We start from the raw sequence: 144,179 nt of genomic DNA, 5'->3' as shown, positions 1-144,179 counted from the left end.
TCCATTTGAATAAGAGGCACTTCCTCCGTTCCCGCCAGGGGAAGTGTTCAAAATTCCTCATCTAAAGGGAAATGAAGTTCAGTTTTTAAAACATGATTTTTTTTTTATACCTGGTTGTTACTTGGTTATGAAAGAAATCTATTTTGGGAACTTCAGTTATTCTTTTTTATTATGATTTGTATAAATTTATGGGGTACAAGTGCAATTTTGTTCCATGCATAGATTGGGTAGTTGTCAAATCATGGGCTTTAGGCTATCTGTCACCCGAATAAGATACATTGTACTCATTGAGTAATTTCTCAGCATGCACCTCCTCCAACCCCTTTACCCTCTGTGTCTCCACTGTCTGTCATTCTTCTCTCCATGTCCGTGTGGACACATCTTTTAGCACCCACTTATGAGTGAGAACATATTCAACTACCTAAAGTTATTCTTGGAACCAAACCCATTCTGCTCAACCCTTCCTGTCCTCTGTATATGGGGTAGTGATAATGTTCTGTTTTAGTTTAAATGCTGAGTTAGATATTTTACACACATATATTATTTCCAATCACTTTAATACTCACTGTAGGTAGTAATGAATGTCCCGCTTTACAGCCAAGAAAACTGAAGATCAAAGACATGATATGTTCAGTCAGAATAGCCCAGATTATACTGCATCATAATTCGAGTATGTAGGGGCTTACGGGGACACATGTTTATTTTTCACCCACGTTACATGCCCTCCATGGGTTGGTGCTATGGGGCCCCGGCCGACTGAGCAGCCACCATCTTAAATAATGCCAGTCAAGGGAAAAGAAAGTTCTAGAGCAGGGTTTTGTACCAGCATTAAATGCTTGCCCCAGAAATGACATTTATTACCTCTGATTGTAATTCATTGGCTGGTCTGGTTACTTGGACCTAATTGACCACAATGGAGAGATGAGGGTCAGAAAATGCAACCATGTACCTACTGCTTACCCAAGTACAGAGAACTGAAAGTATTCACTTAACAACTTCAACGAGGGAAGTGCACAGAAAGGCCATTAAGACTGTGGGTTTAGATTGGGGTTCTGTCACTTACTTGGCTATGGAAACGTGGGCAAATTATTTAATATTCCTGACCTTCAGTATCTTCACTTGTCAAATGGGGGAAATAATTATACCTTCACAAGGAGTTGTTATAAGGATCCAGTAAGATAATTAATTCATGCAAGAACTCAGTGTAGGGACTGATAAACCATTGAAACCTGGGCCCCTCTGTCTCCAAACCTGTGACATCACTACTTCACTACAAGGCCAGCCCAAGTTCTACAAAACCAGGGAGCCATTTGACCTCAGCTGCAGGAAATACGATAACCAAAATTGTATCTGAAAGAGTGCAGGAGATGCATATCTGGATATATCAAGGAGGATAAGAAGTCCAGAGACAAGTCAGAAAACTTGGCATGAAGAGATAAGTTGGGAGAGAGATGCCCAAGAAGATGAGAGTGGTGATTTTTAAACATGGCCATCCACTGTACTCTCTCCACTGAGACATGAGGTCTGTGTTCTCCCCTTTTTGATCTGGGCAGAATTGTGACTGCAGTGACCTATAGGGTACAATGGACAAGACTCTGTGGGACATTTCCATGTTAGGCCAAGAAGTTTCCTCCATGTTTTCTGGGCCCCTTGCTCTGTATCCCACCATCGACTATCCTGAAGTTGCCATGCTGTGAGGAAGCCCAAACACAGCAGAGGCCACGTGCGGACCAACAGTCCCCACTGAGGCCAGTCTGAGTCATCCCAGTCCAGACACAGATATGTGAGTAAAGAAACTTCCAGATGACACCAACCCCCAGATGCCACCCGCCTCCACCAGCCATCATCTGAGTCTTCCTAGCTGAGGCCCTAAGCATGAATCAGACATGAGTCATTTCTACTGTGTCCTGCTGTCTTCTGAATCCACAGACTCCATGAGCATCGTAAAATGGTCATTCTACACCACTACACTTGGACATGGGTTATCATGTAATAATAGATAACCAGAAACGTGCGAGAGAGTAAGAGAAGGGTGATGCCAGGGGAAAGGGCAGTTGTCTGGCTCAGTGCTAGAGCTGAAGCCTGGGTATCTGCCTGTCCTCATGGTGTACTTTCCTGGAGAAAATGGGGCCACTGAAGGGTGGAAGGCGAATTCAGTTTCTTTTTAACTTTGGATTTGGCCACCACAATTGGGCACGCATCCACACCGTGATCTGATTTGGCACCTCCCATCTTGCCAGCTTCCTTTCTAACACTGGCTATACCCCCTCTCTTTCTGCAGAAACCTGATTTCCATATGTTGCCTATGTCCTTCCACTCACCTTCAGGTTTCAGCTTTTGGTGGTCTCATCTTGCTAACTTGGAAAAGCTGATATATCTGCTCTCTCCTCCCTCTCCTCCTCCTCCTCCTTCTCCCTTCCCACTTCTTCTCACAAGGCATATGTTGAACTTCCTTAAAGCTGTCTCCACTTGCCATAGCTCATGTCCCTTTTAGAGAATGCTGGGAAGCCAGGGACATGTGTGTCTCTCCACACTAGCTCTGCCCAAGGGAAATGGCATTAGTGTTGCAGAAGCCTCCCTCCCAGGGTTCCTCAAACCTTGCAGGAAGTGGGGTGAGTCCTTCTCTTCCCCCCATGAGGCACATCTCTTCTTCCCAAACTTCTGGAAGCCCCTCTCCTGACCCATGGCCTAGGCATGTGTGGGATGTCATGGGAACTGAGGGCAGCTGACCCCGGAGGCACGGCCCCCTCTCATAGGTCATTCTCAGTAAGTGAACACAGGCCATTTTTCTAACACCCATTTTGTGTGTACAAAGTCCCAATCTCAACATCTTATTGCTGTTTTATTTCCCTCCAATTCTCTCCCAGATGTGGTTTGGGTGTCCAAAAGACTCAGGACTTTTTTCTAAAATCTGAGTTTTCCAAGGTCGTGTCCATTTAATATCTGTTTCTTGATCATTTTACAATTTTTACCACCATACCCCTTCTTGTGATAATTTCCTCTCTCCCGAAAGTCAAATTCCTGTTTCCCATCTCTCTTTTTAGAGTTCACACTCCATCAGGGACCCCCGGGTTTCTGTCTGTATTTCCTCTGAATGACATGGCAGATCTTTGGCAAAAAATTCTGAAATGTTGCTGGTCTCTGTAGAAAAATATGGAAATGTGATCTCACACAGCTTATTAGGGTTTTCCAGAGAGAAACAGACCAATAGGGAAATACACACACACACACACACACACACACACACACACATACACACAGACGATTTAGTATGAGAAATTGGCTTACATAATTTGGCTGCATAATTATGAGGCTAAAATGTCCTACAATATGCTATCTCTGCCAGTTGCAAGCTGAAGACCTGGGAGAGCAGTGGTATGATTCAGTCTGACTCAGAAGGTCCGAGAACCAGGGATCCAGTAGTATCAATTCCATTCTGATGGCCAGAGAATATGAGATCAGCTGTTTCAGCTCAGGCAGTGAGGCAGGAAAAATGGGACAAATTCCTCCTCCCTCCTCCTGTTCAGACCTGTAGTGCGTTGGATGGTGCCCAACCACATCAAGAAGAAAAATCTACTTTACTCATCCAGAGACACCCTCCCAGACACATCTAGAAATAATGTTTAATCTGGGCACCCACCGTGGGCCAGTGAAATTGACACATGAAATTAACCATCACATTAGCAGCAGAATAATAATAATAATTAAAAAAAAAAAAACAGACAAGATTTTTCTGGGCATTTAAAAATCATCCCCCCTGGTGACTACATCTCTAACTCCAAAATGACCTGACTTTTCTTTCCAGAAGATATCAGCTGTTCTTGAGTGAATTAAGGCAATTGAGAATGTTTCAGGAGATAAACATTTTTAGGCTCTCTCTGAGCCTCAGTTTCCTCATCTAGAGATCTTGAGTGTGGATTTAAATGAAATGTCGTGTGCAAGGTACAGCCATTGTATGGCATTAGCTTCTCAAGAAATGGGGGTTGTTATTGCTCCCCTTTTGACAGCCCTCGTTGTACCCTTGACTGTTCAGCCTCGTTGGGAACTCTCCAAGCAGGCTTAAACATGTATTCTAAGCACCAAAGTGTCAGCTGAGGTTGACACAAGGCTGTAACATCAGGCTGGGTCTGTTTTCAAAGACTGATAGAAAAATGACCTGGGTTAGCTCCCAGAATTTAGGTCAGGAAGCACTTTTACATCTTCCTTCCTGCTGATGGGGCCCCCGCTAACCTTGTGGGAGACTTTGGTTCAGATGGTGTCAGCAGATTTATCAGGGGCAGGTTGGAGGCGCAGGAGAACCAGCCGTTTTCCTCCACCGGGGTTTCTAGGACAGGCTGCGTTTGCCTCATTTCATCTTGAGTTCACTGGCACGGAATAATTTCAAGGAAACAGCAATTTAGACCCTTGAGTTTCTCGTGGCCCTTGGACTAAAGCATAAATCAACTCCAGCTCACTTGAAATGGAGCCCCCACCGAGATCTTCTAGAAACGTTGGAAGAATGTAGCAGACATGTTGTTTAGTCCTGGAAAATTTCCAGACTGGTAGCTTTCTGACTCTCTTTTCTTCTTTAGTCCATGCTAGCAAAAAGGCTGGGGATAACGAAGGCTTTTCTGTATTTTCATTTCAGAGAGGAGGAAACTGAGGCTTGGGGAAATGAAGTAATTCACTCAAAATGGAAAACCTGGTAGTGCAGTTGTCTCAGTGTTCTAGTCGGGGGCCTTTCCTCCGGGCAGGGCTTCCATTCCCTTGGTAAATATTGCTGCTGCATGCTGTGTGCCAGGTACAAGGACTTGGAGATGGATTCCTAAGAATGGAAAAACCAAAATTAAAAAAAAAATGTATATGTAGGAATGTGATTACATAATGCATATTTGATCAAATGGCACAGTTAAAAGAAGATGAGGATTTTAAGGTTGTTTAGGCACAGGGTGTTCTGGGCAGGGGACAGGAAAACAATGTCACTGAGGGGCCCATCAGGTGCACACAAATGGCACAACATGCACAAGCTCATTTTTAATGAATTATGACAATCTTAACGTGAGGGAATTACCATAATGTTTCTTTGGGGTAAGATGCTAATCGCCGGGGTGACTGATGGTCACTGCTCCAGCCACGCGCCTTTCTGTTACTGTGGTTCCTCCCTTGAATCATTTCCCAGTTAACTTGCCTCTAGTAGCTACAAGGTTAATGTCTGGCCCAGGAGGAAACTTCCAGGCCTCCTCCTATGCTAAGATTGGCAGCGCATCTGAATCTTACATTCTAGTTTGCTATTTTAATAAATATATTTTCTTTATGCTGTTTTGGGTCTGTTATAGAATGAAGGTGTATAATAATAAATGAATATCAAACATATTGATCATCCAGTTATTTCAAAGAAGTATACATTATATGCCTTCGGATAAAATATAAAAACATCAAAGGTTATTATAGCCATCGTATTGTCAAAAGATGAAGAAAAATATTCCTGTTAGACAACTTTAGCATTTAGTTACTGTTTATTTAAAAATAACTATTAATTGGACTATCACTGTGCCTTCCACCAATTTCCCCCCATTTAACTAATAATAAACACCCAAAGACTCAGAGATAACCACTGTGTGTAAATTAGACGCTGGATATTATATATGATTAAAGTAAAATGTAATTTAAAAAGAAAATATCAGAATCTTTTCATTTTGGACTCTATCTATCCATTGTAAAAGACAGGCATCTTAGCACACTGTTCAAGGAATCTGCAGTGCTTAGATCCTATAACCAGGAGTATTTTTGTGGCTCTCAAACTTGAGCAGGTAGCAGAATCACCTGGAGGTCTTGTCAAAACACAGATTGCTGATCTCCACCCTGAGTTTCTGATTGCATAGGTCTGGGATGGGGCCTACTGTATTTCTGACAAGAATTTGTATTTTCAACAAGAGATTCAGAAGCTGCTGGTCCCAGGCCTACAATTTGAGAATCAATGGATTACCGATAATGTGCCTACCTACACATATCACACATATCAATGTGCCTTGATGTGAAATAGAAAGATCCCATGTACCTGGGAGGTAAATATTTACAACAGTGATTGCAATGTGTTGTATGCTGCTAGCAACTCACTTCTGATTTGCCAAGAAACCACAGAAGGGAGTATAGCCAACTTAACCTGACACAGCCGAGGAAGCCTTCACAGGGCAGTGATAAGGAAGCTGGGTATAAAAGGGCAACTAAGAGTTATAGGCAGCGATGACTAGCAAAGACATTTCATGTGGAGAAAGCAACTAGTGAAGGCCAGTATAGTAAAAGAACATGGAAAATTCAGTAACAACCTTAGTTCATTAAGATTGAAATTTAGGGATATATGAAAGAATGAAATTTGGGGGCAAGGAAGAACAGAAGGAGTCTTTGTGAAGAGTATTAGAGTCTGCAGACTTCTTAACTAAGGTTTCAGTAAAGGACAATGGCTCAGAGAAGAATTAACAGGACTAAAAAATGCCAGGCCAACTCTGGCCCAAGGTAAATGCCAGAACTGGCCTGACATCTTTTAGGTCTGTTAATGTAAAGTTGGACTTTAGTAAAATTAAATCTGGAGATCTTGGAACTTGGCTGAGCATTTGGCCATAAGGTTGAATGTCATCACCTTCCTTATAATACCAGGATCTTCCAGTTTTTCCTACTACATCTGGGATGTTGCCTTCTTATTGTCTTCTTGGGGTTCATTCTTTTCTGCCCATCCTCTAAATATAGATGCTTCCATGGTTTAAACTGTCAGTCACACTGGGTCATCTTGTTCACTTTCATGCTTTCAAGTACTACTTAACAGTGACCTCTGTCTTGAACTTCAGAACTGCCTTTTCTAAATTCTTCAACTGGCCCTATAGGCACTCCAAATTCAACATATCCAATATTAAAATGTATTACATTATCCCTGGAACCCGTATGTATCTTAGTTAATGGTGGCTTCATTCACCAAATTGCCCAAGCAAGAACCCTAATCACCCTTCTGGATTCTCCTTCTCTCTCATTTTGCCTGTCTCCTAATTCTGTACACCCTGATGACTCTACAACCTATCTCTTTCCTCTGTCTGTTCTTCTCCATTCCCATGGCCATGCCTGGCAGCCAGGGCCTTATCAGCACCTTCCTATACTACTAAAATAACTTCTTAGCCTCCTGTGTCACTCTGCCACTCTGTAATTCCACACAACTTTTTTTTTTTTTTTGCCACAAGAACATAATTAAAAATTTTCCAGCTCAAAAGTTCAAGTTGCTTTATATCTCCATAATAAACCCCAAATTTCTTAGCAAGGTATTCAAGGCCTTGTATGACATAAAGTCAGACTACGTTATCAGCCTCATCTTCCTTTTCTCTCACAAATCTTAACAAAATAATGTTATTGCTGAATTTTCCATGGTTTTTAACTCTATGGGCCTTGACTGGTTGCTTTCTGTACATGGAATGTCTTTCCTAGCCTTCTCTGCCCCATACTCTTAGTTACCCTTTTATACCCAGCTGGCTTATCCTGCCCCCTGTGGGAGCTTCCTTGCCTGTGTCAGACAGAGTTGGTTATTCTTCTTTCTGTGGTTTCCTGGCAAATCAAAAGTGGCTTGCTAGCAGCACACAACACATTGCAATCATTGTTGTATGTCTGTGTCCTTCATGAATACCTCTAGGGAAGTGTCTATAGCTTTGCTATCCCCAGTGTCTAGCATAGTATCTGGCAACAAGAAGATGTCAATATATGTTTGTTGAATGAATGCTCTCAATTTCATGCTCCAAGAAATGCAACCCAAAGACATGTCAATACTCTGCCACGGTATTTCTTTGTGCGAGTAACAGACAATTCAATATATAATTTTCACAATTTTCAGTAGCATAAAATAAACAATGTTTGGCCATTACCTAGGAAATGTATTCAATTTTCCTCTTGTCTGGATAATTTCCAGCATGTATTCATGTCAACCAGTCCTCTTGTCTGTAATCCTCCTCTTGGAATAAGATGTTCATTTCATACTTTTATTGCATGCTTGTCACGTATTGTAAGCTCTATAAAAGAGGCTCCCTGCATTTATCATAAAACTGGAAACTGTAATTAGGAAATGCACAAATGCACTGGGATAGACTCCAAGTCAATGACTACCACTGAGCAGCAAACTGAAAACCCGAAGGGCCCTTTGGCCTAAAAGGGAGGCAGACACTTCAATTTTAGGGGTGGGGAGAGGACACATCGCAAAACAGGGACACTGTGAACACCCATGAGAAGACTCTGATCTGGAACCCATGGCTTCTGTATTTATCCACAGATAAACTTCCCAGTAAACCTTGCTGCTAGGCACATGATCTGGGTACAAGGTAAAAACATTCACACCACCAAAAAGTTTAACCCTTTCAGACATTAGATGCCTGTTAGCAAATACTAATGCTTACAATGTGGAGTTAAAAGAAGCAGTGGTGTTTCATAACTATCAGTGGGCCCAGACGTCAACATTAGCACAAGTGGGGAGAATGTGCAGAAGCAAGATTTGGGCTCAAATATATTTTGAAAACGAAATCAGCCTTACTCTGCTCACTGAGAATACTCTCATTAATGAAAGACAGCCTGAATGGTGCTTTGTCCTCAGTTCTATATATAAAGAGAACTTATATTTGGGAAGGGTGACCCATGCTTCTATGGGGTGGATCATTCTCTACAACCCTGATCTCCTTACCTGCCAGCTGGAGAAATAAGACAACTGCTGCCCATTCCTTGGATAACCACTGTCTGTCCATTCAGGCTGCTATAGCAAAATACCATAGACTGGGTAATTTATTATATAAACAATAGAACTTTTTGCTCAGAGTTCTTGAGGCTGGGAAGTCCAAGGTCAAGGCACCAGTGAATTTGGTGTCTGGTGAGGATCCACTCCTCATAGATGGCGCCTTCTTGCTTCTCTCTCACATGATGAAAGGAGAAAACAGGCTTCTTTAAGCCTCTATGATAAGGGCACCAATCTTATTCATGAGGGCAAATCCCTGATAACCTAATCACCCCCCAAAGGCCCTACTTTTTCATACTATTGCACCAAAGATGAGGTTTCCACGTATCAATTTTGGGGGAACACAGACTTTCGTATCATAGCAACCGCCATCTTGAATCACAAGCTACTAAGGAAAGCCTCCCCCCCACTCTCCCTCTGCAAGGCTCTGAGTGGGTGTTTGGGGATGAGCCTCCTGTAAGAATTCTCCAGGCAGAGATTTGAGGGAGGCGGATTCAAACAGCAGCAGGAATGTTCAGTTTTGTTCTGATTTTCATGGCTTGTTGAACAGCCATTCACATGTTTCTTTGTATGAGCAATATAATAACCAGCTTTCAGAAGGACAGACAGCATAATGAATGGATTGTAAAACATGCTCATAAAAACAGTAGAGTGTGTCTAGAAGTGTGTGTTATCTGCTTTTGATTTACTGTGTACCCTGTTTTGCATTTTCACATCATTTGCACATTTTCTATTAAAAATAAGCATTTAATGGGCATGCAATTAATTTTAATTTTTCTTTTTTTTCCCTCTCAAGGTGATAAAAAAGCATGCGTGTGTGTGTTGGGGGGGGGGCGAATTTTACAGTCCTGACAGAACATTGATATTATAGCCATAGAGTTCATTACAGGGTAATTAATGCATGTTAAGTATCTTGTAAATATTATGTGGTAATAGCTCTAAATAAATACACACTCCAGTTGGAAAGATCTGCTCCACCCCTGCCACAGGGAATGAGATGTTCCTAATTAATGCCTTTAGAAGAGGAGCCTGTGTCACCTTGGATAGTCTTGGGAAATTACAGCTTTAGTTTGTGGAAGGCAGCAGCGAATGGTTAATTAAGGAGCCTTGACATGCTTGGTGCCTGTCCCACCTGGGCTAAGTAGGTTGGACAGGCCCACCTGGCTTCTTCTCTTCCTCTGTAGCCTTTGTTAGAGAGCAGGCTGTGCAGCTATAGCTGTACTGCTGGGAGACACTCCAGCTCCCAGAAGAAAAGCTTTCTAGAAGACTTGCTGGCAAGATCCTGATCATCTTGGACTCTTTGCTGATTTCTTCAGGGCAGGACCTGGGGCTCACTTTGGCAAGCGAGAGGAAATGCTGCAATTGTTGTTGGTATTTATGGTTATGAGTTTAAATCGTATTTCCTGCATGACCTTCTGCCTGGTTTACAGATGGTCTCTGTCAGGTGTGTGGAGCTTGGGGTCTCCTCTTAGTACCGGCTGCAGATATCATTACCAGGGCGCTGAGTGTCTCTGTGGTCACTGTCCCACAGACCTTCAGAGGTAGCACAAAGTGACAGAAAGGCTCTTGTTTCTCCAGATTCATTACTTTTTTCAAGTCATCTGGGCTCAGCTGGAGCCAAGGCCATGATGTGAAGATAGCTCTAGGGGCAAATGGTTCTGCATAGAGCTACTCTCATTAATACCCAACCCCTTATGCAGAAGACACAAAAATTCCTCCTTTCTCTAAGTGTGTTTGCATCTTGGCATGTTCATCTATGACTTCTGCACTCTACAGGGATGTCAACCTTTGGAGACAGAGTTAACCATATAGAGCGGGCTTTCGAATGTCTTGTCAAAGTCTTTCTATCCTACCTTCAAATGATACCTCCCTCAAGCCTCTCACCTGGCACCTGAAATCCCTAAAGAAGGAAACCAAGCCTTGACACCCTCAGTGGGAGATGTGGTTCCAAGTGCAAACCTCTGGAGTTGAGACACACACTCAAGTAGATGCAGCTACCAATCAGGTCCTTTAGTTGGGGTTTAACGGTAGTAAGATCCTGAAGGCTTGTGACCCCTGAGAAGAATGGCATGTAGAATAGGAAACAGGTGTGGCTGAAGGTCTTGCAGGTGTGGCTGAAGGAATCAAAGACAAACTAGACTGACTTCAACCGGAGGAAGTTCGAGTACCGTCACACCATAGACATGGATATCCACTTTGCTGATGGTGCCAGCAAGAAGATGTAGGTGAATTCCCTGAGTATCAATGTGAACAGAAAACAACATGAGGACAGTGAGATCATGGTGTAAGTTGCAGATAGGGACTACTAAAAGGTATGAGCAGAAGTATGGGCAGGGGTGGAGCCGATCTTTCCAACTAGACTGTGGGTGTGTTTAGCGCTATTACCACATAATATTTACAAGATACCTAACATGCATTAATTACCCTGTAATGAATTCTATGGCTATAATATCAATATTCTGTGAGGACTGTAAAATGTGCCCCCGCCCCAAACTCACACTTTTTTTTTTTATCACCTTGAGAAAGTACTTAGGGAAGAGCTTGGCAAAAGTGAGCAGTCAATACATGCTTGGTATTTCCATAAAAGGCAAGCACCCTCTTCTTCTAGCATGGTAGAGGCATCAGAAAATGTCACACTTCTTGTTCTGATGGAGACATAAAGGGAACCTCATGGAAACATGCAAGCATATGTATTATTGAATACTGGTGAAGAAAAATCATTCTGATGCTTATTAAAAAAGGCAAGGAGACAGTGACACTTCCTGTGGAAAATGCAAAGTAGGGGATGTCTGTTCTATTCATGGATAATCTGAGGTGAGTGCCTGTCTAGGCAGATGGTAGGCTTAATAAATATTGCTCAAACAAATTAAAAATAAATGGCAAGGAGAACTTCATTCAATACTATTGTACTAGGAGGCAGAGCTTGAACTCAACTTGGAATACAACAGGGACGGGTGGGTATTTATAGCCAGGGTGAGGGGGTGGATGGAAATTACCAAAAGGGACGTGGTTAGGTCTGAAGAGCAGGAGATGAACTTGATAGCAAGGACAGATGAAGAGGAACTTGACTGGATATCGGGGTGAGGGATTCTCGATGAACTCAGCAGTCTTTCCTCCAAACAAGAGAAGTCCATTTCTTGTTTAGTCACCTCTTATTCATCATGAGGCAGCTGAGCCATCTGTTGACACTTGGTAGTGAGGATGTTTGCTGAATGGCAAGAACATCTGGCATGGAATGAATACCTAGTTCTTGGAAGATACTTGGCTCTCCTTTGAGAAGATGGGAGTCTGCTCATTGCAGAAGAATGCGTTTTTATCACAAAAAGAAAGAGTATGTCAGAGTTCAACCAGTGAAACATAACCAATGGAGAAGATATGTATTGACTTCTTTATTACAAGGAATTGCCTTATGTGATTGTGGGGGCTGGCTAAGTCTAGCATCTGTAGAGCATATTATTAAGAAGAGAAGATTACGGACTGGCTGAAACTGCTGTCACTTGGAATTTTTTCCTTTCTTGGGAGAGTCTGAGCCCAACCTTTAGGACCTTCTAATTGATTGAATCAGGCCCACCCACATTATTCTAGGTCATCTCCCTGACTTAAAGTCAACTTATTAGGGGCTTTAATTACATTTGCAAAATATCTTCATAGCAAAACCTATATTAGCTTTTGATTGGATAGCTGGGGACTACCGTAGAACCAAGTAGGCACATCAAAAAAATTTTAAAAAATCACATCTAGGAAAGCTTTGTTCAAGGACTATTATGAAAAACTTGGAAATAAGGCAAAAAAGATAATATCATGACCTTTTCATGTCATGCTAAAGCATTTTCTAATATGTCTGCAAGAGGGTCATTTTACTTTCTCGGGATTGTAACCAGGTTTGACTGACAACTGACTGAGGCCTAGACATTTCACAGTCCCGTAAAATTAGAGGAAAATTGGAAGGAAACTTGTGATATGTGATGATCTTCTTTTTTTATGCTTGGAAAAGAAGATAACCCCAAAGGTTTTATTGCCCTGTAGGACATTAACTAGGTTTGCAGAACATTAACAAACCTGACAAGTCTACATGGAGCATGAAAATCCCAGCATCTCCTATTCCATGAAATCCATTCTGTCATTTTGCTGGTTTTGTCAGCAAAGAGTTAAATACAACTCTGACATGTATCCATTATCTATTTGTACAAAAATTATGTTTGTAATGATTTGAGAATTAAGCTCTGACAGGTTCAGAAGTGGGGAGGAGGAGCGGGGAGCTTGTTGGGAAGGCAGGAGGCAATGGGGGAGAGAGAAGGGAAGAGACTTTGTGTGCAAAGGGGTAGGCCTCAGCCAAAGGGAAGCAGGGCAAGTGTTGCTGGCTGGCTGCAGACAGATTCTTCCTGGATTTAGTAACTCAGAGGAAAAGAACAGGACTTGCTGAGCATTTGAGTTTGTTGACTTAACCAGCGGCAATTTGCCATGAACACATTCCTTCTACCAACCCAGAAACTCAAGAGAGTGAGACACATGTACACACACACACACACACACACACACACACACACACACACAGGATACTCTTGCACAGTTTATACACAAACCAAACAGTGAATCCTCCACAGTGGCGTGATTAAAATTCAAGAGCAAGAGATACTCTGGACTATCTAATCTCATTCCTGTTACAGTCTGTGAAATTTCCACTACTGTACTAGTTGTTCCTTTGGCGTCAGGCTTTGAAGAACTCGATTAAAAGCATGGGATTATCAACTACCATCACAGTTAAATCATAATTGTTTTTGTCCTATAAGCTAATCTCCTATGAGGACAAGTGTTTTGGTGGTGGTCGTGGTAAACTTGATGAAATACACATGACATAAAATGTATTGTCTTAACCATTTTGAAGTGTACAATTCAGTGTCATTAAGGGCATTCATAACATTGTGCAACCATCACCACCCTCTAGTTCCAGAATGTTTGCATCACCCCAAAAGGAGATGCTTTACCCATTAAGCAGTCACTCCACACTTTCCTCCCTCCCCCAGCCTCTGGCAGCAACTCATTTACTTTCTGTCTCTATAGATTTGCCTCATCTGGATATTTCATGTAAAGGGAATCATACAATACGTGGCCTTTTGTGCAGTACAAATGTCTTTGATGGAAGTACATGTAAGGGCTGAGCCAACGTCTACTGGGGAGAAGAGCAAAAGTGGGTGGTTGGGTTTTGGGGGACGTGACATGGTCAGAGGCAGCTTGTAGAGCCAGTTGGCAGGTCAGGAAGGAGAAGCACATGGGGAGAAACCAGGTAAATTTAGCTTACCACACAGATCTAGCACCACTCATGATTTCCAAAATGCGATACAAACATCTAGAGTGAACATCTCGCGCAGGTGGTGTGATTTTCATGAATCCTACAAAATGAAAGTGAGCACGGTCCCCCAGGCTCCCAAGATGGCACCACCCAATGACATGAGCTGGTGCCTGACAGGGTGGGTCTGCACATGTGCTCTGTGCTCAAGGACAGGAGAGAAGCTTCCTGGGCCTGCCACTCACTCCCCCACGGGTTTCCATTCCCCTTTGTCTGGCCTGTATACAAAGCAGGCATTCCATTCCACAGTGTGCATTGGCACCCGCAACCGTGCAAACTCACAGTTGCATTGCCAGGTAATCTGCAGCCCCGCTGATTCTCCACAATCCAGGCAAAGCACACGGGAGCCCTTCTAGGAGCCAGGCACGCGACAATCAAGCCACTCCATGCACAGGTCTCTAATAGTACAGTAATCAGCGGTAATCACCCATACAGTTTATGTACAGGAGGGCCTAATAGGATGCATGCCTCTGCGGTGAATACATTTTCATTTACAGGACGAAACGCAAGCATACATTACCTGTTTAATTAAAAACAAAATTCTCCAGCCAACAATTTGCTCCCTCTCTTGAGTGCACGCGATATACGTTACTGATGGTTTCTTGAAATCCGCTGATTACATATTCCTCAAATAGTTTGTCATTGTGTGTGACAGCCTATAGTTTAGGAAGATAAACCTTTGCTCCTGGTTTTTCTTAGCTGAAAAATCAGGGCTCCTGGGTGTTCCTTGTGTGCAAACATGTGACAGCGAGTTCAGATACACAGACTGGTGCCATCCTCTCGTACCTGCGGCAGATGAACACGGGATGTCAAAGGCAGCAGCTGCCAGGCCAAGCCAGGGGAGCGATCGCTGGCAGCTCACTCTTTATGGGAGCCTCTTAATAATGTCTTTGCTTCTTTATCTGGACCTTCTCCCTGAGCCCTTAGCCTGGACGTAGCCAGGTCAATGTGAGTAAGTTTGAAATGGCTCTGTCATTGAGTTGAACAGGTCTCCCCAATGAAGGGCTGGTTCGCTGACAGTCTTACTGAAAACGCCACCTACATGAGGAGGGGGACCTGGGTCCAGGGAACTGAACTGGAAGCAGGGTCGGGGGAGAAAGTGGCACCACCAGGCAGCACCAGCTGTCACCAGTGTTGACAACATCCAGGTGTGTTTCTTTGTGTTGTCCACGCTTTCGGATGCACTGTGTTTCTCCTTTGAGTTCTTTCATTTCTCAAATGTTGTCATTTATTTATTCACATGATGAGAATGAGAAAGATGACATGACTGCTATCTACAAGGAGCTCATCATGGTCTGGCAGGAAGGACTAGAGAGAATTTAATGTATTTTCTCCCACTGTTTACAAAAAAAGATTGAAGGTGATTTAAAAGAATGATTAAAGTATAAGAAGGTAAGACAGTAGATTCAGGCTGGATTGTAAGGTTGGGAAGAAGGAAAGAGGGGAGGAAAGGAGACAGGAATGGTGAGCAATTAGGAACTTGGACTTGGACTCAAACAGGCCTAGATTTAAAGCCAAGCTTCATCGCTTTATGTATATTTGGTTGACTTCATCTACCTTTTGCTGGCTTATCTACAAAACAGAAATAACAAATCTGAGGAATGACAATATTTTGACATATTAACTGAGACTTTTCCCCAGGACTTCCTTCCTCCTTCTCCACCCCCTCATCCATACAGAGGCAAAATTTCCCTGGACTCCTGACCTTTCCCATTTAGTTTGTGCACAGGACAGACTGCTGTCCTTTGCAAGGCCGGCTTACAAGGTCGACCCTTAGCTGGCATCTGGGAATGTGGAATTTGGGAGGTTCCTACCAGCCTAAGTGATGAGAGTGGCTCACTGTGTCTAACCTGTTTCTACAAACAACATGGTTTACACGGAACACCTGCTTTCCTTCTGGGAGTCTGGAATTTGGGGACATGCTAAGCAGAAGGTACCTACACAACCAGCTTCCAATAAAAACCCTGGACACCTGAGTCTCTAATGAGCTCCCCTGTTAGACAACATTTCACTCATGTCGTCACAACTCATTGTTGGGGGAATTAAGTGTATCCCATGTGATTCCCCTGGGAGAAGATTCTTGAAAGCTTGAGTCTGGTTTCCTTGGACTTCACCCCATGTGTTATTTGCTTTGCATCCTTCTGTTATAGTGAATCACAGCCATGGATATGAGTCTTATCAATCCTCCTGGCAAATCATCAAGCCTTGGGGGAGGTCTTGGGGATCCTCCTGCCTGCCCCCAGCCCACAGTCAGCTAGAATATTCTGCACATTATCTGCATGGAGAAGGGCTGGCACAGCAAATGCCAGCAATCCATTATTGGCTTTTGTCTCCAAGGCTTAGGTTGAGAGGACCAGACATGCAGAATGATGGACATTCATGTCCAGCTCCCCCCTCCCCTCCAAATCAAGACTCAAATCCATTCCCAGGAAGAGGAAAGGGGGGGGAGGGAAGAGTGGACACAGGGAGGGTCCCTGAGGCTGGTATCCCACAACCTGCCCTCCCTTGGGCTGAGTTCTTCATGGCAGGTGATGAGAAACACATACAGCTCAAAGGGACCTGACACCACCCTTGGCAGAAGCTGATGACGTCCCAGCACCCAGGGCAGATGTGGCATAAAGGGGCATTAGGCAGACTGGCCTTACAGTGTTGCCTGTGGGTAGGTGACTGAAGCTCACATAGGCACTAAGACCTCTTGATGGGATGCCAGTGACGACAGATGAAGTCACCCAGGAGCAGAGCCCCACCCCAGCCCATGCTGTCCACTGATATTTTGGTACCAACTAAGCCCCTTGCAACACACACCTGGTCCTGGGGATACATGGAAGACATGATAAGAAGAAATGTTGGGTCTTGTGCACACCTGGGTTTGTAGCCTGCAACCTGTAACTGCTAAACCACTAACTTAGTGGTTATTATAAATGCTACACAAGCCTACATTACTTAACACAGAGCCTAGTAAACACTTAACAACAGTAAACACTGAACAAATGTTTGTCATTGTTATTAATATGAAAGAAAGTGTTCAATAAACATGAGCAAATGAGAGCTGTTACGATAACAACAAAGGCAGACCATAGAATTGCACGCAGGTAGTACGAAGCACTCTATGTTTCTAGACAGCCCACGGGAAGGAAGACCTTGATCACCTGCAGCATTCACAGGGTCCATGAACAAGTTGCACTGTGAGCAAAGCCATTCCTGACACTAATACACAAAAGATGGTTTCTCCAAAGAGGCCTTGTGAAGACGGTCCTGCTCAAAAAATATACCTTCTTGAAAACACATTTTATAAAATCCTTGGGAAACTCCTCCTTGTGTCAACTGCAAGTCTCTCTTAGGCCTTCTGATCCTACACAGAGCAAATGCCTTGTAAACTGATCTGGGGAGTAAGGATGTGGGTGGACAGCAGGAATGCAAACTAGCAATTACCATCCTGATGCTGAGCTTTATACAAAATTATGCTGAGGGCATTGGAAGCAGAAAAAAAAAAAAGGGAGGATAATTCCCTGGGCCTGGGAGGGTGAGTTAGAAAAGCCTCCTGGAGAAGGTGACTGAGTTGCAAAAGATAAATTGGAATTACCAAGGTCGATGACTTGTAGGAGTGGGGCTGGGGGAAGCAGAACAGCGGCTGCAGGAGTGACCCTTTCTTTATCAAACAACAGCTGCTATGCACCAGGCACACGCTAGTTCCTACAATCCTAGAGGTGAAGAAGACGAATTTAATCTCAAACATGTCTAAATGCAAGGAGAGATCATGTCCTGCTCAGAGAGTAGGGCAGGAGCCCATTGGGGAGGAGGCAAGGAGGGAAGGGAAGGTAGAGAGATTGAGTCAGGTAGCAAGAGCCAGATCACAGAGGGCCTTGAGGGCAGAATAAGGAGTTGGATAAAGAAAGGCCGCTGGGAGAGTGTGATCAGATGCGCACAGGTGTACAGAATGACTTTGCAGAGGGCAGGACAGAGGTGGGGAGGATGCTGATGTGATAACAGAGTTAGGGAACAATGGAAGTGCTTGTCAATGAGGAGGGGTCAGATTCTGCAACAGGGAAGAGTTAGGCTGCACATCAGTTCTTGCTAGATTGGATGGGTGTAGGGACAAGGAAATGGAGAGAGTCTCTGGGCTCATTTTCTGAGTTGTGGTTTGGATGTGCAAGTAGATGGGGTTGGTTTTGCTGAAGATGGGGAGTCTAGGAGGAGGATCTGGTTTGGGGGAAAGAGCTCACCATTTTCAACACTGAGTTTCAGGTACATCTGGGTGCGGTGATGTCGACATATGGTCCGGAGCTCAGGGGAGTGGTCTTGGCTGAGAAACACAGACGTGGACATATTCAGAGTCTATCTGCAGGGTCGGCGTTACCTAGCAGCCAATAGCCGCAAGATCTCTGAACCCACGCTGCCCAAGAGGGCTCATTGTCCTAGTGCTAATGACCTTCATGGCCTTGGGAAGGATATTAGCATACCTGCTCTGCGAGTTTCTTCATCTGTAAAATGAGATATTGGTGGTAAATACCTACTTCCCAGGTTGCTGTGAGGATTATGAATTAATGCATGGAAAGCTTCTAGAACAGTCCCTCACACAGCATCCCACTTAAGGAAGAAAAGAGAAGGAGATCAAATATGGAATCCTGGGAATATCTTCATCCTCAACATGTTAGTGAAGGAAGGGGAAGCCTAGATTGGGAGCACGTTGGCTGACGCACACACACATGGCATCAAATGTCTCAGGTTCAGGACCGATTAGCATGTGCTCATTTAGTCATTTGACAAACACTCTTAACATCAGTGATGTTGGCGCTGACCAAAACAGATGAAAACCCCAGGCTTCGTGGAGTTTACATTCTCATGCGGATGCAGAGAATGGACAAAATAGACAAGTGAATCGCACGGTGTGTTAGAAGTTGATAACTGCCATGGAGACAAACAAATCAGGACAGAGGGATGGACGTGCCCAGGAGTGGAGTAGGTTGCTATTGTAAATTGCAGCAGGGTTGATATTATAAATTATGGGATTAAGGAAAGTCTCACTGAGAAGATGGTATTTGAGCAGACTATTAGTGACCTTAGGTTGTAGCTGTTGACAGAGCAAATAAAAGATAAAGAGATGAAAGCAGAAAGTGTAAAGTGCTATTTCAAAAACTGGATGAGAGGGAAAGAAGAAGAGCTGTTGGACAGCTCTTGGCTGGAGAGGGACTCAAGGTCACAGAACAATTTGGATTTCAGATTGAAAAGCCTTTAGCCTGTTTATCATGATCCCCAATTCAGAGATGAACACATTGATAGGGAGGCGAAATGACTTGCTCAGATGTCCGTGGAGCTAGTAAGTAATGGAGCCAGGATTCCAAACCAGGCAGATAGGATACAGGCAGTGCCTATTAGGTTCCAGGGGAGACGTCCATAAGACACAGCCACACCTATCCCTGTCTCTAAAAATGAATTGCTTTTAACTTCCGCTGAGGAATGAATGCCATGCCATATCTTTCTCAGCGTCTGTTCAGCTACCTCTCTTATTCTCCACGTTGGTCGCTCAATATCTTTACCTTTTATTCAGAACCATTTGCAGGGCATTCGGAGCACATGAACACAGGGTTAAGGGACTAGAAAATACCGTCAAGAGAGTGCTTCAAGTAATGGGCCCTTGAGTCGAGGCAGGTTAGAGACAGAAGCACAGGCACAAGCAGGCGGAGGCAGTGGTGTCACCAGCAGCCACGCTGAGCAGGGCTTCTGACAGTGGCAGGTATCACACTGGGCAGTGAAGTACTGAGAGGGTGTCAGCGGGAGGGGGTTAGGTAGCTCTTGGCCCCGGAAAGAAAGCTTTGAGCCATGGTGCAAGCTGATTAAACCCTTACATTGGCACTTGAATTGTGCATAAAACTATTGCAGCTGCTCATACGCTATTTACATTTTTCCAAATGTATCTTCCATTCATTTGCTTTGCTTTACCTACATCTTTTATCCCTTTTTTATCCTTTATTTGAGGCCTACGCTTCGTCTCCTGCTCTTCACCTAGCCCCATAGCATTAAATGTGAGGGACATTTCCATTTCTGCTCCCCAGTTGCAGTCGAAATCAGTAGGAGGCGTCCTCAGAACGCCACAGGGATAGATGGTCCAAGCTCATCTCTCCCTTTATCCTGTGCCTCATGTGCAGACACACCCTCCTCTCATATTTCATCTAAGTACTCTATCCTGATGCGAAAGCACTGGTAAAACCCATTTGCCTAACAAAATGGGCAGTCATGGGAATTCCTTTTTTCTGATTTTATGTGATTATTTCTTTTAAATTAAAGCATTCTTACTCGATCAGTTTTAAATTATATAATTTGATCCCCAGTGATCAAAGATGAATAAACCAGGGTACTAATATTGCCTTTCAACTTATTTGCTTTTATTTTTGGTTAATTATATAATTCCTAAGTTGGCTTTGTTTACAACATCTTCAATAGTTGTATATTCAATCCTGCGGTAAATTGGACTCAATGCTTCATTCCTGTGTTTTGCCAAAATTTCATTATTATTTGTTTTTTTTTGGCTGAAGTTTGTTCTTTGGTGGCTTATTCAGGAAATGCTCGTGGGGAATAGATAACCCAAGCTCTTGTAGGACTTGTTTTTCTTTGTGTTTTTCTGTGGTTTTAGACTTGAATGACAGGTTCGCTGGATATAAAATTCTTCGATGACACTCTGTCGATATTGCTACACTGTTTTCTGTTGATGATCATGGGTGTGGAGTGTTAGAAGGCTAGCCAGAGTTTTTCTTTTTATAGGAGAAACTTGATTTTTTTTTTTTTTAACTTGGGTGTGCTTTTATAAGCCTTGGAACTTTATTGTCTTAGTGATATTGATTTGATATCAAGTCTTCCCAGGGACACAGTAGTATACTTTCAGATATAAATCCCAATCTTTTATTTCTCAAAGCTTTTCTTGAAGTATTCCTTTAAATATATTTTATGTTCTTTTGTTCAGTTCTCTTCTCCAGGGCACCAGTTATATTTATACTGAGAAGCAATGTAGCCAGTTATTATGATCTGAATGTGTCCTCCCAAATTCATATGTTGAAACTTATTTCACATTGCAACAGTATTTAAAGGGAGGGCCTTTTGGAGGTGATTAAGTCATGAGGGCCGATCTCTCGCAGATGGGATTAGGGACCTTACAATAAGCCTTGAGGGAGTCCCTCTCTTCTGCCATGTGAAAACATAGTGCATGTCCCCTTTTGCCCCCTGCCTACCGCCACTTGAGGACATGGCGTTCTCCCTTCTGTCGTGTGAAGGTGCAGCAACAAGGCACCATCATGGAAGAGACAGAGCAGCCCTCACCAGACACTGCACCTTCTGGGGCCTTGAACTTGGACTTCCCAGCCTCCAGAACTGTGAGAAATAAATTTCTGTTCTTTATAAATTGCCCAGTCTCGGGTATTTTGTTATAGAAGCACAAACAAACTAAGACAGAAATTGGTTCCAAAAAGTGGGGTGTTGCTACAAAAAATATCTAAAATGTAGAAACAGTTCTGGAACTGAGGAGTGGATAGAGGCTGGACTGTTCAGGGCTGTCCCGGTGAGGGCTTGGAAGAAGAGGAGAGCTGCAGAGAGAGTCTAAGCTTCTTAGTTTTCTAAGCTTCTAACTATCTAAGTGGTTGTGATCAGAATGCCTGGAGAAATAAGGATAGTAAAGGCCATTCTGATGAGTTCTTAGGTGGAAATAAGGAATATCTTATCAGAAACTGGAGGAAAGGCCATCCTTGTTACAAAGCAGCAAAGAGCTTCATTGAATTGTGTCCATGCCTGAGTACTTCATGGAAGGCAGACCCTAAGAGTGATGAGCAAAGCTAATCAGTGGAAGAAATCTCTAAGCGAAGTGTTTAGCATGCTGTACAACGTCTCTTGAATTGCTTATTGTGAAATATGAGGAGAGAAATGGATTAAAGATGAAATTTATAATCAAAAGGGAAACAGAACTTAAAGAGTTGGGAAATTCTCAACCTGTAAAAGATGAGAAAGTGTGTTCTGGAGAGAATACCAAGGGTGTGGCCAAGAGAACATTTGATAAGCAGATTGGCATGGATCCAAGAAAACCAGATGGTATTCATCAAGACAATGGAAGAATGACCCCTACTGCATTTCAGAGATTCACAGTGCTGCCACCCTCCCCCCAGGCCAAGAGCACCAGGGCCCTGAGTCAGAGCAGTTTCAGAGCAAGGGCTCACAGCTCATGTGGGAACTTGGGGCTTGGGCTCGGTGCTGCCTCAAGTCTTTGCTCTCTGTGTTCAGGCACAGGACCCCTCAGCCACTCCAGCTGTGGCTCACACAGGCCCAGCTGCAGCTCAGGGTGACGTTCCGGAGAACACAAGTGGTAAACCTCGCTGGTGTCCCCATGAGCTAACTCTGCAGGTGCACAGAGTGCAACGGTTGTGCAGGCATGGCTACTGCCACCTAGATTCTAAAGGATTTCTGAGAGGCCCTGGGACCCGTGGCAGAGAATTACTGCAGGAGAGGGGCCGCTGCGGAGGGCTCCACTAGGACAATGCTTCGTGGAGCCACCAGGGCAGGGCCACTCCCAAGACCCAAGTCCTATAGAGCCACCAGCATATAATGCCAGCCAGGGAGAGCAGCAGGCTCCTGACTCTAACCCCTAAGAGCTTCTGTGCCCAATAAAGATATGGGGTGCTTGGGGCCGTTGGGGCCAAACCCCACCCCAGTGTGTTCAGAAGGCAGGACATGGACTCAAACAAGATTATTTTCAAGCCTGGAGATTTAATGTTGCCTGCCTTGTTGGGTTTCAGATTTCCTTGGGACCTGTTAACTCTTTCTTCTTTCCTGTTGTTTCCTTTTGAAATGGAAATGTCTATCCCATGCCTGCCCCACCACTGTATTTTAGAAGTTCCTAACTTGTTTGATCTCACAGGTTCACAGCTGGAGATTAATTTGCTCTGGGGTGATTCTTACCTTGAGTCTTACTCATATCTGATTTTGATAAGACTCTGGACTGCAGATGGGATCAGAGTGCCTCTCCTCCACTCTTCTGTCCTGTGAGGACCCAGCGACAGGGTGCCATTATGGAAGCAGACACAGCAGCCCCCGTCAGACACCGAGTCTGCTGGGGCCTTGGTCTTGGACTCCCCCGCCTCCAAAACTGTGAGAAATAAATTTCTGCTCTTTAGCAAGTCTCAGGTATTTTGTTATAACAGTGCAAATGGATGAAGACACCACTTAATAGCTACATGACCCGAGACAAGTGCCCTGACCTCTCAGTCCCTCATTTTCTCATCTAAAAAAATGGAGTAATAAACCTCAGAAGGTTGTTGTAAAGATTAAATAAGTTAATAAATGTAAAGTGCCTTGAACTGTCCCCGGTATGTATTATGCACTGCGTGTTAGCTCTGATCCTCTTTGTCTGCTCCACTTTCATTTCTCTCACGGCCTCTCGCACCCAACAGTAACCACTCCAGACCTCAGTGCAAAGCTGGGGGTTCTTAACAGGATGCCCATTCTTGGTGGTCCCTGCACTAGACCCTAATCAGTACATACATTATTTTTTTGTCCAATATTTATAGGTAGAAAGTTATTTTTTATGTGGCCCCCTACTATCTATCCTATAATTGCCAAACATTGTTCCTAGTTCAATCAAAATAATTTATTGATCACCTACTATGGGCTTACACTTATAGTAGGCATTAAAGAGGATAACAGTTGTGAGACATAGTCTCTCTTCTCAAAAATTTTAAATCTTATGAGAAAACATAAGGCAATTGTAAATTATTAATATAGATCTTGTTGTTAATTCCTATAATAAAATCGGATCTTAGTTAAGAACAGACAAGTGAGGGTGGTTTCATGGACAAGGTAAATTGGAATGGAAATAGGGAGTATGGGCAACATTTGAATGAGAAAAAGGAAAGAGAAAGAACATTTCATTCCAAGTAAGTCACAGTGAGGACAATGAAAAGGCTTATTGTATTAATTCAGAATTTGCATAGAGTAAGGACAGTAGCGGGGAATTGGGTTGGCAAGGGGGACCAGGGCAGACTCTCAGAAACCTTACAAATGACACAAACCAGGTGGAAAATGGGTGCATGGTCTTCACGTGAGAATCCAGGGCCAAGGCAAATCTTCTGGGATGTTGCACATGAAAGAAATGCATGATAGAAAGTTCTAGATATTGAATTAATGAGGAAAGAGTGGTTCCTCAAGCTACTTTAGATAATGGAAAACAGTGAGTGAGTGAGAAGAATCCTGATCACAGCTAGGAAAAGTGAGCTAAGTGCTGTGTCTACATGTTGAGGTCATGAAGGAAGTGGGAAGCAGAAGAGAAAGTTTCACAGCTGGAAGGAACCAGGAGCCAAACACGAGGAGCGGCCTGGGGGGAGTGGTTTGGGACTTGGACATGGGTGCTGAGATTTCCTTCTATACCCTAGGGTCAGTTTCACAAGGGCTGACACAGAGCTGAGAAAAGACAAGGCTGGCAAGTAACAGCACAGCCAGGGGGGGACCCAGCTCACCTCTCTTGTGGGATGGCTGGGAAGCCATGGTTTTTCACATTACCCAGTGATTGAGCTATTTGGCAACCAGAGAATTGTTTCGTCTGTTGGAATGGTGAAAGTAAATTAATTGTGTGTATTAATGAACCATTCCACTTGCTTTTATCTTTCCCAGTTGCTTTGGTGCATGTGTTTTCCTGGGTGTTTTCCTCCGAGGGATTTAACGGTGCTTTCTCCAGCTTAGATGCACCGAAGAGTCAGGCATGAGACAGGGTAGGGTTCAAGAATTTGAATATTGTCTTTGTCTTGCTGATTTTTGTTCAATAGACACTGAAGGGAAATTCCTGTGGACAGATGGCATGAAAGCAAACCAAGTAGAGAAATAAACAGCGCTTGTCATTTTAAGCCTGCATTGGTACGGATTGTTTCTGAGACGAGGTGCGTGAGCTGATGACTTCAAGTAATTGAGGCAATATTTCAAGTGATATACACATTTTCCTACTTGATTGATCTTCCTCTCTAACTAGCCATCATCCTATTTTATAATGTTATCATATTTTTAATTATATTGTACGTACTTGTTTACAGCTATTTGCTATATATCCAGGGTGACGTTACAGTAAATTAGTTTTTATCCATTGCCTCTGACTGTTCTTTGCTTCGAACTGAACCATAAATATTGCACCTGAGAAAGCTTGTTCAGATTATTTATCATTCTGGTGCGCGACCGCAAGAGCAATGCCCCAAGGCGGAACGTCCTGGGAGCTGACTTACTGGAACCCTTGCGTGCTGGGGTTGGGGGACGTCTACATCCACATAACAGGATTTTGCCATTAATACACGCCCAGTGAGCAGCACTGAGTGCTTGTTTGACTGAGTATTTGGAAGGGAATTAATGATACCAGTAGCCCTACTTCTTCGTTGACTGCTCTGGAGGTTGGGATCAAAGAGTGAAAGGCAGCTGATAAACTAAGAAGAATGAAAGTAAAAAGTACCTAGTATGGTGGCTGGTGTATAGGAGGCTTCAGGAAATATTAGCATCCCTCCTTCCTTCTGCATTGGCAGAGTAAAACAGACCAGAAACAGAAGAACAAGAGGTTATTAAAATGCCTCACCTGGGCTTCATCTAGGTGCAGCCAGAGGTCTATATGATGTGCTCAGCTGGACAGAAATCTAATCTTGTGTCTTTTATTTCTCCAGCTGTGGCTTCACTGTGTTAGCAACTGGGCTTGTCCCTGTTCCACTGTGGCCAAGGCCTATTTACAGCATCAGGTATAATTATAAAAGCTATTTGATTGACTATGCTTTATGGGAGGTGCAAGTGCTTTCTATCAAACATGTTGTGTAATCCTCACACAAGCCTATGAGGCTGAGACTCGGAGGTGTTGAATCATTTGCTCAAAGTCATCCATTAGTAACTGGTGGGGCTTGCATTGGAATCCATGTTGCTATGAATCCAAATTCCGTGCCTCTAACCACCTTGTTCCTCTTTCTGCTACAGCTTTGTTTTCACATAACAGAGTATCGACCTAGGAGCCCCCTTCTCCAGAGATTATCTCCCTATGTCTCCACAATAGTGTCCCATTTCTATGTCACCAGTCCTCATGACTCCATCCTTAGCACTTCCACTTGCTCTGCTTCCTGGACCTCCAAATGATACTCTGGGGATGGCACTGGGGAGAGGGACACAGAAAGGTAGGTATCTTGGGCTTCAGTGGTGCCAGCCATCCATGGACAACTGAGAGAAGGCTACCTTATGTGACAGGCAGCTACGTTGGGATGATGCAGTTAGAAAAACCATGAAAAGGGAAACAGATTATAGCAGAAATGAAACTGAGTGCATGGACTTCGTCACTGAAAGTCATCATTGGAGAAGTACAAGTATTTGATTCTATCTTGGAGGAAAGAGATGGAAATAAGAGCCGAAGCTATGTCTAGGGAAGGATCTAAAAGCCAAGTAGTCATTGCTGTGAAATAGGATTAGTAACCAGGAAGTCAGGAGATAGCATCAGAAGCAAATGAGAAGCAGCCTACTTGTTGCAGGTGAATGTCTGGGCTCTGGCTTGGGCTGCATTTACAGGACTAAGAGTCTGCCCCTTGTGAGCTTGACAGCTTTAGGGACCATCTTGGCACCTGAAATTTACAAGCACTTGAACCCATGTATCTGGGGGCCTGGATTATTGCCTTTTCTTACTCCAAAGCTTGAGAACAAGGTCATGTTCCATAGACATCCACAGAGCATAAAGCCACCCTAGGTGCATAGTAGGTGTTTAATAAATACCTCATTGGCTTACCTAGATGAAGAATAACACCAATTTCGTGCCCTCAGCCTCCCTCAGAGGGAAATCATAATGTTGTATGTGGGAGCAGCAGTGCCTCAAAGGGCTGTTTGACATTTTAAAAGCTGATTTCAGATGCTCAGAGGAGTCTGGTAGAGCATTGCTTTTCTGCCTCAGCAGCATCTATGATATATTCACAGCATGTAGCATTCTGCAAACCCTGCCATCACACGGCTTTAGCTATTTCAGGGAGACAGGTAGAAATTCCAATAGAGGTTTTGGCAAAAGGGAAGCAGGAAACACAGAATCATTTGTTTCTGAGCCAAAACCCTAGACACAGGAAGCGATCGAAGGAAGGCTCTGATCCACATACACAAGCAACCGAGCTCGGAGGTGTAGAGTGCTGGAAAGAGCATCATTCCCACCCTCGCAAATGAAAAATGTCAGACAATTTGAAATTTGATTGCTTTTTCTTTGAACCTGTCGGAAAACTGAGGTTGCAGGGTGAAGACCTAACCGAAACCTGGTGAGAGACGGATGTCTGCAGGAAGAACTAGGATCTGAGTATTGGCTTACCTGAGCAGATGTCCCTTGATGCCATATCAGGGGGTAAGAAGATTCTGATAGAGATTTTTAATCAATTGCTAAAACTCATTAGGGCAGGCAGATGTGCAAGTGGGACATCCCACGGGGCCACAGGCACAGGGAGGTATGCACCTGTGTGCAGGTTTGTTCCAGGAACCTCACCAGGTGCTCACAGGGAAGATGGGGAGAATGCTGAGAAGGCTTCCCCATGGTGCTGGCTGGAGGAGGAACAGCAGGCCTTGCTGAAACGCCACCCAGACCCATGTACCCTATCTCTTCTGTGCACCAAAAGTCTTCATTTGCAGCTGGGTAAAACAACAAAAACTGTAACCCAAAGACACTGGTGGCAACCCATCTTAGCTGGGGGCAGGGAACAAAATAAAGTTCAATCCCTGGGGCAGGAATAAATACTAAGCTCATTCTATCTGGAGATGGGCAGGAACATTTCAAACAGGCTCAATCAGAACCACAGAGAATGCCCAACCCTGCACCACCATGCTAACACTCATCCAGTAAAACCTACAGTAGAATACAGATAATAGCGGGGTACAGCTGGGAGAGCCACAGGAGACCTACTCCCTGTGGGAGCAGCACAACGGGAAGACTCAAAGCCAAGCGGGGAGATTTGAAACCATGAAGGGAGCAGACACTGAGAAAAACCTTCTGGCATATTAAGCCCACATCCTATACACAATGTATTGCCAGTGGCAGGCCAGGCATGGTAGCTCACCCCTGTAATCCCAGCACTTTGGGAGGCTGAGGCTGGAGGATTGCTTGAGGCCAGGAGTTCAAAACCACTTTGGACAGCATAGGGGAACCCCATCTCTACAAAAAATTTAAAAAAATTAGCTGGGCATGGTGGCACACACCTGTAGTCTTAGCTACTTGGGAGGCTGAGGCAGAAAGAGCACTAGAGCCCAGAAGTTTGAGGTTGCAGTGATCTATGATTGCATTACTGCATTCTATGTACTCTAGCCTGGGTGACAGAGTGATATTTGGTAAAAAAAAAAAAAAAAAAAAATAGATAGAGGAGGAGGAGTCTGAAACTCAGACATGCATAAAATAGCCATAGCAACAATAAACTTCAAACCCAGCCCCACTCCTGACTAGGTTAACGCAAACCCCCATACTAAAGGTTTAGCGGAAAGTAAGTTGTCATCTCCAAGCATAAAAAAAAAAAATTCAGTACTTGTTGTTCTACCTAACATGTCTGGTTTTCAACAGTTACAGGCAAATAAAAAGGTAAGAAAAACAGACAGTCTGAAGACACAAAACAATCATCAGAATTAGACTCAAATATGCCAAAGATGTTGGAACTACCAAGACAGGGAATTTAAAAATACCTGTGATTAACATACTCAAGATTCTAATGGAAAAAGTAAACAAAAATGCAAGACCAGCTAGGTAATTTCAGCAGAGAGATGAAAATGTTAATAATAAACAAAAAAGTACTCGAACTCAAATACCAGCATTTGTGAAGTGACTGGTGAGCCTGAGCCTTCCTGGCAGCAGAGCCTCCTACGTCCAATTGATCACTTGTGGTCTTGTTTGGGAACAGATTTCCATGCTTTGTCTCCTTGTCAATGGTTTTGTCCTTATCCAGCTGTGGACATTTCTTTCAGCCTTCGGGAGGTTTCTTCCAGAGACAGCTACCCAATGGTACAGTTCTCCCAACCCTCTTTGCACCCAGGGCACTAGCAAGTGGAAATGCCCATTAATCTCTGAAAATATTATGCTTGTTCTGGGATCCCAGGCCTTTGCACTTGCTGTTTTCTCAGATGTTATGACAATGCTCCTTCCCTGTTTGCACAATGAATTTGTAACAGAGTAGTGACTCCTCTTTCCATAGATATGGAAGGGTGGTATTGATGAGAGGAATACGTAACAGAAGAAATGGCTTGAAGAAAATGACAAAATGTTTTATATCTCTTTAAAACATCTCCTACTCCTTTCAGAGAACTAGGACCTGCATCCCTTCCTCAAGCCAGTGTTCAGGAGGGGCAGGGGAATGTGTTCTGTTCTTTGTGCCACAGGAGATGATGGCTCTAGGGAATTGTCTGAGCAGAGGTCATGAGATCGGCTTAGCTGAAGATGGGATTGATCAGAACCTTTAAAAGCTCTGTACTTCTGCACAGAAATAGGACATTAGTACTTTGAGGTAGGAGTCTGCCAACCTCCTCATTTGCCGGAAAATTAATAAACTCCTCTTTCCTTCTCCTCAAACCACTGGTCCTCCTTCTGATGTAACCTTGGAAATAAGTGCCAAACTTTCAGTAACAAACTCTTGTTCAACCTTTGCAAGCCCAACTCTGATGTTGCTATACTATACTCCTTTCTAGTAGTACTTCTAGTTCTTCTCAACTTCCACACTGCAAATTATTTTATAGTTGTATTTATCACATTATACTATTTATTAATCTACATCATCCACTAGGTTGTAAGCATTCTGAGAATACAGCTATCATTTTAGCTATTTCTGTATTTTTATAACATTAAATTTAATGACTCATTAATATTCCATTATATTGTCCTATGCTAGGCAGCTGAGTTTCTTACAGTTTTACTGGTATTATTAATAATTAATTACATGATGCACTGAATTTTAAATACAACTCTGTTCTCAAAATGGAATGCTTTCTTAGGGTAGCAAGTGCAATAGCCCTGAGGTACAAACTACGTTGGTGTGTGTGTATAGATCAGCAGGAAGGTGGGTATAACCAGACTGGGGGGAGTGAAGGAGAAGGAGGCAGAAGATGAGATCTAAGAGGGAGGCAGGGTCAGATCATGTAGGGCCTTGTAGGTCATGGCAAACACTTCAAATTTCATTCCAAGTGATGTAAAAAGCTATTGGAGAATTTTGAGTAGGGAGGTGGCATATTTAGTTTTATGTACAAGACAGTCATGGTATTGAGAATAGATTGTGTTCTCCCTCTCTGTGGGAGCAGGGAGACCAGGAAAGGGGAACCCCTCAGATACCCCTCAGTCACTGCTTGGGAAAAAGAGGCACCAGCTTGGCTTTACCATTAACTGGCTGAGTGACGGTGAGAAAATGAGGACATACCTGCTTCATGGTACCAGCAGATTCGGTGTCTGGTAAGGGCTGGTTCATAGATGGTGCCTTTAACTTGTGTTAAAGAGGTGATGATGGAAGAGGTGAACAAGCTCCCGTGGGCCTGTTTTATAATGGTACTAACCCCATTCATTAGGGCAGAGCCCTCGTGACCTAATCACCTCCCAAAGACCCCATCTCTTAATAACACCATGTTTGGTATTACCTTTCAACATCTGAATTTGAATGAAACATAAACATTGAGACCATAGCAAATGGACTGCATTTCTTGATGGAAGAACAGCAAGCGCAGAGTGAGGAAAGTAATTAGTGATGTCCACCTTGTAGACAAGCAACTGCAACCCCTGGGTTAAACTGCCGCTATACTGCCACACTGAACTGAATACAGTTCCTTGAACACAGAGTTCTGTTTCATGCTTCTAAACTACAGGACAATTCAGGTGCCTATTTTTATTTTTGTATTTTCTCTTTCTCCCTTGTCTGTCAAACTCCTGCTCATCTTTCAAGATTAAGTAGTATATCACTTCCTCAAGACCAACTACTGCCTGTACCTTCCACCACTGGACTACTGTTATGAGTCAAAATGTGTCCCCACAAAAGATGTGCTTAAGTCCTAACCCCCAGCACCTGTGAACATGACCTCATTTGGAAATTCAGTCTTTGCAGATGTAATCAAGCTAAGATGCGGTTATTAGGGTGGGCCCTAATCCAATATGACTAGTGTCCTTATAACAAGAGGAAAAAAAACACATGCAGAAGATAGAGGCAGAAATTGGAGTTGTTTAGCTGCAAGCCAAGGAATGCTGGTGACACTGGAAGCTGAGAGAAAAGCCTAGAACAAGTTCTCCCCTAGCAACTTCAAGAGAGCATGGCCCTGCCAACACCTTGCTTCTAGCTATCAGCATTGTGAATGCACAAATTTCTGTTGCCTTAAACCACCCAATTTGTGTTACTTTGCCATAACAACCCTAGGAATCTAATAGAGCTATCAATATAACCATGTATGTACCTCAAATTTATAATTTAAAAAAACTTTACTATACTTACTTTTGTAATGCAGTGACTGGAACAATCATTATTTGTTAAATAAATAATTTCATTAATGTATGAGTAAATGAAATAAATTAGGATAGGGGTAAATAGCACAAGTTTTTTGCATGTATGGGACATTTGCTTTGTTCCAATATAACTGAGAATTTTATTGACAGAAAATGGGCATTCAAGAAACACTCAGCCTTTGTTTACAAATCTTCAGTTGCTACAATCTATAAATCAGTTGCTATGATTTGAATATATATCCCCTCCAAAACTCATGTTGAAACTTAATCCCCAGTGTGGCAGTATTGAGAGGTGGGGCCTTTAAGAAGCCACTGGGTCATGAGGGTTCTGTCTTCAAGAAGGGATTAATCCATTCATGGATTAACAGATTAATAGTTTGTCTCGGGAATGTGACTGGTGGCTTTACAAAAGAGGAAGAGACACCTGAGCCCTCACCATGGGATGCCCTGCACAGGCTTGGGACTCTGCAGAGAGTCCCCCCAGCAAGAAGACCCTCACCAGAGGCAGCCCCTTGACCTTGGGCTTCTCAGCCTCCACAACTATAAGAATTAAATTCCTTTTCTTTGTAAATTATCCAGTTTCAGGTATTCTGTTATAAGCAACAGAAAACAAACTATAAGATACCTGAAAATCAAAATTATTCACAGATGTGAAATCTGAACCACATTTAAATCCTGACTTGCCAAGGGAGCCTCAGGAATACTTTAGCACATGCGGAGTCTTTGTCCGGTGCTCTGTCATGGCTACAGGAAGCCAAGGCCTTGGAGAACACGAGAAAGAGCCGTGCGCTGCCTGATTGCTAATGTACAGCCCCACTCTCAGTAGGTAAGTTGCACTGAACTGAAAGCTCTTCTCAGCTACATTGCAATGACAAGAAATGTGGAAGTTTTGCCCGGGACTCTCTTAGGGCCCAGGCCACACCTGGATCCTTAAACTTCCTCCTCTCCAGACATTAACCTTCTGATATACTTCTGTGTGGCTAGGTTAATTCAAGGGGCCTCTTTACTGGGGGAGCATGAAGCCACTTTTGTCCCTTTTTTCTGTTAACTTCTAGACCTGTTCCCCATTCTCCTTGCTCACCTGATGATCTAGAGTGTTCACCTTTCTCAAGAAGGCAAGGTAGGTAGTGGGAGCCTGGGGAATTGTCCTCGCCTTAGCCTCTCCTTTTAGAATCCTGGTCGCCTCACTCATTTCCCCGGGACGCCCACTGAAATGTACCAGCTGGGTTGCCAGGGTGGCTATAGAGCCATGAGGACCTGGCAAGTGTGTTTGTAAGGCAGGAGCCTGCTCAGATGAATGCAGAGGTACACATAGACAGACAAACCTGCACACACACACACACACACACACACACACACACAGGTAATGCCTTGCATCATAATTACCTGTTTAGACATGTTTCTTCCCCACTAGGAAGAAAATGAGCCCATGAGAACAGAATGTGCCCATGTTTCCTTTCTTTCTAGCTTTAGCACTTGCATAATGTTTGCTACAGAACAAGTGTCTAATAAACATTTGGAGAATGAATGTTAAACACACTCATGAACACACAACACAGAGGTCACAGTTGCAAGGACTCTTCCTCCACTTGCTTTAGTCCTGTGGGGAATGCGTGTGCCATTTGGATAATTCAAAATGCCTCCCACTTGGTGAGCTCAGCCCTGCTATGATTTGTTTATGTAGCACTCATTTTGCACATTATTTTATGCACAACTTTGCTATCAAAACAAATAAAAAGCTGGAGCAGCTCTTTCCCCAAAGGAGAAAACCAACTTTCCTCCCTTCTTCCCACATATGCAGGGAGTGTCCAAAAAATCCTCTCATTTTTGGTGTGATGCTCACCTAGAGTTGGCTTTGCATTCCACTGATAAAGGGCACCTATCAGATGCAAAGGCTGACGCTTTTTGTCACTACAGGGCAATTGATGAAATCGTAGTCTGAAGTTTTAGCCTCACTGGCCTGGGGACAGATAAGCTGCAGGTGTCATGTGGCCCAGAGACACGGTAGCTCATCGATGTTGAAAATTTGAAGTTAACAGTATTGCTTGAAATATTAACTTTGCAGAATTGTTTTGGGAAGAAGCCCCATCAATTCTAGTTTGTATTTGTCTGCAGCACGACATTCTCTAGGAAGTCCACCTGTTGTCACTACTGAGTGCTACATTGTTCTTTCTTGTCTCGGTGACCATCTTTTTTATATTAATGACCTACCACGACTGGATCCTTTCCTTGGGGACTGTGAGGCAGCTGTTACAGTGGCAATATCTTGCTTACTGAGCAGAGACGGCTGTTTTGAACCTGCCTTAATGACACTGATGCCTTCAGCTGTCTCTGTAGAGGGTGGGGATGTGGTTGGGGGAAAGGATCCACTACATTGAAGTAGCCACTGTATTTGACCCAACTCTTGTGGCCAAAGGCATGAGCAGGAATATGAGTGTGCTTGATTGCATTAATGCTATCAACATTCACCTATGTCCATCCCCTTTGACATGTGATTTTCAGTTCCTTGCATACAGAGGTAGAAATTCTTGGCCCCTTGATTTCAGGTTTGGCCTTATGATCCTTGCTTTGGCCAATAGGCAGTTAGGATACATCATGCAACAGGAGGCTTTAAAAAGGGCCTGCATGATTGGACTGTACTAGTACAGCTCCAGCATGCCCATGAGAAAGACACACCTGGGCCAGCCTGCTGGTCCCCAGAGGAGGGTGAGGGATGCCAGGAGCATGGCCATGCCACTGCATTTGAGCTCAGCCTAGATCAGCCACCCCTTCCTGCATGCTGGGTCACAGATGCACAGAGAGCTCAGTCTGCATGAGCCAACCCCTAGATGACCCACAGATTAGGAGTGAGAATAAATGACTGTTGTTTTAAGTCACTATGTTTCAGAATAGTTGGTTATATAGCACTATCGTGACCCTAGTTAAGATATACAATGAGGAATTTGAGAAAGTAGGTGAGTGGTCAGAGTCTGGAATTAGTGGTCCAAGTCTGTGGACAGAAGTCTATGGTCCAAGTCTGTGGAATTAGTGGTGAGTCTGGAATTAGTGGTCCAAGTCTGTGGACAGACCTGATCACAATTCTTCAACCTGGTTCCTTTGTGGATGAGCTCCCATCTCCATTGCTTTACCTTGGTCCAAATAATCATTTCTCACCTGGATTTCTGCAAGAGCCTCCTACCGATGTAATTGCTTCTGTGCTTGCCCTCCTCATAATGTGCTTGACACACAACTGCCAAAGTAGTCATTGAATATCTAAAGAAGATTGTGACAATTCTCTGCATAAAATCTGTTAAATAAGTAAATCAATCAATCAATCAAACCCAAACTACTACATACTCTGACCTCCACCTCCCTCTCCTAAGCTTCAGTTTTCCATATCTGTGGTTTGCTCTGCTGCAGGCCTTGGCTTCCTACCTCTCTTACTTCCTTTCCTCAAACACTCAAAGCTAAATCCTTTCCAGGGAAAGGAATTCCCTCTTCTTGGAATACTCTTCCCCTAGATTTCTGCATTGTTTACTCTCCCTCATCACTGAACTCTAAGGTAACTCCTCTGAAAGTCCCTCCCTAAACTCTTTATCTAATGTTCCCCCTCCCAACTAGCTGCTGGCTCTCCTGTGACCCTGAGATACTTGTTTCATGTCACCACTTGGGAAAGGGTTGTGCTTACTTGTACTTCTCTGTTTCTCCACCTAGACTTTGTGCTCCTGGAAAGCAGAGGTCTTGTCCAGCTTGTTTGTTGCTGCCTACCCAATGCCTAGAAGGATGTCTGGCACACAGTAGGTGATCAAAAAGTGTATATTGAATATTAAGACAATGAAGGAAGGAAGGAATTAAACAAGAGAGCAGAGTTAGGATTTGGCTTTGCTGTGAGGCTCAAGCTATGGACATTTGTAGAATAGACATCTGTGTTTGGGATTAGACAAGAACCTGTACCCAGAGTTTAAACCAAAGAGGAAGTCAGAGAGACAAAGAGATGTCAAAGAGATGTCAGGCATTAGCGCGCATTCCAAACTATCTTAAGAAACTTGGGCTTTATTTATTTATTTATTTATTTTTATTAAGGTATGATTTACCTGGAATAAAATGCATAGATATTACATGTCTACATTTTTTTTTGACAGTTAGATGCCACCCCAAAGAAGATGTGTAGTATTTTCTTTTTTCCTTTTTTATTTCAGAATATTAAGGGGGTATAAACACTTTGGTTATATAAATTGATTTTGTACTGTTTGAGTCAATGAGTAAATAAATAAGAAAAGGTAGTTTATATAGTCAATGGAATATTATTCAGCCTTAAAAGGAAGGAAACCCTGACATTTGTGAGAACATGGATAAACTTGGAGGACGTTAAGTGAAATAAGCAAGACGCAGAAAGATAAATACTATGTGATCTTGCTTATATATGACCTCTAAATAGTCAAACTCATGAAAGCAGAGAATAAAATGGTGGTTTCCAGGGGTCAAGAGGAGGGGCAAATGAGGAGACAATAGTCAAAGGATACAAATTCTCAGTTATGCTAAATGAGCAAGTTCTAGAGATATGATGTATAGGGTGGTGACTATGGTTAATACTGTATTACATGCTTGAAATTTGCTAAGGGGGCAGATCTTAAGTGTTCTCACCACACACATGCACACACAGATACACACACACACACACATGCACACACAGATACACACACACAAAGGTAACTATGTGAGGGTGATAAATATATTAATTAACTTGATTATGGGTATCATTTCACAATGCATATCAGAGCATCAAGTTGTACATTAAATATATATAATTTTTATTTATAAATTGATACCTCAATAAAGTTGAAAAGATGTGTTTACTTTCTATGTCTTGATGTAGTGTTCTATAAATGTCAAGCAGGTCAAATTGCCTTATTTACAATATTGCTTAATCTTCTATATTAGTAGTGATTTTTTTTCTCCTTGTTCTGTCAATGACAGAAAAAAAGAGTGTTAAGATATCTAACTATAAGTTTTTATTTTTCTATTTCTCCCTTTAGTACTGACAATATTTGCTTCATATATTTTAGGTATACCCATTTAAGATTGTTATGTCTTCTTGCTGAATGGACGCTTTTTTCATCATGAGATGTCCCTTCTTTTCTCTGGGAATACTCTTTGTCTTTAAGTCTATTTTATCTGACATATAGTAAAAACTCACAAGCTTTATTTTTTTTTTTTACATTTTATTTTACGTTTTTATTTCAGAGTGTTATGTGAGTCCAAACACTTGGTTACATGAATTGCCTTTGCACCACCCAACAAGCATGCCTGTACCCCAGACAGTGCGTGCTGCATCCCTTAGGTGTGGATTTACCTGTCCCCCCGTCCCCATTTCTGCCTGCCTGACACCCTATGAATGTCACTTCCCATATGTGCACATTAGTGTTGATCCATTAGTACCAATTTAATGGTGAGTACATGTCGTGTTCGTTTTTCCATTCATGTGGAAGAATGGGCTCCAGCTCCATCCAGGATAATACAAGAGGTATTTCATCATTTTTCTATGACTCAGTAGTACTCCTTGGTATACACACACCACATTTTGTTAATCTACAAGCTTTCTTATGCTTACCATTTTTATAGTAGTTAAATATTTGCAACCTGTCTGTATATTATAGTTAAGGTGTGTTTCAGGTAAATAGCATGTAGCTTGTTCTTATTCTTTTTTTCTTATTTGGCAGTCTGACAATCTTTTACTTTACATAGAGAGATTAGTCCATTTACATTTACTATAATTATTGATATGGTTGGGCTTAATTTTATCATCTAAGTGTTTTTTATTTGTCTGTTTTTCATTCCTCTGCTGCTTCTTTTCTTCTTTTGGGGGGAATCCAGTAGTTCTTAGCAATACATTTTAATTGCTTTGTTAACTTTTCTAGCAATACCTTTCACGTTTTCCTTCAGTGGTTGCTCTAGAGAGTGTAATATTAATCTTACTTCATCTTAGTCTGAAAATAATACTTCTCCACAAACAATGTAAGAACCTCTTAATACCATAATTCAGTTGACTCCCCCTCCCACAATGTATTTGCTCTTGTTTTAATTTATTTTATTTCTGCATATACTATAATCCCCTCAAGACACTGTTATTTTTGCACTAGATGGGAAGAAGTCTTCTAAATTAATAACATATATTAAATAGTTGAGTTTGGGTGGCTCTGCTCCAGGCAGTCATTCAGGAAGCCAGGCAACGGAGGTTCTTTCACTTTCAGTGTACGGTTCTCAAAGTGACTGACTCTGGGAATCACATTGTCAACATTGCTGAGAACAGAGAGCAGGGAAGGAATCACTACTTCTTAACCAACTCATCTCAGATGTAACCCATATTACTTCTGTTTACGTTTCATTGCTGGAAACTAGCCACAGGGCCCCACAAGGATACAATAAAGGCTGTGACATATCATCTACGGACAGTCATTTTTCAGCAACAACTTACACATGATATAAGAGGAGCACACATCTTTGTCAGCTTGTGACATTATTAGATTTCAATGTTAGAAAGATCACTTTTATTGGAATGCCACCGGTAAGTGGAAGGGGGAAGTCTGGATGCAAGGAGACTACTCAAGAGGATTTTTCAGGAATCCGAGCAAGAAATGAGGAACTTAAGGAAATGAGAAACACAGAATGGAAATGAAAAAAGCAGACACTACGTGAGAATTATAAATGGCACAATTTGGCTGTGAGTGATGAAGGATGGACAATAAAGGATGACTCTCAGAGTCATCAGTTGATGTTTGGAGGTGCCAGGAGCTGATTTTGTGCGAGGACGTTGAGTTGTATGTTGACGTGAAGTTTCTCTGAGACCTCCAGGTGGAGATGTCTTGAAAGTAAGGGGCTCTGGGGTTGTCAGGATGTTACAAATGATGCCAGGATTCAGAGGCCTGAGAGCTATTTATTAGAGTCTCTCGAAGGATTCAGTCGGTCTTTGGCTAGAGTTATGGGCTAGGTGAGGGCTAAAAAATAAATCAAAATTATGGGTTTCATGGGGGTAATAGAATCTATGACCTACACTAGCCATCTGATCTGGCCATTCTTGAATTCAGGGTAGGGCATTCAGAAAATATCATCTACAGTCAACAGTGATAAAGATATATCTGTTTCTAGTGGCATTGTAGATTTTATAACCTTTCTGTTTAAAACAACTTGAAATATTTTATTAAAATTGTTCGAAATAATTTCTGAGTTCTGATTTCCTTCATTTCATTTCAGAATGAAATGAAGGAAATCTCAGAAGCTAAAAAACAAAGGGAAAGTTGTAATTAGAGAGTAAAATAGCTTGGCTTGTGGCTTTGGCATTGGAGGTATCTACCAGAAACCCCTGTGATCTGAGTTATAGGGGCCTAAAGACATAGCTCAGTGTCTGGCTCAGTGTGGAAGCTAATAGGAAACCCCCACAGAGAACTCTGATTTCTAGAGACTACACTTGCATTGTAAGAACACACTAGAAATAAACCTGTTCTACATAAGGGAACAGCAAGTAAATTCCTGTGGCTGCCTTTGATATGTGTGGAGGGAACAGATAAATCTTGCTTTCGAATGTGCAATTACAAATTGGACTTCATATAAGTTTGCAGCCCCAATTCAACCTACCCAGTTGGCCTAAGGAACTCCAAGCTGAGAACTTATTTTAAGGAGATCTTGGGGTGGTTGGTAATGCCTCCTAGACCTCCAGTGGAAACCTACATAAATACTCTTCAAAATGCATCTTCAAAAGAGGCCTCAAAAATGTCCACAGATGACATACCATGGAAAATGAGTTCATAGGCAATATTTATAAAACATACAAGGACGCACCACCGTCTGAGTCAGCAGAAACCATAGGCAAAAAGAATCAGATGTGCCAATATTCAAATACCAGAATTATCAGACTAAGAATATAAAATAACTGTGATGAATGAATAATCTTCAAGGAAATAAAAAGGGGATTGGGACTATGGGTATAAAATGAGAAATGGTAGAAATGACCAAGAAGAGTTAAAAATCGAACAAATAGAACTTCTTGATGGCAGATTCTAGTGGAGCTGTAGCAGCCTGTGACACGCTGCTTCATGCCTAGGCCCACTTCTGAGGCAGAGCTGTGCAAGAAGCAAAATGGGAGACTCAACATTCGCCCTACGTAGGTCGCTGGTTCAAGTGTCGTTTCCCCTCCACAGCGTGCCTGATTTGGGTTGGTTTTCAGAGTCCTTGGGTAGTTTAGTGTGTGTGCGCACACACAGCTATTGTGTATGTGTGTTATCTGCAATTTATAGTTGTATTAACAATTAGCAGAAGGAATGGACGACAGGGGGGGATAGCTCACCATAGTGGGACCGAAACTCTCTACCATGGTACAAGTGGCAAAAATACTAAATTTACAACGTTGATATAATACTGCTAACTAATCCATAGATTTTTGTCCAAATTTCTTGATTTATCCAACTAATGTCCTCTTTCTGGTCTATGACCCAATCCAAGATCACACATGGCATTTAGCTTTTACGGCTCCTTACTCTCTAATTAAGATACTCTAGGACATTTGCTCAGTCTTTCTTTGTTTTTTGTGACCTTGATAATTTTGATAAGTGCTAGACAGTTATTTTGTAGCATGCACCCAATTTGGATTTGTTTGATGTTCTAGCTTTTATTCAGGTTATGCATTTTCAGTAAGTGACAAAGTGCTGCTGTACCCTTCTCAGTGCAGCATATGAGGTTGACACATTTCATACTGGTAAGGCTAATTTTTTATCCCTTGGTTTAAGCTTCCAGACATTTCCATTGGCAAAATTATCATTTTTCCTTTAGTCATTTTTCCCACTTGCCTTGTGGGGAGATACATTGTGAGGTGAAAAATGTCCTTTTCTTATATTTTCATGCACACTTTAGTTGGATACTACATGTGATAAATCCTTCACCAGTTGCTAATAAATGTAACATTGGGAATGAACACAGGACCACCAGTCATTCCTCCAGAGAATTTAAATTTATTTTTATTGATACATAACAGGTGTACATGTTTGGGGGCATATATGATAATTTAATACATTCATGTAATTTCTAAAGATCAAATCACTATGATTGGGATATCCATCACATTAAATATTTATCTTTATGCTAGAAACATTTGAATTATTCTCTTCTACCTATTTTGAAAAATATAAGATATTACTATAAACTACAGTCACCCTACTGATCTATCAGTAGGTCTTCTTTCTTCTATCCACTATATGTTTGTACCTATTAATCAAGCTCCTTTTCTCCTTCCCTCTCCCCACTGGGGGAATTTTATCCCTGTCCCCCAGCCAGCTCCTCGGTCTTTGCTACTCACTGGGGGCCCTATCAGTCATGCTTTCCCTATTTAAAATATTCCTCAAGTATCTGAGCGATGTCATCTATTATTGATCTTATCCCAATATGCTTGATACAGAATGATGCTTCTGCCTGTTGTCCTGAAGTTGCTCCTTCTCATCCTGGAAGTAGGATGGTATTTTGTACAATGTTTATGGTTCTGGAGTGTGATGGTTTTCCTGGACCTGCTTGGTAGCACCTTCCCTTCTGGATTGTTCCTCTTGGTGTGAATGGGCAGTGGGCCTCACCGTCTTCTCCAGCCCTAATATGGCTAATGTCACAGCAGCATTCCAGGCTGCACCCCAAAATATGTATGCAGAAAACATTTTATAAAAGGGGTTGCCTGCCAGGCTTCTCGGGGAGTTTCTTCAACTCTATGAGGCCTCATCTGGCAATAAACACTTTCAATACCCATTTCCACTGAAGCCCAAAAGGGTAAGAGACAAAGAGGAGCCTGCCAGGGAGCAAGACCAGAGGAAACACAGTCAAGGTATGCAGTGAGTTGACTTGTGTTCCCAGAAAGATGTGTTCAAATCCTGACACCTGCTATCTGAATGTGACCATATTCAGAAACAGGATCTTTGCAGATGTAATCAAGTTAAGATGAGGTCACACTGGATTAGGATGGGCCCTAAATCCAAGACTGGTGTTCTCATAAGAAGGTAAAATGACGACACACAGAGACACAAACACAGAGAGAGGAATGCCACGTGAGGATAGAGGTAGAGATTGAAGTTACGCTGCCACAAGCCAAGGAATACTAAGGATTGCTGGGAAGCACCAGAGGCCAGGAAGACGCAAGGACACATTCTTCCTTAGAGCCTTGAGAGGGAGAATGGACCTGTTGCCACCTTGATTTCAGACTTTTAGCTTCCAGAAGTGTAAGAGAATAAATTTCTCTTGGTGTAAGCCACCAAGTTTGCAGTAATTTATGGTGGTATCCCAAGAAAACTAATAGAAAGTGGCTCCACCCAGAGAGCAGAACTAGGGTTGAAATGGCAACCTCTTCTGCTATTTGTACCTATTTATTTATTTTTAAACTTGTACTTTTTGAGATCTGTGTCTTCTGTTTCCCCAATTTTACTTGAATCTTCTTTTTCCTTGCTCTAATTATCCCTGTCCTACTCAAATTGGGTTCTACTTCCCAAGGTTTATCAGTGAGAATTTTTGCTCAGGAAGGGGGAATCATGCTAAGAGTTTATAGGGCCCAGGCTGTTCGAGCATCTTCAGACCCAATCCCAGGCTTCCTTCACTCATTCATGAACTGGATTCTACAGAGTTCCTTCCAGTTACAGACAATGCTTTCAGGCAGGTCTGTGGTACTTTTCCATCAGTAGCTATTCAATGTTTTGAGTGTCTCTTATTCTTGTGGCCATTGCAAGCCTTGTTGTCCTCCTCCTGCTTCTCTCCACAAAGATGCTTAAATTGTGGAAGTCCAGTGGCTGCCATGGCTTGTATTTTATGGTATATGGGGGTACCTTATCTACAGGTCTTCAATTTGCCATCCTAAATTGTTCTGTCTGTTTTTATGGAGGATTCAGGGAGGTGAAAAACTATTCCACCACCACCTTTCCAGAATCCTACCCAAGGTATTAAATTATCATTCAGCAAATAGTCATTCCTGCCTCACTGACTCCAAGGGAGAGATACACATACATTCCTGCTCTGTTGGCATTGGGCTTGGCCCTGTGATTTGCTTTGGCCAAGGAAGCCTAAATAAAAGTGATGACTTTGCAAGTCTGACTCTAAGTTTACATTTCGGGCAGTTTAATGGGCATACTTATTTTTTGCCACCCCTTTGGGAGCTTCTGACTTTCACAGTGAGAAGAACATGCCCTGAGTGACCACTGCTCTTCTGGCCAGGGTCCCAAGATGAGATACTCGGAGCAGAGCCACCACAGCCAGTCCACAGGTGTGCAAGCGTGAAAACACAGGCCTTTTGTGCATGCCATTGAGTTTTGGGGTCACTTCTTATGCAACATTATTGTGGTAGCTGTTGACAAATACATGCTACTTATTTTTGATGACTGATGTGTATTACGACATAGAATAAGCGTTGAAAAATGATAGCCCCTGAGCCAAATCCATGCTACTTCCTCTTTTTATTAGGCCCTAGAGCTAAGAATAGCTTTTACATTTTTAAAGGTCATAGTATTTCTTAGAAAGTGGTAGAGGTTATATGTGGCTTACAAAGCCTAAAATACTTAATCTTTGGCCCTTTAGAGGAAAAGTTTGCTAACCCCTAACATAGAAGAAATAGGATGGGATCTGTAGCAGTAGACTCAGATTTTCTGTGTACTGACTTACGTTATTGAAGCCTCAGTTTCCCCATGTGTGCAGTGAGCTGCCTGAACTACAAAGTCCTTTGTTGTAAGATTTGAAGTCCCTTCAGTTTTAAGGTTTTGCATGAAACCTGAAAGATGCTTACATTTGAAATATCTGTTTAGATTATATCAGCACCCTCACATTTTTGTAAACTCTGACAAATAATTACAAATCTGCACATATACTCCACAAATCAATAAGAAAATATAAAATTTAAAAAATAAGCCATCATGGAGACAGCAAATGTAAAAAAAAAAAAAAAGAAAAAGATAAGATACAGCTGTAAAAGGGTTCCCATCACAAAGGCAAAATTCCCTGGAGAAGATACAATTGGAGCTGGGAGCTGGGAAGTGGAGTAAAAGAAGGAATCTGAGATTGTGGGGTGCATGGATGTGTACCATGCATTCATTAGCTCCATCCCCTGCCTACAGGAGCTCTGTGACTCAGACTGCAAATCTCTAATCTATGACTAACTAGTGAAAGAACAAAAAATCATGGCGTGTGTGTATGTGCATGTAACATCTGATTTGACTATAGCAGCAAGAAATTGGTCTTTTGTGAATTGATGTGATTTAGAGACGTCTACAAAATGAAAGTATGGTACTTCAGGAAGAGATGAATAAAATACAGGTGTTTTATTGGAATGATGCTGTGCAGCTGAAAAAATTGTTGAGTTTTGAAAATGGAGAAATTGCATCTTTCAGCGTGCCAGCATGCGAGCGTGTACCTTGGAAGTATGCTATTTGGCTACACTTCAGCTAATATTAAGCATACCTAATATTTTTCCCATCTCTCCTGCCCAGCTATGCTGACTTGGCAAAGTCGTTGGGGAAAGTCCTCACCTGTAAAGTTGGTGATCTGGCTTGTGGAGTGGAGCAAATCCCATTCTATTCTTGATGCGATTCCAAATGTGTGATTTAATGTCCTTTCTTTCTTGGGAGGGAAATTCTATCCATTTTAATACTGTGTAAAAATGTTGAATAATTGAAATGCTAACACAGATCCTTCCAACAAACATTTTATATGAAGAACATCTGCTAGAAATTTTTTGTTCCAAGTATTGAAAGGAACAAATGCTGTATCCCCAGAGAACAGAAATTTCTCTTTTGGAGATGGTGACTAAATGTGGGCACCATTAATGTAGCCAAGGTATGCTTCCTCTTCCTGGGTATGTAACTTGGGAAAAATTCTTTCTTTCTTTCACTGGCATTTTACATTGGCATTGGAAATAGCCAGAGTTTAATGTTCCCTATCAAATCCAGTGTGACAGCTCAATTTTTTCAGTATAGAAATTATTTGGATAAAGATTCAACTTCTTGGTAAAAAAACTCTTCTCCATCTAACTTTCTAAACAGGTCCATAATTGTTTTTGCAGCTTAGTAAGATCCAATCTCTTATAAGGGAATAACATGTCATAGTTACACAATTTTCCATTTGCAAGTTGGGAATGACCAAATTTTGAAGTTCTTGCTGCAACTCCTCCCTCCAGTCAAATGGATTCTTTCAGGAAGTGGAGGGATAGAGATGACTTAAAAAAATAGTTTTCAATATCACTGGGCAGGCTATGGACCATGTCCTTAGTGGTGTTTTGGTAACTTGTGGTGAACAAACAGAGAAGATGAGAAGAGAATGAAAGGTGAGAGGGAATGTAATTTAAATCTATGTCCCAGGGAGAGGTTTGGATGAATAAAGGCTTCACTAAGTCACCAGTCCCTTGTGCAGCCCTTTCGAGGATATCATATCATCTAGTCTGACCTCGGGGTCACTCCTACGTTGCTTCAATGGGCCGTGTTCCCACTGTGCCGCCACAGCCCCACAAACAGGACTCGGAAAATACAAGAGCAAGGGACGTGCCTTTGAAACTGCAGTGTGGAAAGTTTAGGACCACAGAAAGAAGTTCTACTTCACAGAGTGAAGAACTCCATTCAAAGAGGTGGCACTAGGGAAAAATACTTATGAATGTTCCTTTTATGCTTGGCTCAGGGCACTTTGCTGAGCTGGGGGCAAATTTTAAAGTGATTGAGTCTGGCTGGGCCACTTCAATGGCTGAATTATCGATATCGTAGCTGGAAGGCAAGGAGTGGCTTCCCATTCTTGCTAGCATAACGCCACCTAAGGTGGGTTGATTGAATTGATCCAGGAACCGTGTTAGTTTATGTATATAAAAAGGCAACAATTCTTGCCTACAAGAGTGTCTCAAACTATTACACAGGAAGATGAAGTGGAGATTTTGCCTAGTCCGGAAATGTGAATTATGAAGCAGTCACACAAAGACACAGAAACTGTAGGTCTTGTTCACAGAGGATGAGAGCAGAGTTGAGAGAGCAAGTTAAGGGGGTTAAGGCAAGTGGCTGGAGGTGGGCAATGTCCAGTGGCACAGGTAGCAGTGTAGGCAGCAGCATCCTTCCCGATGGGATCTTTTTGGATCTTGGCTGAACTCAAAGCTGCTGGCCTCCCTTTCTCTCGGCTGATTTCCCCAAACACAGTTCTCCAGCCTTCTCATAATTCTCTGAGCTATCCAATATCTGTTCACAATTTTTCTCTTTCCTCTTGGGTTATCCATGGCCAGTTTCTGTACAGTGTAGTCAAAAATACTGACTAGAACAATATTGATTAGCAATCAGGAGTAAGAATTTGGCTATTTGTGACTTTCAATGGCAAGATACAATGACCACCTGTGGTCTCCTAGTATAAAAATCTTTGAGGGATTTAGTGGCTGCTGCAATAGATCAGGATGAAGAGCCTGAGAAATTCAATGTCTTTGGAGCAGGATGGCTGCTTATAACAACAGCTTGTTCCTGAAAGAGAATAACAGGCTCAAGTCCCTAAATTCTTGGTTCAAGGACAGATAAAATAAAGACTCATGATGGTCAATTTAAAAAAGAAGAAAATCAAAAACACTCTTAACTCTTGCAGCCACTGGTCTGAGATAGCCAAAAACTAGACAGAGATATTAAAGCCTTCATTGCTGAATGTCAGTGACATATGAGTTAATAGTCTTATTAGGCCTCTTTTTTGAAAGTTGAGGCATTGATCAAGAAAGTTTGGCATGTCAAAGGCTAAATGTGGATTTAATGGAGGATTCAGAAGACTCTGAGGCTATGCAAATGCCAAGCCAATGCTCAGTATCCCCTGCCAACCAAAGGGGTCCCTTCCTCTGTATTTGAAGAGGCTGTTAATTCCTTTTTTATGACTCTGTTATGCAGAGTTCCCAGGATGGTAGAGTCAGATCTCACCACGCCTTAAGGTTGCAATTACAATGTCAGAACAGCGAGAAGAATGATTACGCAACAAAATAATGACAGGAATTTGCTACCTTATAAAAGAAAATAGAATTGAGAAATATATGTGCAAATGCATTTTAAAGGAGGTTGACTTGGGAAGGTGCCCACTGTATTAGATTAATCTGAACTTACTGACATGACTGAACTCACCATTTCTTTTTTCAAAAACTAGGAGTGGTTCTAATTTTTGTTTCCTCTTATTGGTTGATTGAAATGTAGACTCAGTATTTGCCCACTCTGAATGAGGTTTAGATGTGAAAAATTAATATAATAAAAGACTTCAGGTCACAGGAATTTCATAGTGGATATATCATATGCATTTTAACTAACTCCCCAACAATATCACAAGCAAGAGAATTCTTACTCTTACCTTTCTACAAAGGGCCCTGTAACCATTTACCAGGATGAATGAACTGACTGGGTATTATTAAACAGTGGCTCTGAGTTAGTATTAATACTGATGACATAGAATGTCATTCCATTCCAATAGTTAAAGTAGAGTTTTAACCCAAGTCAACCTCACAAATGCCTACTTGGTTCCTAAAACTTTACTGAAGTTATTTTTCCAATTCTTATGTGTTGGAATAATTATTCTCATGTGTTGAAATAATTATCTTCAGCAATTAGAAAAATGGGCCAAATAGATGTCCCTGAAGTTTCTCTTAGCCAAATAGCAAATCGTTCCTGAAAAATCAAAAAGAATAGTGTCACTATCAATGACATGAAACAATAGAGGTTTGGCATAAGCCAGGGATGAATGGGTCTCAAAGGATGACAATAGATTATTGTAAATTGAAGCAGATGGTCATTCCAATTGCCATTGCTGGTTCTGATGTCATTTTCTTAGTGGGTATGCTATTGGTCTGGCAAACGTTTTATCTCTGTCTAATTAAGAATGTCAAAAGCAGCTTTCTTCCTCCTGTTAGGGTCATCAGTACATCTTCATAATCTTGCCTAAAGTATAAATCATTTCTCTGAATCTGTGCTACACAATTTATTCTACAGAGACATTAATTATCTTACCAAGTAGTTAGCTACTCTGATAAGATTGATAAAAGCTGAAGACAAGGACACTTCATTCACTAAAGCAATGAAGAGCGCTTTGGTTGGGGGTTCTAGTTCCTTTGAGATGCTTGATAGTGACTATCCTCTGTAGACCAGGCCTGATGATAGGGGACTCAACTTCCTAACATGAAGAAAGATGATGGAATTTTGGGAAATCAGAAACAGCTAGCAGCACTTGATCACCACAGGCAAGGTTGATATAATTGCTGTACTAGGCAGGAAGGCTGACGTGGCAGTCGTGGTACCTGGACCTTCGGGTATCTGTCGTGACAGTTAATCACGATGCTCCTGAGGATGAAACAGGTGGGAAGTTGGCTAAGGTGTCACTTGATTTGGATAGTCAGGGAAAAGACTAGATTTGGTGAGTAGAAGACTCAGAACAGTTTCCAGGTCTAAGTTAGTTCATGAATCCAGAGCCTACTGATTGAGCGGGAGGCTGAGTCTCCTTATGGAAAGGACCTACCACATGACAAGAAGTCTATATGTCTCTATGTATCTTTCTATCACCTAATATCTGTCTCTAGCTCTATCTACAAATCCATCTCGAAATGTGTCTTTATCTTTCTGTCAAGGTAACCGTACCTTGGGAAAAGAAGACAGTGTGAGGTCTGTTAGATACCAAGTGAAATTGATGCCATGGGACCTGATATGCCATATTGATCCCACAGTCGAAGTAGGAGCTTATGGAGACCAAGTGATAAATGGAATTTTGTCCCCAAACAAATTGGGTTCATTAGGCCCAAAGATCTATCTGTGGTTATTTCATCAGTTTCCATGTATAATTGGGGTTGATATACTTACTAACTGGCAAGATTCTCAATTTTATTTTCTTATAGGTGTACTAGGATCACTATCTTAGGAAGGGCCAAATGGAGCCCCTGTGACATTCAGAAGTAATACTTAGTTTCTGGAGTAATTGCAGAGATTACAGGTAACATTACGTAATTAAATGACTCAGGGAGGTAGTCGCTATCATATCTCCTTTCAGTGAGCCACTCTGGCCTCTGAAAACTCAGATAGATTTAGCAAGATGATAACCCTAAATACAGCTGCTGTGCCATAAGTGGTGTGTTTTCCCAACAGAGAAACACAGCCTCTGGATTTGGGCATGCGGTTACCAATTCATGAATGCTTTCTGCTTGAAAACCATCAGTAAGAGGACCAGAATCAGTATACATGTATATAGCAAGGACAGCAGTCCACCTTCTCTGTCAGGGCTACATAAACCTTCCTGTTTGCTATCATAATTCAGTCTGTAAAGATTCTGGTCATCTTGACATTCCATAGACTGTCACATTGGCCAGTAGTATATTGTGGACATCACACTGCATTGACCCAGTTAGTAGTCAGTGGCATGCACTGTGGATATTCTGACAAGGTATATGCATTTCAGAATGAGGAAATAGTCCCCATGAAGATTACAGTACCTGTAACATTGATGCAGTTTCAGATATCCATGCAAATTTTCGATATAGTGCTGGCGCTGGGGAGCAGCTGCAAGTGCAGACTGTCATTGACAGAGAGGTTTGACTACTGCACATGAATGCAGTGTGCTTGGATCATCCTGGAGCCACTCCTCGCCTCCCCAACCCCTCAAGGGTTGTCTTCCATGAAGCTGGTCCTTGGTGACGAAAAGGTTGGAGACCACTGTTATAACCCATTTATTATGGGACCTAAAATACTGCCAGTTTTGAGTGGGACGCAGAGTAAAAGAAGGCGCCATGCCAAGTTTAGGATTTCAATCCAAACTGACATACCACTTGACCATGCGATGCAACTGACAGTGGAGTTGGAGATAGCAGCAATGGACGTGCATCCTGTGGGAAGCCCCAGAAAGCCCCAAAGGAAGGTGTCAGCACTGATCCTTAGAGTTCTAGAAGAAAACCATGACTTTCAGAGCAGAGGACCACCCTCACCTGAGGCACCTCTTTAGGTTCTCTTAATATCACATGGCTTTAGCTGTCTGCATTATTGTAGCTGCCACCACAGTGACTGGCTGCATTAGGGCCCCCAAAATCCCATGCCTGAGTCTACAGCTGCACCCACCACTTCCTGTGGAGAAGGGACATCTCCCTAGAGAGTAGAACATCAAGCAATAGTTCTTATTATCTATTCTGAAAAGTGATTTGTCAAGGTCATTTAAGTCTTGATGAGAAGAAGAGTAGAATATTGATATCAAGGAGTTGGGGGAAAGTTATGTGAATGGAATTCCCAGAATGGGCCCAGAATGTAAAGAATATTTATGTCCCCTGTGAAAGCCCACAAAAGACCTTCCCTGCAAAGCTTTTAATAATTAGGAAGACTTCAGTCATTTCCTGCTTTAGGGCTTGCTTAACGAGCTCGGGAGCAAACTACCTACAGACGTTATCAATATAGGCTGTGCACTGCATAAGAACTTGGACTTGATCTCCTCAAATTGGGCTTGGCTTCTGCCACTGATGTGTGTCCAATTGGTCTGTGACCAGGACCAGTACTGAGTTCCACTATGGCAATATAGCTGATGGTGGTGGACAGTAGACGATAGCATGATGATTTGTTGATTTTTATTAGACTTCTCATGCTGGAGTGGAATGTTATCTTTCTTCACTGAATAGACAGACATGTATTTTGGATTTATATTTTTTTCCTTGTCCATTATTCTCTTGCCAGTGATGGCATCTGTAGGCTTCCTAAGTGTCTTATACACAGACATGGCTGCTCAATCCACACTTGCTCCTACACAAGTAACTCACCTTACAGTGAAAGTAGCATGGTAAGGGATTGATACCCATGGTATTCATTGGTCTTACCATGTACCCTAAAGTAACAAGCCATATGGAACAGTGGAATGGCCTATCAAAGATTTAGTCATGACACTATGTGGGAGAGAATCTCTTGCAACAAGAAGGTGATCGAATCTGTTTATGCAGGAGAAATAAGATCACTGCCCCTGGGGACAGTGAGGTGTATGGTTCAAACCTTATACACTCCTCATACTGGTATGTTTACTGCATCTCCATATAGGGGGAGCCACCAAGAACTTGGGAATCTTAGGAATGAAATTTCAGATCCTCTCAAAGTAAAGAAACTTGCAATTTTCCAATTTCATTTGTTTTCCAAACATGATGGAAGTCTTGAGTGTTATAAGGATTGACAGTGATTATTTTGCCTGTAAAGGGGAATTTGACCTCAAGTCTTCCATGACAAAACTAGATAATATAACTGATGTCACTGTGATAAATTTTTTCCTGATATTGCCCAATTCAGCATTAGTTGTTCCTTCATCTTTGCTCGTAGAGCACTGTGTGCATACTCTTGGTGTTAGCACTTACTTTGTACTCTACTTATTTGTTTGAATTTCTGCCTCTCCCATCAAATTGTGAGCTATTCAAGGGCTAATACAGTGTCTGTCTGTATAACCTTAGCACCCAACAAGTGCACACCATATACAAGGCACCAAAGAAATATTTCTAGAGTGAATGAACAAATGAAAGAATGATTAGATATGTGAGTGAATGAGTAAGAAAAAGATAGGAAGCCACATCTTTTAGGCTACCACAGTAATCCACAAACCCTTTGGAATGCAGACCTCTTCTAAAAAATTGGGCATGTATACATACACACATACATTGTTGTGTTAATATCTATACACATTTTAAAACAAACACAAAATAGATTAAGAAAGGATAAGCTAAAAATAAACATAAGGATAAGTAAAAGGTTTGACATTTTATTAGCACACCTCAGTGGAATGTCTTGTGAACCCTCGGTGGATGCAGGGAGCATCCACCCCACCCCAGAGACATCTGGGCTCAGAACAATAAGCAAAGTTACTAAATTTATCAAGGGGTAGAACTCACTTAAATGGTGCTCTAAGGAAAAGGGATCAGAAGAAGCACAAAAGAAGGGAAGAAATTATGTCTGGGAAAGTAGAAGGTTTCCAGGGGCTAGGATCTTAGATTCCTCTGGAGAAATCCAAAAATTGTACAGGCTGGCTGGCCTAAAACCCACTGAAAGAAATCTCTGAGGTTTGCTAGCAAAGTGCTTTCTCCTCTGAGGACTAGAGAGTGAATCATCACACTGAAACAGGAGGGAAGCAAGACCCCAGGTCCCCAGAGAGTAATTCAAGACTCACACCCAATATGCCCTGGCTGAAAATTAAAACACTTTATTTAGTATTAGATAATTTGAAACCTGAGGTTAAATGTCTTCCATATGTAGAAAGAGGTCCCTTTCTTCCATTTTACTTTGTTGCTGAAATTAAGCATTTAAGTCTTTAAGGCATGTAAGTCATTGTTGGATGCAGAGGAAAGTTGACTCAGAACAAGACCCAACTTGAGTGTGGAAAGAGAATTTGATTAGGCTGCTAAGGATGCAGGACCTGGGTGTGTGGACCCAGACCCCTTTCTGTCTCCCAGGCAAGGGATTCACAGTGCTATGGTCTGAATGTCTGTGTTCCTTCAGCATTCATGTTGTAACCTAACCCCTAATTTGATGGTATAGGAGGTGGGGCCTTTAGGAGGTGATTAGATAATGAGGACAGAGCTAATAATATAATCCCACTAATAATGAGGTTAGTGTCCCTATAAAAAAAAAACACCCAGAGAGTTAGCTAGCCTCTTCCACCGCGTGAGGATGCAGAAAGAAGGCACCATCTAGGAACCAGAGAGTAAGCCCTCACCAGGCCCAGAATCTGCCAGTGCCTTGATCTTGGACTTCCCAGCCTCCAGAACCATGAGCGATAAATTTCTGTTGTTTCTAAGCCACTCAGTCTATGGTATTTGTGTCCTGGCAGCCTGAACCAAATAAGACACAGTGTAAATGAATAAGGTGGATACTCCTGAAAGTGACCATACTTGCTCATACTTATTCCAAACCACAGAACTGGGCAGCACCCCTTGGGAATCCATTACTCTGCCCTATTCATTTCCTCTTCCTCCATCCCCAGCTCATCTGGAATTTCCTGCTGGCACCCTGGAACCCACTCATTTCCCTCTGGATTTTAGGTGTTTAAGCCCTGGTACTCCATAGCTCCTGGCACATCAGGAATTTACATTGGAGGGTCTGTGTGAGTCTTAACACCCTTGTGGGATAATTATGGTCTCCAAGACTCTATATGATCTAGACACTGTAAGCAGAAATCCATCTTCAACATTTACACCTTGATTTGTGCATGGGTCACTGAAGGAGATATTTCAAAGTTATCCAGTGGTTAGTTTCTACTCACTACCCCCTTTTGTCCTGTATGTTTATTGATCCTTAGCTCTCCCCTGATGGGGTCCTTCTAAAACAGATCAGAAAATACCCGGACTCTGGTGGTCCAGCCACATGAAGCCCTCTGCATCCCCTCCCTCACCTGGGAATGCCATGCCAAGCAGGCCCAAGGCTCAGGTGGAACAGGCCCCAGCTCCTCTTTCTCACATATTGCAAACACTGGTTTCTGCCCTCTGGACTACTCTCTTCTCCTCCCAACTCCTAGTTGATTCCATATTTTTTTCTCAACTAAGAGTGTCTCTTCTGAACTCTACAAGGAGGTACTGAGTTACAATTACACACAGTTAATTGTTCCAGTTAACTCTTTTTTTTCCTTTATTTTTTCTTATTTTTATTTTTTTATTTTAGCGTATTATGGGGGTACAAGTGTTAAGGTTACTTATATTGCCCATGCCCCCCTCCCCTCTCTAGTAAGAGCTTCAAGCATGTCCATCCCCTAAACGTTGCACATCTTACTCATTGTGATTGTATATATCCCTCCACTTCTCCCCCCTCCCACCCTCCCGACACCCAATAAATGTTATTCCTATATGTCCACTTAGGTGTTGATCCGTTAATACCAATTTGCTGGTGAGTACATGTGATGCTTGTTTTTCCATTCTTGAGATACTTCACTTAGTAGAATGGGTTCCAGCTCTATCCAGGAATATACAAGAGGTGCCATATCACCATTGTTTCTTAAAGCTGAGTAGTACTCCATGGTATACACATACCACATTTTATTAATCCACTCATGACGGTTCTCCCCTCTCACACACGTTTTGAAATCTCCTCTCCAATATAGATGTCCCACTTTCGAGCTCCAACAGCCCCCAAGCATCCTGCATTCCTAACAGCCAAATGTGGTGATTAAGGGAGAGAATCCTGAAGCCAGATGACGGCCTGGGTTCAAATTCTGCCCAAGTCATGCAACTTTGGGCTAGCTACTCCACTTCTTTTTTTTTGTCTCTATTTTTCCATCTGTAAAATGGGGCTAATAAAAATGCCTTCCTCCCAGAACTGTTGTGAGATTAATTGAAGTATATGCTTAAAGTACTTAGAACAGCCCCTGACAGAACGTAAGCACTGTGGTAAACGTAAGCTCATGTCATGATGCTTAACAAAATGTCCTAGAGTCACTGATTTGCTTTTCCACTCTGGCCAGACCAGGCTGTAATTTCTTTAAGGCAGGAACTATATCTCATGTATCTTTGTATTTCTAGTCCGTGCACACTGACTGCCATAAAATAGGTTTTTGATAAATGCTTGCAGAATGGATCAATGAAACCAGAGTTTGTTTAGGAGAGAGGCCTTAAACAAAACTGTACTCCTTTCTTACAGAGAAAAATATACTCTATACTCTACAAGTAAATTTTATACTTACATGCCAACCTCTAATCATTATGAAATTCTGATTGGTAATCGATATTGTGCACACCTATTTTCCTAACATCTATCTCATTATAGATCATACAATCCTACTTTGCTTATTAGGGGTCAATAAATGCCCTCTAAGTTACAGGACATGTTAAATGGAATCCCAGCTAGAGGTTCTTGAAGGCAAAACCTAACTTATCACCCTCCCAGCCCACCACATCCCCACATCCTAACTCTCATATTGCAGCTGGATTAGATACTTCAGATTCCTGCAGGCACTTGTCCTGCTAAGGGACTGGGAATCCACAGACCACAGATCTGGATAATCACATTTTTCTTCCCCTTTACTTGGTCTGGTTTCTTTCCATATTTCCCCATTATCTGTGGTTGGCAATATCTGAGGTTACAGAGGTGTAACCTCTCATACTTCTCCTTGTCTTACTTTCTTGTAACATGAGTGCAGTGTTCATATAGGGAAGTAGGGGCCAGGTGAACTCTGCCAGGGAAACCAGGATAGGCTGCAAGGAAGAGCAAGAAGAACAGCCGGGTCAATTTTGGCCAGAGCAGCCCTGGGCTGCCTTTCACAGGGAGAATGCACAGTGCTTGAGAAGCCATGACAGCCTGTTACAGAATGGGGAAAAAAAACCCTTAAACTCATGCAGAGTCGATTCCAAAGGGAAAAATATTTAATGCTTACAGTTTGTTTTTTTATGGTGAAGTTTGGTGACAGTGATGCTTTATATCCATTAACTTGGAGCGAAATCACTTACGAACAAATCTATCAAACGGAAAGGCTCAGAGCCTGAGTGCAAAGTTAGCTCGTTGTGATTATCCAATTGTGCTTAAGGAACATGATTAGGTACATTTTTAATGGCAATATCCAGAGGCCTGACTATAAGCTTATATTTCTCATTAACAAAACTTCACGCTTGGCTAGCAGGCCTTGAACTGTGATCGGCTGCAGTAAGAAAACGCTGCTGTTGGATCAGTTAAATCATCAGGACACCACACTCTGAAATAGACATTTAAGCTAAAATGAGGATTTGAACATTAAGGCTTCCTCTAACTCTTTCTTCTTAACTTTTTTTTTTCCCCTATAAAACAGAGACAGGCCATTTCCTGCCTGAGTCAACACACAAAAGGCTTTGGAGAGACAGTGAGGGTGGAGTAATGTAGCTGTCAACCTGCCTGTTATCTGCAAAACCACTGACTGAATTCAGACAAATCAAATTGATTTTTAGCCCCTCGTTGTTGATTGCACAGGTTTCCATTCTGTGGATCCATCAGGTGGCCATAGAGCTTTGCTGTCTGCTTTCTGTAGACCTGGTCTGCTGATCAAGATACCCTTAATGATGGTCCAAGCATCCTTTTAAAGACAAGGGAAGCAGACTCAGTGAACTGCATACAATCATCTATATCTCTTTTGTCCATTCAGATAATGTCTTGTGTCATCACAGCACCCACAGATTTAATAGCAAGCCGTCTCCCCTTTACATTTTGCTCTGATAGAGAAAAGTGGCACAAACAGTGGGAGACATTCTAAAGTTAGATTTCTTTTCACAATATTTCAGATGGGAATTAGTGATCACACAGTGTTTTCAAATCTATTAAAATGTGTGGACACACATCTTTGCAAGATGTCTCCAAACTTAAATTTTTGTTCTCATCCCAAATCCCATAGTCTTATTTAATTAGTTTAATCAGTATCTTAGCCAAGTACTTAAACACGTATGTCTCTACACAATGTATCGTGTGTGTGAATGGAACAAATGCTAGAGGGGACATAAAGACACTTGGGATCTACAGTGATGATATATAAAGACAGGAAAGTGGAGAGGGTAATGGTGATTAGCCGAGTGGAGGGAAGTGAAACCTACCTTCCTGCAGAAGGAACACCGGTGACAATCCAGAAGGTGATACCTATATAGGCAACCAAGTCTTTCTGCCGAACCTCACGAAGACTTGGAATTTGAAGTCACCCGGTCCCTCAAGAGTCCCCCAGTGTGCTGGGAGGGGCTCATGCTCGCCCCACCCTAGGATGGGAGCATCGTCTTCTCTGGAGAAATGGAACTAGAAGTGCTGCAGGATTGGAGGCATCTGTTCCAAAGGAAGGCATCTGGAGAATTAAGTGAAACCTCTCCAAGTAAATCCAATCATTTTCTTTCCACTGACTTTAGGATGCTAGCAGCCTGGCGTCCAACCCCCAAGCAGCAGAATTAGAGTTTCTTTCTCTAGAGAGATTGAATTTCTTCAGAGAAAAGACATACAAAAAGGCATACTATTATAGGGGTGGGGGAGGGGAGTTTCCTAGCAAAACTTCAGCTGTCCCTCAATAAAACCAATCAGTTGAAAAACTCACTCACGCACCCAGAGCTCAAATCTTCTTCTTAGTGTCTCGTCTTTCAGTGAGAAGAGATGGTCAAGGATCAGTGGACTTTTAGGGAAAGTTTCCTGTATGCAAAAGAACAAACTGAAAAAGAAAAAAGAATCAGGAGAAAAAATTCAGGGAGCAGGAAAAAACCCCAAAGAGACTATATCTTATATCATCATTGAGGTGACAAGATACAGTATCCTTGAAACTATATAAGGATACTCTAAAAAGGACCAAGTAGAAAACCAAGAATGAGCTCTTAGAAATTAAAAATATAATTGGATTTAAAAATTTAGTAAAAAAAAAAAAAAGAGTTGGGCAATGCAGCATGGAGAATTCTATCAAAGAGAAAAGAGTTAAAGAGATAGAAAATTGGAAACAAAATACAAGAACATGAGAGAATCAATCTAGGAGATAAAATATTTGAGGGATTCAAGGAAGGTGGAACAAAGAAAACCATGCAGAACAAATGATCAAAGAATTAATGCAGAAAATGAAAGAAAATGTAAGGTAAAGCAGATCAACACAAAAATTCAGAACAAAGGGATTAAAAGGAGCAATTCTAGAGTCTTCTAGAGAGCAAATCAAAGGACCAAGAATAAACAAAGGCATCCGACTTCTAAAATAGAATATTGGAAACTGAAATACAATGGAATGATGCTTTCAAAAAGTAGATGGAAAAATTGAATATAACCTAGAATTCTATATGTAGTCAAACTATTGTTTAACTACAGATAACAAAATACTAAATATAAGAGCAAAACAAAGGATTTCCGAGAGGACAGCCAAGGTTAAGTCTACGATGACAGCAGTATAGGAAGTCTGATGAGAAATCAGTTCAGACTGGAGCCGGAGAGGGGAAAGTTCCAGAAGACATATCTCCATATCTCCAGAAAATGAATAAACCTGGGAGATTATCTGAGAGTTGTGAAAACTTGTTTTGAGAGCCATATATATCTCAGAGGTGTGGTAGGGTGTAGAAAGACATGGCCTTAGGCTCAATGAAAACTAAACCATTGTGTTGTGGGGGGGGGGAAGCAATTATTAAATACAAGGGAAAATGTTATTACAAGAAAAAAAAGATGATAATTACAGCCATCATAATAAAAATAGTGAATTATGAGTTTAGTAAAATTTGTAATAGAAGTATATCGAAAAGATAAGATGAAGGAAAGGAGAGCTACAATCCTCATCTATCAAAATCAGAAGTTACTACATAATACCTTAAAACGAATGAACAGATAATGGTAGATAGACCTTATTTAGAAAAAAATATATAATTAATGAAATAAAAATTGTGAAAAGTATTGAGAAACAGTTGCTCCCATGGAGTGGGTCACGAAATGAGTTGGGCAGGAATCTGTTGTTCTGAACACAAAACTTATAGTTGTCTATGACTTCTTAAACCATGCTTCACTTACTACTTCAGAACATGTTTTTAAAAACCCTTAAAAATGAATAACAGTAAATGAGGGCCTATCCAAACTGTCAGATAAAATGGGTGCTCTTGGTCATATTTGCCAGGTGAATTCTGCACTTTACCCACCCCGCTTGTACAGGACCAGATATACCTGGGGGACAGGTACACCGAGAGTGATTCTAAGAAATAATCTTAATTCTTGGGATAGCTGTGCATATTTTAATTAACTAAGTACTTCAGTTAAAACTGAAGGACTATCTGAACACTATCTTTAGCAAGCGAGTCACAAGTGTAACTGCAATTCGTGTATATGCTCCACGAAGTTCCTTCCTTAGCTGCTGTTGACAACATCCACTGAGTCCTGAAGAAAAGACGAGTTGGTAAAGCTCAGTTTAGGAAGCTTTGGTCTAGGTTCCTCCATGATGGGTAAATATACAGTGTCTATGAGACTTTTTGAAATACTAAAAATAGCTGGAGGTCCCCCCTCTTGCGCTCCCAAACCCTTAACAAGTTTGGAGGCCCAAGAGTTGGTACCATGAATTTAGTTTAGGATGCTCGTTTGCGCTGATCATGAAAGCTAGGCTCGGGGATGGCAAGTGGTTTGCTGATGTCACACTGCTAGCTCATTAGCATTTCCAAGCGAGTCATTAAAACACTGGTTGCTATGATATGCTTTATTATAATCCGAGCCAGAGGTATGTCTATTTATATGTACTTTAGAATTTTTCTCAGCTAGAGGCTGAGCTTACAGAGAGGTTGTTGAGCACCAGCTGTCTACGGCTTATATTGTTAATTCATTAAACTTCATGCTTTATCCTCTCTGGAAATCACTGGCAAACAATAACACTGGAGTGCTTGCTGCTGCAATTGCTGACAATATCAATTATTTAGTTTTCTGCCAATTCCTATTAGACTTTTTCTAACTGGAGAATTTACACTGTGTTATTGAATTAAAAACAGTGGAAAGCTTTGGGGAATTCAAACTAATTAGCCAGCATTTGTAAACCCCTTTGTTCAAGATAATTTGTTTACATGACTAATTCAACCTTTTAATTAAGGGGGCCCACACGGACCACGAAAGGTGCCACGACAGCCATCTTGTGCTGGGCACAGGGGTGCCGACATGGCAAAACTCATTTTTCTTTGTGATGAGGTATGATGCCCAGCTTGCTGGTACCTAACCTTGCACATTAGCATGTTTATAATTATACCTAGAAAAGCTTTGGGCTTCCCACGCTTTCAATTGTGCCTTTTTCTGAGCAATTTCTCATCTGTGTGAGCAGGAAAGCTCCAAAGCCTCAGCAAGCCTCCCTCTTCCAAATACCTCCTGCCCTCCCACACCCCACAGTTATTCCTTTTATATCTCTTTATCCTACAGAACTCATGCTTGGATTCTTCAATAAAGAGATACATGTACGGTCAGAAATTGTTTATTATCTAACCTGTGTGTAGCTATCATGTTAACTGCATGGCTTGGATTCAAATGCATTCAGCTGCAGTTGAATTTGCCTTGTGAATGGTAATAGAGGAGATTGATAGATTGATGCCCATTCTGTCTCCTGTTCTAATATATGAACCACCTCTATCTAACAGAGAGAGAGCGAGAAAATAACTGGGTGACTGTTTAAATTGTGTCCCTTTGTGCTCTCTTGATATTGGGTTACTAAAATGCAACTTTCAACTTTCTTGATGAGAATGGCATAAACGTGGGCACATATTAATTATGAGAAATATTACTTTAGTTAAGATTTAAGGGCCATCTTAACAAATAACTTGAGCAAGAGAATGCCAAGAATAACTGGAGTGCATGCATATCGTCCCTGCATCACTTTCCTTAGTTCATGTCCACTAAGACATTGGAAATCTTAAAGAAAAGGTGGGTTGATAAACAATTGGATGTGTGGAGGAAATTTTTGGTCTACTCCGATTTGCTGGGGCCAATGAATAAACAATTACCTTCAAGATAGAAATTAATATCCTTGGCAAATATTTTTAAGCATTTGACTCATGTTCATACATATGTTGAGCCCTTCTTGAACTTGAAACTGCTCAGGGGTCGCTCTGCAACATTATTGAGAAGACAGCTTTCTGCAATAAAAGAGGCCATCTCTACTGTGTGGCACTTGTATCCCAAATTCTGTGTTCTGTGGTTGAAGGTAGTTAGGGTCTCTCTTGTCAGTCTGTAAAACAGTGGGGCTGGCAGTATTCGGAGGCCTTTAGTTAAATTCAAAGAAGGTTCTGTTCCCACTTCCTCCTGATCATATCCAGTGAGAACAGTTTTCGCTTAATTTCCTCAGATCTGTGCTGATGTGCAAATGAGCACTATTACTGTGGCTGGCGTATATGATCTGCTTTATAGACATTACTTCGTGCAATTCTATATCATCCCTAACACGCACTGCAGAGTCAGGATTCTTTCCACTGCAAGGGACAAAAACCAACACAAATCGATTTGAGAAAAAAAGGCATTTATGGCTCCCATAGTGGGAAATCTAGAGGTAGATCTGGCTTTACACTTGCTAGAAGCAATCCGGTGCTCAACAGAATTTTCATTGCAAATCTCAGCGGTACTTTCCTATGTGTTGACCCAATTCTAGGTAGGGAGGCAAGGGGGAAAATAACACACACATACACACACACACACACACACACACACACACACACACACACATACACTCACCCGTTGTCTGAATCCTCCCATAAGCTGAGGTTTCCATTTTTGCTTCTTATTGTTATATCCTTAGAACTTAGGACAATGCCTGGCACATACCTGACGCTCAGTAGTATTTATGGAATGAATCACAAAATGGCTCTCTTGGGCTCTCGTGCCCAATCTTAGAGCCTGAGTTTGAGTCAGCTCTAACTAATTCATGGGACTAAACGTGGGAGTGCATGTTTCCTCAGCCAAAATTGGGAGCTGTTGCTAGAATAAGGGAAGATGGCTGTTGAACTGACAAAACACGATGCAGGTCCACGCCACTATGGCTAAGAGTAATGAACCTGTGAAATTGGGGGAGACTCATGTGACACCTGCTGCCATGTGATCCTGGAACTTCATTTCTTTTTCACATACACAGAGGGGAAAGAGAGGGATAGTTCCTTCAAGGAAAATCAAGATGCTGTTTCCAAAGAAAGGGAAAGGGAGAGAGGATGGCAAAAACAATGATGTCTGCTCCAGAGAACACCGTTAGGACAGCAAATGGTTTGAATTGAAGAGTGGCAGTGCTGAAAGGCATCCAAGAGAATGGGGTGGTAACTGGGTAAAAATTAATCTCTCCCCGTATGCTAGAAAATTTTCTAGTATTTGGGAATGTGGCATGATTCATTTTCAGCTCTTGTGTGGGAAATACATTGCCATGGGCCATGGCAGGAAGCCTCAATGCCCACCAAGAACCTTTGCGTGCCTCTACATTCCCAGCCACCCCTGACATTGGATTGGCCATGGGGCTTGTTCTGGGCAATAAAGAGAATGTGAGAGGGAAGTGTGTTGTTTCAAGGCCAAGATGGTCAAATAATCAGTGGGTCTTCCTTGTGCTTTCTTCACCAGCCCCTCCCCATCTGCCCGATGCCGGGGAGATGTTGGCATTCCAAGACAGCAGAGCCACAACATAGAAACAACCCAAGTCTCCGAGTCAGGACTTAATAAGGGGCTGTATTATCTTAGTTAGATTGAGATTTGTTTGTCAGGTTGAGATATGAGCAAAAATTAAAATGTTTTATGATATTAAGTCACTGCTATTCTGGGATTATTTGGGTCATCAGGTAGCTGTATTTCTTGCTGAGTGAAATATAATGCAAAGCCAGAAGCAGTGAGACAAATTTGAGGGGCTTTTGTAATGATGCAGACCTGGAGGTGATGGTGGTTCAGAACAAGATGGTAGCAGTGGAAGTGATAAAATAAAAGAGTTTGGATTCTGAATATATTGTGATGATAGAACCAACAGTATTTAAGGAAGGAGGCAACTGGGAATGTATAAGAGAAGGAGAAGCTTCAGTAGTGACTTCAAGACTGTTGCCCTGAGAAATTGGAGGGATAGAGTTGACATTTACTTAAATAGGGAAGATTCTGGAGCAAGCAGGTTTGAGGGGCAGGGAAATAAAGAAGTCAGGAGTTCTGTTTTAGATATATTTTGGTTGTACTGGCCATTCAAGTAGAGGTGTCAAGGAGACGGGTGAACATAAACCTGGAGTTCAGAGGAGATGTCTGGGCTACAGATGTGAATGTATTAAGAAGTGTCATTAATGATTGGAGGTATTTCCAGCCACCAGGAGAGACGAGATCCTTAAGGAAATGATTGCACATAGAGAAGAACAACAGGATGGGGCTGAACACAGGGATATCGCAGTGTTTACAGATGGGGAAAGTGATGAGGACAGAGCATGAAAGTTGGAGCTAAAAGAGGGAGGAGACTCAAGAGAGAATGTCTTGGAAGCAAGAAGGAACGAGTAAAGATCTGCAGCAGATGCTGCTGCTGCGGGTCAAGTAAGAAGAGGAGGGAGAACTGAACGCTGAATTAGCAATGGGGAGACCACTAGTGCCCCAGCAAGAGCTGATTCAGTGAAGTGATGGGTCCCAAAGCCTTATTTTGACTGTGCACAGAGAGAATGGGAGGGGGGTGAGGGAGAGGCTGAGAATTTGCAAAAAGTAAGCACAAACAACTTTTTGCAAGGCAACTTACAGCCACAAAAGTGCTCCCAATTTCATTTGGTGGGAAAAGGAAATTATTGCTATTATTATTATCATTTATTTTTGGAGACAGTGTCTCGCTCTGTTTCCCTGGCTAGAGTGCAGTGGCATCATCATAGCTCATTGCAACCTCACACTCCTGATGGCCTCCTGGATGTCTCTCCCCTGCCCTGTTGCATTCATACGCCTCCTCTTTTATCCCTTAACCAGCAGGCAAGGCTGTCTCCGCCAGCCCCCATCATGTGACTTATTTGTACATTCATTCCATGCTATACCAACTATCTGGGGAGGCCCCTTCTGTGCCAGGTGCTCTGCTGGACGTGGGCCCATAGTGACAGATAAATGGAGCTTACAAACAGAACAGCGGTCTTCAACACTTTCTGCTTAAGAATTCTCTAAGACAATTTTGAAAAACTATGATGCTGTTTCCCCCCAGACTTCCATCTCAAAATAGGATTTTGTGTTCTAAAAGCCTGTGATAGGAAGGAAGGAGAGACTGGCTCACCAAACACTCCCTGGGCAACCACCATACCCCAGTTCCCCAAATACATCAAAATTCAAGCCTTCTTACACCCACAAGAATTTTTTCATTATCAGCAGGGAAGGAGGGACTTCGTGAAAACAAAGTAAGGGAGAGAAGATCCTAGAAGAGTCAGCAGAGGGGGAAGGATTGGTACTGTCGTCATTACTTAGCAAACTTGAAAAAAACTGATTGAAAGGGGTGTTGATGCCGTGGATTTGAAAGTATTTCCAGTAAAACATTAAAGAGCTCTCATTCTGGGGAGACTTTTCTAGACTTTCTTTCTCCAATGATTAACATACCCTACTGATGTATGGTGGCTAGGCCAATTTCTTTACCATCTTTTGTACAATTTTAGGTTAATGTTTAAATATTTTCATCATGAGTTTAAATAGCTGCAAAGGATATAATTTTCAGTGAGCTGTAAATATTGTCATTAAAAAAATAAAATAATCACGGACAAGTAATTTTTAAAGTATCCAGTGGAATCCACGTATTATAACATTTTGATACTCTACTTCATTTTTAAGATGCACAAACAAGCATTTCTTTACCAGTGAGACCATTTACTCTTTCCTTTGCTGAGTAATTATTTCCATTCTATTCCCATCCCATCCCCACACACATTTTAATGCAAAGGTTTTGAGCTTCAAAGACTTTCATTAATTATATTTCCTCTGCGAGAAAAATTTGTACTGTAAATGCCCTCCAGGCAAAGGCCAGCAGAAACACACCTGTAATTGAACAAGTTGGGTTTATTGCTCATTGAAGTGAGGAAGAGCACAAATGACAGGGAGTCGTTGGGCATCTCAGTAAGAGGGTGTTCGGAAGGATATGTTATAGGTCTTGGGCTTTGATTAGGTAATTTGGGGGTAAGGTTTGTGGAAGCTGGGATTTATTTTAGATTGCATGCTGTTAAGAAGTGGTGACAATTCTATGATGAGTTACTGTTACAGACTGAATGTGTCCCCCTTTAAATTCATAGGTTGAAATCCTACCAGTATTGTGACAGTATTAGGAGGTAGGGCCTTTGGGAGGTAATTATGCCACGAAGGTGAAGCCCTCATGAAAGGGATTAGGGCCCTTATTAGAAGAGGCAGGAGAAGGCTTCCTTCCTCTTCCTCCCCCTCTCACTCCCTGCTCCACCTGGGGACACAAAGAGAAGGTGGCTCTCTGCAAACCAGAAAGACAGGAAGACAGCCTGCACCTTGAACTTGGATTTCCCAGTCTCTAGAACTGTGAGAAATAAATGTCTGTTGTTTAAGACACCCTGCATGTGGTGTTAAATTATAGCAGCCCACACTAAGGTTTATCTTAATAAGTCACATGTGGAAGGAAGAAAGACTAAAGCAAAGCAAAAGTTGCAATCTTGAAGACTCAGCAGTCGATCTTATGCTTGGGAGTGGGGTTGTCTATTTTTGTGATTTGCACAGTGATCTTTTTTCTAGCTTACACACAATTAGGAGATGACTTTGGTTCTGGTGTTACTTCCTCACGATCATAGAATCCCTTTGTCTGATGGTGGTGCTTTGCAAGACTGGTTGGTGTATCAAGCAGGGTGACACCAAGGTCTAGCTGCAAGCACAAACAGCCCCTAACACCTCCAAAACCTCACTGCCTTTGCATGGCAGGGGCTGCTTCCTCTTTATTGGTTTGCCCTTCTAGCCAAGGACAGGTGACGTCAGACCACAGGACCTGAATCCATGACATCCAGATTGGTGAGATTTTGCCAGTCAAGATCAGGAGAGTTTCCCTGAACCTGTCTGTATTTAGACTGGGGCCAATGCCGCCTTCTTCTTCCGTTGTCAAATGAGTTGTAGAATCATCGAATGTGACAATTGCTGTACAGAAGCCTCTAAGACTCTGGACCAGATACATCAGCCAGCTGTAACACAGGCAATTACCAGAAGCCACACGATGATTAGTCCTTGTAACAAGTCTCAAAGCAAGAGGCTGGGATTATAAAACCCAGGCAATGAAATCATACCCCAGAACCCAGCGGGGCCTGCTGGAGAGACCTAGGGGGCCTTCTCCTCTCTCCAGTCTTGGAGTGTTTTTACTTGCTCTGTGCTATTTGCATAGGTGCAGCAAGCTTAGAGGAAAGCAAGAGTGATGTGATTGTCCATGGCAACTCCGGCTAATGAATTTAGACTAGTTTATTGGGCTTCCGGAGCAGATGTTGTATTATTTATGACATCTGTTAGAGTCGGTGACAAGTTTCAGATCACTATGGGAACTGCAGCTCAGAGCGTGTGCGTGAAGAAGCCCCAGCCATCCCTCCTGGAGGATCCCAGGCTTGTCTCACGTCAGAGGTTCCTGGGAGAGGTGGAGGTTTCACATATGTAGCAGTCTCTACTATTTACCCCCCAAAACAGGGGATAAGTTAGTGTAAATAAGGCCAATATCAGCCTGGTATTCACTTAGGAACTAGAATCCTAGTGGGGCACAGGCTCTACTGGAAATCTTAGTCTCATTTACCACAACAGGAGTGAGCAAACTTCATGCATTTCATAGGGGTTCCAGAAATGGTCAGAAAATCGTTTATTTTTAAAATCATTTAAAAGACTGACCCCAAATCACTTCCTCTTAGAGTATCAATATTTATTTCAGCATTTGTTTTTTAATGTTTGTGAGTTGGTTGATCAGGGCAAGGGTAATTAATTTAGCCATAGAAACTGATTTAATTTCTGGGAGAGGCTTAAGTTTCAAGAATAAATTCAACTCTGTATAGAAGAGTCTTTTGACAATTTTTAGTTTTTTTTTTTTTTTTTAAGTAGGAACCATCACTAAATAGAATTAAATCAGAGATATCCAAAGAAGTCTCTGGAAGGTCTGAAAAAGGCATGGTTAGTTCTCTAGCAGAGGTTGCTTTTCTCCAAACAAAAGAGAAAACTAGATAATAGAAAACTAAAAACTGTTTAGCTCTTTTTCTTTCTATGAACACTCTTATCATTTTAATGATTTTAATGAGAAAAAATTAAATGAATATGTAAATATAAATAGATAATATTATCCAAAACAATTTTATAATTTGTTCATCTATTGTCACTTTAAGAAGTGAAGATAAATTCTGTTTGGTGACCAAGGTTTTGAATTTATTTCTTGTTTAGAAACTGTCTAAGCATTGAAACATCATTTATTAATTAAACATCTGGATAAGGTCTTAAAATTAGTTATGGTTCTAAAAGTTATAATTTAGCTAACACATGAAATCCTTTTGATTTGTAGCATTGTAAGAATTCCATAAAATTAAATCCTTTAAAGAAACATCATTATTATAATTTTATTTAGGTGAATATAATTTTATATGTATAAATTTTTTATTTTAAACAAGCAATAGAGACAATAACTTATGTCACTCATAAAACCAATGTAGGCAATTTAAAAATTTTAAATATGAGACATTTAACTCTATATTCATACAAATAAAATTTTTTGATGTCAGTATTTTTATACAGTAAATGAATTTTTAAAGACTGAATTATGCCCAAACTCTTGTTTTATCTTGGACCTAAAGCCATTTTGTTCTCACCTCATTGCTACAGTAACAAAGGCTGTTATATAAATATACTTTTCAGAGTCCATAAAAAGAAACATTGTTGAAATGACTGTATCTTTCTTGTAGGCATTGTTGACTATTTATCTGGACTAGATATTTCCATTGTGCCAACTTAACAACCAAACAACTAAAAAAAAAAAAATCTTGAACTTGGCTTTCCCCAAGGGGAGGAAAAGAGGGAGAGAAGAATAGAAAAAATAAATAAATAAATGAGAGGCAGACAGCCTTAACCAGATATGAGATTATCACTGTAAAAGGTTAATTTTATTGTCTCCACAAAGAGAGGACAGAAAGTTTAAACGTGGAAGAACATATTTTGACCTATAGACACAGCAAAGAGAATGATGTGCAGCTGGCTTTGGTGTAACTTGTGCTCACTTGAAAGTTTTATCAGCCCAAACAATTAAAAAGCCACCAATTATTAATTCCCAAGTACTGAAACAGAGGGAGTGACTCCTGGGTTAAACAAAATGATCTCTCTTTTAGACAAACAAGACAAATAATCCCCTCATGAGGATTCCTTCACATTGTTCTCGAAGGTGCCTTTCACATGAGCAAAAGCTCCCAGAGTGGCGCCCGCCATTTTGAATAGTCTCTGGTGAGATTATGCCTGTTCATGAGACAAGCACACAAGTTAGGCTGATAGTGTGGGGATGAGGGAAAGCAGGGGCTTGGCCTGGAAGAGGCCCATTGACAGAGGAGACCCTATGAGAACATCTGTGGTCCTTTACGGGGGTTCTTGGGAGACTTGCTGCCTCTGGATCCTGGCCAAGGGCTCGCATCACCCAACAGGGAGCAGAAAAACCTCCTGATTCCAGGCAGACAAAAATAAAGAAGTCCTTGGGGACACAGCACAAGACTGAGGAAACGTCCTTGCAAGGTTTTAAAGTGGTGACCCAAGTCAGAGTTTGTCAAAAAAAAGATGCCAGTCTTGGGAGACATGCTGAACCCCTCTTCCCCTGGAGCTAGCTTGGGGACAAATGTATCAGATTTGTGCCCATCTTCTGCCTGGGATTGGCTAGGCTACAGTCCAGCCCCTGGTGTTCAGTCACACACTAAATTAGTGCTGCTGTGAAGGTGTTTAGTAGCTATAATTAAAGTCCATAATCAGTTGTTTTAAATTAAAGAGATTATCCTAGGTAATCAGGATGGGCCTGATTCAATCAGCTGAAAGGCCTGGAAAGCTGAAGAAGAAATTCTGCCTGTGGATAGAGACTTCAGCCTGTTCCCAGGAGCTCTAGCCTCCCTTCCGCATGGTCTCCTCCCTGGATTTTGGGCTTGCCCAGCCAGCTTCATGATTGCACAAACCAACTCAACTCATGGCAATAAATCTCGTAATCAATGCAGCGTCTACTGTTTCTACATCTCCCTATAGACTTGTGCCATTACAGACAAACAATGCTCAAAACACCAGACAAGCAGACAGACCACAGGGATAGGTAGGTATTAGCAGACCAGAAAACAATTTTGCCAAAGAACGACATAAATCTGATCACATCAACAAAAATGTCAGAAAGGAGCCTATTCCCAGGAGAACAAACTAAACCTAGTTCTAAGGTATTAACCAGAATATTGGAGCTCAACTTAGCGTGAATTGATCTCCCAGCCTTGTGCAGGTGGCACCCCAAATAGCTAGACAGGAAGGGTCTCGGGTGTGAACAAGAGTACTCGGGCCCAGGGTCTCAGTCCGGGGCAGCGAGGGCAGTTCTATCTTGGTGGCACATGTCTTTCTGCCAATGCCTCCAGCCAGAGGCCACAGGAACACATAGGTGGCTGAACAAGTTGGGCATGTTGCTCATTGCAGTGGGGTATAATGCTCACCATCGGGAACCACTAGACATCTCCATAAGAACATGCTAAAAAGGACTTATTATAGGATTTAGACCTTGGTTAGGTAATTTGGGGGAGGGCTTCATGAGCAGGGCTCTCCTCTGTATTAAATGCTGTCAGGAGGTGAGGGCAATTCTACGGTTGATTATCTCCATCAGTCTTACCTGGAAGAAGGGAAGACATGAGCACAGTTCAAGCTATAATTGATAAAGCAGCAATGGTCACTCATAATAGCTGGGAGAGGGTGGTGTTTGATATTTTTGTGGTTTTCACCATAACTATGCTTTTGTCTATGCTCAGATAAGATGCTGAAGTTGAATTCTTTTGTTTGTTGTTTTGTTTCCCTGCATCATAGTCACGGGGTGTTAGACCCCAGTCTGATGTTTGTGTTCTACAGGATGGTCGATATCTAGGACACCAAGGTCTAGCTGTGAACACCAGGCCACTCCTTACAACTCCAAGACTTCACTGTAAGTGGCCCAGCCAGTCCCTGGATGTCAGGAGCTGTTTTTCTCATTCTCAGTAATGTAAATGGAAATTGTTTTTAATTTTCTATAATCTAAGATTTACTTTTTAAAAATATGGACTCTGCTACAAACAGTATAATTATTACTCTATCTAATTGACCTCCAAAATACAAATATATAGTATATTGTGGTCATTACCAAACGTAAAATTTCATTAGAAGTGATATCTCTTGCTGATATAGACAGAAAAATTTTCATGTAGGTCATGCATCTATGAGTAACTGTCACTTATTCCTTAAATAAAAGAGTCAGTATGAACTTTATTCCCATCTTCTGTCTTTGCTTACTTAAGTGCTTAGAAAACTCATGTTGTTCAATGAGTAGAAGAAAGCAGAATTAAACAAACAAACAGTGGCATTGAATTTTTTTCAGGTTATTTGCAAAACACTCATTTCGATACACCATCAAAGTCTAATTTTAACGATTTGCCTGTTTACAATGTAATTGAGTCCTCAAATTAAAAGCAAATAATTAGAAAGTACCTGACTTGCAAAAGGACTTGTTATTCAGTAACAAAGCTGGTATTTTCCTCAACATTTTAAATTATCCATTGTTTAAAACCCCAGAAGTCCCCTATCCATAGAGTAATGCACAATAGTGTGAGTGGGGGTGGGCGAGAGTTTGTCTGTCTTTGTAAAGCGGAAGAAAGGAGATTGTTTAAGGTAAAGTGGGGGCTGAGAAGCCACATCCCTTCAACTACAGGTGGGTTCTTAGTTAAAATTGTTTTAACAAAGAATACATACAAATGGAACATACAAACCTGGAAATTGATTCCCGAAGGCCACACATGCTGAATACCCTTTGAAAGTCTACAGGTATCCTCTGAATTACACATACTTGACTTTGAAGACTCACCAAGTGATGTGCAGATTCTTTCCCCCTGGAATATTTGGCTCACCAATATACTGGGGCCATTATGGACCATGATTCTTTTGTTTATGGTTTTGCAATGTTACCCTTAAGTCTCCTACTGTACCCACACATCATCTTTGCATATAAGAGGTTCTCTGCAAATATTAGTTTGCTGTGGAAGAATCCATTGTACCCTTTAGGTGAGGAAACACAACTGAAGATGGCAACCATTGTGTACCATGAGTACCAGCACCTGGCATATTTCCTGCTAATTAAGTGGTGGCAAATAATTCCTTATGGATTGAATAAGATTAGTTATCACTTATGGAAGCCTGCCACTTGGCATATACGTGTGTATGATTCACGCACACACACATATACTACAATGCCCCTAAAACTTAGTTATTACTATCTTCATTGGATAAATAAACAGGTCAGAAAGGTTATATAACCTGCTCAATCCCTAGAGCCCAAAAGTTTTTCAAAGACTCTAATCCGGTTCCAAAAATACCTATTGTTTTCATCATACCATGTTGCCTCTTCATCATGCCTGCACTTAAGTCCCAATTCTTCTGGAGAAAAGTCAGCAGTTTCTTAAAATGCATCCTGTTTTCTCACACTTAAAAGGAGTAGGAGGAGCAGGACTGCTTTGTGAGGATAAAATAAGATAAAATACGTCAAATGCCAACATAGTGCATGAAACACTTTAGATATTTAATAAATACTGTTTCCCTCTCTCACTTGGTAGGAAAGAAATAAAAATAAATCTGTGGAACTCAAAACTGGTACATTATGCTATTGATGTGACTGGGTGACATTTTAGAGAAACAAAACATTTTCCAATTGACCAGGTCTCAAACCAACCAGACCAGCTACTTGGCTGTTTTGAAAGCCCTTCTTAGCGCAAGCCCACTTTAAAACAATTCAGGGAAGATGGATTCAATCCACACTGCAAAGATTAGAAGCACTCCACAATTTTCTATCATTTTAAGAAGTAGAAATACAACCTAAAAATGGGATATAATTGGGGCATAGAAGCCTCTCTGTGCTGCCTATTCTATTCTCGTTTCCTCGGGAAGTATTCATATTTGATCTCTCGGTGTTAGAATGGGAATTAGAGCTACTCGCACTGTCTTTGAAATAGGCAAAGGGTATCAGCCTGGATGACATGCACGATGTTGAGACACATCAAACTGATGATCTGATCTTTAACAGCCAGTAGCCCCCAGTCTTTTTAAAAGCAGGAGAATTTCTATCACATGAACACACAAAAACCAAAGCAAGTGTGCTCCACTCCCTGAAGAATTTCTTGCCTACAGATTCAATCCAGGGGCTTCCTCGTGGATATGTCTACTTTTATTTACTCCTGTTATACATTTTGTGTTGAGGTAGACTGGAAACTTTGGGGAATTTATATATCCCAATTTGTGAAAACAGATCTTTAACCAAATGGAAAACACAGTGGCTCAGACACAGCAGGCATTGGATGAGGAAAGTTGGCCTTCCATAGAAGTCTGGGCATCAGAGGGCGTTGAAAAGGCTTTTTTTCATTTTCTCTCCCTGCCAAAGTGTTGAATGGCTGTTAGGAGGCTGGGTTCAAGGATAGGCAGCCTCTGAAACCTTCCTCTGTTAGCTTAGCCACATACAAGATTTTATTTATTTATTTATTTTTTCTTTGCCCTGGGAAGGGTTAAAAGAGGCAGCCATGGTGAGGGGAGAAAAATGGAATAGATATTTCACCTTCCAGTCTTGGCTGGTATTCAATTAAAAGTTCTTCTTTCAATGCTGCATACGGACCCTGTGTGTGCGGCAAAGGGCAGGCTATTAGGAATGAAATGTCATGAGTAGAACAAGCCTTCCTGTTTTCAAAACACTTAGATATTCTCATGGGTATGTCCCTGCTCCACTTTGAGATCACCCCGTCCCTTTCTGCTGGATGGCATTATGAATGGGACTGTCTTCCTCATGCTGGCATCACAGCAAATGTCTCTTGGTCATACAGAAATCACAACCCTGAATCTGCCTGATGACTCACAGGTAATAACAGGTGACCAAAAAATTGCAGTCATAAGCAGTCATGGGGTTTATATGCCATATTAGTTTCCTACTGCTGCTATAACAAAATTATTACAAATTTAGGGGCTTAAAACAACACAAATTTAATCACTTAGAGTTATGGAGGGCAGAGGTTAAATGTATTCCTTCCGGAAACTCTAGGGATGAGGGGGGAGGGAATCCATTTTCTTGCCTTTCCCAGCTTCAAGAAGCTGCCCACATCCCTTGGCCCCTGGCTCTGTGTCACTGTCCTGTCCCCATTGTCACATAGCCTTCTCTGACTCTTCCTCTTACAAGGACCATTGTGTTTATATTGGGCCCACGAAGATTATCCAGAAGTATCTCCCCATCTCAAGATTCGTAACCACATCGGCAAAGTGCCTTTCACCATGTAAGGTGACATATTCATAGGTTTCAGGGATCAGGCTATGGATGTCTTTGGGGAGGGTGGGCACTCGGCCTACTACGTGTGCCAAGTCATTGTTTAAGGGTAGAGAAACTAAACATAAGTTGATCTTTTCTTCTTCATGGGCCAAGCAGGGGCTAACTATACATGTTTGATATATTTTTTATTACTAATTATTAAAAACCATTTATTTGTAGCACAGCTACTGAAATTATCTCCTCTATAGAGGAGAAGGCATTAAATGACACTAATCATGGTGGACTCATGGCTTTCCACATGCCAGGTGTCTAGTACCTGCTTTTTAATGAGACCATATGGTTCTTTCTATATGGGAAGAAGTGGTTCCATAGTTAGGAAAGCTGGTAGAAACCTAGAAAATAAATTAAACCCACATTTTATCTTTCATAGCATAAATTACTTCCTGTAATAATATTTTTTTGCATTTTTTTTTTTTTTATGTTTGAGTGCTTTCCCTGATACAATATAGAACAGGTGGGGAAGTAGTTGATTGAGGAGCTAAGTAAGGCAGGCAAAATGCACATGACCTCAGGGCATCTTGTGGTGTCAGGAAGCAAGGAAGTGCTGAAAACAAAGCTAAACAAGCCCAAACCAACCAGCCAACCAGCCAACTAAATAACAAAAATAACCAATGCTTGGGCATGTTGACAGGGCACAGGAACCAACGCTGAAGGAGGTCCCAGTGGCCAGAGTTGGTATTGGATTAAAACCCAAAGTATAAAATAAACATCCATGAGTTCATGCTGATATAAATGCATAATGAAATAAAGAAACAAATGAGAAACGAGAGACAACTCTTCACTGCAAAAGAATTCCAAGTAATAAATGTAGAAGAAAATAGAAAATGGCTTAGAATACCGCAGTAATAATTGCTATAGGCAAGATTCACTGAAGGAGCTAGAATCCATTGGCAAAAGTTTAAGGAGAAACATATTTGCCTGGTCTCAAAGTATCTCCCCCCAAATATTTATGAATTAAAAAGGAAAAAATAGTAACTTTATGGCAGAGAAATCCTCCAGATAACACATTAAACAAGTGATCAAGGTTAACATCTTATTGCTGTACAATGTAACAGAATCAGATAGTCCCAGACAGGATGCGGTGAGAAGAGCATATCACCTTGCTAATTTCCTTCCCAATAATGCAGAGCTTCAATCTAATCATAAGAAAACATTGGAAAAACCCAAACTGGGAGACAGTCTACAAAATAACTGAGTCTCAAAGGCATGAAAGGAAAGGAGATGCTTGTCACAAATTGGAAGACACTAAGGAGACATGACAACTAAAGGCAATGTGAGATTCTGGGTTAGACCCTAGAACAGAAAAAGGACATTAGTGCAAAAAATGGGAACCTCCACATAAAGTCTGTAGTTTGGTGAGTAGTATGATACTAACATTCATTTCTTCAGTTTCAAAACTGTATAACAGTTATGTAAAATGTTAACAGTAGGACACTCCGCATGAAGGCGACACTGGAACTGCCCTTGAACATTATCTTAAAATAAAAAGTGAATGCTAGAATGGAGCAGGAAGATAGTGTTAGAAAATTCTCTGCGTGATTGTCAATGCCTCAGTGCTACTCTCCTATGGATGACGGCATGATCTCCTTTTCAAAGACTGAGGAGTCCCCACCTTAGCTTGGCACTTAGAATTCTCCTTGTGTTTTCTCAATGATCTTCCCATTTGAGCCTCTTAACGATGTGAGTGATAGGTATGGAGTGGATGCTAATTTTTTAGATTGGGACAGATGTTTAGGGAGAATAAAGGATTTGCTCAGGGAGTGCAGGCTTTCTGGTTTTAATTCCAGTACTCTGGCTATGCCTGGCAAGTTGCCAGCATTCCTATTTGTCCATGTTTTGTAGCCATTAAGGAGCTACCATCATGAATTTGAAATCCGGCTATTACTCTTTATTCTCTAAATATATCCCAAAGCATCTGGCTTTAACCTTGTTTCAGTATGCGATAAATCTAACCAGACTCATGTACAGAGTCTTTGCAATCTTCAGAAAGGGTGAGGGTATAAGCCTTTTCTCAACCTGACACTACAAATGTCTGCAAGTCTGATATCCTAGTTTGCATGTACCTAAAAAGCTTCAGCTAACCCTTTTAACTCTACTTGATCAGCCGACATAGCCAAAGAATGGCAGAGTAGATTTAAGGTTTGGATTTTTGGGTGATTCAGGGTTTCTACATTTCAAAAGCACCTTTCATGATGGCAGCATTGTGGGCATTGGAAGAGATAACAGTTTCCTTGGGCTGGAATTTAAACATGCACTATTCATTCCCATGTTTTGATGTGATGACTTCATTTGCCACTGCTACCTACATCTAATTTTGGGTTATAAGCACATTTGTTGGCAGTCTGGATTTATTAAAAACAAGGCAAATATATTCTATTGTGCTATAAAGTCCTTTCTTCCCTTTCTCAGAACACGCCTTGGTGAGAGAGCACAGCACCTGGGGGGAATAAATAACAGAAATTAATTTTCTCACAATTCTGGAGGCCAGAAGTCTGAGATCAAGGTGCAGTCAGTGTTGGTTTCTTCTGAGGCTTCTCTCCTTGACTTGTAGATGGCCGTCTTCTCCCTGTGTCTCCACATCATCTTCCCTCTGTGTGTGTCTGTGTCCACATTTCCTATTCTTATAAGGACACCAGTAATATTGGTATAGGGCCCACTCTAAGGACCTCATTTTAACTTAATTAACCTTAAAGATCCTATCTCCAAATACAGTCACATTGTGAGGTGTTGAGGCTAGGACTTCAATACATGAATTTTGGTGATGGTGGGGAATACAGTTCAGCCTATAACAGCACATGTGTTGCAAGCAAGCGTGCAACCAACCAAAAGCACTCTGCAGGGAGTGGTTTTAATCTCTGGTGGTATGTTTGGGGCAAGTCATGTCTGCCTTCTGGGCCTCAGTTTTTTTTTTTTTTTTTTTTTTTTTTTTTTGAGGCAGAGTCTCACTTTGTTGCCCAGGCTAGAGTGAGTGCCATGGCATCAGCCTAGCTCACAGCAACCTCAATCTCCTGGGCTCAAGCAATCCTACTGCCTCAGCCTCCCAAGTAGCTGGGACTACAGGCATGCGCCACCATGCCCAGCTAATTTTTTTCTATATATATTAGTTGGCCAATTAATTTCTTTCTATTTATAGTAGAGACAGGGTCTCACTCTTGCTCAGGCTGGTTTCTAACTCCTGATCTCAAGCAATCCGCCCACCTCGGCCTCCCAGAGTGCTAGGATTACAGGCGTGAGCCACCACTCCCGGCCAGGGCCTCAGTTTTTTCACCCCAAAAATAGGGTAGTTGGAGAGAAAGTAGTAAGTGAAGGGAAGGAATAAATTATTCAGAAAATCCATGAGATCTATTCTGAGGTCACATTAAATGCTCATATTCTTAAATACATCCTTTAGCAGTTTACATCATCAGTTTAGAGGACAATGAAGAGGTATGGCTAAAGACTTCACCAAGAAACTCCTGGAATTCATAAATAAATTCAGCAAAGTCTCAGGATATAAAATCAAAGTACACAAATCAGTAGCATTTCTATATACCAATAGCAGTCAAGCTGAGAGTCAAACAAAAAACTCAATATGATTCATGATAGCTACAAAGAAAATAAAATACCTAGGAATATACTTAACCAAGGAGGTAAAAGATCTCTATAAGGAGAGGTATGAAACACTGAGGAAAGAAATTGCAGATGACACAAACAAATAGGGAAATATATCCTGCTCATGGATCAGTAGACTTATCATTGTTAAAATGTCCATACTACCCAAAGTGATTTACAGATTCAATGTAATCCCCATTGAATTACCAATGGCATATTTCACAGATCTAGAAAAAATAATTCTATGCTTTGTTTGGAACCAGAAAAGAGCCTGAATAGCCAAAGCAATCCTAAACAAACAAACAAACAAACAAACAAAAGAGCTGGAGGTATCACATTACCAGACTTCAAACTATACTATAAGGCTATAGTAACCAAAATAGAATGATATTGGTACAAAAATAGAGACATAGACTAATGGAACAGAACACAGAACCCAGACATAAAACCATCTTCCTACACCTAACTGATCTTTGACAAAGCAGACAATAATGCACACTGGGAAAAAGAAACCCTATTCAATAAATGGTGCTGGGAAAATTGGACAGCCACATGTAGAAAAATGAAATAGGACCCCTATCACTCACAAAAATTAATTCAAGATAAATAAAATGCTTAAATATAAGGCATGAAATCATAAGAATTCTAGGAAAAAATGTAGGAAAAATTGTTCTAGCCATCAGTCTAAGCATAGAATTTATGACTAAGACCCCAATGGCAATTACAGCAGCAACAAAAATACACAAATGGGACTTGATTAAATTAAAAAGCTTTTGCACGGCTAAAGAAATAATCAGCAGAGCAAATAGACAACCTACAGAATGGGAGAAAATATTTGCAATCCACACATCCGATAAAGGGCTAATAACCAGAATTTACAAAGAGCGCAAACAAGTCAGCAAGAAGAAAAACAAACAACCCCATTAAAAAATGGGCAAAAGATATGAACAGAAGCTTTTCAAAAGAAGTCAGACAAATGACCAACAAACATATGAAAAAACTTCTCAACATCACCAATCACCAGGGAGACTCAAATAAAAACAACAATGAGATATTACCTTACCCCTGTTAGAATGGCTTTTATTAAAAAGTCCAAAAACAATGGATGCTGATCCAGAGAAAGAAATGCTTATACACTGTTGGTGGGACTGCAAATTAGTACAACCCCTTTGGAAAACAGTACAAAGATTTCCCAAAGAACTAAAAGTACACCTACCATTTGATCCAGCAGTCCCATGACTTGGCATCTACCCAAAAGAAAAGAAGTCATTTTATCAAAAAGACACCTGCACTAGAATGTTTATTGCAGAAAAATTCACAATAGCAAACGTGGAATCAACCCAAGCGTCCATCAATTAATGAGTGGATTAACAAAATATGGTATGTATATACTATGGAGTACAATTCAGCCATACAAAAGGACAAATCCATGCTTTTTGCATCAATATGGAAGAAACTGCAGATTTTTATCCTAAGTGAAGTGTCTCAAGAATAGGACAACAAATACTGCATGCACTTTCTAATAAATTAGAACTGACCAATGGGCACAGAGGCACCCAGAGGGAAGTAAAAGTCATTGGAAATCAAGCAGTGGGGAGGGGAGAGGAGGGGAAGGGCAAAAACCCATCTAATGGGTACAATGAACACTGTTTGGAGAATGGGCACATTTATAGCCCGGACTCAAGCCATGTATCAAAAACATGTGTACCCCCTTTAGATTTTGGAATCAAATAAAGATAGAAATAAAATGTTATTCCATTTAAATAACAATTCATAATAATTTATATACTATTAATCTTTCAACATTAAAACTATGAAATTATTTTAAAAAGTGGTACAAGTTACCTTCACAATATTCTCTTGTGAATGAATCTAATGAGAACAAAATATTTTGGGGAAAACCTCAAGTCCTCAGTGACGTTACCCCAACAGAATCCCAGGGGCTCTGTAGGTGCCACGGTGGCCATTAGCAGTCTTCAGCCCTGGATCAGTTCTTCATTCCCCCTCAAGGGGGCCTCAGCTTGCAGTTGCTACAACCACACCCTGGCTCCACCATGAAGTCACCCATATGGAATGCCTTTGGTGCCAGTGAATACCCCACAATATCCCTCTTGTATCACTCCTATGCTATGTCATGATGTTTCTGTATTGTATTGCTGTGGAGGGAGATGGCTGTCGCCTAACAATATGAGGTTGAGCACCCCACCCCGCAACAAGGGCCCTACTATCTGGGCCCCCCACACCCACCTAGAAGGTGTTGGCTTGTTCTGTTTCCTTACAGTTCATCCAATGCTCCAGCTCATTATCCAGCCCGTGCTGTCGGTTTCTGAGAGTTGACTCTTCTGAAGGTCAGAGCAGATTTTCCAGGGCTTGGATCAGAAGACAATAGGAGGGGCTGTTTTAAAATGTCAGCTTTAGTATTATTCAGGCAGGGGTGGGGCTGACAGGATGGGAGATGACTGCCATTGAGAAGATAGTTTGCTGCTCACAGATCCCAAGGGGAGAGGACACAGCACGCAGGGCCATGTGGGGAAGCCCCAGCGTTGGTTGTGAGGCAGAGGCAGCAGGGGGAATGCGGGCAAAGGTTATCTAGTTTATTGTGGTTTGTTTAGGAGGAAAGGCCGGGTGAGGCAGGGTAGGTAAGTTTAGGATTGGTCATTTAGATCATTTCAGTGGGCTCTGGGGCATAGGGTTTGGACCCTGGCCCTGCGGTCATCAGGGCAGGGAAGTATTGGCCTGGGGTGTAAGAACCTTCTAGAGGAGGTGGATGGGTGTGGGCTCTGGGTGCTATGAAAGGCACAATGGCAGACCAGTCATTTACTAGCTCTAAGAATTGGCTCGGCCTGGGAGGGGCCGTCCCCGGGGTCAGTAAAGCCTCAGGTGCCAAAACATGGAATAAAAAGACATGCTTAATACAGTGGCACCCACAATTGTCCCTTTCCACAAACTTGGTTGTTGTTCTAGACTAGACTGAGAAACCTCTATTCCCTCCCCCGGGTAGATTGAGACCCTATATCCAGACAGCAGGGGGTCCAGGACATCAGCGCCTGTCAGTGAGAGATGTATCAGTCCTACTCAGCTCCGCAAGTAGGAAGGTCTGGGGAATGCCAGGTCACGCTTCAGGAAGGCGACTATGTGCCACTGCTCACTTCCCATTGCTGCAGAGCCACACACTCGAGCGGTGGACACTGAGACACGGTAGTGTGTGCTGACTGGGCTGAAAGGGTTCAAAGCTTCTGGAGAGAAGGAGCAATCTAGAGAAACCGGTAGAGACTCAGGGGCAAGGAAGTCAGAGCAAAGCCCGAGGGAGGGCAAGAAAATGGGCAGAAGACACATCACACAAGGCAAGGGCTGAAGCAGCTCCATCTCAACTCTGGGCGCAGGCATGGCAAACAGTGAACTTCCAGGCCCCAGACCCTGTGTAGAGATGCCTGAAAAGGGCAGACCGACAGCAGTGTGCACAGTTTGGTAGTGTCAGCTCCTGACCCCACCTGAAAATCAGACAACGGAAGTTGGAGCAAGGTGGACTCCTGGACGCCTGGAGCATGGAGACGTCAGGAAAAGGTCCCAGCTGGCAAGGTCCCTGGGCAGGCTTCCTCTGGGGGCCAGTGCCCCGGGAGGATAAAGAGAGGTAGTGCGCCAAAGAGAGGTAGTCTGAGCATGAGAGGATGCATCCAGAAGTGCTGGTGCTACAGTGGTGGTTATACAGTTGTTCATTCACAGAATCAGTGAAAACTTACTCTGTGCTGGGTGCTGGACCCTAGGCATATAATGGAGAAGCAAACGCATCCCTGCCTGGTGCTTAGAATGCTCTTACCACAGAGCCCTGGTCTGTAACTCTCAGGAAGATAGCCTCCTGGAATCCTCCAGTGCCACCAGCTTGTGCGTGACCACTCTTTTTTTTTTTTTTTTTTTTTTTTTTTGAGACAGAGTCTCGCTTTGTTACCCAGGCTAGAGTGAGTGCGGTGGCGTCAGCCTAGCTCACAGCAACCTCAAACTCCTGGGCTCAAGCGATCCTCCTGCCTCAGCCTCCAGAGGTGCTGGGACTACAGGCATGTGCCACCATGTCCCGCTAATTTTTTCTATATATTTTTAGTTGGCCAATTAATTTCTTTCTATTTTTAGTAGAGAGAGGGTCTTGCTCTTGCTCAGGCTGGTTTCGAACTCCTGAGCTTGAGCGATCCACGCGCCTCAGCCTCCCAGAGTGCTAGGATTACAGGCGTGAGCCACCGTGCCCGGCCAACCACTCTTGATTTACTGACCTTCTCATTGGGTCTAGGAATGTCACCTGGGGGAACCAGATGCTTATTCCTTATTGCTGGGCCAGAGCAACGTTACACTCATTATGACTCACAAGATACTTACCTTGAGCTGGTCATTGTACTTTACATCCTTTAATGCCTCCCAACAACCCTGCAAGGTAGGACTACAATCCCATTTTATGGATAAAAGAACTGATTCTGCAATGTTTGAGCAAGTTGCCAAAGGTCACCCAGAAGAAAAATAATTCCAACCCAGCTCCATCTGACTCTAAAGTCAGTGCTCTTTCTAAATCATCAGGCATCTGGTGACAGTTCCTCAATACAAACAGAAGATGAATCTGAATTGTCAACCGGGTTCAACCGTTCCATTTGCTAATAGGTCTATTTCTAGAGGTGTAGGTACACGCTTCTTAGCAGCATTTTGACTCATCGCTAATTAAATGATATGTATACACCCAAAAGATGATTATATAATTTCCAGTTTTTAAAACTTTAATGAATAAATAACAACTCTATTCTTTATTTATCTAGTTTAAAATGTTAATGACTACCTCCCCTTCTAATTGCAAAGCTGAGTATTTAAGGGAACCTGACACTTCATAAATATCGAACCGTGAGGTTTCATGTGTTGGTTTTATATAAACATAGGAATTGAGTAATTACCATCCCTGCTATTCATTAAAATTCAAAATTAGATAAACAATAAGCAGAAATGTTTTGTTCATTATTATTCATATCAAGTACTTTGCTTATAATATCCCCTGCTTCTTTTTATGATTTCTTTTGTGTATGGTCCTTTCTTTTTTGAGCATAGTCAAAAATGGTCCATTTAGCAGAAAATTCTTTTTTCTGATTTTCCTTTGGCTTCCTTTCATGTTTTTTCCCCTCAGTAAGTCATCGCTTTATGTAGCAAGAATGATGGTGCTAGAGAAAGAAATATGGACTCAAAGTTGCAAGACTGCTTAGTCTTGGTCTCAGCTCAGTGACTAACTGCAATGGGTTCCCTAAGCCATGTCACTTCCCCTGGCTGGCAAGGTGAGGGATTTGCACTACACGATCATTCATTCTTTTATATGTGAGGTTCTAGCAGTGAACAAGAAAGGACTGAAGTTTCTGCCCTCATGGAACTTCATCAAATAGCCACACAAACCATCACAACATCAAAATTATGCTTATTGCAACAAAAAAAGATTACATAACTTACGAACCATTACAATGAGATTTGGACACTGAAAAATCAGGGGACTCTTCCCTGGGAGAAGGGATGCTTGAATCGCTATCTTGAGGATGATTAGACATTCAGTAGGTGAAGAAGAAAATCCCAGAATCCTCAAACAGTTTGTGCAAAGGCCCTGTGGCAGGAGAGGCTAAAAGACCTATTTGCCTGAGAAGGAGAAAGAGAAGGGAATTAGGCTATGTGATGAGGCAGGAGAGGAATGCTGGGGCCTGCCTAGACAGGCCAAGTGAAGGAGATTGTCTTCACCCTAAGAGCAATAGAGATATGCATCAGCATGCATTTTAATCTTGTTTCCTTGGAAAGTGGTCTTGTTAGAGGTTGGATCTGTTTAGTTGAGATTTCCTCCTCCTTTCCCTAGATCTTTGGAGCCCCCCTGGGTGGTTTTGCTTATAAAGCTCTCTTGGGGACGTAGGATCTAAGGAGAGTTTGTCAGTTGATCATTAAGTACCAGGTCACAGGTGGCTACTGTCGGCGGACCTCGGTGCTCAGATCTCCACGCTCCTTCCCCTTGCCTGCTCCCTGGTGCCTTCTGTTGCTTCACAGGCAGAAAACCTTGGGGAAACACAGCTCTGCACAATCAAAGAACCATCAGGAGGTACTCTTCCTAAAACGGCTTCTGGAACCTGAACTTAGAGCTTCAGCAGCAATTCCCCGGGTCTATAATGTCACACATACTAATCTGATTCTCCCAGAAATTGATGAAAGCTCTAAGAAAACACACTTTCTTCTTTTTATGCGTAACAACCTATGGTTCATATTTCAAGCTACTTTGATATAATCTGCTTGTAATTTTTATTTTATTTTATTCTTTAAAAAAAAAAAAGGAAAAGAGAGGCATAGTAGAGATTATCCCTGGCAGTTTCCCTGGAGGAGATACTGCTTCTGTCTGGAAACAGGTGGCGTTATGAATCCTGATCACCAGCCTTTGGCTACAGAGATCACTCTCCATACATTGGAAATGGGGGATAGGGAGGCCTCAAAGGGAGATTTGGGGGCCAACTCATTCCCAGGACCTGTTTTGCAGCTGGCCATGGAAAACACGCCAGGCTCACGTATAACTGCAGTTGGTGGGGAAACTGAGAACACAGCCCTAAGGCAGTGAACATCTGTGTAAATAGCAACGCACCCAGGAGGAAGCTTAGGATTTGAGTGGTCCCCAACCTATCAGAATCTCCTGACCAGAAAGATTTAAAGAATGCTTATTCCTGTCTCATTTATGCAAATGAGGTCAAGGAATCAGGTTTTCTTTCAGCTTTATTGAGGTATAATTGACAAATATTGTACATGTTCAAAGCGTACATCGTGATGCTTTGGTACGTGTATATATTGTGGAATGGTCAACACAAGCTAATCAACCTTGTGGATGCTGAGTATCACCTCACCTAGTTAGCATGTTCTTCTACTTCTTTTCTTTTCCTTATTTGTGTGTGTGTGTGGGGGGGTGAGAACACTGAAGATCTACCCTCTCAGTTAATTTTAAGCATGCAGTACGCTATTGTTAACTATAGTCATTATGCCATACATTAGACTACCAGATTCTTTTTGCCCCACATAACTGAAACTTTATACCCTTTGACCAACGTCTCCCCATTTACCCTCCCCAGCCCCTGGCAACCACCGTTCTACTCTCTGTTTCTGCGAGTTCAACAGTTTTAGATCATGTGGTGCTAGTCTTTTGTGTCTGGCTTATGTCACTTGACATAATGTCCTCTAGGTTTGCCCATGTTGTCGAAAATGTCTAGATTTTCTCCTTTTTTAGGATTGAATAATATTCCATTGTTGGGGGCTGATTCTGGCGTTATGCCTTATACTAATCATTCACTATAGCCTGTAATGTATGTGTGCTGCGTGACGCAGTGGTAGTCAGCATTTTCTTCAGACACGGTTACTGCCTCGTGACATGATAAGAGGCCTGAGTTTCTGCACGTAAGCAAATTTGCCCAGCTCCCACACGGTGGGCCCCCGTGGTGGGAGTCTGGAGACCATAAAGATAAGAAGAACATTCCCAAGGTCCGGCCCCATGAGATGGTTGGTAGTCAATGATGGGTAAGACTCCTCAAGGGAGGGGCAACCTGAGACAGACATAAGCATGGGGGCCGGCCACTGGCTGGGAGAGAGAACAAGAAGTTCTTCAGATGGCTGCATTGCTCTATGTTGCTTATCTTGGCCTTGGCTTTCGAGCTATGTCTAGGCACCTTAAGTAATCATTTTGAGGTCTGAGATCATGGGACCATTGTTCCCTTGTGAAACAACTCCGGAATTAATGGTTATCACTGCTACGCTCAGATGCTCACGTACAAGGAACTAACTTTGGGTCTGGAGGGTATAAAAATAAAGCAACCAGTGCATTGGGCACTTGAGTCATGTACTGTCCCTGTGTGTCTGTGTCGTTCGTTTATGTTCTGTGTTCATCCCCTGTCCTGTAATTGGGCCATATCATTCCATTGTGCATGAAATAGAGAATTGTATTCATCCATTCATCCATCTACAGAAATTTTGGTTGTTTCCATTTCTTGGCTATTGTGAATAACACTGCAGTGAATGTGATCCCTTCTAGACCCTGATTTCCTTTCCTTTGCATAAACACCCTGGATCTGGCCATTAGGTTTATAAACAGGTGCTCTACCACACTAATCCTCAGGAAAACCCAAATCAACACTATCAAGAGATACCAGCTCACACTTTTTAGAGTGACTATTACCAAAACAGACAAAAAATATCAAGTATCGGCGAAGACGCGGAGAAAGGGAACTCTCATACGCTACTGGTAGGAATATAAATTAATACAACCATTATGGAAAACAGTATGGAAGGTCCTCAAAAATTTTTTTAAAAGGGACTTGATATTTTTAGCAAGCTTCCCTAGGGGATTTCACTTGGAAGCTATTCAACCTCCCGTGCAAAAAACTTTCATTTTCCATATCTTGGCTATTGTGAATAATGCTGCAATGAACATGGGAGTGCAGCTATCTCTCTGAGAGACCGATTTCATTTCCTGTGGACATGTACACCTAGAGGGGGTCTTGCTGAACCATATCCAAGGTATGAAGATAGCCCAGGTGCCCGTCAGTGGATGGCTGGAGAGTATATACACACACTCGTGAGTATATCTCATACTTTCTTTATTCATCGGTCTGTCCACAGGCACTTAGGCTGTATACACACACACACAATGGAATGTTATTCATCCTTTTAAAAATAAGGAAATCCAGCCACTTTCAACAACATGGATGAACCTAGAGGAGATTGTGCTAAGTGACATCAGCCAGACACAAAACTATCAGCACCACATGATTTCACTTACATGTAGCATCTAAAAATGTTGAACTTGTAGAAACAGAGAGAAGAATGGTGGTTTCCAGGGGCTGAGAAGAGGGCAAATGAGGAGATGTTGTCAAAGGGCACAAAGTTTCAGTTGTGTGGGGGAGGTCTAATGTGCAGCCTAATGACTATAGTCAACAATAGGATATACTTGAAATTTGCCAGGAGGGTAGATCTTAAGTATTCTCACCACAAACAAAGACAAAAAAGAAAATAGTAATTAATGAGGTGACAAATATGTTCATTATCTTGTGGTGATTGTTTCACAATGTATATGCAGATCAACTCATCATGTTGGCCACCTTAAATATATGCAATGTTTATTTGTCCATTATACCTCCATAAAGCTGGGAAGAAACAAAACAAAGTGATTTCACCTTCTACTCTTTGTCCTTCCCAGCAAGAGGAAAGGGGTGTCAGGAGGCACAAGGACAAGTGGACTAATCCAGGTGCTCCTAACAACTGAGAAGTCAGACTCGCTTCTCCTGGGTCCCCTGTCGGCTGTCTGTGGCCCTTCCCCTACGTGGAGCCCAGTGCTTGTTGGGTCCCAATGACGTCCTGAGGAAGTGGTTAGTGGACTGTCCTCCAGGAGCTGTGGTCCTCACATTGGCCTTTGGAGGCAGCTGTGGAAACTTCAGAATCAGACCAACTTGTGCTGAAAACCCTCAGTCTTCAAAAATCAACTTTACTGAGGTACAATTGACAAATAATAAATGCTCCCATTTTAAGAATACAGTTTGATGAGTTTTGACAAATAAAAAGAATGCTTAACCACCACCAGAACTGTGATGGAGAACATGCCCACATCACCTCAGAAAGTCCCTTCGTGACCTTCCTCAGAAACCCCACACCTCAAAACCCAGCCCAGGCAGACACTGACCTGCTTTCTGTCACTGCAGGCAAGCTCACCTCTTCTGGAACTTGATGCAAAGGAACTCACTCTTTTGTTTCTCTTTTTTCTTTTCATCTGACATATGTTTTTAAAAGTCATCCACCTTGTGCATGCATCAATGCACTCTTCTTTTTTATTACTGAGTGGCACTCTATTGTTGTGGTCCCCAAACCCCTGGCTGCAGATCGATTCCAGTCTCTGGCCTGTCCCCCACACTCCGACCCGGCTACACAGTGGGAGGTGGGCAGTGGGCGAAGTTTTATCTGTATTTGTGGCTGCTCCCCATCACCCGCATCACCACCTGAGCTTTGTCATCTGTCAGATCAGCAGCAGCATTAGATTCCCATAGAAGCGCAAATCCCACCGTAAACCGCATATGTGAGGGGTCTGGGTTGTACGCTTTTTATGAGAACCTAATGCCTGGTGATCTTGGGTGAGCTGAGGCACTGATGCTGGCACTGGGGAGAGCAGCTGCAAATGTTATCAATGCAGTCAGCTTGAATCACCCCAAGGCCATCACCCCTCCTACCTCCCCACCCCTGTCCCTGGAAGGATTGTCTTCCATGAAGCTGGAACCTGGTGCCAAAGAGTTTGAGGACCCCTGTTCTATTGGATGGATATAGCACAACTGGTTATTCATCTACTTGTCCATGGGTATTTGGGTTGATTTCTTGCTGTGAACATCTGAGTACAAATCTTTGTGTAGACGCATGTTTTTCATTTATTTTGGGTAAGTACGCAGGAGTGGAATTTTGGTCGTGTGATGAGTACATGTTTAACTCTATCAGAAATGGTCAAAATGCTTTCTCAGAGTGGCTGTGCCATTCTGTATCACCATCAGCAAGAATGAAAGTCCCAGTTGTTTTGCTTCCTCACCAATACTCGGTGTTGCCAGTCTTTTTAATTCCAGCCATTGTAATCACTACAGAGTGATACAAGAAAATTATGTTTAACTTCTCTAAGCTTTATTTTCCTCATTCCATTCCCCACCGAAGGGGATATCTTGCTAATGTCTGTTTTATAGATGAAATGAAAAATTTATAATGTATAGGGCCTGACATACGGTAGGGTTCAATAAATATCAGCCCCACTTCTCATGGCAGCAGTTCTCAGCCATACTGCACATTTTCTCACCCAGGGAGCTTTCAAAAATACAGCTCACACCCTGCAATACAAGGGCTCTCACCCAATCAATTAAATTAGAGTCTCCGGGGATACTTGAGAGGCAGAGCTATGTGAAGATGAAGCCTCCTTGGCCTCTGCAAAGGGCCCAGCCGGGGTCTGGGCAGTATCAAGCAGCATTAAGTTAAAGGGCTGTGACTGCTCTTGACCTTGGGTATTTGCAGTTTGTACATGTGTGAACAAGGGAAATGGCATTGGAGCCCACTAGCTGCTGCAGTGACCTTTCCAGGCGGGCTGGCCACAGACAGACGTGTTTGCAATTTCCCAGGAATCTGCGAGGTGGAAATGGGATTTGCAATAATAAGGTCTCCAGCACAACAGGCTGTGTCAGCAGCTCGCCTGCCACAGGCTGACTGGGATCGCAGGCAGTCAGCTGCAGCGGGCTGGCGAGGCAGCTGCAGTCCACTTTGTCGCTCCTTAGGCTGGCTTTGTGTGGCTTAATGAGGCTTTCCTGGGCTTTCCTCTGCAGCCAGCCGGCCAAGCGGTGGATCAGCCAGAGGGTGCTGCCCAGGCACCCCTTGGAGGCCCGCATGCATGCTCAGAGCCTGTTCTCCATCCTCTGAGAATGATGCAAACGGAGGGGAAAGCCTTGCCCCTCCTCTTCAAAGCAAGAGACCCTGGCCATTGGCAGGACTGTAAAGTACTCTGTGCCTTGGCCTTCCTATGCTTGCCATTTCTGGAAAGACTTTTAATATAACACCACATAGCTTAGTGGTTTTCCAGAGGGACAGTAAATCTAGGAGAGAGAACGATTTCCCAGATTTGAGGTCACAGCATCTTCTTCATCTGTATACCTCCCTCCTACGCCTGCCCTCTTGGTTAGTGGATGCTGGGTACTCGTTAGGGGAATAGAACTGAGTTGAAAGCAGAATTTCTAGAAGATTTCCATACTTTATACCCAGGGGCCAAATGGATTCAGATCCACCTGGGTGATGATATTGACCTTGGCCCTGTGGCGTGCTCTGCTTTCCCTGCTTTCTCCACCACTCATGCCCAGCTCCTCTGTTCCAACGTCAGCTGCTAAACTCTGTGTGGAGTCTGCGCACTGTGCTGCAAGGCCACCCAGCCATTCTCGAAAGGTGTCTTCCCTGAGTCTCATGACTTCTCCCCACTACGCTGTAAGAAACCACCTGAGCAATAAGATCTCAGGGCTTTCCTCCCATTGGATCCTTAGGGGAGGCAGTGCTTTTTCAGGCATCCAGGATGTGGGTAGAGAACCTGTTTGGAGAAGGATGGGGGCGGGGGTGACATCTCACCATGCCCCTCCATTCCAGCTGACTACTACCGCATAACTAACCACCCTAAATTCAGTGGCCTAAAATAACCTTTTGTTATGTTTATAGATTCTGTGGAGGCAGAAATTTGGACAGACACAGTGAGGATGGCTTGACTCTGCTCCATAATGTCTAGGACCCATAGCTGAGAAATTTCACATGGCTGAGGGTGACACCAATGGCTGGTGGATGGAATCTTCTGGGGGATCCTACACTCACAAGTCTAATGCCCGGGCAGAATGACTCAGAGGCTGGGCTCTACTGAGTCTGTCTAGCACAGCACCTGCACAGGGTTTCTCCATATGGCTTGGGCTCCCTTACAACATGGCGGCCTCATGGAGGTCTGACTTGGAAGCATAGGAGGACACAGAGGGTGACTTTTGCATCCACTATTAGTCAAAGCAGTTACAAGATCTAGGTTCAAAATGTGAGATGGCTCCCACCTCTCAATAGGAGTGTCTTATAATGTGTGCTTTGGGGCCTCTGCTCCCCTAACCCATCATATTCACATCTTTTGGTGGGAAGCTGCCTGGCTGCAGGAGAGCCCTAGATTTAGGGGCATTAGCCTAAAGCCTTTTGTGACTCATTCCCTCTTCCCTTCTTGGACTCCCCTGGGAACCTCTCAATGGCAGCTTTCACAACCTACCCTGCTGGACTCCAAGGGAGGCAGAAGTGGATGGCCTTCAATCCCACCCTGAGACACTGGGCTTTGATTCTCTCCTTGGTAGCTGGAAGGCAAGGAAGAGCCCCCTGCAGAGTGCAGCTTTGAGAGCACTGTTCTGGGAGGATCAGAAGGTTGATGACAAGCTGGGTGAAGGGAAGAGGGGTCACCAGGGGTAGGGAGACAAATGTGATGGCCATGTTAAGGCCGAGCACACGGGTGGGGCAGAGAAGGGGCGTAACTCGGGGCCCAAAGAACAAGATGTGGGAGGGAGCAGCAACTTTCAGGAAAGAAAGGGATCATCTGGCGGATCACACAGCCCAGCTCTGGGGGCACGTTAATGAGTTTGCGTAGACATCGTGGCTCCTCCCCGCTGCATGGCTTTGAATGACTGCGGCATCTCAGTCCCATAGAAATTACATCAAAAACGAGTCGGCTGTTCCGAGCCTCCCACTGCTAATGAGACCCAAGTGTGAGAGGTCCTCGTCCCTCCAACTTCATTGTACAGGAAACTTATGAATTTTTAAACATACAGAAAGCACATTGTTTGTGATTACATTAGACCTTCCAAAGGAAGCATGAACATAAATTTTGAGATGAATAGCTGAGTGCTGGAAGCTTGCCTCTCTGCTTGACTTCAATAACTTATCTCAATGAATCCCCAGCAGAAAGCATCTTACATACTTCAGTTCTTGAGAAGATGAGACGTGAATGCTGGGGAATTATAAGACAGAGGGGCTTTATTGCAACAGTGAACAAGCTGAAAATTACAAGGTAATGGAATCTCAGTAGGAGGTCTTCGTACCCTGCCATTAGCTAACTCAGACAATGATTGCTACAGAATCGACTGGGGTTATATAAATGCCGTACAAGGTTTCTGCTCTTTGCATCCTCATCTGGCTAAGCCCAGAGATAATCGCATTTGAAGGCAGAGGATACACCTGGCTGCCAGGAGCTTTCACCTCACGGGAGAAGTTTACAGAATTACCTGCCTTGGGAATCCTCCATCCTATTGGAGATGATTTCATTTTGGACTCTCGTGGTGCATTGGAGCTAAATAGTGTTAAAAAAATGGGGAGTATCTGGGTCAGGCCTGGGAGGAAATACAGATCACTAAGGATATGTCTCTGCAGACTCTGCCTCCTTGGTGGCATTACTGAGCCATGTGGCAGCCTGAGCAGGGACGCCAGTCAAGAGCATCTCTCCTGTGTTCGCTGCGCTCTGGCTGTGATGACTCCAGGCTCTGTGGGAAACAGAGACAAAAGCACATGGGCTGATTACGGAGGATGCAACAACAACAATAGCACCAGATAAAATTTGTATACCAGGTACTGGGCCAGTGCTCCACACACCTTGTTGTGACACTCTCACCAGATAGGTGATCTTATCCCCATTGCACGGAAGAAGAGAGAGTTGTTTATCATTTCAGTGCACAAGACATTTGGATTACATCATCCCATGAAATACTGTTTTCTAAAATTTTCTTCTTGTAGGATTATCTGTATGATCTCTGCCATATCTATATGTACTAGTCAGGGTTCTCTAGAGGAGTACAACTAATGGGAGATACACACACACACACAAACACACACATGCACACACACACACACAAAATAGGAATTGGCCCGTGCAATCATAGAGGCTTAGAAGTCCCACAGTCTGCAGACTGGAGAAGCGGGAAAGCCTGTGGTGTAATTGAGTCCAAATCCAAAGGCCTGAGAACCTGGAGCACAGAAGTCTAAAGGTAGGAGAGGATGGATGTCCCTGCTCAAACAGAGAAATTGAATTTCCCCTTTGTCTGCCTTTTTGTTCCATTTGAGCCTTTAATGGATTAGATGGTGCCCACCCATATTGACTAGGTTGGATCTTCTTTACTTAGTCTCCTGAATCCAATGCTAATCTAATCTGGAAACATCCTCACCTACACACCCAGAAATAATGCTTGACCAGCTATCTGGGCATCCCTTAGTCCAATCAAGTCGACACATAAAATTAACCATCACGCCATGCACTACAGAGTCATCCCTCAGTATCCCTGGGTGACTGGCTCCAGGAGTCCACAGGGATACCAAAATCCACTGAAACTCTAGTTCCATATATAAAATAGTATAGTATCTGCATACAACCTACATACTTCCTTCTATATACTTTAGATCATCTCTACATTACTCATAATACCTAGTACAACATAAAACCTGTGTAAAGAGTTGCTATAGTATATTGTTTAGGGAATGATGACAAGAAAAAAAGTCTGTCCATGTTCAGTACAGACACAACCATCCTTTCTTTTTTCCCTGAATATTTTTAATCTGTGGTTGATTGAATCTACCAATATGGAACCCACAAATATGGGAGGCTAACTGTATATTTTTTTTGTTATTTACTCATTTACATCTAAATCAATTTGCTCATCTTTCCCAGGTTTAGTTTGTTTAAATACAGCAGAGGGGTGAGGTGGAGGAGCTGGCACCACATCAGGTCCCAACCCACTTGGGTAAAGCCTACTCAAGTAGAAAGTAGAGTTTATCAGAAAAAGAATTACATTTGCACAGCATCTGCAAACCTGAGCTGAGGCATGAAAAACATGGCAGTGCCCCCTGAAAAATAAATAAAAGATGGACAAGGCCTTGGGAATAAGGGATTCTGTAGGCAGCCTATAGCGTGTGGGGGTGGGATAGGAGTAATCTGCATTAATTGGCATCCTTTACTGTGACATTTGATGTCAGTTTAGGTCCCTGGGTGGGGGCGGAAGTGCTGATCAGAGCAGGGCACAGTGACTGGTAATAGGATATTCCCTGGATCGGAGTTGATGACACAGAATGAGGTTCTGGCCCTGTTTCTAGCACAGAAAATGAGGTCGGGGATGAAGCTGGAGTATTCTACAAAAGCCCAGATATTGAGAGCTTCAGGGCAGGTGCTGACTCACATCGTAGGAGCCAGGGTGCCTGCAGTCTTTCTGCTCCTTGACCTTCCCCAGTGCCAGAGAAGCAGCTGCAGGTGGGTATCTGAGGCCCCAGCTGCAGGTGAGGAAGACTGGGAGGCTGAGAACCGGGCCTGGCAACCCTGGCTCCTATGGAAGCAGCCTGTGCTTCACGTTCAGAAAACAAATGTTTGCTTTCACTCCCCAGTAGGAGAACACGGGGCAAGTGCCTGCACACAGGAGCCAACAGCGCTGCTAGACCCGCCTCAGCTGAGCTCACCTTCCTCTCGGACTCCCAAATGCATGTTAATTGGGAAACATTTCTGTTAGTGTTTGTAAGCTCATGCAAGCAAGGCCTGGGCTGTCATCCCAAGTCAGAGGTAAAAATGAAGCTAATTATGTAAAATGGGATAAAGTACTAAATCTGGAACTATTTAAGAAAGAAGAGAAGAAGGAGAGGTTTGGGTGGGGGTGGAAAGGTGGCACCAGGGGTCAGGGGTCCTCTCTGTACCCAAAGGCCTTTGGTATCTGACCTGGGTCCTCTTTTCACTTTGTTGTGAGCAACAGGACAATTAGTTGATGCCCAAGTTATGCCCTTCAATTCAATTTATCAACCACTTTCTAGGAGCCTATGATGCATTAAAGAAGAAAAAAAAAGAATAAAGAAAGAACAACAAAAACACAAACAAGAAAGCTTCCCACATATAAATTATCCTAACTCATTTGGTTCTAATGCTATGAACATACTTTTTGATGTGTATTTATTTTCCTGATTACCAGGATGGAGTTTTCTGTGTTTGTATCTGTGGTGTGAGTCAACCAGACAGTGTGCCTCTCTCCCAACTTTAGAAAGGGAAGGATTAGTGTTTATTGAGAACTTATTATGAACCAGGAACTGTGATAGACCTTTAATATGTGTTATCGCATTTGATTCTTGAATCGTATACGTGAAGCTAAGTTACGCTGCAGTAACAAGCCACTTCCAAACCTCCATGGCTTAAACAATGAAAATTTATGTTTTGTTCACATTACACGTCTACTGCAGGTCAGCAAGTGGCCTCTGCTTATAGTGGGACAGCCTCCCTCTCGAAGTCACTGGTGGCCCCATGCTAGATAGAAGGATAGCTCTGGAGAGCTCATAGTAGCAAAAAGGAGCTCTTGCCTAATGGTACCACACACCCAGTTCCATTTACAACCCATCGCATGATAGTCACATGGTCCCACCCTGCCCCAAGGAACCCAGGACACAACAATCTTAACTTGTGCCCAGAAGGCAGAGAGGGGGAAATATTTGGTGAAAAGCACAAATGGCTTCCATAGTTATTACAATAAGACCCAGCTGCTAGAGTTGCTGTATCATTCTCCTTGTACACATGAGGTTTCTGAAGCTAGGAGAACTTGATTAACTTAATCAGAATCAAAATAGTTTGGGGGCCTTCATAAAATTTCATCCTGCTATGCCAGATCATTTCTTTTGCTTTCAGTATTTGTGAATCTGTTGCCCAGAAAAAGCTAACCTGTGGATAAACTGATGACATCGAACGTCTCCATTCGAAAGCTGGTTGTCAGACTTTCCCACACACATGACAGGCACAGCACAAGATCTTGCCTTTGTGACCTTGTTGCTGCCTCTTTCCTGTGAACATCTTTTTCCTGCACTATTTAAATTAGGATGGGTTTCCCTAGACCGAGCCCCATAATGTGTTTCATTAGATAATGTGATGACGTCACATTTTAGATGTCAACTGGACTAGATTAAGGGATACTCAGATAATGGGTAAGGCACTATTTCAGGGTTATCTGTGACGGTGTTTCCCAAAGAGATTGGTGTTTGAATCACAGCACTAGGGAAAATCCACCCTCAACGTGTGTGGGTGCCATCCAGTTGGCTGAGGGCCTGGGGAGGACCAAAAAGCAGAGAAAGGGTGAATTCGCTCTTTCTCTTCTGGAACTCAGACACCTTCTCCTGCCCTTGGACGTCAGAACTCGAGGTTCTGAGGCCTTTGGACTTGAACTGAGCCTCGTTACCAGCTTCCCTGGTTCTCAGCTTGCAGCCGGTCTATCCTGAGACTTCTCAGCCTCTCTCTGTAACCGTGTGCGCCAATTCCCCTAATCAATCCACTTTCATGTTTCTAGCTCTCTCTATATCCTACTGGTCCTGTCTCTCTGCAGAATTCTGACTAATACAGGTACTAAAAAGTGTTCCATCAACTATACTTTGCAATAATATATTTTGCAATGTGATGGCATACACAGATTAAACAGATTTTATTACTTTGGACACTTTTTTTTTAAAGGATTGACTATGTTAATGTGCCTTGTGAATCTCCAGAAGGGAGACTCTAGCCGATGGTGTGTCCCAAGCCTATTGCTTTAGTTTACTGGAGGATTTATTAACAAAGAACACAAGGCCAAGGTGTTAGTGATTGATAATGACACTTAGTGCATTTAAAGGGTAAAAAGCATAAATGCCATTCAGGAAATAGCTCTGGGTGTAGGAAAATTCAGGGATGGTAGCATTGATTACTACATGAACTAAGCCTGTACTATATTCCAGGTGCTGCTTACAGAGAGATTCAAACAGGTATGGTCTCTGACTTCAAGGATCACACAGTTTAAACAAGTATAGCCAGGCCCCTTGAGATTTTAGCACCCTGGAATTTTTAATGACTGAAATAGTGTAAAATTGGACTAGGTCTGAGGTTGTTTGCACATGTTAATTTCTTGCTTCCTGCTCAACACCCCTTATACCGGCAACATTTGTTAACTGCTAATACACCGCTTCTTTGTCAAGCAAGAGGAGATAACTCCAGGATCACAAGAAAAAAAATCTATGAGTTTATTTCGCAGAAGAAATAAATGCCCTGCAAAAGTTGCATCTGGCTGCTGATGCTCAGAAATCTGGTCACTCAGGGTGTTACCTGAGACTAAAAGCAACACAGAGTCTCCTCTTCCATTCCCTGAAGTCCCCGGTCCCTCTTATTCCCTAGCTGGGTAAAAGCTCCTGGTCTCAGTTCCGCGACGAGGCAGATCTGACAGATTTTCTCTCCTGTCTTCCCATTTTGGCCAAATTAAATAAACTTTTCTCTGCCTCCAACCACCAGTGTTACGGTGTTTGATATCAGGTGCACATCGGGTACTTGAGCCTGAATTTGGGATTCTACGACACAAGTAGTTACCAGTTATTGGCAAATATCACTCACCAGGTATTTCAGGCATGCATTATTTTTTTTGTCTTCATCCTAGTCCAGCCAGGTAGTTGTCCTTATCTTTATTTTACAGACAATGATGACTCAGATTAACTTGCTTGGCCAAAATCACATCGCCAGTAAACGATGGAGCTGAGATCCCCACCTCCGTTTTTTGTGCTGTTCTTGGTGACTCTCTGCTAGTTCCAGGGCTGGAATGCAACTGACGGAAGATCCTGGGTGCAACCTCTCCAAGCTCAGGGAAATGACATTTGCACCCTAAAAGGGACTTCCACGACCTTCCCTGGATGCATACTGTGCATGGAGCTTAGCAGTCCTCAGCTGTGGCTGCATGCTAGAATCACCTGAGGGGTCTGAAAAAGGGTCCCCTCTCCAGGTTGTGCCCCACCCCAATGAAATCGGAACTTCCAGGGATAAGAACCTGGCATCGGTATTCTATGAAGCTCCCGGTGACTCTATAGTGCAGCCGGGACTGAAAACCAGTGGTGTGACACCTGCATGGCTTAGGGAAGAGCCAGCGTCGCTCTCAGCTCCAGCAGCCCTCACCTCCCAGTCGGAGGGTGAGATCACACTAGACATGTAGGGATCAGGCTGTTCCAAGAGCAATTCAACTTTTTTTTTTTTTTGGAGTTTAATAAATCCCGTATGTTTAAAGGATCCTAAATCCCTTGAAAAGAGCAAGAACTTCAGATTCAAATTAACCAGGGTTCTGCCCTTACTGGCCATCCAAGCTTGGGAATTACTTGATCTTTCTGGGCCTCAATCTTTTTTTTTTCAACTGCATTTTTTGTAACACCCTCCACCCAGGCTGATGCAAGGTGGAAGAGAGATGATATATATATACATTCCTTGTATGATACTCGGCATATAGCAGCTGCTCACACATAATAGTTCCCTTTCTTTTCATTCACTGCCCCTTCTTCTCCCTACACAAAAATGTGAAATTAATTAATAATCTTGAGAATTTCATGGCTTCTCCTAAAACGGAGGCTGATGACACTGCTATGAAGTCCAACCGTTGGGAGCTGGGTGGACACAGAATGATAGCTTCTACAATTTTCTATTAGCTCACGCTGCATTCTTCTTGTTATTATCATTATGATGGCCTTTGTTTAACTTGAAAAATATGAGTGAAATGCTCATTTAAATCAGCGAAGCTCATCGGAGACAAATATGTGTATCTAGTCTCCATTCTTAGATGTACTAATTGCTTACCCGACTCACTAAATTCTAATTAAAACCATTCCACCAGATGATTTCATTTTATTCCTTTCAACTTGTAATTAAAGCATTTACTGGCCAACTATCCAAATGAAATGAAGAGATTTTGCTTGGGTGTTTAAAGAAGAAAATGGCATGAAGCCTCTTGAGGTAGTGACTTGCATCTTTGCGGTTTAAGTGGATCAACCCCCTGTGGACTGGAGATGATTTTAGAGAAGGATTTACTCCGCTTTGGCACATTTAACTCAGTTAGACTCTGAGTTAGTTCAATCACTCAATTCTTCCTGCATTTATTGACTACCAATATGTGCCAATAGCAGGGCCCATGTGTGAACCTGCTCATCAATCCAGGAATTTGTAAATGGCAAAGCAAGCCACAGATGATGGTCCACACTTCCAGAACTTTCCAAGAATGTCATACTTTGGTTTTCTTTTCTCTATGCTCATTTTCCTGGTTTTGGTTGGTTCTGAGCCCCTCACTGCTTTAGTGGCCCATGAGATGACTGTTACCAAGGGTGCCCCTGGAACTCTGAGGGAGCACACACTCATCACTCACTGGCCCCAGCTTCTGCCCTGCTAGACACAGGCTAGCTTCTCCTGGGGGTAGGGATTGGGCAGACACCACATACCTAGCTCTGGGTGTGGTGTTACACACACAGGGGTTACTCTTCTTAACATAGAGATAGCCTTACACACTTATAAGAAAAACTCTGTGGCCAGCAGACCAACTCAAAACACAAACCACTCACAAAATAAAAATATGAATGGCTAAATATTTTTTAATGTGCGGATAAAAGCCAGCATGAGATATTATTTTCCACCCACCAAATTAGCGAAGGATAGTCACAGTTCATAATGGTAGTGAGCAGGCACACTCGGGGGGTTGGTTAGAATGGAAACGAGTGTTACTTCCTCCCCCAACATGTGCAGGGCCCACACAGGACAAGAGTACAACCCACGGCCCTTATACCATGTGTCTAAATGTTTAAAAGTTCTAAATAGAGCTAACAAACTGTGAAATTAAATTTTCAATCTGTAAGACCCCAAACTAGCCTAACCAGCTCTCTGCTTCTGTAACCACGCTTGCTTTTAGAAAACCAAGACCCCACACCCCTTCTGCCCTTCCAGGAAATAGCTGTTATAGCTGTTACAAGTTCCCGGAACTAAGTGCAACCAGTTATACAAGACAAGACCAGTGGAATTTCCCCACCCTAAACTCCCTAACCACCGGCTGCGGTTTTAGCTTATAAAAAACCCCCCAATCTTGAAAGTGGCGCGGCAGCTCCCCTAGCTTGCTGTCCGCCCCTGGGCTGCGCTAGAAATAAAACCTCCTGCTCTTTTGCATCAAGCCTCTGGACTCTGAGTCTTTTTGGGCGGTCGTCTCTCTCCCAAACTGGCTGTACATGTCTACGGCCCAACAAATCTTCCCACCTGGACAAATTCACCTTCATAAATGGATTTCCAGGAGTTCTTTGCTAGAACGTGGGGGTAAGGGGAGAGCGAGCCCCAGTTCCTGCCTCCTGGCCTGTCACCCTCCTTTTCCCACTCCTAGCCCCACTGGCATTACGAGGGACTTTGTGCACAGGATGTGGACACCCCAGCTGCTCATCCAAGATCAGTTGCGGTGCCGAGGCACCCACAAACAGGCCTAGGAGTGTGTGCACACTGCAGTTGTGGTCCACCCTTTAGAAAACGGCCCCAGGGAAGAGACATGGAAATCCTGGAAGAAGCCATACACCCAGAGGCAGGCAGTTCAAGGCCCCCAGGCACTTGGAGCAAGATCTAGAAGGCCCGAGGTCATGGGCTCCCAGTGGGCTGTAGAGGGAACTAGAAAAGTGTGGGACCAATGCGGGAGCCCTTATTTCCAAGGTCACTACTAATTGATGTAATCTTTCTGGGAAACAATTTAACAATGTGTCTCAACAAATTTAAAATGTTATTAATAATATTCTTTGACCCAGACATTCAATCTCGAAGAATTGGAACCACATACAGAAAACTAAAATAAAAATGAAATGATACTTGTGTATAAAATATTGCCTGGTGCTGTTATTTGTCACACTTTCCCCTAGCAGCCCCCAAACCCACAGCTGAAATGTCTAAAATAAGTCAACTAATTAATCAATTATGGTACTATCCAATTATGGCTTATAATGTTCAGTGTCAAAAGTAATAAGAAAGAATTTAATTTATAATGTTAAGTGAAATATTTAAGTAAAGTGTTTAATACATAATGACAAGTGAAAAAAAAAACAGGATGTAAAACTTTCCATATGTTATAACTTAAAACTACAGAAAAACATTTAAATGTAGATATGCCAGAATAGGATATTAACTGCTGTTGATGGAGTGGGTAAAGATGAGGGAATGAATTATAGGTAATATTTTTCTCTTTGTGCTAGCCTGTATTTTGAAATTTTCCAAAATTTCCTGAATAACAGCTTATTAATTTTACTCTCAGAAAAAAAGTATGTATTTTTGTAGACATTTTAAAATAGTACAAATATTTTTGTACTGGTACAATTTTGTACTGGTACTGGTACAATATAAGTTGTTGTCATGGATCTGTTTTTGATTTGGGAGTGGGCTCATAGGTGCTATTACCTTGTTAAAAATAAGTTAACTAATATAGAAATAAATAAACATAAAGCAAGCAAACACCATAGCATGTAGGAAGCAATAATTAGTGTGTCTTGAGCTGAAATTATGATTAATCTAATTCTATACATTAGAGATTCAAATATAAAAATGAACAGAGTAAATCCACACTGCAGTTATTAAAATAAAGACATAAGAGAAATGTAGGTCCAACAAAAGAGGGAAAAGAGGCTTTGCTGAATATAAAAGTAAATGTAGCTGATGTGATATTTTTCCTGAGCTTACTGGCAGGTATAGCAAAGAAAGGGCAATGTCGTCATTTCTTTCTGTTTGTAATCAGCACCTACATGGTGCTGATCATCTTCCCTTACCATTGTGGTCCCCACCTCCCAGGCCACCACCTGGTACTGGGTCATGGCCTGTTAGGAACCAGGCCACACATCACTGCCTCAGCTCTGCCTTTCCCCATCCACCCCCCTCCTAATCCCATGGAAAAATTGTCTTCCATGAAACTTAGGAATCAGGTGTACAGCAGGAGGTGAGCAGCGGGTGAGCAAGTGAAGCTTCATCTGTATTTACAGCCGCTCCCGTCACTTTATCACCGCCTGGACTCTGCCCATCCCCCCTTCCCCGGCCCAGCCCCTATCCATGGAAAAACTGTCTTCCATGAAACTGATCCCTGGTGCCAAAAAGGTTGGGGACCACTGATGACATTGTTGTCAGGATCTGTCTCTTTCATGGTCACTGTGTCCTGAGAGAGTGTCCTTCTCATCTCTGTGTTTCTGGCTTGTGAGCTCAGCGCAATAAAAATTGGTTGGCCTGAACTGTTTCTGATCTTTAACGTATCCGTGTCTAAAGTGTTGAACAAGACGTTTCTCTGTCCTCCCAGGTCTCAGGGAGATTGAAAAATACTCAGCTTTCCCCTGGGCAGTGCTTTGCCCCAGCCATAAAGGAGAGCTGGGTGTCTCCAGATTGAAGGTAGATACAGAGGTTAGCTGATCAAGTAATTAGAATGGCAAAAATAAAGAAGACATACAGTTCCTGTGGGGAAAAGGTTTCTGGAGAAATTTCCCGGATGCAATGCCTAAGACAGTGCAGAGCTCAATGGACTCCAAGGCCACCAACACTTGTGATGCCAACTGCAAATTCAGGGTCCCCAATCTCACTCTCAGGTTTGACAATTTGCTAGAAGGACTCATGACTCATTGAAAGCCATTAGACTCATCATTGCAGTTCTGTGCAGCAAGAGGACACAGAGGAGACGCATGAGGCAGAGGCCAGGAAAGCTCCCCACATGGAGTTTGCAGTTGTCCTCTCTCACTGGAGTCTTGGACAGCACTGTCCTCCCCAGCGATGATATGTGACGATATGCTTGGAGTACTGCCAATCAGGAAAGCTCACTTGAGCCTTGAGTTCAGAGTTCTTATTGGTGTTTCGTCATGTAGACATGGTTGACCACCAACATGACTGACCTACCTTGACCTCCTTGGGAGTTTGAGCTGACACCATATGGCCCCAAATCCCCACCATACATCACACTGTTAGACTGTCTGGTGTGGCCCAAGGCCTTCAGATAAACAAAAGTACTCTTCTCGGGCAGGACATTCCAAGGGTCTAGAGATCATCTCCAGGGAGCCCAGGACAAAGGCCTGACCTTTCCTTGGGTAACGCTAAAGTCAGTTCTTCACTACACAGTTGGACATACCCTGGTTCTTTAAAGCTAACTCTATGCCATGTCACAGAGTACAAAGAAAGGTTTGTTATTTGGATTGTGACATGCTTTAGATAATCTAATGGCTGTTGTCCTTTCTCACTTCTTGGCAGGGAGAACAATCTAGAGCTGGAGTAAGATAGACTGTGAAAGCAGTATTTCTAAGTGGCACCGTTGCAGGTTGAGTTCCCTGGAAAGCAGGCTCTGAGATGCAGTCCTATGTGCATCATGTTTTTTAAGAAGTATCTGGGGAAGACTGAATAATATCCCCACAAACATGCCACCCTCCTAATCCTTGGAATCTGTGACTACATTACTTTTATTCTAAAAAGGACTTTGTAGATATGAATAAGTTAAAGCTTTCAAGACGGGGAGATTATCTGGGACTGGGTGGCTTCTTATAGTAGGGAGGGTCAGAAGTTAGATGATGTGACAACAAAAGCAGAAGTCTTAGAGATTTGAAGATGCTGTGCTGCATGCAGACTTTGAGGATGGAGGAAGAGGCCACAAACCAAGGAATGCTGGCACTCTCAAGAAGTTGGGAAAGGCAGGACGTGGATCCTTCAGTACAGCCTTCAGAAGGAACGGAGCCCTGCAAACATCTTCATTTTAGCACAGTGAGACTCCAGACCTCTAGAACTATAAGAAAATACATTTTTGTTTTTTGAAACTAGTAAGTTTATGGTAATTGGTTACAGTAGCCATGGGAAGCCACTCGAGTGCCCGTGGGGTCCACACCCATGGAAAGGAGCGGGAGGAAGCCTGCGTGGGCAGACGGCGGGCTCAGCTGTGATGCTGAGTGACAGCAATGGTCTCCACTAACCACACGGGAGCTCTAGAGCCAGGAGAGCCCTTGAGTTGTCCATGCTTGGGATGAGATGGCCAAGCTTTATGCTCCTGTCTGTGTGAGGCATCACCACAGAGGTGGCACCCCCAAAGTGGCTGAATGCTGATGGCTGCCTACTGACAGCACCTCCAGCTTCTGGGACAACAAGTCCTTCCTGAAGGAAGATCTGGGCTTCCCAACCTAGTGCCTACCCACGTGGGCATGTGGACACAGTCACTCTGCTCCCCTTCTGACCTCCTGGTTGGGTCACGGGGAGGAGAAAGAACGCACATTCCCTGGTTTTCTCCTTGGGGTGAAGGAAGGCATTTTGTGAAGTTTCCAGCAGAGGTGAAGCCTCCATGTGCTCAGTTATTTAATCCACGGAGGCCACAGACGAAGAAGGCTGGTCATAGGAGCAGCCCCCTCATGCTTACCCCAACCTTATGGCTCCTGTGTCCTTATTTTTGCAAACTAAAACTAAGCTTGAATGCCACCCAACATTTTTTTTTTAAATGATATGTAGTCAAAATGGTTGACTTGTTTCTAAAAGTGATTTGAGATAAGGGTTGCCTGGATTTCTGCCGTTGAGGTTTTCACAGCCGTTGTGGTCCAGGTGTGCAAAGTTGATGGGAACTCCCAGCAAGAGTAGAATAAATAGCGAGGCGGGCACAGCACAGGGGCTGGAGAGCAAACACAGAGGGTGGCAGGCACAGCCTCTTCCTCCCTTTGCAGCATCAGGAACTGCGGTTCAGCAAGGCCACCATTAATTGCAGGGGTCCAACTCCAGGAAAGGAAGAGGGACAACTGGAGTCAAGGAGAGGAAAATAAATGCCAGGGAGTCTTGTCAGTGGCAGTTCCCAGGGGGTGAGGTGGCTGTCAGGATGCAGCCCTTTGGAAAAAGTCATGTGGTCTCCGGGCTATAGCGAGGGAAGGCTAAAATAAAAACAGTAATCGTAACAGCAAACGCTTCTCTATTGCTTATCCTGCGCCATTCGAAGGGATTTATGGTTTTGCTAACTACAGTGTGGTCTGCAGACCTATAGCACCAGCAGCGATGGAAGCTCATCAGAAATGCAGACTCTTGGGCCTCACCCCAGACCTATCCAATTGGAAACTGCATTTTAACCAAATCCCAGTTAATTTTTATATGCACATGACAGTTTGAAAAACACTGCTTCAATTCTCTTAATTCACAGGAAAACATACCTAGGAGGGAGCTACTATTGCTATTTCTATTATATAGGTGATGGCATTTAGGCACAGAGGTATTAAGTTAAGGTCCCACGGCTGGTAAGGGTTGAACCAGGGTTGAATTGAGGCAGTTTGTTGCAAAATCTGATATTTCAAGCTATACTGCTCCTGAAAGAAGTGACGTTTGTGTTACACAGAGCTGGGTGTCAGGTCTTCCTTGCTGGCTGTGTGTCCCTGGACATGTTATTCGACCTCTCAGACTTTCTGTGTCCTCAACAGTAAAGTGGATCAAGAATAGCATCTTCAAAGAACCTCACTTTGGTGAGGCAAAATAGGAAAATGCATGAGAAGCACTTAGCAATTGTCGTTCATTTCTGCTATGATTACTGTTGTTCTCATCATCTTCATTATTGTCATCATCATCATTGTCATTGTCATTGTCGTCATCATCACCTTTGTCATCATCATTGGCATTTGTCATCATCTTCATCATTGTCACTATTATCGTTGTCATCATTATCATTGGCATCATCATTGGTATTTGTCAGCATCATTGTCACTGTTATTGTCATCATCATTACTGTCATTGTCATCATCACTGACATTTGTCATCATCATCATTGACACCTTTGTCATTGTTGTCATCACTAACACTTTTGCTATCATCATCATCTTCATCATCAGGGAGAGGTTGCTAGGATGAGGTGCCAGGCTGAGAGGGACAGGAGCTGGCAGGACCTCAGTTAGGGGGTCACCAGGACAGCAAAGATCAGGAATAGTGCCGACAGCTGCCTCTAACCACAGACCCAATTTTTCAACCTCCTAAGTCCCAGTGAGGTTTGTGTCTCGTACTCAGAGCTCTTTCTGCCCGTCTAGAATTGGTGGCCCAGACTACATGTTTTCCTGGAGAATGAGCTGGAAGGCAGCATTCTCCCCAGGTTGTGGTTGCTGTGGAAACAGGTGCCCCTCGTGGGCCAGGAAAACACTGGCAGAGACTTGGCTTCTCAGCTCCTGCAAAATAATTCTCCACTTTTCCCTGCGCTTATTAGTCCCAAGTAACATTTGCCAAAGGGCCTACACGGCTGGGCCCCACATCCTGATTGTCACTTCTGCTTTGCGGCTGTTGGGGTAATCAGGCCTTCCACCTGTCCCCGTGTGTATGTGAGTCTGCAGTTGGTGCTGGTGGGCGGGTGTTGACTCTGTGATTTTCTTCACCTTGCCTTGTGTTTCCTTGTGACTTCTCGAAAACAACCTCTTATTTTTGGGAACTACTTATACAAACGCTGCCTCCTTTATTTTAACGAAAACCAGAATCTTTAAGATTGAAAGAAAATCTCAAGAAAGGGACCAATAGCTCCATCCTCCCTTAATATTCAGCTTCCTTTTGGGTTGAGGGGTCCTGGTTTGATTCTCCCAAATAACTTTCTCTTGTTTTCCTTAGCATGAGAGAGGCTGAAATGTTAGAAATAAACAAAGAACCTGATCCAACAGTAAGCAAAAGGGAAGCAATGGAAAGAGACAGAGGCATAATGGCAGGCCAGAACTCCTGGATAGATGGCTACGCTCTGGGCCCAAAGTCCTGGTCCAGCTACACAGATTCCTTCAGGGCCATCCACCCCACAAGAATGGCTTTCCTCCCTCTGCAAACCTGCTTCACTCCATCACAAGTGAGCTGGTCACCCGGCCACCTCTGAAAGCAAAAGACACCAAGTAGAAAGATTCCAACTCTTCCACCCTCCCTGCCACACAAACAGAAGAGAACATTTTAGCATAGAACAGGACGTGCAGACAACAATGCTAAGTCTAAGGCAGCCTGGTCCCAGTCATCCTTCTCCCCCTAAATGTTTCTGTGAAGAGAGACTCACCTCTTCTTCATGGTGAGTCGAGATGAGAGAAAAGCAATTTGACCTTTAAAACCATCCCCACCTTATCTAGTCTTTTCTGCTTTGAAATAAGCCAGACGTCCTTTCTCTCCCTTCCTCCTTCCTCTCTTCCTTTCTTCCTTCGTTGCCCCCATTTATCCATACAATAAATTTTGAGGTCCAATTATGTGCAAAGTGCATTGGTATGGGGCATCATGGGTTTGAAAATGTCTGTTTAATGTCAATCCAAACCACATTTATTCTGTTTCTAAAATTTTTTGGCTGAATACCTTGGGAATAATGAAATATCTCTATCTTTTTATTCCCCCTTTCTTGATTGCACAACTTTCTGCAGCTGTGCACACGCACATGTTCCCAGTCTGTGTGCATACATGTGTTTGGTTTGGGTAGACACATTATCCCAGGTGCGTGTGTGTGTGTGTGTGTGTGTGTGTGTGTGTGTGTACGGTCGTGTCTGGAATCCAGCTCAGGTTCCAGCTCTTGACCCATGTTGGTGTTGTGCCCACTGACCTGGCTACTCTTTAGAGGTGGTCATTCCTCTCTCTTCACCAGCCTTTGGCAGCTCAGTGGCCCTCCGGCCCTCCTCTTCACCAACACACCCTGTGGCATCGCCTCCCATGGCAGGTGACACAAGTCCTGGGGGCCTGGGGAAGGTGCAGCACAGCCACTGCTCAGGACTCAGGCTCCAGGACAGGCTGTGCGCTGTGGGGGGGCCTTTCTTTGCCAGGTGACAGGAGGGAGGTGGCAGATGGCAACCCCACTTCTCTGCTAAACCTACCCTGTCGCCAAGCCCTGCTTCAGCTCGCTTCTTGTCTCCTCTCGCTGTTCTGGGGTCTCGGTTCATATTAAACAAAGCTTTCTGCCTGCTTTGCCTTCGGAGCAGGTGGGGCTCTCGATTAAGAAGCCACATTCAAACTGCCGTCCTGCTCTCTCTGTTCCCTGAGCAGCCCCCTCGCCTCCACATGTCCTCTTCTCCTTACTGCTCTCTCAGGCCACATCTGTCTCCGACGTGTGCGGCACAAGCTGTCTGGATGCCAGCAGCAAAGACCCCAAAGGAGAATGAGAATCGTTTGCTTTTATGGAGTGCCTTTCTTGCAAGGATCTCTAAGTACCTTTCAGACAATTAAATGTTATCATTGTAAATGGGGAAACTGAGGAATACAGAAATTAAGCTACTCCCTTGGAGACACATAACTGATCACCGTCAAGAAGAACCCAGATCTGTCTTTCTCATTTGCACTCCTTCTGAAAGAATGCAACTTACACCCTGAGAAGTCAGGTTGATGCATAATCACGGAGCTCATTTGCTTCTTGGCATATCTCTTTCCTTGACCATCCTTGATACCCCATCAGTTTATCATCCTTGCCCCAAGGGCCTGCATTCAGTAAGCTCCAAGGGTCTACTCTCATGCACTTGAGTAGGGAGTTGTACCAGGGGAGGGTCCGTGGAGGCCAGGCCGCCTCCCTCCCTGGAATGTGCTCCCACCTTACGACCTTCAGTCATTCATCCCCACACAATGGAAGATGTCATGGATGTGGCTTCTTTTCCATGAGCTTGCAGCAACACCAGTGTCTATACTGGCACTACCTCTGTCTACACGCCAGCTAAGCCAGAAAGGAGGTCTCATTTTCTCTCTTTTAAACCAAAACATTTAATTACTACTTCCACCCCCCGACAAGGTGTGAGCTGAAAGGCCAAAAAGTTCCTAAACATATAAATAGCATTTCTGTTTATGGAAAATATCTCATTTGGGATGTGGGTGAACCATTGCAATAATGATGCATTTTTCCTCCATGATAAAAGTATACATAGTATTAAGAAGTATTGAAAAAATAATAGCTAATGTTTATATATGAGTTCTGTCCAGAATGCATCCAGCCATGTAAGATGAAAAATAGAGGCATTTATTGAAGAAGATACAGATACAAGAAACATTGCACGCAGGGCAATGACGCCTCAGTCCCCTTCAAAGTAGGCTCTTGGGAACTCATACAGTTCTCCCAGTGTCGCTTCACCTGACCCATGCACATTCAGCATTCTCAGGTGTTCTGCTTGTTGCTGGCCTTCCAGAACGTGGATCACTTTCAACGGATTCTCAGCCATCTTTGAATCGTTTAAGTCACACTTTTTTTTTTTTTTTGGCGTTGCACTCATTGCATTGTCCCTGAAAGCCTTTTGAACCCTCCAGATAGTTTCCACAGAGGAATGTTCAAGCTTAACACAAAATTTGATGCAGATTCTTTGCTCTACTCGCTCAGTCATTTTGAGTGCAATGGTCACACAGTACACGTGCTCACTCAACAGCGTCTAGCGCCCCACTGCCTAGCACGGTGAAGTCGCCGTTGTGCACACACGTGCATCCCAGTCCACTCTCCTTGGCTGCCAGGTTACATGGATGTCGTGCAAACCGTTCTTGTTATATTAACAATGGCCGGATACTTTCCGGACAGACCTCGTATATTGAATAAGTACTAAGTGCCACACTTCGTTCCAAGCATTGTATATACGTTAATCTTGTTTGCTCCTCGTGTCAATTATCTGAGCTAGAAACTACTATTATCCCCGTTTGTAAATGTGAAAACCAAGGCACAGAAATGTTATAAAATTTTCCCAATGTCTGATGGACACCAGGCATTGAACTTGGGACTTTAAATATACTATCATGGATAACTTCTGCAAAATCTGAGTAGTACTTATATCTTATATACCAGGGTAGTCTTGGGCAGGGGTGGTGTCTCAGGTAGGAGCCAAGAAATATTTATATCTTACTGTGAAGAATGAGAGGTTTAAGAGATTAAGTCCTTTGATCAGGGTACACAGCCAGGGAGGGGAGCCAGGGAGAGGAGAGCAGGAGTGAAGCCAGGGTGTGCCATCTCCTTAGGTATTGTTCTTTTTATTAATACGACATTGTCTGCCCCATCGGATTTCTACACTTAATTTCTACAGTCTACACAGTGCCTCGCATACTGTTGGGCCACAATGGACATTCCATAAACACACACTCATTCTTTTTATTGAGCTAATGAATGGATCCTAAATTAAATATTGATATTAAATTCTGTGATCCACGCTCCTGGGAATAATAGCATGGGTAATTCAAAGGAGTGAATAATTACTCAGTCGTGTATGCTTTTGCTTTAGAAATGCATTCATATATTTATATTTCAATACGGATTCGCTGTTTATGGGATTTGTATCACTTCTTACAAAATGAGGATATGAAATGAGGGTCTGACTCAGGAGATGTTGGCAATAAATCTCATCTCTTCCTGCTCAGTGTCCCATGGTTTTCAGCTGCCCATTGGGGTAAAGGTGTCATCTCACACACTGAGGTCACAAACTGGCCATTCAGGCTGTTCTTGGTTTGTGAATGGCTTTTGTTGGACTTACGCACTGGATAGACCTGCAAAGTGATTTATCTCATCCCTTCCCCTCTCTCTTTCTTCTTTCCTGTTTTCCTTCTTCTTCTTTTTTCCCTTTGCAATTGAATTTATTATCCTTATCAATATTTAAAAGTTAGGAGACTTTGTCCAAACTTCTGGCTTCTCTGAAAAATTATATCTGGCAACACAGGCCCCCACTTGCATTTGGCAAAGTTAGCTGGGGCTAATTAATGATGGGCCTATGCCCTTCACATGGTCTCAGTCCTCACCACCCTTTGTGGGTGTCTCCCTAATTCTGAGGCTGGCTGGATGTCAGTTGTCACTAATCTTCCTGCTAATGTGATTCTTTTCCTGCTCCCAACCAGCTCCACTCGTTCCTGTGAGTGATGTAGCATCTGAAGGCATGTGAGCTGCAAACCTTGTCTCGGATGATGCAAATCCCTCAGTAGGCGAGCGCATGAGATGCCATGCCATCTGATCTCCACAATCCTCTATCCTCTGTGTCTTCTCTCTGATGGGGAACCAGTGAATATAACATGACATGGAGTGGCTGCCTTTGGTATGAAGCCCACAGAACTTTCCATCTTCTTTCAAGTAACCTAGAAAGAGAGACAATTATCAATCTTCAAAATTAACTGCCAAAGGAGTCCAACCCTTTCATTTCTATCTTTTCAACTAAAGAGACATCCTTTCTATTAAAGCACTTAATAGATTTGGGTAGTCTCCACCTCAAATAATTTATTTTAGGCTAAGCAGAGCTGCTTTTTCTACTTTAATGTGCTTGATACCTGGCTTACCCCTCTCTGTAACAAGAGTAATAATTGATGCTTTGTTTGAGAAGAAGAAAACCCCATTCCTTGTTCTAAGGCTGCTGAGAACTTGAGAGTATTGTTTGTCTTGCACAAATGGTCACAAGTCAACAGATTTGGTTATAAGTTGTGTTGAGATACTGACACACATTTTGGGTGGTGGTAGAAGTTGTCTTTTGCCATGGTTGTTGTGGAAGGTTGAATGAGAAAATAATCCATGCCCTTTAGAAAATAATCCATGCCCTTTCTCTATGACTTACTGGTTCCTTCCACTAGAATCAGCAGAGAGTACATCTCCACTTATCTTTGAACTTGACCGTGCAATTTGCTTGGATAATTGGAATATGAGTAGAAGTGACAGTGTGCCAGCTCCTAGCGGAGAGTCAAAGAAGTCGGCAAATTTCCACCAGCCCAATTAAGCTTCTTCCCTCTATAATGAGAAAAGGATGCCCCAGAAAGCTGCTGCTCCTTAAGATTGGGTCTTGGAATGAAAATACAGGGAACGGACCTGGATCCAACCTAGCTCAGCTAAGTCCAGCTAAGATGAGCCAAACCACAGCCAAACTTCAACCTACTGGCTTGGAATAAATATTTGCTGCTGCAAGCCACAGCAATCTGGTTGTTTGTCATACAATGTTAGTACAGGAAAAAGATCTGGCTAATACAGCTAGTAAATGGGAAAAAAAAAAGATTACTTATTCTAGTCTGCCAATTACTAAACATTTTGCAGATACCATAGGATATGACCTTATGAATTTATCTGTTTACCTTGCAAATATACTTTTATTACTTTTTTTGTTGGTTTGTTTTGCCATTTTCAGTATGTTTCTGTGACGGTGTGCCTCATTGTATTCAATATTATCCCACTAGACTGGCATTGACATCCTAAGGCAAGAACTTTCTACAAAGTTCTCAGCTGGGGCCCCTGTAACAAAAGACAGAAGAATAGGAGAAAAAGCATACAAGTTTTCTTTTAACATTTAAAGTTTTACATGACACAGTAGCCTTCATACAGATAAAAAGACCTGAGGAAACAGTTAAACCTGAGTATTTTCATACTAGGTTTGATGAAGAATGGAGATTTGTGGGAAGATGTGATAAGACAAAGAGAGGTCTAAGCTCAGAGTAGTAAAGTAAGGGAAACTCAGCAAGGACTGTACATTCAGATTCCTCTCAGTGTCCTGTCTTCAGATATAAGGATGGCCCTTTCCTACTATTACAGGGAGAGCACCTCTCACATGAGGGTTGTATGAACTACTTGAGAGGAAAGTCAGAAAGTTCTTCCTGGACCTGCCATTTCTGAAATTCTTTCCAATTAAAATATTTAATATGTCAAATTGCCATATTTTGGGGTAGTATGTCCTGAATCCTGTCAACATACATCTTCTATAATACCTTAAGATATCTACATCTACCTTGTACGTCTACCTTGACTGAGTCATTTGATGGGAACCACAAGTTTATCAGATATTATAAAGAAAGTAGGTAAGTGTGGTAACCAAAACAAACAAACAAACAAACAAACAAAAACAAACTAGGCAGAATAGGCATCATGTAATTTACCAAGACTTAGGAATAAGTTCCTTCTTTTTCTTTTTTGTTTTTCTTCTCTTAATTTTTTTCATTTTATATTAATTTGTGAGGTACATATGCAGATTGGATACATGGATATATTGCACAGGGGTGAAGCCTGTTTTTGTGTGTGTGTGTAAGCTCCACCTAGCTGGTGTACATAGCACCCACTAAGTAATTTCACAAACTAGGCATAAGAGGAATATATTTCAAAACAATAAAAGCCATCTATGGCAAACCCACAGTCAATATCATACTCAATAGGGAAAAGTTGAAAACATTCCCTCTAAGAACTGGAACAAGACAAGGATGCACACTGTCACCATTTCTAGTCAAGATAGTACTGAAGAGCAATCAGGCAAGAGAAAGGAATAAAGGGCATCCAATAGGAAAAAAGGAAGTTAAACTATTTCAGTTTACTGATGATATGATTTTATACCTAGAAAACCCTAAAAACTCCTCCAAAAGACTCTTAGATTTAACAAATGATTCAGTAAAGATTCAGGATACAAAGTCAACATGCGAAAATCAGTAGCATTTCTATATACCAATAATGACCAAGCTGAGAACCAAATCAAGAACTCAATCCCATTTACAATAATTGAAAAAAAAAAAACAACAACAACCTAGGAATCTATTTAAACAAGGAAATGAAAGATCTTTACAAAGAAAAATACAAAACACTGATGAAAGAAATCATAAATGACACAGACAAATGGAAAAATATCCCATGCTCATAGATTAGAAGAATCAATATTGTTAAAATGACCATACTGCCCAAAGCCATCTACAAGATCAATACAATTTCTTTCAAAATACCAATGTCATTTTTCACAGAATTAGAAAAAAACAATCCAAAATTTCATATGGAACCAAAAAAGAGCCTGAATAACCAAACTAATTCTAAGCAAAAAGAACAAAGCTGTAGACATCACATTACCTGACTTCAAATTATACTACAATTTATAATGCAGTAACCAAACAGCATTGTACTGGCATAAAAATAGACACATGGTTCAATAAATAATAGAACAGAATAGAGAACCAAGAAATAAAGCCTCATATCTATAGCCAGCTGATTTTTGACAAACCAGAGAAAAACATACACTTGGGCTAGGACACCCTATTCAATGAATGGTGCTGGGAAAACTGGACAATCACATGAAGAAGAATGAAACCGGGTACCCATCTCTCACCAAGAACAAAAATTAACTCAAGATGAACTAAAAATTTAAATGTAAGACCTGAAACTGTAAAGATTCTGAAAGAAAACATAGGAAAAAATTCTCTTGGGTATTGGCCTAAGCAAAGAATTTATGACTAAGACCCCAAAAGCAAATAGAACAAAACCAAAAATAAACAAATGGAACTTAATTAAACTAAAAAGCTTCTGCATAGCAAAAGAAATAATCAGCAGAACAAACAGACAACCTACAAAATGGGAGAAAATATTTGCAAACTATGCATCTGACAATATTCTCATATCCAGAATCTACAAGAAATTCAAACAATTGAACAAGAAACAAACAAGCACTTTATTTTTCTAACCCAAAAACCCTGGGTGTTGAAATGTAATGACCACTATCAGTGTCTGCTTTGCAGTGTACCTAACTCCATCGGCTTCTGTTATCTTGATTCCATGGGCAGCTTTGAGAACAAGTCCCTTTGGTCCTCTTATCTGTTCATTTACAGCCATCTTGTCAGGGTCACAGATAAGTACCCAACTCATTAGGCACTGACCCCTACTGGCGTAATCATCATAAACCACCACGGGCTCTTCCCAGTTCAATTGATGTGTAAACTATTTAAGGACAAGATGAAATGAACAGGAAAGATTTTCTGGTTTAGTTTAATTGCTTCTCAGGTGGCCTCTCATTTACCAAGCTCTGCTACAAGTAACAGCCAGAACTACCCTAGTGAAACTAATACAAAAGACCCCAGTACTTCTGGGACTGCAGCTTGATTCAACAGATCCCTGGGAGTCTGTATTTCCAGATTGAAAGAAAGTCTATTTGGTGTGTTGGTGGAGGTACTCCTCTGTTTATGTGTAAATTAAAATTGCATTCTCTTTAGGTTTAATGAGTAGAGTATGTTGTCTACAAATTCCTTGTTCTTTAAACTACCAAGAATCATGGCTACTTTAAACAGGAGTCAGTTGTCCCTATTGGATGTCTCCATTGGGATGCATTTTGAGGGCATAAAGAAAAGAGTGGTTAAAAAATTGCAATTAAAATACAACAGGGTAGGCGAAACAAGATTGGCAGAAAGTTGCTAGTTGCTGAGGCAACATAGTGCTTCATTGTATTATTGGGTCTACTTTTGTGTGTTTGAGATTTTTCATGGTAATTTTCGTTTTTTACATCTGCAATCATATCAACTCAGGTTTGAACCCAAAGCTTGTTTTCAGACTTGCTTTGTTTCTCTAGTGGATTTTTATGTTAAATGAAGGAATTGTTGCCAGGAGACCCCATTTTGCAAAGCACACCAGAGCCTGGTGTTCTGAAGCCTTCATTGTTTTGTCAAGCCATGGAAGCATTGCCTGTGAATTTTCATGATCTGCCTCTCTCAACTATGCTTAGGTGGAATGCACCTGTCTTGTAGGCTTCCTTTGCTATCATCTTTCAATAGTCTTCCTTTCTTGCCTTGGCTATGGGTAGAATCCAATAGCAATGATACTCCCAGCTGTTGTGCAATATGAAGGCTCTGATTAACAACAACATCTGTCTATGCCTGCCTGCCCAAGCTCTGCCGTTGCTGAGCTCCTGGGGCCAGAACCTGAATCCGAAACCCTGCCCAGTCCTTGACCAGCCCAGACAAGGAAATGTTGCACCACAGAAAGCTTGACCTCAGTGGCAGGAGTGGTCTTGCCTCCTTTGATATTGTGTCTAGTGAAAGTGAGTTGGGCAGTCAGGACCCCATGAAACTCTGTGCCCACCTAGTTGTGCTTATCCCATAATGTTCCCCATGTTTACCCATGTCATATAAACTGACCTTAATAATGTATCTGATTGAGAACAGAGCTGTGATCTTATCCCCAGCCATCCTCACTGAGGCTCCTATACCCCACTTTGCTGTTGTCACCTCCCTTTCCAGGAACAAAGATTTAGAACCCAGAGTCTGCAACAGAGAACAGGGCTCCCCTGTTACACTTGCAAGATCTTCAGTCTTTGGTCCCACCCCCTGAACTGGAGCTCCTTGGCTGCCGGGTCTAGGTTTACTACATGACTTTGAACCATGTAATTTGTATTTTGGCCACCCCCTCAAGACAGGCCGTAACTGTCTAGAGGAATTTTAAGAAAAATTACAAGTGAAAATATATTTAAAATTCAGGAAATAGAAAAGCAATGCCTGCAATGTCCAAACTTTTTGACCTTTGAACAGTTAATTAACCAAGAATAACTTACTTGGTTATTTTGCTTATTTTGGTTTGGATGTTAAGACAGGAAGTACATCTGGACGGAATATATCTCCCAAATTTGATGCCACAGGCTTTCAAAATTTCTGGGCTCCTTGCACGTAATGAGGCACTCTGTCATACTGAGGGGGAAAAGGGCTTTGGATTTGGGCAGACAAGTGTCTAAGTCCTAATTCAGACATTTCCTATCTGCGTGGCCTTGGGCAGGTTACTTAACCTCTCTGGCCCTAAATTTCACTATCAGAAAAATGGAAATAATACTTATTTGGCAAGGTTGCCATGAAGTCAGATTAGTTGTACGTGACATAACAAACATAGTGTCTGGCAAATTATATGTAACCTCATTGAATGATGGCTATTATTCTTATTTTTACCCTTTCAAGTCCAAAAAGGCCTGAGGCATGCAGAATGGTATCCAAAGTGTCGATGCCTCACACTGTCCAATTGCCCATGAACATGGAAGAAAGAGCTCAGAGCCAAGGGCCTTGCTTCTTGTGCACAGCTGTCCACATGCCTGTGTATGTTTTTTTCTGGGAAGATAGTCCATAGCTTTTATCAGGTTATGAGTCCATTTTGATTCACTCATTCATTCATTCATTCATCAAATTCTTTTGGAATATATATTATGGTCTATGTGTAGAAAGCACAGCAGAGAAGAAAACAAAATGAATCCATCCCGTGCATTTATGGGATTTATGGAGTTTAACTTTCAGTGGGTCCCCAAATTCCTAAGAATCACTCATTATGCAATCCAAGAAGCCCATGGAATGGGGTTTAAATTTTATGATAACTCTCTTTTGGTTGCATTGGGTTATAGACTCCAAACATCTGTCCAGATGGGTCAAACATTTTTTCTGGAGCCATATATATTTGACATTGTGGAAACCAAGGGGAAAAAATTAATGAAGTTTCACTGATTTTATTTTAAACCAGGAAATATCCTTTGAGGCTATCTGTGGAACTACAAGAAGAAAAGGCAGCCATTAAATAGCATCGTGCCGGGTGCGGTGGCTCACGCCTGTAATCCTAGCACTCTGGGAGGCCGAGGCGGGTGGATTGCTTGAGGTCAGGAGTTCAAAACCAGCCTGAGCAAGAGCGAGACCCCGTCTCTACTATAACTAGAAAGAAATTAATTGGTCAACTAATATATAGAGGACAAAATTTGCCGGACATGGTGGCGCATGCCTGTAGTCCCAGCTACTTGGGAGGCTGAGGCAGGAGGATTGCTTGAGCCCAGGAGTTTGAGGTTGCTGTGAGCTAGGCTGACGCCACGGCACTCACTCTAGCCTGGACAACAAAGCGAGACTCTGTCTCAAAAAAATAAAAATAAAAATAAATAAAATAAATAGCATCGTAAAATGAAAAGCAAACAAACAAAAGACCCTGGTATTTTGGCATAGAGAGGCACATGTTTGAATCTTCGACTTCCTAACTGTGAAGGATTGGACAAGATACACAAATCCTTTAAGTAACAACGTATCTTGAATCAGAGATATTTATCTTGCAGCGTTGTCATGAGTATTAAGTGATGTGACTGGCACTCAGTAAATGTTAATTCTCACTCTAAGCCAGTGATTTTCATAGTGTTGGGACCATGGACCTGTGAACTTAAAACACACACACACACACACACACACACAGATAGACATACACACACATACATTTTTTATAGTGACAAAGGCTTAGCAAATTTTGTTTTCCAATCCAATGGATTTAGAAAACATAAAAAAACTACAATAAAACCCTGTGTACACACACACACACACACACACACACACACACGGGCATGCACACACACACTCAAACACATATATTACCTTCTTTAATAAATAAGGGGCATTTTAAAAAAGAAAACAGTAGCAGGTTTAATCTCAGCATAAAAGAATCCTTTAAATGGTGTAAATTTAGCTTTGTTAAAAATGCAACATGTGTTCTTTATTTTCTCATTTCACTTGCAGTTGTGTTGCAGTCCACATGCTTCATCTTTTAGTTCTCACAGCCCTGAAGGATGGGCACAGCGAGGACTTTAGTTGCACTTTTGAGAGCAGAACCGAGGCTTAGAGGGGTGAAATACCTTGCCCTAGTTCCCCTCTTTCCTTCTGGCTTTGCATGTGGATCCTGTAGAACAGGGACCTGCAGTCATTGGTTCGGGGGCACTAGTTGTGTCATTCTTCAGGGTCAACAGGAGGGAGGTTTCATTTTGATGTAAGACAGAACTTTGCAGACATACAAAACTGCACCACCCCATGTCTGTGGAGGCCTTGTAGTGGAAGCTGAATGACCTCCCGAGAAAATCTGCTTCCCCTTTCCAACAGCACCTTTGAAGATTTGAGGCTCAGACCCTGCCAGTTCTTCCTTTTTGCCTAGAAAAAAGATTTCCAAGCCCTTTGACTGAACTCATATTCCATGGTGAATTAGGAGAGAGCTTGGGAATCAGACAGACTGGGTTAGAATTCCAGCTGAATAGACATTTGTATGAACATGGTGTCTAATCTCTCTCAGACATTCCTGTTTATAAAATGGGGACAGTGACTTAATCCTCCTAGTGTGCTGAGCATTAAAGAAGGTAATATGAGTATGTAAAATTCCTAGGATCGCTATTTCAGAACTGCAATGCACAGTTGTGCAGGTTGCACTCTGCTCAAAGGTGCCAGTCCAAGGGGCAAGTGGGGGTGGAAATCCAGCCAGCACTTTGATCCAGAGACTTGTGCCCAGTGAGGGGCTGCAGCCAGGATGAAGAAGTGCCTTGTGCACACAAGGTTGGCATCTTTTCTTAAATCTTATGAAGACTCTCAATGCCCTAGACAAGCCCTGCCTTTTCTATTTCTCCTTTGGGTCACATCCCCTTCAATGAACACTGGTCATACAATCTACACTGAACCACTCACAATGTTCCACGTGCTGCTTGGCCCCCATGGAATGAACTAGAAGTGCCTCTAAGCAAATAAGACAAGGAAGATTTCTTATTACCTACAGGGCCTTGACAAGGATTGGTTCTGTGTCTAAATGAAATACCCTTTAAACTGCCCTGAAATTGCATCGCTTGTCTCAGCTAAGTGGAATCCTATGGACTATAAATCTGACTTGAAAGGGCTCAGTTTAATTTGACTAAGATGTTACAAAGGGTTTACCAAAATGTAAAGCATTTGTCTGTGAAAAATCAATTATGGCCCAATCCATCTCACTGATGATGGGTGAGTTCTCATTTTCAGATTTTCCACACGTGCATGGCCACACGCCACACGCACACATGCGTGCACACACTTGGGGTACAATGCCTGGAGTACCCTGTTGCAGGAAACAGATGGAGGTTAAGCACGGCTTATTGACTGGTGACAAGCAAGTTACTGAGTGCAGCAATTTCAGCTTGCTTGGCTCAACATTTCTAGAACGCTGAGTTTTCACACTCCAGCCACTGACCAGGCTGGCTATTTGCAGAGTTTGTGAGAACTCTCCCTCTGGAGAACCTCCATTCCAGATCTCTATTTCCATACCCCACAGTGACATGGGGAAGAAGAGCACCCAACTGGGTCAAATAAAAGCAAATTAACCCTCTGAGAGCTCAGTGCACTAAAGAAAGAAACAAGTGTCTTCATGCAGTGATTTTCCAAGGCTGGTGCTGAATGGGATGAAGGGTGGAGTAGAACAAAGCATGAACCAAATGGATGGGAAACTCTTCCCAGATGGCCACAACTGTAACAAGGTGCTTAGTGGACTGTTGGCTGCAAGGTGTTGGTGACAGGCAATGGGCAACCTGGGAGAGGGGGACCAACAGTAACTTGTAGACCCCAGCAATGGTAAGTGGGGATGGCGAGAGTTTACAGAAAGTGAGTGGTGGGTGGTGCTGTGAATAGCAGCCTGGACAGAGGGATGCACACGGAGGTAGGAAATTAGTTTCACAGGAAGGGGCCTTGCTCACAGTAGACGCAGCAGGAACAGTAGTGTTAATAACAACAACCATAATAATAATAACTAACATTTACTGAACACCTACTATGTGCCAGGAGCAGTTCTAAGCACTTTCCACATATTATAATATCTCATTTAATTTTCACAACACCCCTTTAGGATAGGCTCAACTACTATCTTAGCGCTAATGACACGTAGCTATGTAACTAATGGAGTTGGGATTGTAAGCCAAGCTTGCTCTCTTAATATTTATTATACTGCTAGCCTTCAAACATACTGAATGCAAAAGGAGAACAAAATGGGGAGGCTGGGAGGAGGCAGACGGGTTCCTGACCAGGGGCGGTGGGCAGAGAGCTAAGCTGAGGTCCTCTCCCTCCACATCACCTGCTGGGACAATGCAGACCTGAGGAGTGGGAGGAGATGGGGAAACAAAGGCTGGAGAGGAGGCCCGTGAACCCCCCAATCTTGTCCTTCCTCAAGTTGGAACAATTTCAGGAATTTTGGATATCTTATACTTCTTAAATCTTCAGATTAAAGAGGAAGCACTTCTGTAGACACCTTTTGGTGACCGACAGTGTCTTCTGCTTAAAAGACTCCTTTTCCCCTGGAGAACTAAGGCGCCCAGGCAGGGTGGGCTCGGGAAGGCAAGCAGGAAGCTGGCTGGATGTTCCAGGGTCTTCTGGGCTTTGCATTTTAACTTGGAGAAGTAAAGAGACCCTTTGGGCTTCCTTTGAAGTTTTCCAAGATGAGAAGAGGCACGTGGACACAAGGAGAATGAACCTGGGTGCATTCTCAGCAGAGGTGGACCTAGGAAGTGGGAGGCCGGAGCTGGGCAGTGCATCTTCTGTGTTGGGAATGTATAGTGGCGGAGAGGAAATGTGAGTGGCATCTTGCATCACATGTGTGTAAGGCAGAGCACTGTGGTCAGTTATGATGACATTTCTTGATGTCGGGGCTCTTCCCAGTTTGAATGACAAACCTTGTAGACACGGGTGCTGCCCAGTGCAGTTTAAAAGCGTGTGAATGTTAAGCAACTGGCCCTTTCTTAAGAAAGTCTGGAGCAAGAGACACACATTCGCTAAATCTTAGGTATCCTTGGGGTCTGTGTGATCATGATCTAAAGAGGAACTTCCTGAGATGGCGAGACCCGAGCAGAAGCTGGGTTTATGGTCAGCCTCAGGGTGCCAAGGGCCAGAGGTCCACTACCCGGCCTAGAGAGGGCGTCACGACTTCCAGGGGGTGGCCTTGCCTGCCTTACTCTTAAAGTGAGCAGTGCTGCAGGCTCTGACTTACCGCTTGGTCCCATGCAATTGGTGGGTCCTTGGGAGAGTTAGAGAAGGGAAGATGGAGAAACCATCTCAAATCAGACTAGATGGGCCCGCAGCGCCCAGGGGCTGAGGGCAGCAGGGAGGTCTGGGTTGAAAAGTAACAAAGGGAGATTCAGGACCAGTCTTTCAAGTTCTAAGTCTCAAAACCTGAGACTGGCAAATCCTGTTGACAGCAGCCAGGAGAGGACGTGTGGCCAGAAACAGGAGCAAAAGCCAAGGTCAGATGTAGGCTGGGGGAAGCACATCCAAGACCACAGCAGGAGCGGGTGGCCCAGAGGATCGAATGTCTCAGGTTTATCAGCAGACACCCCCTCGAGGGGACCCCTGGCCCTGGGGTCTCAGGCTCACCCTTCCCTGCAGAGGGTCAGCAGAGCACCCTTAAGACCAGAGGGAAGCGGAACCAAGACTCCGGAAGTAAATGCTGCAGTTCCTAGAAACAGCAGGACAACCAGAAAGGGCAGAGGGATTATGGAGCTCTGGGAATGTGCTCTGTGCCTGGTTTCCCAGCTCTGTCCTCCCAGTGCCATCTGGCAGCTGTGACTTGGGTGGCAAATAAAGTCACAGACCCCAAAAGGACCTACGTGGAAGGAGGCGCAGGCAACTGCTCTTTCTGTTTAGTTCAGCATCCTGCACCCCCATCTTTCTTCCAGCCCCCAACATCCCCTCCCAAGAAGGGCCCCCCACACCGAACTCTGAAAGGATCAAGGGACTTAGCCGAGGAGAGGGCAGTGCTGCTGGAGGCTGCTTGGAGCGCTTGACTGACATAGTGTTTTTAACATTAGAAGAGAAGGTTTTTAATGGCATGAAAATGTCTTTAATCACAGGAGCTAAACTGCACACAGTGCAGGTTCAAGGTGATCGGGATGCTCTTGTTCTACATCTGCATTTTCATCTCACTTAGATTAATTCATATTTTAATTGCTTCTCTCCCTGATTGAAGTACCAGAAAGGAGCACTTTCATTCCTTTGATCTCATGTTCTCCGGAGCGCTGCCAAGGTCAGGCGCCGGGCACCCGCGAGGCGTTGGGGGGTTTTCCAGGGAGCGCACAGTGAGGCTGGTGTCCCCTCTCGAGCCCCGCTGCTCCCCAGAGGGCAGGAAAGGTGGGTGGGAATCTCTGAGCAGGGCAAGCTGCCCTCCCCAGGCCAGAGGAAGGAGCACCGTGACTTTTTAAGCCAGTGCGGGGCAGTTGTCCAAAATAAATGCTTGCTCAACCCATTGTCCTCCCCCCATGGTCTGGAATCCTGCTCTGCTTCATCTCGACAATAAGGTTAATAAGAATGTGGCCCACCTGGTGCATAGTCTGTACCCGGGTCCCCCAGTCTTCTAATAAGTCACCTTGCCCTGTAGCAGGAAAACAAAAATGGTGCTCTACCCCAATCTCTGGGGTTCTGATGGGGTGATGTGTGTGTCTGTGGCCACCCTTTGTTCTGATTTCCTGTTCTTGCTCAGGCTTTGTTCTAGTATCCAGTGAGTGTTCCATTCTCTCTGCTCGGAGAGAGCCGACAGGCCATGCTAAGCTGGATTTGCCTGGCAGGTCATATCTAAGGGTATCCCGGGGGAACAGAAGAGGTCACTGAAGGTTTGGCTCCCAGCAAACCCTCTGGAAGTGATTGTTAAACAATAAGTTATATAAAAATTCCTCGGCTGTTCCCACCGGAAGGAATTCCTCACGGGCCAGTTGCTGTCCTGGTCCGACCCTGGCACACCTGTTTGGCTGTGCCTGGTCTTCTGTCATGCCCCAGAGCACCTGTCCCTTGTGTTAAAGGGCTGCTGTAGCCAAGTACCACAGTCTGGTGGCCGGAAACAACAGAACGTTTTTGTCTGCCTGCGGTGGAACTTGACAAGTTCCAACTCAAGGGGTGAGCAGGGAAGTGCTTCCTCTGACACCTACAAGAGAGGACCCTCCATGTGTCTTCCTGGGTTCCGTTGGTGGCCGTCGAGCCTTGGCTTTGCAATAGCGTCACCCCATTCTCCCTCATGTGCCTCCTCTGTTTTCACATGGCCACCTTTCCTCCATGTGTGTCACTGTGCCCATAACTTTGTCTTAAAGGACACCAGTCACTGGATTAGGGCTCACCCTCAGCCTGCATAACTTCATCTTGACAGACCCAAATAAGGCTGCATTCATAGCACCTGAGCATATACTTTTGTGGGACATAATCAATCCCAGAACATTCCCTCATTTCTGGGAGTTTTGAATTCCCTCTTCCTTGTTGAATTGACAAGTTTGGTTTTCTATGTTTTTGTTCTAACCCACCTGAGCCATGTAGAATATGTGGTGGGGGTCAGGGGAGGGGAGAGGTGGCTGCGAAGAGGAGGTGTCCTCCCTGCTGGCACCCAAAGGAGGCATCAAAGTATTTTCCCAAACAAAATCACTTCTCTCCCTAAGATGGGCTCTACCACTCATCTTTTAAAATATGTTTATTTCTCATGCATCATAGTCATTACTACTGAATGATCACCTGCTACGTGTGAGATGTTTTTCATTTTATCAACTCCTGTGTTTCTCACCAGAACCTTGAAAGTTGGGTATTATTGCTTTCTTTTCAAAGATTTGGAACTGAGGCTAAGCAATGCCTAACATCGCACAGCTGCAGCCAAGCCAGGAGCGGAGCTCACAGCTGCCTAGTCCTGAGCCCATCTGCGTGGTCTGCAGCTGACTCCAGCCCTTCGCTGACCCAGCCCTTCCTGGGCACTGCAGCCCCGGCCTCTCCAGCCTTACGCCTCTTGGTGTGACATCTCCACACAGCACTGACTGCCTGCATTAGGGACCCATTGCTGTTGTAACAAATCACCACAAACTAAGTGGCTTAAAGCAACATGTGTTTATTCTATTACAGTTCTGGAAGCCAGAATTCCAAACTAAGTGTCTCTGGACCAAAATCAAATTGCAGGCAGGGCTGTGCTCCTTCTATGGGTCTGGGAGAGAATCCGTTCCTTGCTGCTTCCAGGTTCTGATGGCTGCCTGCACTCCTTGGCTTGTGGCCGCATCACCCCAGTCTCTGCCTCTGTGGTCACAGAGCCCCTTTTCTTCTTGTACGTGGGTCAAATCTCCCTCTGATTCCCTCTTATAAGGGTCCATGTGATCGCTGTTAGGGTCCACCTGAAGAATCTAGGATAATCTCCCCATCTCAAGATCCTTAGCTTACTCATTTCTGAAGACTCTTTTGCCATATGAGGAAACACTCACGGGTTCTGGGATTAGGACATGGACATATTTTTTGGGGGGGCTGTTATTTAGCATACCACCCTGCCCTCCCCTTGGTGTGTGGCTTGTGGGCACTTGCTCAGCTTCTCGTCTTCCTGACACTCTGTCTCCTTCCATGAGTGGGGACACGTGGGGAGAAGGAGGGGAAAAGTTCCTGTGTGTGGCCTGCTGAGGAGACCCCCAGAGAGGCACCGGGGAGCTCCCTCTGTCTGGGTTTTATAAAATGGTTGTAATAATGCTTGTTTGAAAAGGGGTTGGAGATCCTCAGCTGCAGATGAAAGTGCAGGCTGTTTGGGATGGTAGATGGCTGCTTTGAGCCTCCAAGATCCCATAAAATGGAGGTCTTACAGAGCCGGGATGGAGAAATTATTGTCCTATTGGGGGAAAGAATTCTTCGGAGTGAGGAGGAGGAGGGAGCATGCCTGTTCATTGGCCAATGGCAGGACGGAATATTTTGTCTCTTACTGCCGGAAAGGGAATTGGTGCCTCCTCACCTGCAGCCTTACGGATGACAGTCATCACTGTAGATTGGTCACAAGCGCCCAGGTTAGAAAATCCCCAAGCATTCATCAAGCTTTTCCGAAGCAATACCTGGTGTTGGAAACCTTTCCATCACTTTCTATTTTAAGCATTTTCATCGGAAGCTGATTTCAGCCATATTGGCTTCAAGGCATCAGTAAGGCTTTTTGGCTTTGCATATTTTAGGGGATGTGGCACCCTGAGGCCAACAGCTGAAGGTCAACGTCAGCTCTCTGAATATGAAGTTGAGGGTGCAAGAATGTATCTGAGATTCTGGACTCTGGATAAGGGCTGCCACTGCTCTACGTTGCTGCCTGACTGCTTTGTGTGCACCTATCTTGGCCAAATGGGGTGGACTGGATTTGATTGACTTCAGCTAAAGAAAAAAATCTTTAAAGTAGATTGTGAAAGGCCCATGCTTAGTAGAGGGAGGAATGTGCCTAATTTTCTGAGTCCTTGGGAAACATCCACTAGGAATATAGTAAACATATAATTTTTGATCCATACCTAGCACTTTTGAGAATGAAGGGGGCAGTATTAATACTTAAGCTGAAGTGCTAGGCTTACATCTGGACAATCTCAATGTCCTTTCTGAGTCACTTGTGCTTCCACGTGCCAGCCTTGGGCAAACCATGAAGTAGATTTGCTTATATTACTCTCTTCCCTCTCAATTCTGTTCTCCCTCCGCCTTCTGCATCATTTTAGAGCTTGAGGGGAGCCTTTTCCTACATCTTATTTTATAATTGAGGATGCTAAGAACTCAAAAAGAGGTGACTTTTGGTTACACAGTAACATAGAGACAGGGTTAGAACTCGCCTCTGCAGCTGGGGACAGAAGCTCTCATCACAGCCACGACTGGCCACGGTCCAGCACCACCTGCCCCACCGCCCAGCACAGGGCGAGCTCAGAAGCACCTCTTCTCTCATCTGCCTCCCCTTGCTTTGGCGCTCTGTGAGAATGGTGACAGGCATCTGATGAATGAGCTCATGCTATGACAGCATCTCCCTTTCTGGAACAACTCACCTGTTCTTCATGAGCTTCTGTAGACAGTGTCTCCAGGAAAAAGGACGGATCTTGAATGTTGACATTTCACCGACTAGGACTGATTTAGCAAGGACAATTTTAGATATATGAGAGCTTCTTGGGACACACCTGTAGGTGAATTTCTATTGTCCCTGTGTGGAAAGGAAGATCAAGAGAGACACAGAGAGCCTAGGAGTGTGTTCATGGAGGTAGGAAGGGAGAAAGGGCAGGGTATAAAAATGAATGAAGAGGAATGAAGGAACAGGAATAAAGACAAGAGAGGAAGAGAAGAGAAGAGGAGACAAGAGGGGAGTGGGAAAGAAGAGAGGGCAGGGGGAAAGGGGAAGCAGGGGAGTGTGCAGAGGGGTAGGATTGGATTTAAGGCTCATATGTTCTGGAAATAAAAGGATATGTTTGGAAGGGAGACACCCACTTAGAGATCATTGACTGCTGCATAGTTCTAGCTCCATGTACACACTTGGGGCAGCTCTGGAAGCTCCCTGAGAGCCTCTGAAGCTAATTCCCTTGTTATGAGGGACCTGAAGCTCATAGTTAATGGCTTGCCATGTCCCCTACTCCCAGCCCAGTGGTCTTTTCATTCTATTTCCTTGTCTCTTTAGAAAGAGCGAGAATATCAGAGAGGAGCAAAAACAAAAAACAAAACAAAACAAAATCAAAACACTTTCTGTACCAGTGTGAGTTACCATGCATACAAGTCCTACCATCAGAAAGCAAAACCAGAAAGCAAAACTGAACCCTCTGCAACCCCAGAACCCAAACCCGCAAGGTTCTCCTGAGCACTTCCCATATGTTCCAGATTCCCAACGAAACAAGCTCATCTCTGACTTCCACAATTCTGGTGTCCAAGGACATGCCATGGTATTTGTCAATGTGAGAACCACCTAAGAAAGTTATTTATTTTCCACATTGAACATACAAACGGGAAAACTCATAATTTAGTGGGGCTTTACTTTAAATAACTAGTATGTGTTTTTTTAGAAGCCAGAAGTTCTTTACAAATTAATTTGCTTTCTTAATGCTTGTCTCTGATTCTTCCTTTCAAAATAAGGATCTATCAAACTTCATTTCATGTCCAAATAGAAGAAGATATATCTCCGGTGACTTTTTTCTAATCCTGACATAAAGAGAAAAGATTTGAGAAGGTCAATAAGCCTCCACATCATTGTAGGCTCTTTTCTTACTTTCATGTATACAGCTAATCTGCCATTCAGCCCTATGGTTCTTGTTCATTATTTCCAAGATTCTAGTTTATATTCCTGTTTCCCTTGCCCTCTCTCTGTTCCATGTCTCATGATAATCCCTTATTTCACAGTCAGTAATAATCTTCATTATGGTCTCTCCTAATGGTGACTCCAAACAGTCTCTCCTGCAAACTGCTGCCAAATAATAGTCCTAAAACATCATTCTCATTCTGTCATCATTTCTCGCAAAAATTATTGGCAGTAGGATGCAGTCCAAACTTATCACCATGGCATGCAAAGTCTTCATGATCCAGCCTTGCCTTAAATTCCAAAACCATGGCTACCTCCCCACAAAGACCAACTGGAGAAATAAATTGTGATGCCCGTGGTAACCATCTTCAGCCTCCCTGCTCCTTTTGTGTCCTATGACCACTTGTGTTTCTGATTCTTCTTGTTTTTTCTCCCATCATGCCTCTTCATCCAGTGCTACTCAAAATGTGGTCCAGGTTTAGCATCACCTGGGATCTGGTTAGAAATGAAATTCATGGGCCCTGTTTCTGACACACTCAATCAGAATCACTGGGCCTGGAAGTCTGTGCTTTACTAAACCTGCCAGGTAATTCTTAAGCATTCTAGTGTTAGAAAAACTCCTTTCTAGACCATACTGTCTCCCAACATCCTTTTGCAGTTACTGGATCTGCCAAAGTTCAATTTTTAATTAATTGTTTTGTGGCAGAGCTGGGTCTAAAACCCAGTATTTCTAACTTCCCTTAGTTTACCTAATCACCTTGACTATCTCTTTGCGTGTTAAATATTGAGTTAGGGGACATGTGGAGCAGGTGGTTTGCTGCTAACTTGAACCCTCAGAAATGACCACTATCCTACAAGCTACACAGCCCGGGGGGCATTGACCTGGCACTGCCCCACTGTCCTATTCCCCACCATGTTGTTCACTATCCATGAGACTGTGACACCTCACTGCTGTCAAAAGCCACATGGTGCTTTCAAGACCCAAGGACAGAGCCTCCTGAGTGTGGAACCGCAAGGACAGTGGTGAATTCAGAAGACTCTGAACCTTCGTCTACACTGTATGCTCCTTCCATCGCCCGACTCCCACTTGCTTCTGGCTTCACCCTCCCTGCTCTGGGTCTACTTTTGATTCCCATTTGGACCAGCTTCTTGTCCCCAGATTCACCTCATTATTCTTGGTTCACCCTATTTTAGTTTCTACCCCTCATTCTTAGTGGAAGTCATCCCGGGCTGATCTGCCACGGTTCCCTACATTATCCAGTAACTTCTCCGGACTCTATTTGCCCTGGTCCCATGCTTTATCTTCAGCCAGCCTTGCTGTGTGGACAAGAAAATGACAGGCCTCAGTGTTACCACCCAGATGCCAAGAAGACTTCCTGCAGAAGGCAATCATCGCCATAGTAACCATCTCCATGGTAACTGTTGCCCGGTGTTTCCAGCTCACTTCCTCTCATACCTCTATCTGACATCAATGGGTCTACCAATCCATTGACTTTGCTACTTTTCTGTTACATCTCTAATATTCTCACTTTCTTCCTGGTCCAAGTTAGATTCCACAGCCATCCTCGTCATCCCTCCTTCACTACTCTTCTTCTCTCTCCTTCTATCGCAATTGCCTGGGAAAACAACTCAGCTTTCAACCTCTGCCCTGTGCCCAAGCAGTTGAACATGGCTGGAGACAGCCATGCAACCATGTTGACAGGTCTCACTGTAAACTGATGACTGCAATTCCCAAGTCAAACCTCAGCACTGCCCAGGTGTCCTAGTACATTTCTAGAATCCATTGTCTCACATCCTCCAACTTCTCATACCCCTCTCTCCTTGGGCTAATCTGACTTCATATTTCCCTGAGTAAATAGAAGCAGTGGAAGAACTATGCCACTTGGCACCATCTAATTGATTTTCTTGGTTGCGTTTATACACGTTATCTGTCTTCCCTTTTTACAGAGTGGAGGAAGTGGTCTTGCACCTCTCGAAGACAAATGTCACCACTAGACCACACTCACCCCTTGCAATGACCATTTTATGTTCACTCTTGGCTTCCTTCCTCTTTCCAGAGCCATTTTTCTCTGCTGATGACGATGTCCTAACAGCTGGAATCTTTAAAACAATGCCCTCCCTCTGGCCTGTGGTCCACCCCACCCCCAGAGTCAAACTCCTCCACAGAGTTGTCTGCATTTACTGTCTCTGCTTGTTTGTCTCATGGTTTCTCTTCAACTTACAACAATCAGGTTTTTGTCTTCCTCACTCACGGAGACTGCTCTTGCCAAAGTGGGTAACAATCTTCATTCTGCCAAATCTTGAGGTCATATTCCTTTGCTCGTTTGACTCAAAGGTTCAGCAGCAGGTGGCACGGTCACTCCCTCCTTCCGTCTTGAATGACTCTTAACTGACTGTCCCGATTCTTCGCTGACCTCAGCATGACTCCTTGGTCCCCTGAGCACAGGGTAAGGGCGCTGTCCCTGATGCCAGATTGCACCTCCTTGGGCTCTTCCCTCAAGGTTTTGGAGTCTTTCTGCAGACCTCTGCATGACCTTCAGATCTTGTAGCTCACTTGAATTGATTATGGTCTCTGCTCAAAGGTCACCTTCTCAGAGCCCTTTCCCAACCACCCTCCATGCATTACACCCCTTGTGATCTACCTCATGACCTTGCTGTATTGTCTTCATAGTGCCTCTGCTCCCTTGTAGGGGGTGGCTGGTTTCCCCTCTGGAGTTTTGCTCATGGCTGCATCTCTAGTGCCCACAATGGTGTCTGGCTCGTAGGACTTGCTCAAAGAATGAATGAAGAAACAAAGGAAGGAATAATCAAATGCGTGTGTGTGGTGGTGGCTGTCGCAGCATTTGGGGGTGGACGTGAGTATAGTTCCACCCGCCTTAATGTCAAGGGACACAGAATTCAGAATGCCCTCCATGTGTCTTTCTTCTCCCTTCCTATCCCCAAGGTCTGTCACAGGGCAATGTAATGGGAACTCAATCACTGTTAATTGTATGACTAAATGAATGAATGGATTTCAGAAAGTCCTTCGATAGTGACTGTCTATGGCTTTTAGGCAGGGTGACAAGATGTGACAAGCTCCATATCAACATAAATGTTGTGACCATGAAAAATCTTTTCATAGCGAAAATAAGGCAAGATACTTGAAATCAGGACTGCCTCATGTAATGGGGACGTGGGACTGTAATTTTAAAGATAATCCTTTTTGTTCCGACCCTCCCCCTCACCTCGCCCAACAGGAGCCTGTCCAGCTTTAGATACATTTGCACATCCTGCCTTAATTTGATTAGCGGCAGATGCTATTATCTGAGGAAATCTAAATTGCCTCTTCCTGTGCTAATGAACTACTGTACCAAGTGCGTGGGGATTTGAGAACAAGATAGATTTATTAATGAGTGCCTAATTAAAGGGACAGTTACAGAGTTCTTGGGAGGGGGCGGTGGGGGGAACGTTTCTATTTCTTATCAAGATTGACACTTTTTTATGACAAAATGAAAATGTTTTACATCTAGTTTAAAATTTTAAATGTCACAATTTAGAAACTGAATGAAGAGTTAAGTTTAATTAAATGCAATAGAATGCAATACCCTCCTCCTAGTGGATGTGGGGGCTGTGGCTCCTTCTGTCTCAGTTCTTCCCTGGCCTCCCTCACCCCAGCCCTGCTGCTATTTCTTCCTCTCGCACGCCCCCCCCCTAGCCTAACTCTTAAACAAACGACTGTCTTCTGCACGAAAGTGGAAGCCTGCATCTGAGCTTCCAGAAAATGCTTGGCCCATGGTGATGGGCGCCTGGCCTATACGGATGGCTTTCTCCCCTCACCCTCTGTACGAGTACCTACCATGCATCAGGGAGCACAACAAAAATAGATTCAATAATCAATTCTTAATCACCCCCATTTCACTCCTGAGTGCGAGAACACAAAGTTGGCCGGAGTGGGAGGTTATTCATCAGGCAGGAGCTATGTTTAGGCTTTGGAAGACATAAAGGCTTATTAGCCATGTTCACAAATGGGAACCAATGGCTTGGTTTGCTGATCCAAGCCAATCTAATTACCACTAAATGTCTGTGAAGGATGGCTTGTGTTCCCTGGACGAAGAGTTACCCATGGGCAGCAGGCAGGAAGACAGGGACTCTTGTGCAGGGGAAAAAGGGGAAAGGTGCTTTGAAAAATAGGTGGGTGCACAGCAGTGGGATCGATACTGGACTTTGTATGGTAGCCACCCCTTGTCTGCAGTTTCACTTTTCATAGTTTGCTACCCAAGGTCAACTGTGGTCTCAAAATATTACAGTATTTTGATACTGTAATATTTTGAGAGAGAGAGAGACAGACTACATTCACATAGGTTTTATTACAGTATACCATTGTAATTGTTCTATTTTATTATTAGTCACAGTTGTTAATCTCTTGCTGTGCCTAATTTATAAGTTTCACTTTATCATAGGTATGTATGTAAAGAAAAATCATAGTACAGTCAAGTACCGCATAACAATGTTTTGACCAACAACACCATAAATACAACAGTGGCCCCATAAGATTATAATACCATGTTTTTACTGTCCCCTTTCTATGTTTAGATATGTTTAGATACACAAATATTTAGCCTTGTGTTACAATTGCCTACAGACAGTATTTGGTACAGTAACACGCTGTACAGCTTTATAGCCTAGGAGTAATAGGCTGTGGCCCAGGTGTGTAGGAGGCTGTGCCATCTAGCTCTGTGAAAATATCCTCTATGATGTTCACTCAACAGCAAAATTGCCTAACAATGCATTTCTCACAAAGTATCCCTGTCGCTAAGTGACATATGACTGTGTATAGGATTTAGCATTATCCGAGGTTACAGGCTTCCCCTGAGAATCTTGGAATGTATCCCCACACATAAGGGGGGAATGACTGCACAGGTCTTTCTACAGCCAGCTCTCTTGAAACCATGTCTTTGTCTTCTAGGAACTCTGGGAGTCTCTGCACCTGCTACTGACAGCCGCTGTCCCTGGAGAGCCCTTCCTGGTGACCATGATGGGTCCAAAGATTTTTCTTCTAACAAAGTGGAATGAGGGCTGTTTTTTTAGCCCTCTGAAAGGGGAACTGATGCTGGAGAAGCCTGACTTGACCAAGGTCACTAGAAGGTACTACAGTGGTGACAAAAGGACACAGCAGAAAGGTCTGTTAGCGGAAGTCTGTGGGCTGCCATAGAGAAAAAAATTGGAATAAGATTGAAAAAAAAAAGATTTCTTCAATGCAGATGGCCCATTTATTTTGAAAAAGGTATTCTTTAAGTTATCTTTAATATCCCAGTTACCTTCAATTGAGAGTAAAAGGGGCACTACCTTCTGTTCACACCTCTAGCCATCCAAAGGATAGGGAGGCTGGGTGGGGAAGAAGCCCTTTCTTTCTTTCTGTTAACCAGAGATAGTGTTGGAAGTGATTGGTTCACTTGCAGAGACTATGGAGTTAAATGTCCCTGGAAACGTTTCCTTATTCTATGAAGACTCACGCCAGGATTTATCAGAGAATGTTGTGACTTGGATTGCAATTTTCGTAGCAGACCCAGAGAACAGAAGAGACATGTTTTCCAGCAGTATGCATGAGAATACTCTTATCCATTTATATAATGAATAGTAGTCTATTCCATGAGGTTTCCCTGGTTGATCCACTATGTCTTCTTTTGTAAAACAAATAGAGGTGCTCAGTGAAATCCTCAGGTCCTTCAAGCAGAACCCAGTGGAGATTTAAAATTGGTTTCCCCTTGGTGAGAAATCATGGCTGCCTTCTTACAGTACTACGCTGGGAAAGTCATATAACTTTGAGATGCCCTAATTCTGCTGGGCTTGCAAATAGCAAATACAGAGCCAAACCTGGACAGAGGGGCCCTCACTTCTCTATATCAGTGTTCTCTATATCAGTGTTCAGATCAGGCTTGGTGCAAAACAGTGTCCGTGTTGATATCAGTCCTGCTGTAGTTGATGAGCCATTGAGACAGAGTCCTCTTGGTCTTGCAGATACTTGAGGTCATATTAGGCAAGAGGCAGTCTCCAGTTTGGGCCAAGGGACATGGCTGAGGGTAGAGACAACAGACTCACACCTCCTAGGGAAAAGGTCTAGTGGGAGGTGGCATGACAGGTCCAAGTAGAGGACTGAGGTTCAGGTCTGGGGTTCTGGGAGCCAAGCCTGTGTAGGTGAGAACACTTGGCTTGCAGATTCCAGAGTTGGGGTTAAAAAAGCAAACGTGGAGTTGAGATGCAACCAGACTAAATCAACCAAGGCATTGGTTAGGGAGGAAAAATGTCAGGTGCAAGACAATGGCAAAGTCCTCGTAGGATATCAAGATGGGAGATGGAAGCTCTGTTTGGTGGGTAGGAAGAGAACTTGAAAACAGTCCCTGCAGTGCCAGCACTTAGCAGTAGTTGTTATTACACCTCTCATATATTAAGTACCTACTAAGTGTTGTCTGCTGCACCTTCTGAGAGCTATTTCTAAACCTTATAATAACTGTGCCAAAAACTTGTCATCCCAATCTCTCACACCAAGAAGTTGAGGTCAAGAAATAGTTGGGTGACAGGTAACTGGAATAAGCTCTCACAGCTAAGAACATTGCAGCTGGAATTTGAGCCAAATCCATTTGATTCCAAAGCTCTTTGTCCTTGGCCATACTTTCTCTCTTTCATATAGTAGCCTATGGCATTGTGTGCAGTTAAGAGTGGCACTTTAGTTTTGACAATAATCCATACAGGAAATGGAGAAATCATCCATGCAGGAAATTGGGATGTAAGAATACAGCAAGCACAGCCACAGCCTTCTGCAGCTCAGGGGCTACTCTGTTCCCAGACCCACCTGCTTAATCTCAAGCCAGGCCCTCATTGGCTCAAAGACTGTGGGGGCCAAGCAAGTGGATTTCAAGCCTTTGCAAAAGGTTTCAGTGGGGCTGGAGCAACCAGGGACTGACGGTTCTCACTCCTCTAACTCAGGAAGCCGATGCTCCTTATGTCTTGATGTGCCACCACGTTGTGGATGCAAGAGGCATGGTTCCCATCGTAGAGCGAGGTACTGAGTGATGAGAACTTCAGCTCATCTGGGACAACAATAGTGTCTGTACTGTCCTTAAGGTCAGACCCTCTGCTCGAGGGTGATGAGGTGTGAAGGTGACAGCTTGGGTATGGTTTCTACCCATAGACTCCTAAGCTGCCATGAGATCATTCCACAGCCCTATTGTCAGAAGAGATAGAATTTGTTGAGCATCTCTTTGAGAACTAGTTTGGATTTCCTATTTGTGCAGAAGAGGCTGGGGATACAGACAAAGGTTTGTGGGGGGATTTTGAGAAGGTATGGGGTGGCTTCTCCAGAAACTGCAGATTTCAGCAATCCTGCACACTGACATTCAACAAATCCTTCACATGGCAGGGTGGGGACATTCAACATCACATAGAAAACTCAGTGTTTTTACCAACCTACTGATTATATTGAAGAAGTGTAAATCTCTTACCATTTACTGGAGGTTGTGGTGAGAAGATTCAGATCTTATAATAAAAATTTACCAGCAGGAGAGGCTTTGAACTCCTACTTTTGCAAAAGTGAGGCCCAGAGAGGGAAAGTGACTTTCCCTAAAAGGACACGGCCATAGGTGGGGGTGTTGGGGTTGGAATCTAATCCCTTACCCCCCTGAATATCAGCAAATGTTTTTCTCTGCAGAAAAGATAGAGTCTAGTATATCACACCACATTCCACCAAGAACTCTATAAATTCACCAAGTGAGGAAGGGGAAGCAAGGGTACGAGGTGCCCCTTTTGGGGTCCCTCAATTGGTCACTTCTATCCAGAGTCCTAGATGTGACTGTCTTTGCCTCAAGATGAAATGGCTGCCTCTCAGCTTAGGCATCTCAAGAGGGAGGCTGCTTGCTCTTGTCTTTTGAATCAACCTCCCAGCGCCTCTGTGTGCTAAGCACAAGCTCCTCTTAAACGCAGGCCAGAGTCAAGGTCCGAGTACCTACGAGGGGACTCACACGGATTGACCCTGCCGCTCTCGGCCAGCGCTCACGTTCTGCACAGACACCTTTCCTGTCACAGAAGAAAGCGTTGCTGGGATGACAAGAAACAGTCAAAGAACAGCACAGCGTTCCCTTGACAGCCACCCTTGTTGGCCAAACTCTGCTCTGGAATCAGACAAGTAAGGGACTTAAAAGAACGAATTCTAACAGAAATCCAAAGGAAGGGAGAACTAATGATACACCACAAAACCAACCCCTTGGTGCACATGATGTGACTTGAAGCACAGATTGAAAGATGGAAAATTCTGGAAAGAGGAAATGAAGAGAAAAATCTTTCCTACTCTGGCAGGTAGAGTAAGAATGAATTCTTCTCCTTAAGAATGAATTTGAAAGTTTTTTTTTAATCATACAGGTGAAGAAAGGACTGCACCCAAGATCCTCAAGTCTCACCTTGCTGGACAGTTCCACCTACTGCTTCTTTGTGAGGATGCTCTTATCCCATGGGGAGGAGCAGGCAGAGCATCCTCCACCAGTAGGACAGTGACCCAGGCTGCTTCTGCTCTGACAGAGTGGGGCCCCAGGGAGTGGAGTCCACCCAGCCCACTGGAGAGAGACGGAAGTGTGGACGAGCACATGGTAAGGCAGAGAAGATTGTCCGGTCCTGATAGGAAATTCTGGGTCTTTCCTTAAGACTGGCTGGAATTTTAATGGTTTGGGTGGAGGGAAATTGTGATGGTGGTGGAGAGGTTGACGACTTGAATTGGGTCATTAAAAAGAAATGTTGTTGTCACAAATGTTCTGCCTAACCATTTTGCCTGAATTGATTAGTCATTTAGACAGCATGTATTTATTGAGCCATTGAGCTTACTGCAGACGTGGTTGGTCCCTACGTTCTTGGAGTTTTATAGTCTTATGGGGAGGTAGATAAGAGACAAATATTACATTTAAAAATCAATTCATTGTGGTAAGTGGTACAGCAGAAAAATACCTTCGTCTTGCAAGAGCACATGTATATGAAGCCTAACCCCATCTAGGAAGCAGACTGGGCAAGGACTTCTGCCTCTGTGTTGGTTCACTATTTTCCTAAATAACTTCAACCTCAGCTTTGAGTCTAATGGTACTTTGGTTTTCCAGGGTGTGCACCCCTGGGATGAGATTATTTTAAGCCCATATTAGAGTCATTACTGAAGGGACAAGGATTCAGCTGGCTGAGGAAAAGGCCTTAGAGATGCAGGCTCCAAATTCTTCCTGGAGCATAAGAGATGAAGTTAAGTTTACTGATATTGAACCAAGACACCTGTTTAATCAGGGTTCTCCGGAAAGACAGAATGAATAGGGTGAGTGTGTGTGTGTGTGTGTGTGTGTGTGTGTGTGTGTGTGTGTGCACATATCTATGTATCTATCTGTCTATGGAAAGAGAGAGATTTTAAGGAATTGGCTCATGTGATTGTAGAAGCTGGCAAGTCCAAAATCTGCAGGGTGGGCTGAAGACCAGAAAATAACATTTAAAGTCAAAGGCCAACTGCTGCCACAATTCTTTCTCGTTTGAGGGAGATCCGTCTCTGCTTTACTAAACTCTTCACCTGACTGGAGGGGGTCCACCCACATTGGGGAGTGTAGTTGGCTTTACTCAAAGTCCGTGGTTTTAAATGTTAGTCTCATCCAAAAGCCATCTCATAGAAACATCCAGAATAACGTCTGAACACAGGTATGGGCACTGTGGTCTAGCCAAGTTGACACCTAAAACGAGTCATCACAGCACTCCTCCAACCATCACAGATAATGCATGAAGAGGGAAAATTCGGGAGCTCTGTGGTACTTGAAGAAGGCTCTTTGGAGGAGATAGGAGTGGGGCTGAGGCTTGGATCAGGGTGTGTTAGGACAGGAAGTGCTGAGGAGGGAAACTGAGTACAGAGTGGTGGAAGGACTCCAGGAACTTCCCAGTGTTCCCCACATCAAAGACATTTGGCCTTGTCACTTGGAGGTGATTGTCATCACGCTGACTCTGGAGATCCTAACCCCAGGGCATGCAGCAGGGTGTGTGAGGGTATGTAGGTCCCTGGAATGTTCTTTACCAGCCCTCTCCAGTCTCAGAAACCTTTAGAAGCTCTTTTTGAGTAGAATACTAAATAGGGAGAAAAATACTATTGTGGCTCAGCTCAGTGCTCTTATGTTTGTTATGGGATGGAATTGCCATGTTCTCTCAAGAAAGAAAACCAAAACTTATCACCAAAAGGAAGATAATAAGTAGTACTCACACCCCACACTTAGTTCTTGGGTGAAAACTGGGTTCTTTTACATTTCTCGAAAGTTATAACTAGAAGCATCCTCTACCTTCCTTTCCCTCCTCAGCCTGGCTCCCACGAGCTACAATAGTAGATTGTAGATTAAGATTGAATTCTCTAATATTTTGTAGACCACTCTCTTTTCCTGGCCTTTTGGCAGCAGGGGAATTCTTCCTTATTTGATGCTATAAAACACAGCAGCCCTGCATTTCAGCTTGCCAATGGAAGGCACTCTTGCAAATGGGTATATTCCACAGTTCTACACAATAGGCCTAATTGCGTGGGTTTGCAATGTAAGCAGAGGTCGTTTGATTACTAGCTGTTTTGTGCCATGAAAGTGCACATTAATTATTTAAGAGATGGACTTATAATTATTGTAAGCCTTAAGTAATTACCTATAATTTTGGCAAGGGTTAGAAAAACTGATAGTCTAGCAAATTCAGGTTTTAGTCATTAGTAAGATCATAATTACATTTAAATTGCAAAATGAAAATTATGCAATTTATCTCCCCAATAATGCATAAACATTACAGTGATTGTGGGTTTTAATGGCCTATAAAAATGAGAGCAGCTATGGGCAGTCAGGGGCAATTTCAGCCCCGTGCTATTATTTTTCTATTTTAACTGCTTCTCCCGTCCCATGGCTCTGTCCACTCCTCCTTGGGTTAGCAGGAGGGTTGCTGTTTTTCCTTCCACATGGAAGCAATGATCTCCTTGAAGGACAGAAAGAAAGTGAGACTGAAGCAATAGGTCATGACAAAACTTAAGTAGCAGTGCAGCATTAGCACCAGAGCAAAGGAAAGCAAGAACCTCTTGCAGGGACTACAATAGAGTTTCAAAATACTTTCATACTTGAATTCTGCTTTGAATGGAATTATCATGCCTGTTTTAAAGATGAAGAAACCAAGGCTCAGGAAGTAGATAAGACTTATTTGCAGCCATATTGCTGAGGCTAGAATCCAGCACTCTGATGCTTTGTAGCTTGGTCATGCTGTATTCAGTGTCAATGAGACCCATTTGATAACACGTAAGGAATTATATGTATTGGTTTTGCAGACAAACACAATTATGCTGTGTTGGGGCATAACACTATGGCATCTTCATAGGAGACCATCAGCTTAATGCTTTTTCTTCCCTGGCTGGCCAATGTACCCACAAAATGAAGCTCAAATACCCTCTCCTTTGTGAAGCTCTTCTTGGGGAAGGGCTTTGTCTTCATATTGGCCTGCTCAAGGCCTCCACTGTAACTCAAACTATAATGAAAAACAACAAACTATAATAAAATGCAATGTCTCTCTAACTGGACTAAGAGCCCTTATAGAAAAGTGTTGCAGTTTGTATATCTTTGACATGCAAATATATAAAGCTGAGAAAATGTTTATTAACTGAGTTGGTCAATTAATCAATCATTGATGACTCACCCACTATGTCCATTATCTTATGCTAGATGCAGGGTAGGTTATAAAGAAAGGTAATAGTATCTCCCCGCTCAAGGATTTTGCAATCCAGCAAAGAGGAACAAACAGCAGATGAAAGATGAAATGACAAGACAAACATATTTATCATCGCTGAAAGAACCACACCAGTGTTATAAGTGTTTGCTGAGATAAGTTATGAATTTTTCCTCCCTTGGAATGCCACAGGAGTTTTCTAGACACCTCTCTGCCTTGCTTAATCAGGTTCAATCTTACCTAGATGCAAGAAGATAAATATTTCCTGTTGTCATTATCTAATTGTGGGATGATGCCAACAATAAATATTGACTGAGCACCTAATCTGTGCCAGACTCCACTTGGGGAAGCAGGACACCCAGAGGAACAAACTCCAGCCTGTGCATTAGTCAGGAAGACAGACTTGGGCAGGACAGTGGTAAAGCAAAGCTATATATGAAGAACTATACGAAAGGGGCAAGAGAAATACTGCAGAGAGACAGAAAAGGTGTGAAACAATTCCAGTGAAGGGGCCAGAGGGCTGCTTAAGGGGCCTGGGGTTGGGAAGAATACCCTGAAAGGTAAGAAAGAGCCAACAGTCAGGGAAGAAGGTTTGGAATGGGGTAGTCCCACCATAATCAATAAGATCAGTAAAAACATGGGAGGTATTTAATGTGCATTACTGATCTCTCAAAGTGGTGGTGATCTCTTAGTGCAGTGACTTCAGTAGACTGCTAGATGCTGGATTTGTTAGTTTTCATATCCTAAGTTGATATGTTCTGATCCTGGCCCCAAATTCAGCAAGTAGTACCCTGTGGGTGGTCCTCCAGCTACATCCTGGCACCTCACAAGAACTTAAAATAAGGGAGGTCCCCATGGGTATTGCTGCTCTGCAGAAACAATGTGTTCACACCCTAGGAACTGAAAAGAGAGCCTGTATATCAAATGACCTTGATGTGGGCAAAGTGTGTATCCTACACACTTGGACTAACTCATGCTTAGGATGCAGTGCTATTACTTGAAGTTTGCTTGATCAGGAAACTTAACTAATTCCAGAACTCTGCTCTCAATGCTTGGAGCAATCAAGAGAAACTCAAGAGAGAGTTAAATGCATGTTTCTTCTCACATGACACTCCAGTGCCAGATATCATGGAGAAGAGTAAGCCATTGGTTATACAGTCCCTACCCTTAGAAAACTTTACAACTGATGGAGACTCAAAGATAAGACCAGACAAGTACATATCTAGCTTTACCATGAGAGAGACTATAACTGTCATAAAGGAGAAATGGGCACAATAGGACAGAGAGAGTGTAACCACCGTGGCTGGGAATGTTGGCCGCCATCTTTAATGAGTGCTTTGGCATTTAAACTTGGTGTTGAAATAAAGCTAGGAGTATATGAATTAGAGATTAGGCAGTGGGTTGTCGGGGAGGAAACAGCACCTAAAAAGGCAGGCACATGGGTGGAAAAACACACACCTTCTATATTTATTGGAATTATTTTGGTTGCAAGTGACTGAAACAACAACTTGCTGTAGCTTAAGTTAAAATGGAAATTAACAGTAAGGCTCACAAAACCATGACAGGCACTGCTAGTTGCAATGACAAAGGAGACAGATGGCTTAAAAATCTCCAGGCTATAGTCCGGCCACCCTCTATCTCTGATTCTCTCAGTTTGTCATTTCCATTCTCCTAGATTGACTATATATCTCTTCCTGGTGGCAAACAAGGCAGCAGCCTTCCTGTTGGCATACCTTCCAGATTGGCCACCAGGGAGGAACTTGGACTCTGGTTTAAGTTCTAAAATCCTATGCAAGTGCCCAGCCCAGATCAGGTGCCCACCCTGCACCAACAGCTACGAGCAGAGAGGAGGGATCTTGTAAAAACATGCAACTTGGAAGAATATGAATATCACTTCTAAAACCACGTATTTGGGCTGGGGGAAGGGACATTTTTTACAAGTAAAGGGAGGGGTAAAATATGGATTCTATTTCCCTAATATGGAAGAAAAGTATAGGCCAATAAAATAACAGATGCCTCAAAATACAAAATATAAGTCATGGAGAGTGACTTATATTTGGGAAATGTTGGCCAGAGTCAGGTCATGAGCATGTTGAATGCTAGCCTTCAGGTATGATCTTTGTCCTGCAGAAAGTATAATATTTAGCACTGGTTAAGTTGTGAGCATGTGTTTCTCATCATATCCTTCTTGCTAGCTCGCCATTAAATCAAGCCACTGCTGATTAGATTAAAGGGGACCTATTAGATAGAAATAGGGGTTTAGATTTTATCACGACCAGAAACCAGGCAGGCAAACTGGGTAAGATAGAGATAATAACATAAAGCATTCACTTTGAAAGCAATTTATTTACAAGTTAATGGTTAATTTTAATCGTGAGTGCATTTCTGCATAAGGCACAGGAGAAGCTGAGGTGATAGTGTTTAATGGCTTCTACTTCCCTGAAATATACCCTGCTGGTCTCCTGACCCCACAGGACTGGTTCATCAGATGCATCTTGGTGAACTTGAGCTTCCTAGCCTATATATTAACTCAGCTGATAGCCGAGTTCTAGTTCTCTTTTAATAAAATGTGGCTGCTGTGGAGAATGTGAAAAATGTTGACTCCACAGGGACTCTAGTTGTGGTTTTCTTTCGGAGAATGAACAGAAACTCTTCTCTTTCCCAAGAACATTACACTCCTTCTAGCATTGGCATTGGAGAAGGCTTTGCGGAATTTCCTGACATTTTGCCATCTAATCCACTTTTTTCTAAAGAAAAAGCATTAGTTGGATCATTTCCCAGTGACTAAGGATTTTCAGGTTCTCTCCTGCCATTTCTCCTGTAATTTTCTTTGAGCTGGGTGTATTGACTAGGTGACCAAAGAATCCCGATTCTTGAATGGGGGGTAGCTTCATTTCTTGCATAGGGTGGTGTTTACTATTTACGGGGGAATAGTAACAAACTCAGCACTGAAGTGTCGACTCATCAAGAAATGAGGACAAGTGCGCCGAGTCAGGAATTTGAGAGCAATGAAGGAGCTAGCAGGAGTGCCAGTTATCCTTGCCAAAGGCCTCAAACAGCCATGCGCTTGCAACGGCCCTGCTGGAGGGTGAATAGCTCCCATCCGGTCAGCCTGAAGGCTGGGCTTAGGCCTGGCTAGAGCTAAGGAATGAGCCCTTCACATGATCTTCAAGGGGTTGCTGCCCATGTATACTCACTGGAACCTGAGATACATTTAATGCTAACGTCTGGGGTCAGTCCTAAACAATTACTGAGCAGGCTGGCTCAGAATTTGGTCTGCAAATACTTGAAAAGCATCCTGTTTGATCAGCAGCAAGGAAGACCAAGTTCAGAGACCACCAGGGCTATAGAGTAGAAGTTGCAGAGACTGACTCAGAGTCAGATGTTTGAGACATGGTGTTTAAAGGCCATAGTAGGCTCCGGTGTGGTTGAGCAGGTAATGTACCAGAAGCACCTGTACCAGGTTCAAGGTGAGGAGGGCACAATGTGTGTGAATGGTCAAGTGCAGCTGGTCTAAATTAGGTGAGTTAGTTCTTTCCATTTACAACAAGATTCAGCAAACTTCCAGGAGTGGACCAGGATTGGGAACTGCAAAGACCCCAAGAGCCAAGTAGGTATGAAGATCTCACATCGGTGGGCTGGCATCTGAGGAAGGGCTTGGACCCCAGAGAAAGACTTAGCCATGAGTTAGGGTAACAGGGCAAAACAGAGTGGGATTCAAGGCAGGGGCTCCAGGTGAGTTTGTCCCAAATCCCACTGAACACGGGCACTGAGGCAGCTGAACAGCAGTCTACCCCGATCAAACTTGGATCTGTTTTGACTCCTCTGTGGGGTCTCTCAATATACCAGGCAGGGGAGGGGTAGACAAGAGGGACAACAGGAGACGCCTTTGGGTCGACCCTGTGGAGAAGACATTTTCTAATTACATCTAGAAGGCTCTTAAGAACACATGAAGACTCTCCTGATCTGACCACTAGAGTCTCCCTCAAGGGGATCTACATGTGTCACAGCAGCTACAGAAGGACTCTTGGGGACAAGGTAGAATTTGCTAACCTATCATGTCACTTCCAAGTCCAAGATCTTTTATATTATATATATATATATATATATATATATATATATATAATTTGTATTTTATTCTACACAGCTAAGACCTGTGGTATGTAATTTAATAGCTTGTTGTTACATTTGATTATAAAGGTACTACATGCTCATTATAGAACATATAGAAATATGTTAATTGAAATAAGCTGTATTTTACTGGAGTGATGACTGTCTCCAAAGTATAAATAGAGAAAATGAGTGAATGGAATAAGACCTTCACATCTCAGAATAATTTTTCCCTAGCATCTTGGTGCTATGTGTGGTTTACTGCTTATGGGTGTGCAGAGGTGATCTTTTCATTATCAAATGCAAGGCAGGCAAGCAAGGACATGGAGGGTACAAAACAGGAGTCGGCCAGAAAAATCTCTTCTTTTTGATTTTTACATGCATTTTCATACTTCCATTTGAGCATAGACTTGTCTGGTGTATTTGAAATTTCACTTCAAAGGAAATAATAAAATCTTGGTGCAAGAGAAATTGAGATGCCTTCCAATTTCCCAACTTCAATAAAATGCTTCTCGGCACGTCTCTGAAAGTGACTCTGGACAGGAAATTGACAGCAGTGGTTCATTTCCAAGGTGGGAAGGGAGGGGCAGAGCTAGGGCCAGAACAGCACTGGGACAGGGAGAAGCTGGTCTTGCCAGCTGCAGGTGCCAAGATTCCAAGCCTCCACGTGCAAAGACCATGGCTAATTATAGTCTGGGTGTCAGTATCTGAAATATCTGAGCAGGGGCTGTGTAGCTTCCAGGCTTCTCTGTAGCATGAAACTTACCATCGGAGAGCAGCAAAACCAGCCAGGAGCAACGTCTCCCTGCTGCTGCCTCTTGCATTTGTCCTCATTGGCTTCCCAGGAGCCCTTCTTCTCGGGGGTCCCCTAGTTAGTTCTCCCCCGATCTCTGAGCCCTTTGGCCATTCTCTGGCTCCAGTGACCCACTTGAGGCTTACTTTGCTTTCGTGATACATCAGGATTTTTCTAGGATCAGGAAATCTGTCTGCCCAGCCTAACTCTTTCCTGGCATATGCTTTTGTCTCTGCATCTCCACTCAACCCTGACCCTTTGGGACCCTTCCAAGACAGCAAATTCCAACAGAGGATAGCAGGACCAGGGTTTTATCCTGTGTTGGTTGGATGGAAATGTTGGATGGGAACCAGGACAAAAGGATAAGACCATGCTCAACTAGACCATGTTCGGGGCTGAGAGCTCTGTTCCTTGGGAGAGGTGAAGGATACATCCCATCCAGGGCGAATGCTCCGTGCCTTGGCCGTGGTCGGGTGGGCTGCAGATTCAGTCTCTCCCGAGCATCACAACCCCCATTTCCAAGAGGCAGGTAGAGGGGCCGGTTGAAAGCTGGAAGTTGCGGTTCCGGGATGTGGTGCGAGGCACTGTCGTCATCCTCATTATGCAGAGGAGAAATCTGAGGTTCCTCACTTAGAAAAGCTGCTTCCCCAGAAGGAATGCATACTAGGAAGACAAGAAGTATCCACTGTGATGCGTCACTCACAGCCACACTTCTCCTCCTGTATATACTTCTACCCAAATACCTCCACTTAATGTAATTCAATAGTCCAGGTACAAATGAAAATACCCCCAGCTGTTTAACAAAAGAAGCACATCACATTCCTATTAATCAAGCCTCCAGCTCCACATCCAGAAACTCTGCCTGATGCATCCTTTCACCTCTGCTTTTGCACGAGCCCGTCTGGATAGTCTGCAGTTTATGAAATAAACTGTCATTTTCACTACCACCCATCCAGCCTGTATACAATGCGAGGCAAAAAGAAGAGGAAAGAGGGGAATTCATTAAAATACAAAATGCATATCTGACATAGGCCACACACCTTATTCATACCCCTGGACCTCTGTGTTCTCTCCCTGTGTGTGGCTTTCCCTGAAGCCCATGCAGTCTTCCCCACTGCTGGTGGCTTAGGCCAGAAACCTTGGGGACATCCTTAGCCCCCTCTTTTTCTCATGGCATGTCAAATCTTGCAGCGAGTCTCACTGGTTTTACTTGCAAAATCCATCCAGGACCCGGCCGCTCTGCTGATGCCCTCACTTTGGCTCTGCTGGGGCCCCTGACTTGCCTGCTGCCCCTCCCCCTGCCCTATGGCCTCTTAACACAGCAGCCAGAGCCAGCCTGCTGAAAGGCCATCAAATCAATATGCACCATCCTGCCCGGACCCCTGATACCCCCCTGGCACCCACCGGTGGAGACTGAACTCCTCACCATGAATGCAGAGTCTCCCTGGACTGGTGCCCATGACTCTCTGACCCCGTGTCCCCAATTCCATCCACCTCACTCACGCTGCACCAGCCCACTGGGCCTCTGTGCCATTCCCCAAATGCGCCTGGCATGTCTCCACCACAGGACGTGTGTGCTGGCTGCCCCTCCTTGGGGACACTCATGTGTCCTGCTCACCATATGGTCCACAGCCTTATTCAAATATCGCCTCTCAGGGAGGCCTGCCCTGGCCACATGGTTTAATGTCACACACCTCCTCCCACACCTGGTCCCCCTGCCCTGCCCTCACTTTCCCCTGTACCCATTATCACCTTCTAGCATAGTATATATTTCATTCATTTGTGTGGCTTATTATCTGCTCCCTTCACGAAAATACAAAGTCCGCAAAGAAAGGGAATTGTATGTGTTTTATTTATCGCTATGTCCCTTGTGGCCAGACAGTGCTTGGCACATAGGAGATGCTCAGTAAATATCTGTTGAATGAATGAATGAATGAATGAATGAATGAATGAATGCCGGAACTGCCTGTGAAGCCATACCTGGTATTGGTGACTTCCCTCTTCCACTACCCATTCAACTCTACCCTTGCCTTCTCCCTAGCATGTAGCTGAAGGGAGGAGCTCTGAGGCAGGTGACAAGACCCAAATCCTCACCCTGAGGGCTCTGAGCCCTTGGTGCCTGCCAGGGCAGGGCTGTGGTCACCTTCCATTAACCTTTATTGCAGGTCACAGTGGCGTGACTATTCAAGGGTCCCCTAAGTTCCTGCTCCCCATTGTGTTTAGGATCCCAAGTCCCCCTTGATAATTCAGTCAATCATCCCAGCCCACACGGTAACCATGCTTTTCTCAGCAAAATGAATAGCAGGACGTATCTGGGTGTTAGTCTCAGCTTCCAATTCTACTCTGTCTCCTGCAAGAGTAAGAATCATGGGTGTAGGAAGTTGACCATGTATAAGTGGGTCATTAGGAATGTTCACGAACAGTATCCTTCTCAGCCCCCTCTCCTTGGATGCATGTGTCCCAGCTATGGGGGTCACAGACTGTCCCCAGGACCCTGGCACCCAGCCCCCTGGAAGACAGCACCCAATCTTGAAGGCATTGCCTGCCAGCTGGCGCTGTAATTGAGCCATCAGTGAGCCATTCCGCCAATCCGCAGAGCCGGATGCTGCTGGGCGATAGGATTCATGATCAGAGTAGATTGCACGGGCCTCAGCTCACTGCCTTTCTCCTCTGCCCGGGGAGTACATTCTTTGGTCAGAAGCAATGTTGTATGAGACAGTGAATAATGTATTCGGGAACTTGACAGATGA

The sequence above is a fragment of the Microcebus murinus genome, chromosome 19, assembly GCF_040939455.1.
Source record: "Microcebus murinus isolate Inina chromosome 19, M.murinus_Inina_mat1.0, whole genome shotgun sequence".
Lineage (NCBI taxonomy): Eukaryota > Metazoa > Chordata > Mammalia > Primates > Cheirogaleidae > Microcebus > Microcebus murinus.
Note: the sequence above shows the minus strand (reverse complement) of the source record.